At 51.2% G+C, this 139,533-nt stretch overlaps 6 protein-coding genes and 2 pseudogenes across 14 annotated transcripts in view; 1 reads left to right on the forward strand and 7 right to left on the reverse strand.

Annotated features, from left to right (window-relative positions):
• Positions 1-5,138: 5,138 nt before the first annotated feature.
• On the reverse strand, positions 5,139-21,133 carry HEYL (hes related family bHLH transcription factor with YRPW motif like). Its single transcript, XM_080654433.1, has 5 exons — positions 21,010-21,133; positions 13,866-13,932; positions 12,245-12,328; positions 10,870-10,951; positions 5,139-8,050 (listed from the first exon to the last, which is right to left on the reverse strand). Exons 1-5 carry the CDS (start codon positions 21,087-21,089, stop codon positions 7,362-7,364), a joined length of 1,002 nt encoding a protein of 333 aa, XP_080510559.1. The 5' UTR covers positions 21,090-21,133; the 3' UTR covers positions 5,139-7,361.
• A 1,615-nt stretch (positions 21,134-22,748) lies between these two features.
• LOC308242698 lies at positions 22,749-31,647 on the reverse strand (annotated as a pseudogene). The gene is made up of 4 exons: positions 31,639-31,647; positions 25,731-25,852; positions 24,733-25,070; positions 22,749-22,774 (listed from the first exon to the last, which is right to left on the reverse strand). The product of its transcript is annotated as an uncharacterized misc_RNA (transcript).
• An 8,159-nt stretch (positions 31,648-39,806) lies between these two features.
• Positions 39,807-57,726, reverse strand: NT5C1A (5'-nucleotidase, cytosolic IA). Its single transcript, XM_080654432.1, has 6 exons — positions 57,344-57,726; positions 47,654-47,821; positions 47,087-47,216; positions 45,531-45,653; positions 43,105-43,289; positions 39,807-41,276 (listed from the first exon to the last, which is right to left on the reverse strand). Exons 1-6 carry the CDS (start codon positions 57,464-57,466, stop codon positions 40,911-40,913), a joined length of 1,095 nt encoding a protein of 364 aa, XP_080510558.1. The 5' UTR covers positions 57,467-57,726; the 3' UTR covers positions 39,807-40,910.
• A 4,340-nt stretch (positions 57,727-62,066) lies between these two features.
• Positions 62,067-73,348, reverse strand: HPCAL4 (hippocalcin like 4). The gene is made up of 4 exons (XM_080654444.1): positions 73,057-73,348; positions 67,291-67,460; positions 66,966-67,181; positions 62,067-66,099 (listed from the first exon to the last, which is right to left on the reverse strand). The coding sequence occupies exons 2-4, from the start codon at positions 67,450-67,452 to the stop codon at positions 65,902-65,904; spliced, it is 576 nt and encodes a 191-aa protein (XP_080510570.1). The 5' UTR covers positions 67,453-67,460; positions 73,057-73,348; the 3' UTR covers positions 62,067-65,901.
• A 12,365-nt stretch (positions 73,349-85,713) lies between these two features.
• LOC308242699 (non-histone chromosomal protein HMG-17-like) lies at positions 85,714-85,975 on the reverse strand (annotated as a pseudogene). Its single transcript has one exon. The product of its transcript is annotated as a non-histone chromosomal protein HMG-17-like (transcript).
• A 7,698-nt stretch (positions 85,976-93,673) lies between these two features.
• On the forward strand, positions 93,674-108,208 carry PPIE (peptidylprolyl isomerase E). 7 transcript variants are annotated; one of them, XM_080654434.1, is made up of 10 exons: positions 93,674-93,756; positions 94,760-94,858; positions 96,164-96,207; positions 96,696-96,722; positions 98,258-98,339; positions 99,074-99,174; positions 101,629-101,752; positions 106,024-106,209; positions 107,035-107,177; positions 107,376-108,208. In XM_080654434.1, the coding sequence occupies exons 1-10, from the start codon at positions 93,726-93,728 to the stop codon at positions 107,442-107,444; spliced, it is 906 nt and encodes a 301-aa protein (XP_080510560.1). In that variant the 5' UTR covers positions 93,674-93,725; the 3' UTR covers positions 107,445-108,208. The 7 variants fall into 7 exon arrangements, with proteins under 7 accessions (XP_080510560.1, XP_080510561.1, XP_080510562.1 ...); XM_080654435.1 differs by having other exon boundaries at positions 93,692-93,756; positions 107,382-108,208; XM_080654436.1 differs by having other exon boundaries at positions 93,694-93,748; positions 96,696-96,819.
• Positions 108,209-113,276: 5,068 nt separating this feature from the next.
• Positions 113,277-139,533, reverse strand: part of BMP8B (bone morphogenetic protein 8b) — a gene marked incomplete at its 5' end in the record, with an annotated part of 26,897 nt that continues 640 nt past the window's right edge. Inside the window, 6 exons of the mRNA XM_080654427.1 lie at positions 113,277-114,170; positions 117,164-117,274; positions 117,835-117,914; positions 118,726-118,920; positions 127,895-128,043; positions 128,420-128,609. Of these exons, the coding sequence (XP_080510553.1) occupies positions 114,021-114,170; positions 117,164-117,274; positions 117,835-117,914; positions 118,726-118,920; positions 127,895-128,043; positions 128,420-128,609 (875 nt within the window). The 3' untranslated portion in view covers positions 113,277-114,020. The remainder of the gene's footprint in view (positions 114,171-117,163; positions 117,275-117,834; positions 117,915-118,725; positions 118,921-127,894; positions 128,044-128,419; positions 128,610-139,533) is intronic.
• OXCT2 (3-oxoacid CoA-transferase 2) lies at positions 124,100-126,016 on the reverse strand (the record flags this gene model as incomplete). Its single annotated transcript, XM_080657052.1, is given in 16 exon segments — positions 124,100-124,217; positions 124,219-124,342; positions 124,345-124,452; positions 124,455-124,493; positions 124,496-124,623; positions 124,625-124,853; positions 124,856-125,040; positions 125,042-125,104; positions 125,106-125,178; positions 125,181-125,221; positions 125,223-125,302; positions 125,305-125,339; positions 125,342-125,404; positions 125,407-125,454; positions 125,457-125,509; positions 125,982-126,016. Coding segments are annotated over 16 exon segments (1,422 nt in total).

The raw sequence follows: 139,533 nt of genomic DNA on the forward strand, positions 1-139,533 counted from the left end.
GGCAGGGCAGGAAGAGAGGAGAGGAGAGAATTATTACAAAAAAAATTGGCTCAAAAAATTTTGGAGGCTGAGAAGTCCCAAGATCTGCAGTTGGCAAGCTGAAGAGCTGATGTATATAGTTCCACTCTGAGTCTGAAGGCCTCAGACCAGAAGAACTGATTGTGTAGGCTTCAGTCCAAACACCAGTGGGCTTGAGACCCAGAGAGATCACACATTTCAGTTTGAGTCAGAAGGCCAAAAAAGACCTATGTCTCAGCCCAAACAGGCAGGCAGGCCAAGTTCCCTCTTACTCAGTTTTTCAGTTCCATTCAGGACTTGGACTGATTGGATGAGGTCCATCCATATTATAGAGAGTAATCTTCTTATTTAATCAACCAATTCAAATGTTAATGTCATCCAAAAATTGCTCTCATAGACATACTCAGAATAATGTCTGAGCAAATAACTTGGGCACCCCATGGCCCAGTCAAGTTGACACATAAAATTAACCATCACATAGGGAGAACATGTTCTTTGAAGGTCTGGAAAACTCAACTATGTAATCTATTGAATCTGTTATCCATTTTTTTTTTTTTTTGGTGTTTTTTTGGGTGTGGAGTTTGGCTAGCTTATTTTTCATGAGGATCATGTCTGTGAAGCCATTCTGCCCTGCAAGGTCCCACATGGGCTTGTCCTTCCTGTTTTCCTTTGAGGAAGACTACCCTTTTAAAAAAATATATATATATATTTTATTGCTTTTTTACAGAGAGGAAGGGAGAGAGATAGAGAGTTAGAAACATCGATGAGAAAGAAATATTGATCAGCTGCCTCCTGCACACCTCCCACTGGAGATATGCCCACAACCAAGGTACATGCCCTTGACCAGGATCGAACCCGGGACCCTTCAGTCCGCAGGCCGACGCTCTATCCACTGAGCCAAACCGGTCAGGGCAGGAAGACTACTCTTCGCGTACTCCAGGAAGACTATGAGGATCCAGAAGACCAAGGGAACCAAGAACCTTGGGCTATTTTATTTGTAGAAACTGCTGGCTTTGGGGCTACACCTTTTAGGAGTTTGGATTTAGCATAGCAGTTACTAAGTTGTTATTTTAACTGACCACTAGAGAGCAGTAATGGATCAAGAATGGATGCAATATAATAAAAGGGTAACATCTGGTAAATAAAAGGTAGGTTTCCATCTAGCTGGTTTGGATCAGTGGATAGAGCTTTGGCCTGCAGACTGAAAGGTCCCAGGTTCAATTCCAGACAAGGGCACATGCCTGAGTAGTAGGCTTGATCCCCACTGGGGGGTGTGCAAGAAGTAGCTAACCAATGATTCCCTCTCATCATTGATGTTTCTATCTTTCTTTCTCCCACTTCCTCTCTGAAATCAATAAGAACATATTTATTTTAAAAAAGGTAGGTTTCCCATGTTCTTCCCATAAGGACCCTGAGACTTGGCTCAATGGACAGATCATCGGTCCAAGGACTGAAGGGTCCCGGGTTCGATTCCAGTCAAGGGCATGTACTTCGGTTGCAGGCTCCATCCCTGGCCTGTTGGATGTGTATGTACGGGAGGCAACCAATTGATGTCTCTCTGTTCTCTCTCTCTCTCTCTCTCTCTCTCTCTCTCTCTCTCTCTCTCTCTCTCTCTTCTCTCGCCAGCCTTGCTCCCTTCCACTATCTCTAAAAATCAATGGAGAAAAAAAATATCCTCAGGTGAGGATTAACAACAACAAAAACTTGTCCAAATAATATATTACAATACATAGAAAATCTGGAATCTGTCTGACTCCAAAATTCATTGTGTCTGGTATAAGTACAATAAATACTCATCTTTCACTCGTTTTTAATTCATTCACTTACTCTAGATCAATATAGCAGAGTGGCTAAGAATTCAGTCTCTGGAGTCAGACCATGTGGATTAAGATTATGACTCTACCACATACTAGCTAGCACTACAAGAACTCTACCTCAGTTTCCTCATCTGTCTGTGAAGACATTTCAGATTTCCTCATAAAACTATGGAAAAAATGAAACAAGATGAACATAAAAAGTATTTGGAATAGCCTCTGGCACTTAGTAAGTACTTAATAAATTTGAGCTATTGTTATTAACTAAACCAATATTTATTAAGTCACTCTGTGATCTAATACCATTGTTTTAGATATAGGGGATGGATGGACCACACACACACACAAACACACACACACACACACACACACACACACACACCTGCTTCCTGCAGTTTACATTCTAGGGAAGGAGATAAACAGTAAACAAAATAAGAAATTTTTGTATTTTTCTTAGTAAGATAATGAAGATAGCCAAAAATAGAGCATGAAAGGGGAATGGAGGACAGAGATGCCCTGGTGGAAATCAATTTCTGCTTTGCTTCTCAGAAAGTGTCAGCCCTTTTCACCCTCACAAGTTGGAGTCCTGTTCACCTACTGAATGGAAATTGACCTTGATTAGAAAAGAAATCCTGAGTCTTACTCGCACCTGGAGCCCCACCGCACACAAGTTAAATCATCTCTGGGGCCTAGACTATATATATATATATATATATATATATATATTTTTTTTTTGTTAATTCTCACCTGTAGATATTTTTCATTGATTTTTAGAGAGAGTGGAATGGAGGAGGAGAGACACAGAGAGAGACACATGGATGGGAGAGAGACACATCAATTGGTTGCCTCCTCCATGTGCCCTGACCAGGGCGGGGACTGAGCCTGCAACCGAGGTACATGCCCTTGAATGGAATAGAGCCCAAGACCCTTCCGTCCACGAGCGGATGCTCTATCCACTGAGCCAAACCGGCTAGTACTGGGCGCTAATATTTTTTAAAAGCATCTAGGTGTTTTCAATGAGTAGGGGGAATTGTCTGAATACTACTTCTCTCGGGCAGCCGTCCACACCACCCCAAGCAGGAGTGTCTTAAACAAGGCCTGATCTTGGCCTTCACCTGGCACAACCTTCCATGGCTTCCATCACCAAGCCCAAACTCTGCATAGCACTCAGGCCTTTCACCATTTGGATCCAGCCGCTCTCCATTAATGACGTGAATGGCCAGGACTGACAGCGTTTCATATGACCCTAGCATAGCCTGAGGGCTCGACCTGTGTTATCCTAACGGTTAGGACCTAACCTTAGGAGACAGCGCCTTGGCTCAGTTCCTTCATTTCAAGAAAAGCATTTAGCACTATGTCTGGTACACAGTAGCCATTCCTGTATCATTCATGTTTTATGGATGAAAAAGCTGAGGTTTGGGGGCTGCCCAAGTTCATAACCCTGGTAAGTGACAAGCTGGAGTCTGAACCCAGGAAGTACAGCTTCAACGCCTGGACTGCGTACCTTTCACCCTGTTGCTGAAGGCCTGTGTTCCACGTAGAGCCGCTTCCAGAGCTCACCTTGACGAGGTCTCCAGGCCTTTGCACAGGGGTTCCCTGCTTCCGTCCGCTGTGGGAACACCTCACTTCCTCCTCCTCCAGGAAGCCTTCCTCCCTGCCTGCCCCTTCCCCATGACCACCTTAGGCAAGGCAGATACCACCCTCTGTGTCCCCCTCAGCCTTCTCAACAGACCTCTCTCTCACCAAACTCACTTAGATAAAGGGTACATGCCCTCAGGGTGACAGTGTCCTTGTCACCTCGGGCTGGGCCATGCCTGGCCTGGAATGGAGCAGGCCTCTGCCAATGTTTGTTGCATTTGTTTCTAATCCATCAGAGAGAGCCGGGCCAAGGGTGGTGGAGAGCAGGGACACCTCTTGCCCTCAGCTGTCCTGTGCTCCCCAGGGCCAGCACACACACTCTTTTCTTTGGCCAGAGCTTCCTCCCCATTGGCCAGAACTGCCAGTGCCCTGGCCCTGGCTCTCACTTCACTCTCCAGCCTCCTCCCAAAGTTGACCAGTGGGGGGTTCTCCTCCAAGGGGGCCTGTACCATCCAGCAGGTTGAGTCTGGAAGATTCCTCACCTCCCCAGTTCATTTACTCAACAAACATTTATAGAACATCGACTGAGCCAGGAACAGAGCGCTTGGGCTGGATGCAGGGTAGAGCACACACTAGGCGTGGTCCTGGCCTCACGGAGCTTACGTGCTGGTGGGGGAGACAGTCAGCCAACAAGTACACACGTAAGGGGTGTGCAATGGCAAGTTCCTTATAAAGGGAAAGCAAAGGGGACTGTGAGGAAGGCTAACTATTCTAGCATAATAGTCAGGGAAGGCCTCTCTAGAGGCAACTTTTAAGCCAAGGCCTGAAGCTATGCAGAGCGCAGCCAAGCAAAGGGTGGGGGAAGAGCATCTTGGGCAAGGGAACGGCATATGCAAAGTCTGGGAGGTGGAAGCGTGGCTGGGATGTTGAGGAAATGAAGGTGGGCGGGGTAGCAGAAGCACAGGGAACAAGACTGGGAAGAAATGAGGCTGGAAGTGAAGTTGAGACCAGAAGAGGAAAAGCTTGGATTTTATCTTTGGAATGAGAGTATAATAGAGTAAGGGTTTTAAACCAGAATCAATCCTATATAGTAAAAACCTAATATCCTAAGTGTTCAGCTGTCCTGTTGGCCATTCAACCAAGCAAAAATGTAATATGCTAATGATATGTTAAGGCTGCTCAACTGCTCGCTATGGTGTGCATTGACCTGACCACCAAGGGACAGACAGTTGACCAGTCGACCAGTTGCTATGATGTGCACTGACCACCAGGGGGCAGACGCTCTGACTGGTAGGTTAGTTTGCTGGTGGGGTCCGGCCAATCAGGATTGAGCAAGATGGGCCAGACACACCCTGGAGCCCTCCCGTGGTCCCTCCCCAGCTGGCCAACCTCTTGCGTCTCGCCCCAGCTCCAATCGTGCACCGGTGGGGGCCCTTGGCCTGGCCTGCAACCTCTCACAATCCGGGCTGAGGGGACCCCCCCCACCCCAGTGCACACATTTTGTGCACCGGGCCTCTAGTATGATATAATTGGCATGTTTAAAGCTCTCTGGTCTCTGCTAAGAAGTGATTGACAAAGAAGAGGAGATGAGGACCTATGTGGGGCAGGATCTGGGAGCAGGTGATGTGGACATCTCAGGGAGGGTGGGTGGGTGCTGTGGGTTCACAAAGTTGTGGATGGACTCCAGAGATAGTTAAGAAGTAGGATCACTCAGAAGTTTCCAGAATTTCAGAAGAATTTTTTTAAAAACTTTATTGGATGTCTGCAACACCCCCAGCAGTGGGGTGGGAGTCGGGGGCACCAGAAAGGCTTGGGAGTATGAACAAAAGATACAAATCCTCAACCACAGAAACAATTACATCCAGTCACCTCCCCCCAATCTCTTGGGGAGAATGAACCCAAGATCAACGAAGATGCTGAAAGTTCTGGGCCCTTTCCACCTCCTTCAATGGTGTCAAGAGATTCTTTTGGAGTTGGGTGCTGGAAACATGGGAATGAGATTCCCACTGCCCCACTGTGAGTAAATAAAGGCTGGGGCTAGGAAGTCACCAAACTACAGGACTGACCTGGTATCCTGGGAGTAGTGAGCCACCACCTGGGAAGCCACAGAGAGGGAGGAGGGGGAGGACGTGGAGAGGGAGGAAGATGGAGGGGAGGAGGAAGAAGAGGAGTTCTTCCTGCCTTTTGTGAGAAAGTGGAGCTGGTCTTACCCTCTGCCACCTCCCCCTTCCTCTGTCCCAATCCCAGGGAGCCTGCTGAAGGCCCTGCCCTCTGTGGTCCCCGGCACTCCAGGCAGTGACCCCTCCTCCAAAGGACCCCTGTGCTCAAGGCCGCACATCTCGGATGGTGCTGGACAGCAATCTGATGAAAGAATTACTTGAGCGCTTTAGGCCTCCTTGAGGAATCTGTCTCTTCAAAAGAGCTTTCTGGGTCATTTAAATGATCTCTGCCCTCCGACCCACTTCCCTGAAAAGGCCCCTTTTCCCTCGGGTTTTTGCAAAGTCTACTTTTGAGCCCAGAGAGTCTCCTTCATTTAGCCTCTAGGGAGGGCAGTTCCATCAAAGGGTGGTGTGCGAGAATCCTCCCGGCGGTGACATTTGACGTGTTTAATAACCAGTGCACTGCAAGCACCAACGTTGCCCCTGGAGGGCTCCATGACCTTGGGTCTGCTGGGCATTAACCAGCACAGGGGTCCTGGGGGCAAAGCCATGTGGTGGGGGACACCCAGAGCCACTCAGGGGAAGCAGGGAGTTGCCATGGAGCACAGATGTGTTTCTGCATCTTAACAACAGGTCTGGCAACACTGGTCCCGTTGAATGTCAGTCCTGGGTCTACCCCAACCTTGTCCAGCCTCTGCCCTCCCACGGGGAATGGTGACTGGGCCATTTGTTCCCTCTGAGAGGACACGTGGCCTGGGTTGGAGCTGGGTAAGAAAACGGCCTGTGAGCAGAGCCAGCTGTGTGGAATCCCGGGTGAACAGGATCTCAGGCCCTCGACCCACTGTGTGACCTTGCAGGGCCGGGCCGCCTCTGCCTGCCCTTCCTCTGGGCCTCCTCGCAGTTATTTTTGTCCAGCCTGCAGCCTTGGCTGTCCCAGCAGTCTGGGCTCCGTGAGCCGGATGCAAACCAGGCAGCACGAACGTCTGGTTCTGAATCCCAAGAGGATTGCTCTCTGGGCGCCATCACGTGGGAACATGGCTGTCCACACCGTGCACACAGCAGGGACGACACGCCTGGAGGATGGTGACAGCGCAGGGCAGAGAGCTGGGTTCTCTGCTCAGTCCTGGCTCCGGTCTGAGCGCGCTGTCCTGGGCCTGGTGGTCAGGGTCGAGGAGCCACACTGCTGCCAGGAAGCCTCCCAGCTGTGCGCAGGGAACTGCTTGTCAGCTGGAGGGAGGGTGTCTGCAGCCTGGAAGAGGGCAGCAGCAGGCCCTGCGCGCTCCCGACCCCCAGGCCTTGGCCGTGGTGGACAGCAGCTCTGTCCTGTGGTTCGCTGTGCTGGGTGGGCAGAAGAAGGGTGGGCAGGGCAGACACTGAGTTCCAGCCCCTGGGGCCTGGGAAGGCTGCAGCCAGTCAGTCACTGCTCCTGGTTGGGGTCTGATCTCCCTTGGGAAGCAGCCAGCTTTGTTCCCAGAGCCGAGATTCATGCCTGCTGCCCCTGTATCCTGGGGCAGGAGAGGGGTCTGGACGCGGCTCTTACTAGTAGGTCTTCCGAAACTCATCTGTCCAGGTCAGAAGTGAGAGCAAGCCTCTGAGATGAGAACAGCTGCAGGAGAGCCGGTGGGAAAGCTGGGAGGAGCAGTTAAGAGGGGATAAGGGCCAAAGGAGGAGGGGGCCTCTGATGAGTGAAGACGCCGCCGGCACTCATGAGCCAGTCCAGGAGGCAGGGCCGGAAAGGCAGAGCCACTTTCAGCTCCTGGAAAAGAATTCTCCTCACTCTGGGGAGGGCAGCTTAGAAAGCCCCTACGTCCGTGATCTCAGAGGCCCAGGAGTGGCAGAGCACAGCCCGCGTGGGCCGCCCAGCAGGCCCGGGGGAAGAGGGCCTGGGGGCAGAGGGCCTGGGGGCAGGAACACTGGCATACACAGGGGACCTCCCAGCACCAGGGGCCGTGGGGGAAGAAGACGGCAGGAGGGGTGCCATGTGGCTGCTCCTGGAAGCCCTGCCGCTGGGGGCCATGGGCAGGGGGACAGCTGGCCTCTCCAGAGGGCGGACCCTCCGGGCAGAAGATGCCCCTCGACTGGGCAGCAAATTCTTCCGGGCTGGCAGGAGGGTGCCAGCGGCTCTGCGCATGGGAGCGGTGCGGAGAGCTGGGGTGGGGTAAGTAAGAGAGGAGGCGCTGGGGAGGACGGGGCCGGGCACTCTTCCTAGGATGGCAAGCTGGCTGTTCGGGGCTGACAGCCCTGGACAGCTATGGAAGAAGGACCAGGGCCAGGCAGGGAAGGCCAGGGGGCTGGCAGGGGTGGGGGAAGGCTCCATCTCGGCTGCGTAGCTGTTGAGGTGGGAGAGAAGGCGAATCCGCACAGGGTCCGCACGGCTGCTGGGTCCTTCCAGGACCCCCAGGTACCTGATGACCTCGGTGAGGCACTCCCGGAAACCGATGCTCCGGAAGTCAACTGCCAGGTTTCGGGCATCAAAGAATCCTGCAAAGTGAGGTGTGATGAGGGCATGCCCAGTGGGAACACAACAAGGAGCCTGGGGTCAGACGGCCTGAGTTCTGGACCTGCCTTCCCCACGCACTGCCTGTGTGACCCTGGGCCCCTCACCTCTCTGAGCCCCTATCTCTCTACCTGTAAAGTGGGAAACATCCCTACTGGAGTAGAGGGGCTGGGTTGTGAGCATCAAATGAGATCGCTAAACTATGAAGCATTATAACATGTAAGTATTGTTTTCAGCACAATTTATGACTAATAATACAAAGAAGAAACTGCGACCAAGAAAGCAGAGACTTGCCAGGGGTGAAAAGGCTGTGGGCGTGAAGGCGTAGGCCAGCCCTGCCTGCTGATGTGGGCAGGTGCTGGGAGGCTCCTTGGAGAAGGCAGTAAGTATAGTGTGGCAGGAAGCCTGAGGCCTTTGGAGGCCACTTCACAAGCTGCCTGACCATGGCCAAGTCTCTTAATCTCTCTATGCCTCAATGTCCTTAGCTGTAAAATGGGCATGTAACGGTGCCTGATGCATTGACTTGTGTGGGTAAAATGAAATGGTGCACAGCCCGGCCAGCGTGGCTAAGTGGTTGAGCATCGACCTATGAACCAGGAGGTCAGGGTTTGATTCTGGTCAGGGCACATGCCCTGGTTGCGGGCTTGATCCCCACTGTGAGGCAGGCAGGAGGCAGCCGATCAATGATTCTCTCTCATCATTGATGTTCCTGTCTGTCTCTCCCTCTCCCTTCCTCTCTGAAATAAATAAAAATAATAAGTAATAAAAAAGAAATGGTGCGCAGAAATGCTCAGTAACGTAAACGCTAGCCACCATTTATAGCACTGCTTGTCAACCAGCCCAAAGGGCCATCTGGAAAGTGACTCCACTTGGCCCTCAGCTGCTGCCCTCAGGGCTGGGGACCCTCTCTTTGGCTGATTTCACTGAGGAATGATCAGATGGACTGCCCACTGCCTCTTCATACCTGCCCTTCTCTCCAGACCACCTTCTGGGCAGACACAGAACAGCCCCAGTGAGCAATGGCCTCGTGACTATAGCAGCAAACATCTGGTCCCTGGTTCACAGCTGAGGCCCCCACAGAGGGACAGCTGGGCAGAAGCCGGTGTTTGCAGTCAGGTCTCCCCGGAAGTGAGTGTACTGGTTCTGCTGTACACGTAGCTGTGCTGACCGTGAGTAATCCCTTCACCTTCTGTGTTCACTGTTCATTTTTAATATGTTTTTTAAAATTGATTTTTAGAGAGGGGAAAGGAAAGAGAGAGATATAAAGACACTGATGAGAGAGAAATATGGATCAGCTGCCTCCTGCACACTCCTACTGGGGATTGAGCCTGAAACTCGGGCATGTGCCCAGACCAGGAATCGAACCTGTGACCTCCTGGTGCATGGGTTGACTCTCAATCACTGAGCCTCACTGGCCGTGCTTCACTGTTCTTTTTCCTAGCCTTTGTTGAGTTCTTATTAGCACTTAATTTGCATTATTTAAGTTAATTTTCATAAAAACCCTTTTTTAAACAATTGATTTTAAATAGAGGGAGAGAGGGGGAGAGAAAGAGAGAAGAAGGGCATAAAAACCCTTTTATTATTCTCATTTTAGAGATGAGGAAACTGAGGAATAGAGAAGTTAAGTCATTTGTCCAAGGACATAGAGCTAGTAACAGTAGAGCCAGGATTCAAATCCAAAGCCAGCGCTCCCAACCACAATTCTCTGTCTTCCCATTAGGCCTTAGCCAGAAGATGGGGGTGACAGCAGCCCCACCCATGAGGTTTTTGTGAGAACCAAGTGAGATAACATTAGTGAAAGCATTTGAAACGATAAAATGCTGCCCCGGGATTAGTCACTATTTTTCTCCAGTTGGATAACCACAAATGCAGTTTGAACTCTCTCCCCACTGGCTGATGAGTGACACAAGTTTCCACTGTTGGCCGTGCATTCCTTTGGCAGAAGTTCTCCGAGTGACCACCTGCATTAGGGTCATTGGGCATGCTTCCTAATCTTGCAAATTCCTAAAGTCCAGTCCAGACCTACTGCCTCAGAATCTCTGGGGTGTGGCCCACGACTCTGCCTGCCCCCAGATGACACTGCCACACACGGAGAGGGCTGGTTGGGCCACTTAACATGCAACTGTTCCCTCCACGGGGAGTAAGCTGAGGTTTTAGGACTTAGGCCTTTGTGGCCAGGTCTGTGGAGCTTTCAAGGCTTCCCAAGTGTGAAGTCACAAAATACACAGAGAGGCTCCAGGTAAACAAAATTTCTGTTTGTCCAGAAGTCTTTTTAAAACTACAGTTCCATGACTATGTTGTAATAGACTAGTTCAAAATAACAGAAGGAGTTACATTTGTATTCTGCTACAATCCTGAGACTGATCTTCAGCGGTGAGCATGACATATGACCAAGCACTGCCAAGGACAGAACAGCCCAGAAAGCCAGACCAGTGGGAGGCACACGGGTGAACCATCAGTGGCCGGTTGCTCCCACTGGGACCCCAGGGAGAAGGAGCTCGTTCAGGCTAATGCTTAACGAGGCCCTGGGGGGTGGGCCAGTAGGAACAGTCTGTTGGAGAAGGAGTAGAGATGAGGAAAGCGTTGGGACAAATGGAGACACTGAGAGTGGAGAGGGAGGTGTCAAAAAAAGAAGAGAGACAAGCTTTGCAAATGTTCTACCTGGATCTGCTTCAGCTTCTCCATGGACCGTGAGCTCCATGAGGGCAGGGGCCACATCTATTTGGCTCATTAGTGTATCCCCAGGCCCAACCCCGGAATACTGGCTGTGTAAATGACTCCCAGAAGGGCAGAGCATCAGTACCTGTCCCACCAGTCGCGTGGAGCATTTTCAAGTGATCTACCGTCATCTGCAGGACCTCGGCTTTCTCCAGCTTGGAGGAGCCCTGTGTGTACAGAGACAGAGGAGTGTTTCCCTTCCTCTTTCCCTTCCTCTCTCTAAGAATCAATTTTTAAAAACATCTAGCGCTCAGCTCCCCTGCACAGAGTCATTAGCTCCCACTGTGTTGGTGTTCCCACCTTCCTCCCACTCCATCACTGCCTGCGACTGGGCCTCTGCTTCGGCCCTGGTCTTCGAATCTCATCGATTCTCTTTAGGTCTCCTCTTAGCGCACTTGCCCACTGCACCGCTGGCCATGCTTTCTGAAACCTCTGCTCCCTTGACTTCCATGGCACCACTTCTCCTTGTTTCTCCTTTCACTGGGCCTCTTGCTCTGCCTATCCCTTAAAACCGTGGTGTCCCCAGTGGGGGTTGGCTCACTGTTCTCACTCTGCACACTCTCCGCAGAGGATCTTGTCTATTTGCCTGCCTCCATACACCAGCACCAGAATGCGCTCCGGAACCCCCGACCCCCCACCTCCTAGGCCCGCTCTCTGGGGACCCACGTTCCTACTCACCGCACCCAAGGGCTAGCTTATCATCTTACCCCCAAGAGTACTCCTCCTCTATTCTCTCTTGGGAAATGTCTGATAAGCCTCCAGCATCACCTGGTCTCCCAGGTGAAACCTGAGGGTCAGACTCTGCATGGGAGTGCCTGAGGGCAGGTAGCAGGTCTCGTTCATAACTGGGCTCGTGAAGATTTCAGTGAACACCAGTGGGAGGACTGACTTGTTCTCACCAGCAGAAGAGAAAACACGTGACCCATGACGGCCTCTGGAGCACAGTCTTCGAGGCTGTCTGATTAATGCAGCTCGTCTGACGCCCCACTGCCATCCTTTCACCCCGACATGGTCTCTGTCAGAGTGCTCCCTCCCTGAGCAGCCTGTTTCACTTTCAGATAGCTTTGGAAACGTCAGCAGTGTAGAGGGTTAGGGCGCTTTAGAGTCACAGAGTTCTATGTTCCAGTCTGCTCTGCTATGTACGAGCTGTGTGACCCGGTGTAGGTTACTTCACCTCTCTGTGCTTCAGTTTCCTTACCTGTGCAATGGGCATAATAATCCCTACTCTTCAGGGTCATTTTGAGGATTCAATTCAATGGGATGTTGGATATAAAGCCATAACACCTGAGATACCTCTGCAAGTATATATTTCCTTCCCCTTATCCCTGGCCAGTGACAGATATCAGCAAATGACATCACAGAACTGCAGGCAGCTGTTAACAATAAGAGATGCCATGATACAGGACCCTTCTCTGCCGCTCACACAGATCTCCTACAGCACCATCAGCAGGGTCACATACCTGCTTCTCGAAGGCGGTGGGGACCAAGCGCCGCAGTTCAGAAAGGCTGCTGTTGATGCGGTCTCGACGCCGCTTCTCTATGATCTAAAAGACAACGACAAGGCACGCAGGCACTTCACAGTCAGTTCAACATGCTTCGATGGACCTTCACTCATATTTTCCTTCACAATACTTTCGTGAGGGAGATAAATCTATCCTTACTTTATGGAGGGGGAAACTGAGGCTCAGAGAGGGGCAGTGACTTGTTTAAGGTCACAGCAAGGAATGCAAAGTTGGGAGAACTCAGCTCTCTTGTCTTCACCTGAAGGGGGATATGCTAAACGGTTAACCACTGGTACAGCACCAGCCAATCAGATCAGGGATACCAGCCCGCTGGAGCGGGCCCTGGAGACCCCTGCTGGGCCAGGAGGTCTGAGGAATCTTAGGCATTGCCTTTTTCTCCAGCTGTGACGGTTTTCATTCACACTATCTCAGTCTCTTCTCACAATAGTGGTAGCAGAGTACTGATAGCAGGGCAGAAATTATGACCCCCATGTTACAAATAAAGAAAATGAGGGCTGGCCCTAGCTGGTTTGGCTCAGTAGAAAGAGTGTCAGCCTGAGGACTGAAGGGTCCCAGTTCAATTCTGGTTAAGGGCACATACCTGGGCTGCAGGCTCGATCCCTGGCCCTGGTCAGGGCATGTGCGGGAGACAACCAATCCATATGTCTCTCTCACATATATGTTCCTCTCTCTGTCTCTTCCCCTCCCTTCCACTCCTTTTGGAAATCAATAGAAAAATATCCTCAGATGAGGATTAACAACAACCACAAAAGCAAATGAGGGCTGGATGGAAGTGGTCTGTGTAAAGTTGTCTGGTTAGTGAGTGCAGGGCTGGTGCCCAGTGCAGACGCACAGCTGCATCTTGGGGGGAAAGTAGGGCTGGGATAAGATGGCCAACAGCAAGCAGGGGCATCGCCTTCTTTTGTCCCCCTCACTCCCCCCTCCGCACACAGAAAAACAATGAAAGTTCTGGGTTCAGAGAGAAGAGTAAGGCTGGGATAAATAATATTGGCTAATTGTGTGTCATGTATTGCTCTGAGTGTGTTACCTTAATTCCCTTAATCTTCAAAACAACACTTTGAGCCCTAGCCAGTTTGGCTCAGTGGATAAAGCATTGGCCCTTGGACTGAAGGGTCTGGGTTTGATTCCGGTCAAGGGCATATATCTTGGTTGCAGGCTCCATTCCAGGCCCTGGTCAGGGCATGTGAGGGAGGCAAACAATTGATGTCTCTCTCTCACATCCATGTTTCTCTCTCTCAGTCTCTTCCCCCTCCCTTTCATTCTCTCTAAAAAATTCAATGGAAAAACATCCTCGGGTGAGGATTAACAAAAAAAAAAAACACAAAACAAAACAGTACTTTGGGGTAGGTACTATTATTATGTCAGTTACACAGTTGATGAAATGAGGCACAGAGAGGTTAAGTGTCTTGCCCAAGGTCACCCCGCTAGCTACTTGCAGAGCCAGGATTTGAACCCAGGCCGTCTAGCTTGAGGTGATGTTTCTGACCAGGTTTCTGGAGGCTAGGCCCCTGGGGACCCAGTGTAAACCTCTGTTGGGCAACTCTGCCAAGACACTCACCCCTCTGCGTTTCTTCCGGGCTTGCATCTGCGAAGGGCTGGGGGTGGACAGCGGCCTGGCCATCTGGCTGCAGAGGAAGAGAAAGGCAAATTTTTCAGAGCTGGAGGACCATCTCCCTGGCCTGGGGTGACCTCGTGGGCGAGCACAGCCCCCTGCTGGGCGTCTGTGGTCTCCCAAGCTGGAAGGAAGCACAGGGCAGGCGTGGGAGGGGACGCATTCTCTCCGTTCTCCCCCGGGCCCATTCCTCCCTGGGTCAAGTCCTCCCTGCACTGGGTTAACTGCCCCAGGGCGGCGGGAGGGGAGGTTCGCGGGGGAGGGGGGGTATGTCTGGTGGGGGGCGGTGGTGGCGGAAGGGAGGTGTGTGCTCGGTTCTAGCCTCCGCCCCGGCCCCAAGCTCCTCTCTCCCGCTGCTGGAGGGCGGGCATCGGAACCACGGCCAGCCACTCCGGCTTCTGCAACCCGATCCCCGGGCGGGGCGGGCGAGGGCAAGGGCCAGCGGCGGCCAGCGGGTTGGGTTTCAGAGGGAGCCGCTGAGAACGAGCGTGGAAAGAGCAGATGCCGCCGCTTCCCACGGGCCGGGCGCGCCGGCTGCCCGCCCTCCGCCCAGGCTGCAGCTGCCGCCACCTCCCACGCAGCGCGGCTGGGGGCGAGGGGGAGCGGCATCTGGGTCACAGGCCACTCTCGGACTCTCCCAGAAGGCCCCCGACCGGCATCACTTCGCCCCCACCCCACCCCCCACCTCCCTCCGAAGGCCCAGCCAAAGGAGGGATGTTTGCTCTCATCCCAGGAGTTTCCATCACAGGGAAGAGGCCTAGCCCTCGGCCTTTCCTGCCCCACCGGCCGAAATCCTCCCCAGCCCAACTGCTCGCCCTCCTAACGGTTTCCTGCTTCAGAGGCCTCTTGGTATCGAGGGCATTTGCCAGGCTGCACTGAGGCCATTCATCTGGCCAACACCCATAGGTGCTGTCCAGGCCCCACCCTCCAGACCCTCAACTTTCATGGAGAGACACCAGGTCAACAAATAACCTTAGCCAAGGTGACTCCTGCCATTTCAAATGCAAAATGCCACCCATCTGAACAGGAACCATGAGCTTGCCTCCACCTCACACGGGTCCCCTTCTCCCTGGGTTCCCACCTCAGCGAAGCCACCTTGTCTGCTGGTTCTGCAAGGGGGACACCTGGCCACCGTCTTTGATCCCCCCTCGGTCCTTATCCTACCTCCTCAAAACCTAAAATACATCTCACATCTGCCCTCCTCATCTCCACTGCAGCTCTCAGGACCAAGCCCCTATCATCTTTCATCTAACAACTGCAAGAGACTAGGGTCCCTTTGCACCCCACCTGCTACCCTCTACACGCAGGCAGGGTGAGCATTTCAATGCAAATCTGATCTTGTCACTCTCTTAAAACTCCTCAGGGGTTTCCCCAAAGCTTTTAGGGTCCAGACCACCATCTTTCAGGCGCCCCAGCGGGCCCCCGCCACCTCCTACCTCCTAGGCGCACCTCTTATGCTCTCTGTGTTCCAGCTCTCTGTGAATGTACTAACTCCTTCCTGTGCCCCTAGCCTGGCATTCTCTGCCCACACGTCTCCTTGCCCCCAAGCTCCAGCCCTGTTGCCTGATAATATATACTACCCTCAGGTCACCTTCCTGGGGAAACCTTTTCTTTCTCTTTCTTTCTTTCTTTCTTTTTTTTTTTTTTTTAAATCCTCACCCAAGTGAGGTTATTTTTTCCATTGATTTTAAGAGAAAATTGGAGGGGGGAGGATGTGGGGGGAGAAAGAGAAGGAAGAGAGAGAGAGAAGAGAAGAGAGAGAGAGAGAAGAGAAGAGACAAACATCATATGAGAGAAACACGGATTGGTTGCCTCCCACTCTCACCCTGACCAGGCCAGGGATTAAACCTGCAACCGAGGCACATGCACTTGACTGGGAATTGAACCCGAGACCCTTCGGTTCGAGGGCTGATGCTCTAACCACTGAGCTACCGGCCAGGGCATGGGGAAGCCTTTTCTGAGGTCCCCCTCCTACTAGGTACGTATCCCCTACTCTACAGTCCCCGCTCTCCTGCATTCACAGCAGTTAGGACCCTTTGTTGTTTTACATGATTGTTTGGTTAATGTCTGTCCCTCTAACAAGTCTGAAAGCTCCATGAGGTCATGACCCATGTCTGCCTCATTCACTATTGTAGCTCCATCCTCAGCAAGTGCTTGGAACATGGCAGAGCTCATGGCTGAGCTCCCTCCTGTCCTCATCTTTAACATCACTGCCGTAGGCCTTTGTGGAATGGGGGCATCTGAGGCTCACCAGGAAGGTCCCAGTCCCCGTGATTGCTCCTTTGATGTCAGAGGTTGGGTAATTTTCACCATCTGCTCAAAGAGAGAAGGTTGCAGGAGAGACCAGACCAACATTTGTCAGATCCTGCTGCTACGCTCTGGCTTTGTGCAGCCACATCTGGAAAAGGATATCTCCATCCGAACATCTGGACAAGAAGGTCTGGTAAGAGACCAGTGAAAGCTCCTGGGAGGGATGGCCCAGCAAGCCAGGTCCAGAGAACAGATGGCCAGACCCTGAGAGAGATCTGTAGGGCAGCTTATTTACAGAGCTTCACTGGGGACAAGCCCCAAGAGCCAGGGATCTAAGAAACACAGCCTTTGTCCCCCCAGGCTGGATAAGGCATCACTAGGGGTATTGGGTTAGCTTTACTCACGTCATTGCCTCTGAGCCTGATCCCTCCTGAGGGACCATCTGTTGGAGGCTGACGCACTCCTTTCAGGGCAGGTGGCTCTGCCATCCCTTTTTCCAGGCCCCTGGTCCCTTGTTCTCTGCAGTATTATCCCACTCCCACAGCGTACAGGCAAACCTCACCTCACGGTTTCCCTGGCATCACTAAGTACATATTCCTCCTGTGAGCCTAACAAAAGCCCCATTTTACAGAGGAGCATGCTGAGGCTCAGCAGCTGAGGCAGTTTGCCCAGCCTATGCAGCTGCTAAGGAGCAAAGCCAGCATGGGAAGCCATGTCTTCTGGCTCCAAATTCAGCATTGTTTTCCCTCTTAATTCCCATTTCCTGTATGTCTGAATAGCCCTCCAGTCCCCTTATCCTTAAAGTTCCCAAGAGCTCAGTGTGTGCTCATTTCCAGGCTGTGATCTGGCCCTGACACTGACAGGGAGGAGGTTTGAGAGCTTCTTGGCTGAGAGTCTGAAAATAAGGCAGATTTTCACAGACCCGGAGAAGACATGTTGACCACCAAGATCTGCTCCATGGCCCTTGAGTGGTTCCGAGCCAGAATCCTGGGGTGGGGACAGTTTTCTAGGTGGTCTGGCTGCCAGTCCTGGCCACCCTCAGTGCTCGCCCTCAGTTTCCCTTGGGAACTCCCCTGTGGAGCCCTTGTAGATAATCCCACTCACTTTGCATCAGCCAAAGGCAGAATGACAATGCCCGCAATGAAGGGATTTCAGACAGCACTGAGCCCACTGGTAAAATGAGGAAACTCAGAGAGGGGAAGGAATCTGCTCCAAGCCACACAGCAAATTAGAAGAAATTTCAAGTTTCCTGGCTTTTAATCCAGTGCTCTTACCAGTGCACCCCATATATTCATTGTCACAACTTGCAAAATTCATAGCCAGTACTTTTTGTTCTAGACAGCATGTCCACAATTACTTGTCTTATTTATTGCACAACAGCCCTGGGAGTTAAGTATTACTGAGGCCATTTCATTTCATATTTAGGACAAACGATCATTGGATAGATGGCGTGACAGAGACACAGAGAGTTAAGAATCATGGCCCGTAAGTCCTGTCTTCAGACTTCCCGTCTCTTCATTAGACTACGGCCTCATGAACTTGTACCCTCCAACCCCTTAGGGAGCGCCATTAACTGGAAGTTATCTTGCGCCAAAGCAGGGAGACATGCTTTGGGTTCATTGCTTTATCAAAGCCTCACCCTGTGAGGTAGGTATTAGCATCCCCATTTTGTAAGGGAGAAAACGGAGGTTCAGAGATGCCCAAGTGAATGGTGGTGGGAGTCAAACGCAGGTCCATCTGACTTCAAAGTCTGCCATGTGCCTTAAAACATGAAGGAACAACCCACAGACCCTGACCCAGTGCCTGACATGGGGCAGGTGCTCATTAAATGTTTGCAGAAGGGGAAGGGAAAGGCCATGTGCGGTCCCAGCATGCGTCAGGGGGCTGGGTTCAGAGAGGAGCTCTGTGGGTGATTCCCACGGGTGAGGCAGGATACCACCACCAGGCAGATGCCCACAGTGACAGGGAACACACTCTGCTCTTTACTCTCACATCTCTGAGTGTGGGGGGTTGCGCCCTGCCTCTGACCCCCAGGGAGGCTGGCTGCCCCCGTTCCCTAGCCCTTGCCTCTGTTTATCTGGCTGTCTTTGTACATGAAGCTCTTCTTCTCTGAGAGTTCCCTGAGGGCAGCGGCTGGGCAGGATACATCTGGGCCCCCCACGCCCAGCCTAGGGTCTGGGCCACAGCAGGCATCGTTCAGTGATCCCTGAATTGAAGCATTGATGTCTGCCGGGGGGAGGGCCCTTTGGTGAGTGCTACAAAGAGGGGTCTATAAGTCAGCTCTGCCAGATGTCCAACTGCTTTCTCTCCTCTGATGGGGTCTGCTCCTCTAAGAATTGAGACAGTCTCTCAAGATGGGCTCTAGCTGAAAGGACAACATGCTGCGGAGGAAAAGACTGCCCACTGATTCTATAGGCAGCCCAATGCCACCACCTTCAAGAAGCCCTCCCTGCTGCCTTTGGTTATAAGGGACCTCCACCTGTGTGGGTGCCTTCACAGCTCACGGTCTGTCTCTCTGTCCATCTTCCATGCTGTCCATGGTCTTTGTGTGACCTGGAAGGTCACTGGCCAAGCTCCAACTTCTTAAAAGACAGAAGCCAGCTCTGATCAGCCTAGCTCTCTGGTATCTATTTCGTGCCTCTGATTCATGAAGACCCAATGACACTGAATTTGAGCGCTCTCCCCCCCCCCCCCCCCGCCCCGCCCGCCACCTCCATTACCACCATGTGGTGCTAGGCTCTTCCCCTGCACCTAGCAGGCACAGACTCAGAGAATTACTTATCTAAAGAGTGGGTTTGGCCTGGCTGGTATTGCCCAATGGTTGAGCATTGATGGTCACAGTTCAGTTCCCGGTTAGGGCACATGCCCAGGTTTCTGGCTCGATCTCCAGTAGGGGGTGTGCAGGAGGCAGCCAATCAATGATTCTTTCTTATCATTGATGTTTTTATCTCTCTCTCTGAAACCAATAAAATATAATATGTATATATATATTAAAAGCGGGTTTTTTATTTATTTTTTATTTTTTCTAAACAACTTAAAAAGGCTGTTAAGTTGCATGGAAAATTATGTTATATATCCCGAAACCCAATGTACAGAATGCAAGGGCAGTATCTATTGCCTTACCTCCAATTATAAGCTATAAATAATTGAAAGCTGGTGGCATTTTTTTTAAGCTGGTGACATTTTACTAGGATTTGTGATTGAGGCAGGATCCCCTAGTCTTACAAACTGGAGATCATTGAGTCTATGAAATGCCCTCAAAAACATCCCTAAGAATAAAATGAACACCCCCTCCCCTTCCAATTCTATTCTAGAGAGACAGACCTGGGTGAGCCCAGAGAGATAAGAGAGCCCTTTCTGTCCTATTTCACTGCTGAGGCATCAGGCGCACGGAGGGAAAGCAATGGCCCAAGGTCACATGTGAGTTAGTGGCAGATTTGGGGCTGGGACCCAGGCCTGCAGATGCCCAGTCAGCCCCCGTTGCTCTTTCAGGTTTTGGGTACCATGTATTGAGTTTCTGACACTAATTAAGCATTTGCTTGGAGCTAGGTTGTGTGCTAAGCTCTTGGCTTATACTATCTCATTTGATTTTCCCAATATTCCCATGAAAATGGGTCTATTATTTATACCCATTTTATTTTTAATCCTCATCTGAGGACACACTTAGAGGGAGGGTGGGGGAGGGGAGAGAGAGAGAAAGAGAAGAGAAGAGAAGAGAAGAGAAGAGAAGAGAAGAGAAGAGAAGAGAAGAGAAGAGAAGAGAAAATATTGATCAGTTGCCTTCCCTACATGCCCCTACTGGGGGGGGGGGTGTCAAACTTGTAACCCAGGTATTTTCCCTGATGGGGAATGGAACCAGCAACCTTTTAGTGCACAGGATGACCCTCAACCACTGCACCACTCCAGCCGGGCTATATCCACTTTACAGGTGAGGAAACTGAAGCTTGGGTTGTTCACAGAACTGCGAAGTAGCAGAGCAATCCGACTATCCCACTATATACATGTGCAGTTTGTTCTACAGGTTTGAAGCAGGTCCGAATATTTACCAAGAGCAGACAGACCTTGGCAGGAGGTGGTGCAATAAGAAGGGCACTGGGATTGGAGCCTAGGCCCGTGCCCTGACCATGGGCAAGCCAGCTATGGTTTTCTTCAATCAAAACTGTATTCAAAGTCCAATTTGCTCAAAGGACAGATGTCCTTCCCCTACCAGGGGTGGGCAAACTTTTTGACTCGAGGGCCACAATGGGTTCTTAAACTGGACCGGAGGGCCGGAACAAAAGCATGGATGGAGTGTTTGTGTGAATTAATATAAATTCATAAATTCAAAGTAAAGGAGCGGAGGGGAGAGCAAGAGAACCCTCCGCTCTTTGGGCTCCGCAGGCCGGATAGAACACCCGAACGGGCCGGATCCGGCCCGCGGGCAGTAGTTTGCCCACGGCTGCGACGTACTATATGAAAAGTGCACCCAAATTAGGGTAAAATTGGGGCAGGATGGCTATTCTGCATAGTGGATTCTGACAGGGGTTGTGCCAACAGTCTATGAGGTTTTTTCCTAAGAGCCTCCTCTCCAACTGCCTCACCTGGGCCCTTCGACAGAAAGAGATCACTCATTGGACGGACGTCAGACCCGCGAGCTGAGCACTGTCTTCATCCGAACATCCCAAACCCTTAATGGCCGAGGGCACACAGGACCCCAGGCCCTGTGCACGTGAGGGCACACTGCACCCCACCCTCCGCCCCCGCACACACCTGCGGTCTCCGGAGACCGCGGCCGCATCGAGGACCAGTCTCCGCGTTCGCGGAGCCCATAGGCGCGTTCAGCCCCCATCCCGGCCCTTACCTAAGCTCTCCCTCGCGGCCCACGTCGATGGGTCCGTCGGACTCGCCGTCGGAGCCGCTGGGCTGCCGGGGCCGCTTCATGGTGAGTGCAGGCTGCCAGGTCTCCGCCGGGTGCTCCCGGCTCCGGGCCGGGAAGTCGGCCCCGCCCCGGCCCCGCCCCAGCCCCGCCCCGCGGGCGCCGCCGCCGCCCTTTCCCAGGGCCCTTCTCTGCGCCGCAGCCCCTGGCGGCCGGCGCCCCTCGCCCCCGCGGTGACGCGCCGGCCGAGCCGTGGGAAGGCCCCGGGCGGTCACCGCCCCCACCGACGGCTGGGAGGTCCGGCTCCGCTCCGCCGCCTCGGCCGCCGCGCACTGGGTGGCCTTTGGCAGGTGCCCTGGGAGGCCTCCCGGGAAGCCGGGGTCCCCGTCTGTCCCCAGTTTGCCCCGGGCGCTGCCGGTCTGTGGAGGCGCCGCTCCGCGGTGATGCCCCAGCTTAGGCAAAGGTCGACCCCACCGGCTCCAGCCTTGGGGTTCTGGGTGCGGCCGACACGTCCAGTTTGGTGAGGGTTGGTGGGTGGCTGTGGCCTGATCCTGACAAGAATCCCCAGCGGCTTCTCCCCTGGGGGTCCAAAGCAAGTGGAGTGTGTGTGTGTGTGTGTGTGTGTGTGTGTGTGCGCGTGCGCGCGCCTGGCCAAGGGGCTGTGTCTGTGGACATGTGTCTGTGGACATGTGTGGAGGAGGGCCATCATAATCAAGTGTCTCCACGCAGGGCTTGCTGTGGGGGTGAAAGGGCAGTCCTTCTCAGATGACAAACCCCATTCTCCAAATGAAGGGGTGGCTTCCTGGATCCTGGCGGGTGAGTCAAAGGCGCGATGCCTCTGCCCTGCCACATGCAGCCTGCCTTCCCATCTCCCTGCCGGGAAGTCCCCTCCCAGGATGCTCCCATCTGCTTCCTTCGAGCCTTGGGGACTCCTCTGGGGTACTGGCCCAGGAGATGGCAGGTGGGCCTCTGAGAATCTCCTGTGAGTCCCTCTCCCTAGGGGCTGGAGCACCCACTGAATGAACAGTTTGGTGTGTTGGGGGTAGGCTGGAGCGTGCCTCCCTGCCCCCCTTTTGAGGCCTGCCGCAGCTTCAGAATGAGCCCTCTCTGGTGCTCTAGGCCGCCCAGGCCAGATCTGAAGCTGGTGACCTGGGAACTGATTCCCAGAGACACTCCTCCCCCCTCCCCCCTACCATCTAGTGAGGTCTTGAGGGACCTTGGCCAGAGCCAGTCAACATCAGTGGTCCCATTTGGGGATTACAGGCAGACTCTCACAGGTCTGACCACACCCTCACCCCACTCCCACCCCCACCCCCTCTACCCACGAAATGCTGGTAGTACCTGCCTCGGTTTGTGCAATTAAAAATGCCTCTAGCCCTGATCCGTGTGTCTAAGTGGTTGGAGCATTGCCTGTGCACTGAAGGCTCCCGGTTCCATCCCGGGTCAAGGACATGTACCTTGGTTGCGGGTTTGCTCCCCACCCCAAATTGGGGTTCAGGTGGGAGGCAACCAATCAATGTGTCTCTCACACATGGATGTTTCTCTCTCCCCGGCCCCCTCCCTTCCTTTCATTCTCTCTCTGAAAAGCAATGGGAAAAAATATCCTCGGGTGAGGATTAACAAAAATAAAAAAAATTTTTGAAATGTCTCTAGATCATACCAAATGTTCCCTGGGGGAGAAATCACCTCTATTGAGAATCCCTGGTCCAGAGAAACTGGGAGATTTAGACACTGAGCAGAAGAGAAAGAGCTGTGAGAGGAGACAGGGAAGGAATAGCCAGGGAGATGGAGGAGAGCAAGAGGGGGTGGGTGTGCCGAAACCGGTTTGGCTCAGTGGATAGAGCGTCGGCCTGCCGACTGAAGGGTCCCGGGTTTGATTCCGGTCAAGCGCATGTACCTTGGTTGCGGGCACATCCCCAGTGGGAGGTGTGCAGGAGGCAGCTGATCGATGTATCTCTCTCATCAATGTTTCTAGCTCTCTATCCCTCTCCCTTCCTCTCTGTAAAATATCAATAAAATATATTTAAAAAAAAAAGTGGGGGTGGGTGTTACAGGAGCCAGAAAAGTGTTTTGAGTACTTGGTCATTATCCTTTAAAGTGTCCGTCAGATCATGTCACTTATTGCTTAAAACCATCTATAGGCTCCCCATCATATTGAGCACAAAATGTTAACTGCTTCCCATGGCCTATGTCAGGGGTGGGCAAACTTTTTGACTCGAGGGCCACAATGGGTTCTTAAACTGGACCGGAGGGCCAGAACAAAAGCATGGATGGAGTGTTTGTGTGAACTAATATAAATTCAAAGTAAAGGAGCAGAGGGGAGAGCAAGAGAACCGGATAGAACAGCCGGATCCGGCCTGCGGGTCGTAGTTTGCCCAAGGCTGGTAGGGTGACTATACAGTTTATCATTGAAACCTGGGACAGCTTTGAAAGTGAAAGGAGGGAATACTAACAACTATGCTGGGACAGTTCAGAGTGTACCGATGTCTGGGGCCCCGCCCCTGCCTTGCTCACTCAGCCAGGAGAGCCTTCCTGTCATTCCAGTAGTTGGTGCATTTGCTGTTCCTTCTGGAAATTCTCTTCTGATGCTAGCTTCAGCAGGACGTACACTAACACCAGAATCCTCCTCCCCATATCTTCTCGGATTATCTCACTCCATGCCAGTCTTTGCTCAAATATTACATCCTCAGCGAGAACTCTTTTTTTTTTTAAGAAATAGATTTTCATTGATTTCACAGAGAAAGGGAGAGGGAAAGAGAGATAGAAACATCAATGATGAGAGAGAATCACTGATTGGCTGCCTCCTGCACATCCCCTACTGGGAATAAAGCCCGCAACTCAGGCATGTGCCCTTGGCTGGAATCGAACCTGGGACCTTTCAGTCCATAGACGCTCTATCCACTGAGCCAAGCCAGCTAGGGCAACTCTTTTGACTCCCTATCTAAAATAGCTACCAATCCCCCAGTCACTCTGTGTCCCCCACCTCACTTTATCTCGCTATACAGCATCTGGCACTATCGCTGATATACATGTTGATACTTTTGGTTATTGTCCCTGTCCCCCTCCAGAAGATAAACTCATTGGGGTAGAGACTTCTCTTCTGTTCACTGCCGACGCTCCAGCACCCAGCACAGTGCCTGGCATGTAGTAGGCGTGCAATAAAGACTTGCTGGTAGAATAAACTCATTAGAGAAGCTTGACTGATGGGTAAGTGCACCATGGGAATAGCTGGAGGGAGAAGTGGAATCCAGGCTGTTTGCTTTTGCTGTTTCATTTTTAAGATGGGAAAGAGTGGGCCATGGGCCAAACACCAGGAAACCGCTCCATGGGACTCTGAGGAAAAGGTTTCCACTGACTGTGAAGCTCGGGGGGAGGGAGGCAGCAATCACTTTTGTTGCTCATTATTATGTCCCTTAGTGTCTAGCAAAGAGTCTGGCACATAGTAAGCACTTAAAATGTTTGTGAAATAAATAAATCAATAACACAAAAATAAAATTTTATGGCACTCACCATGTACCAGGTACGGTACTATTTAATATACATTTGTTTGTTTGTTTTTCTTATTAATACAGTGTTTATTTGTCTTCCTCCTGTCAAACCCTGAGCCAGCCACTCTCCCAGGCTGCCTGGGGACGTACAGGAAAAGGAACATGCAGGGCAGACAAGACACGGGAGAAAGAAGGATGGAGGTGGAGACAGCTCCCTCACATGTGAAGAGGATGAGAAAGGCCACCAGCAGGCAAAAGAGCCCCATGGCCTCTGCGAGGGCAAAGCCCAGATGGCGTAGGAGAGCTAGAGCTGTTGCTTCAGAGAAGGGTTCCTGGCATCATCGGTGAAGAGGCTCCCAAACACAGTCCCGATTCCAGGCCCAGAGCCTGCCCCCCTCCTGTGGCAGCTCCAGCCCCAGTGAACTTGGCTGCTGTGTCAATGCCCCTTGAATGGGCGCTGGTTTGGAAGCTGCGGCTAAAAATAAGCAAGGTCAGGAGACGCCGGGCTGCCAAGCTGCCGAGGCTCTCACCTGCCCGGCCTCTGGTGTTTCAGCACCACTGCAGACAGTGACCGGTGACCGGCTCCGCTGAGAGGTGCCCCTGACCAAGGAGGGGTGGAGACACACGGTGCAGGCATACACTTTCACGGGATGAGGGGAGCTGCGCCCAGTGCAGAGAAGACAGGGAGCACATTAACGCATTTAAATCTCACAACAGCCTATTATTATTATTATCTCATTTAATGAGACAGGGAAGTTAAGTAACGTACCAGATGGCACAGCTGGTAAGTGGTAGAACTGGGGCTCTAACCAGGCAGGCTGGCACCCAGATCCATGCTGGAAGCCACTGCATCATGCATTCGAGTGGGGTAGACCCGTGGTCGGCAAACTGCGGCTCGCAAGCCACATGTGGCTCTTTGGCCCCTTAGGTGTGGCTCTTCCACAAAATACCACGGCCTGGGCGAGTCTATTTTGAAGAGGTGGCGTTAGAAGAAGTTGAAGTTTAAAAAATTTGGCTCTCAAAAGAAATTTCAATCGTTGTACTGTGGATATTTGGCTCTGTTGACTAATGAGTTTGCCGACCACTGGGCTAGACCAATCAGGAGACTCATGCAACAGCCAGGCATTTGGAGCTAGTGCAGAGGGGATGAAGAGGGAACAGATCGGAGTCATGCTGGGGGTCCTGTCTGGGTGACTGAGTGGGCGCAGGTGACTGTACCAATGGGAAACACAGCAGAGGGTGAAACGTTCAGTGTGGCCACCCTGTTTGTGAGACCCAGGGAACACCCAGGAGGAGAACCCGAAGCGGCCGGGGCTGCAGCAGAGATTTGGTGGCTGTAGCTGAAGCCATGGAACATGAGATAGCACAAGGAGCTAGCACAGAGCAAGAAGGAGGAGGACCCAGCAGAGAGGCCTGGGAACAACAGCCCAAGGAACTGGGAAGGAGGCGGAGACGCAGGTAAGAATGGAGCACCAGGGCCCAGGCCAGAGAAGACCAAGAATAAGGGCTTGATCTCCAGTCCAGGGGCTCTGGGAGGAAGGTGTACAATCAAGAGGTCACAGAAGCCTCGGCATGGATGGAGGAGGCAGAAGCAGGGGCCTGATCCATGGATCAGGAAGTGTCTGAGGGAGGATGGAGAAGCAGATTCGGAGAAGGGACAAGTAAATGAGAGAGGGCACAAAGGCAGCTCCAGAGGCCAACAGGTTCAGGGGGGGATTTGTTTGCAGATGAGAGGGGGTTAGGAGTAGGCAGAGGGGAGCCCCGGGGAGCCCAGGAGCCAGGAGCGGCAGTCAGCCTCAGTCCAAAGGGAGGGAGGCAGAGAGGGGACCTCTGCCTCCCCACTCTTCCCATCCCCCAGCCCTGGATCTGAGCGAGCAGGAAGAGATTTTCAAGGGCAAGTTTCAACTCCAGCGAACTTTCTCAATCCCTGGCTCCCACACTAGGTCAACCTCTGTCTTCCCTCGGGGCTTATATTCACATTACTAAACTGACAAGACCTGGGCTCCAAATGGTTGGGTTGCTTGTGGGCCATATGCTGAAGCGGGCCTCTGCTAGGTCAGTCTACCCTCTGCAGAGCCTTGGCCCTCCCTTTGTGTCTGGGGACACAGACCCAGAGAGGGGCAGAAACAGCCCTGGAGCCCCACAGTAAGGCAGGAGGTGAGCCAGAATAAGAGAGGCCTTTCTATGCCGTGGTTTTCTCACTGGTAAAATGTGATAATAACAAAACTCACCCCGTAGGCTTGTTGTGAGGATTAAATGAGGTAAGATGCAGAGAGCAGTGCCTGCTGTTTAAAGTGTAATGTTAGCATTTGACTAAGCCTCTGTTTCCATGCATTTTCTCCTTAGGAGACTCATCTACCCCCATGGCTTTACCTGTTATAAGCCAATGATCCCCACATTTATATCTCCAATACAGACGCTTTTTTCTGAGCTTTGGGCCCATATATTCAACTGCCCAGTCTTTCTCCTTACACTTACGTTGGTCCAACTATGTGCCAAGACCGAGTCCTGGGTGTGCTGGGTTTGTCCCAGAACACCCACCCCCAGCTGCCTGCGCCAAGGCCCGCATCGACAGGGCCTCCAGATGCCAGGCATTCCCAGCACCACGTTCCTGCTTGGGGTTGTATCCTGAGAACAATCTCAGCCTCCTTTCCTCACCCCCTCCCTGACCCCTGCTCTCCCAGGCCCTTCTGTCCTCCCCTTGCCCTCCTCCCATGCTCCCCTGGGACCCATAGCGCTCACTCCCCACCTCCCCAGCTGCCACCACAGCTGGTCTCTGACGGAATGTGCAGCTGCTGTGAGCCACATGTGATGAACAGGCGGTGCACAGCCACCCCTGGGGCCCACTGGGTGGGGGTGGGACCATCTGTCTGTGTCTGTTTGTCTGGCTGCCCCCCTCTCCCCCCACCAACACACACACACTCCTGAGCGCCTTCTCCAGGGAAGGTGGTGGACAATACCGGTTTGGGTCCCTTCTCCATCCCTGGGCTGCAGCGTTCATGAGGGTCATGCTCCCTCTTTGGGGGTCCGGTGGCCCAGCTCAGGGCCCCTGAGGTCAGACTGGCTGGCTGGCCCAGCTGTTCCGATGCACACACACTCCTGTGTGCAGGCAGCACAGGCCCCCATAGGCTGCTCAAGGCCCAAATGGCCGTTGGATGATCAGAGCCTCCCTCGCTCTCCCAGGCCTAGGGTGGGGGTGGGGGCTGCAATGGAGGAAACCAGCGGCCTCAGACACATTCCAGAGCCCCCTTGGCAGCGCCCAGAGGCTTCTCGGCCCTGGGGCAGCGCCAGCAGCATCTGTCCTGGTTCCCACACTCTGGCCTCTCTGGAATCTCCACAAATTTCTTTTCTCTGTGTACATGACGTCAGCACAGACAAGGACACTGGGATGGAGGAGGGAGAGGGGCTGAGGAAGCCATGCTCGCTGATGTCAGATGGCCATGGGGGGGGAGGGGAGGAGGGAAGGGAGGGGAAGGGAGGGGTGAGGGGAGGGGAGAGGAGGGGAGGGGAAAGGAGGGGAAGGGACTGTCCTTGGCATTGCCCATGCAATGAGAAGAGGAGTTGGCCTCTGGCTCCTGAGATTAACTGGGCCCTGACACTGACCGTTGCATTCCTGTCAGAGCCCCTCTCCATCTCTCAGGGCCTCGGTTTGTTCATCTGTAAATTGAAAATAAGAGTAGCATCCATCTCCTGCATGTAATAGTGAAGGCTGTAGAATCTTGACCTTGTTAGAGAGCCTTCAAGGTCTGAGCACAGCTCACTCTCTCACCATTCCCTGATCTCCACCCTAGTCCTCCATTTCTCACATATTTTTAGATCACACAACAGAGGTTCTCGCTTCTGAGTCTATATTCAGTCCACCTTGAAAGCCCTTATCTGGAAAACTCCTACTCAGCCTTCAAAGCCCAAGACAAAAGTCCCTTTCTAGGAAGCCTGTCCAGACTCCCTTGGGTACTAGTACTGCCTCCTTGTACTCTCATTATTTCCTCTAGAGTAGCCTGATCTCATCATATTGCTATTGTCTGCTTACCTCCCCAGACTGTGGTTCCCCAGGGAGCTGTCCTTTCTGGGGCTGATGGCCACTCTTAGGAGCCCAGGCACAGCACCCCATAACCTGTGGTGTCCAAGCATAATCAGGACTTGGCTTTAGGCCTGTCCTGCCCTGATACTGCCACATGAGCATCTCACCAGGTCTGGTCTTCTTTTTTTTTTTTTTTTAATATGTTTTTATTTACTTTTTAAAAAATATATATATTTTATTGATTTTTTTACAGAGAGGAAGGGAGAGGGATAGAGAGTTAGAAACATTGATGAGAGAGAAACATCGACCAGCTGCCTCTTGCACACCTCATACTGGGGATAATGCCTGCAACCAAGGTACATGCCCTTGACCGGAATCAAACCTGGGACCTCTCAGTCCGCAGGCCGACGCCCTATCCATTGAGCCAAACCAGTCAGGGCTTATTTACTTTTTTAGAGAGGAAAGGAGAGGGGTAGAGAGATGGAAACATCAATATGAGAGAAACATCGGTCAGCCCCTGCACACCCCCTACTAGGGATTGAGCCCGAAACCTGGGCATGTGCCCTGACTGGGAATCAAACCAGTGACCTCTTGGTTCATGGATTGATGCTCAATCACTGAGCCACACCAGCTGGCATCAGGTCTGGGAGTCAGGCAGACAAAGTAGCTTACCAGCTGCCAAGGTGTTTTTTTAAAACCCCACACAGCCATGATGTCCCTTCTTCCACCCAGACCAACCAAGCCAAAGCCCTACTGCACAGACGGGAAAACTGAAGCCAGAGAAGGGAAGTCAGCGGTAGGAACCAGACTGAACTCAGGGCTCGTCCCTAGTCCAAGGCTCTGAGGCCCCTTTCCCCTCTTGGGTGGAGGGTACGGAAGCTGGGAAATGATAATGGGCTCGAGGCAGGGCATGGGCTGGGTGGGAGCCCTGGACTTGAGAAGCAGCCATTCCTTGCTTCTGGCTCTGCTGGAATTGGTTTGCACCCTGTCCCCTGGTGCTGAGAGGAAATCACATTCCTATTCCACCACTTAGTAATGAAGAGGAATTGTGAGACAGTTAGGCACAAGCTATCCGAGGGGGCAGATGGCTGTGGGCCCTCTGGCCCAGAGCAGGTCTGTCGTGTCAGGTCTAAAAGACAGATGCTAAGGCCAATTAGAGGTGTAAGAGATTTATTGAGGAAGCCACTCTAAGGATAAAGGGAGGGAGCTAGCGTCAACAAGAGGAGCCTTTTGATCACCTATCTTCAGAGGGAGAAGGAAGGGTGGATAGAAAGGGCCTCAAACTGCAGTGCCGCTCTGAGAAAGTCTTGGTCAGGCCCAGAGTCAAGACTGCCCATTAGAGGAGCCCCATGGAGGGCAGAAATAGCCTGGCGCTATGTCCCCACTGTGCCCAGGCCCCGGTGGGAAAACATGCTATCTTCGGATCTGAAGGTGCAGCAGCTGGAGGCCGTTGGTTAATGACAGTCCTAGCAGCTGGCTCTCTTGAAGGCAAATATGAGTAATGTGCCTCCTGGCAGCTGCACAGGATATGTGTTTTTGCAAGGTCACCCAGCCCAGCAAGCAGGTGACAAGTTCGCACCCTTGGGCTGTGGCTGCTCTATGCTGGCACCGGGTGAGCTTTAACCACAAAGAACTTCACGGGCTCCTACGGGGACTTTGCCAGATGAATGAAAGAAGGAAGATTCAGATGAAGTCAGGTGGAATGTGGTGTTTCAGAGGGAATAGTGCTGAATTTGGAGCAATACCCTGACATTGAATTTCTTTCTGCATCTACTAGTGTGTGTCCTCAGACAAGTTGCTTCCGCTCTCTAAGACTTGGTGTTCACCATGGCAAGAATGTCTCACTCAGGCCTTCACTGCCCAGATCCAAAAACAGTGGGATGAGGGGTACCAGTCTTCTGGTCCCTGGGAAGATGGCCCTACTTCCTATAGAGGCACCCATTAAAAACCAAACTTTACCTAAATGGCGGAAAATTACTTGTACTACCCTTGAGGATCAGGAGGACAAAGCATAATCTAAATTATGCTTAATGTAAGCTCACATTCTCTTATGTGTGTTTTATTTTAAAAATATACATGCTCCAGCCAGTGTGGCTCAGTGGTTGAGCATCGGCCTATGATCCAGGAGTTCATGGTTCAATCCCCAGTCAGGGCATATGCCCAGGTTGTGAGCTTGATACCCAGTGGGGGTGTGCAGGAGGCAGATGATCAATGATTCTCTTTCATAATTGATGTTTCTCTCTCTCTCTCTCTCTCTCTCTCTCTCTCTCTCAAATCAATAATACATATACATATACATGAAAGAGTCAGTATAGTGTAGCATTTAAGATACACAGTCTAGACCAGCCTTGGGCAAACTACGGCCCGTGGGCCGGATCTGGCTGTTCTATCCGGTTCTCTTGCTCTCCCCTCCGCTCCTTTACTTTGAATTTATATTAGTTCACACAAACACTCCATCCATGCTTTTGTTCCGGCCCTCCGGTCCAGTTTAAGAACCCATTGTGGCCCCTCGAGTCAAAAAGTTTGCCCACCCCTGGTCTAGACCCTAACAACTTGAGTTTAAATCAAGCCATGCAACTTACTAGCTATGGACCTTAGGTGAGTTACTTTACCTCTCTGGACCTCAGTTTGCTCATCTCTAAAATGGGAATAATAATAGTACCTACTTCATAGAGTTATTGTGAGAATTAAATGATTTGTATAAAGTGTTTAGAACAAATCTATTCTATTCACTGTTATGTGAATTTGTCATTTTATCCTTGAGTTACCTGTTATAAAAAAATTTTAATGACTTATTGGCATGTAAAACTGGCCAGTAATAAGCAAAAGAAAAGAATACATAGCTCCCAGGCCTTGAAAGAGCTCTGTAAGTTGAAAAGGAAGGCACACGGAGGAGAAAGAATTGTGTCCACAATGTCTGCATCCCAGTGCTCCAAGCCACAGTCACATCTCTACCATGCTGAGGGGCTTCTGCTCCCAAATACAGTCCAAGGTCACGTCAGAAAGTAGAGGATTTGGCTGTGGCACTGGAGGCCTGGGCAGGAGAGGGTGTTGGGCTACCACCCCTCCCATCGTCCCTCCTACTACCCCTGCCCTCTCCCTCACCTTAGACATGGTCCATTGGCTACAAACCAGTGTAAGCAGCTTCGGTTCCGCTGGCCTTTGAACATTATAAAAACTCCACATTGAAACTAAGGCATCTCAGAACACAAAGTTTCCATGACGTTCTCAAGTAGGTGACCTCAGGCCCCTGAAAGAATCTGCTGGACAGGAGGTAGGAGAAAGGGGATGGATGAGGAATCACATTTCTCCTTATTCCTCGTGCCTGGGTGGAAGGTGGAGGACTTCAGGTCAGACAATCAAGGAGGCACATTTGGGTCTCATAAATATATTTTTAAATATATTTTTATTAATTTCAGAGATGAAGGGAGAGGGAGAGAGAGGTAGAAACATCAAGGATGAGAGATTCAATAATTGGCTGCCTCCTGCACGTCCCCTACTGGGGATCAAGCCCGCACCCCAGGCATGTGCCCTTGACCAGAATCGAAACCCAGACCCTTCAGTCCACAGGCCAACACTCTGTCCACTGAAACAAACTGGCTAGGACTGGGTCTCATATTGACTGGAGGCAGGGGAATGGGTAAGATAAACGTGGATAAGTTATGCCAAGCTGGTAGGGGTATAATAATATGTGGGCACCAACCTCCAAGATGACTTCTGATTAGCTCTACTGCCTGGGACTCACACCTGTGTGTGGTCCCCTCCCACAGAATATCAGGTTGGTCTGTGTGATCAATAGAATAAGGTAGAAGTGATATAACATCAACTCCAAGGCTGGGTCATAAAAGAGTTTTTAAAAGTAAGTTTGCCTGCTTGTTCTTGGATTACTCCAGGAAAGCCAATAGCTATGTCACAAGGACACTCAGGCAACCCTATGGCGAGGCACCAAGGCCACCTGCCGTCAGCCACGTGAGCGCGCCCTCTTGGAGGTGGGTCTTCTAGCCCCAGTCAAACCTTCAGATGCCTGCGGCCCCCACTGACAGCTTAACAACAACCTCAGGAGAGTCTAAGCAAGAACCACCTGATTCCCAGCCCACAGAGACTGTGACATAATAAATGTTTTAAGTTGCAAAATATTGGGGTAATTTATCACACAGTAACAGATAACTAAGACTCCCATGCCTTTGGTTTTCCACCCAAATAGGCCACAGGTGACTCTTGGGTGATCTTTTTAGGAAAGATATGTAAAATATTTTACAATATTGCTCAGAATGACAGTTCTGAAATGACATTGGCCACAAAGAACTGACTCAGTCCTATCAGCCTGAATTCAATCATTCAGTTACAGGCACAGTTATTGACGGTAGGGCTGGGGGACACCGAAATGAAATTGGAGATGCTCCTTTGGGCTATGGGAGGAAGATCTTGGACCTACAAATTGCTCAAGGGAGGAAGTGATGTCATGTATGTGGAGTGTTGAGGGAGCCTCGCTGAGGAAGTGGTGTTTGAGATGCTCCCTGACAGACCTCAGCGGGTGGAGGTGGAGGGGGTGGCAGGAGAAATGTGGTCATGGCCAGGTTGGTGTGGACACACTGGCCCTAGGTTGGGTGGGCTATGAAGCGGGCTGTCGGGCAGGAAGAAGGATTATGTGAGGGCTGAGGCTGGAGTCTGAGTCACCCGCTTCCTCCTCCATCTCACATCCTTTTTTTGCTCCTCTTCTTCCTCCCACGCCAACCCTCCACCTTGGTAGGTCCAGATAGGAACTCGGAGTCCACGCCAAGAGCACTGCTGGGAGAACTTGTCTTCTGATGGGCTCCGGCTGCCATCCACCATGGAACCTCCCCTCAGGGTGCTCTTCATGTGGGGCAAGGGGGTCTACAGAGAGACACTGGCACCCATGGATGGAACTCACCTCAGGCCTGCTCACTCCGTGTGTCCCCATTGGCATTTCTTGAGGGGACCATAACCATAAGCCAGTCTGGGAATACAGTTGTAAGGGGGAAAGCAAGACAATGTATGTTTCTTTTCAATGTCTTCTATTTATTTGAATGGATTTAAAGAAGCAGAAGCCCATGTTGTAAAATTAAGGTCTAGGACAAGCGTGAGGAGTGAGAGGGATCCACACTGACAAGCACATAGCACCCTTTATCATGTGACCAGGTAAATGCTGCGGGGCCAGACAGAGCTGGGGGCTGGGGACGGCCATAGGGGGCCAAGAGAGCGCAAAGCTGGGCAGGTATGAGCAGTCTTATCTAGCCCCAGGCAAGGGAAGGCCCACAGATGAAGAAGCATGTGCTCCAGCTGCTTAAGGAGGCACTTAGGAGGTTGGCCATAAAAAGGGACCCAAGGAGGTTAGGTTAGAAGGAAGACCAGGAGGTTAGGGTAGAAGGAAGACCAGGAGGTTAGGTTAGAAGGAAGACCAGGAGGTTAGGTTAGAAAGAAGACCAGGAGGTTAGGGTAGAAGGAAGACCAGGAGGTTAGGTTAGAAGGAAGACCAGGAGGTTAGGTTAGAAAGAAGACCAGGAGGTTAGGGTAGAAGGAAGACCAGGAGGTTAGGTGAGAAAGAAGACCAGGAGGTTAGGGTAGAAGGAAGACCAGGGCAGCTCACGTTTGCAAAAGATAGAGGTAGAGCTACCATTAAGCAAATGGTACAAAATAGGGCTTCGGACAGGTAGATACAAACATACGACATATAGAGGCTTCATTTTAAATCTTGCTCTGAATTGGGGGTGCTGAGATGATTTTAAGTAGAAAACTGGGAGCTAATTATATGTATGTCATTAAGTTAATAAAGAAGTTTGTATGTACACAGTTTCAAACACACAGGGATGAACTAGGTTATCTCTAAGGTCTCTTAAAGGTCCCAAACTCTGTAAGTCTGAGTGTAATATCCTTATACTCAGTTACTCGGTTCTGAAAAAAGCAATTCACTGGGCCTGAGCCAGAGGGTGCTAACTGAAGGGCCAGATTTAGCTTACAAGGTCTGTTTTATTTGGTTGCACACTGTTTTCTAGATTCAAAATAGTTGCCGACATTTAAAAGTCCAGATCTGTAGCTCTACTTGAAAAATGGGGCAAAATATCCGGCAACACCAGTCCACACAGCAGCAACCATGTCAAACAGAGTATGTGCTCTCCGTTTCACCAAAGACCCTGCCTAGCCCTCTTTGCTCATTTTCGTTTCCTGCCTGGCCCTTGGAGGCATCGGGTTTGGGACCTGGCCCAAGCATCCCGTCTGTGGTGATGTCCTGATTTTCTATTTAGTGGCAGTTGTAAGTCTAGCCCTGAGGCCTTTACCCTAATTCCACAGCAGACCCATCTTAACAGTTGGCCCATGAAGGCCAGGAGTGTGGGAGCCAGTGACTCCAGTCTGCTGAGCTTCGGTTTGCCTTACAGATGCGTAACTGAAATGTTGCCAGCCATATTTCACTTTCGTAAATGGAATCCCAAAGGCCTCTGAGGGATGGCCCATCAGGGAGGTGCTTCCTGACCGAGGCCAAGGGTAAACGACTTCTGGGCCAGACGAGAACACCCAAGCAGCGGAAGGAATCCCTGCCTAGGCTGCGGGGAGGGGGGACCTGGGGTGCAGTGCAGAAGGCAGCTGTTCAATCCATGGCTATGAGATGAGCAGGGCAGCTGTGCACAGCAGGTCGTGCAGGTGCCGAGGAGGTACCACTCATGTCATAGTGTGAATGGCTCCATCTGGATTTGTGCACAGTCTTCCCCACTTTACATGTTAGCCCTGGACTGTCAGGGGGAGGGGAAACAGGTAGAGATGGTAAGGCAGGTGTAGCCGAAAGGAGTTCTCTGGGCTGCAGAGGGTAGGGGTGAGGGGCAGAGTGTTAGGAGCCAAGACCTTGTTGGCCAGAGGGGGGAAGCGAGAGAGAAAGAGAAGAGGCCTGGCCCCAGCAGTCCCCATGCTGCACATGTGCAAATGCCCATGAGATGATGGGAACAGCCAGAACCAGTCTCAGGAAGCAGGGCTGGCCATCAGTATGTGGGGCCAGGACACTTAGTCAACAGATAATCATCCTGTACACACACACACACACACACACACACACACACCACACACACACACACACACACACACACACACACACACACACACATGCTGTCAGCAGAGCTATCTGACCCATTACACATACCTACATATTGAGTGTGTCCATACACAAAATCACAGCGGTTGTTGGTAAAAGCAATTAGCTCCTCAGGCAGCTACATGTAACACACATTTTCAGAGCACCTAAAGTACATTTTGGCTAAGTTACCTGCCAGAGTTCAGCACAGCACCAAATACCATGGAAGGAGAGAAAAATAACCAGTAAATAAAACCACTATTACTACCACAAGCAGCCGAGTGCGGGCCTGCAGTGCCACCTACTGGCGGGAGGGGTGTTTGCACTTAGCTTGAAGAAGGTGAAACCAAGGACACTGCATCTCAGACACACCTAAGAAGCCGCCAACTACAGGCGGCCATTCTCCCTCTTTGTATTCTGCCCAAGTGGGATGAGATCCCGTAATCTCAGCATTGAACTACAACATCTGAAAATAAGCATTCAGGGCCTTGCATGTCCCATCCAAAGCAATATCCAATGGGGATGGCAAGATATGTTTTCAACTTTCATGCCCACTCCAACCCACTGGTTGCTACTGCCAGGCATGCTGGGCTGAGAAGGATTCTGAGGCCGAACCTGGGCTTAGCAGAGAAGAGCATCATGATGGAACAGCGACAGCAACCATGGCTTCCACACTTGTCATTCTTGCCGTGGATCCTGGAACCTCGGTAAACCCCTACATCTGCAGGTTTCTCCTGCTACACAATTCCATCCTGAGGGGATGTGTGTTTCTTGCCCACACCCCACAGCACAAGAATACTGCCATTCCAAATTTCACTGGAGTTTTCTCTCTCGCTTGATCAGTAACTCCTGAGCCAGCTAAAGCCCTCACTGGGACCGTCCTTGTGAAGAGCGTGCTCTTGCTTCCACCGAGAGCATAGGATGACCTGTTAGATCTGAGCACTGAAGTCAACACTGGGCACTTCACTTTACCCAGAATTCATATTGAGCTAAGGCCCATCCATCTTCCGGCACTGATCATTCCCAAGCGGCCCCATGAGGGCAATAACAAGTCAAGAACAACAAAACTACCCTGAGCAGATGCTGGACAGCCAGCTGGGCTTAGCCCTAGACAGGGATGCTGCTCCTGCCCCTCACCCATCAGCTTGGGAGGGCACACTCCAGTCAAATCTGCGCGTCAACCACATTTCGAATTACAATGGGCGCTGGGTCACTTGAAAATAGTCAAAACTTGAAATCTTGACGTCTCAGACGACAAGGGTCTGCTGTGTTTAACATCGAGGTACTTAGCTAGTACCCATGAGACTCCACAGCCCCAACAATGCCCACAGGTGGGCGTGTATCCCCGCATGCTTTCCCCTCGGCAATGGAACCAGACTCTGCCTCCGAGTGCTTAGGGGCATGAGAGCAGGTCTTTCCCACTGAAGAGCAGGCTGGGGGTGTTCTCCTTAGCCCGGGGGTCAGCAAACTTTTTCAGAAAAAGGCCAGATAAATATTTTCAGCTCCATGCTCTGTTGAATTAATTCAGCTCTGCTGCTGTAGTGCGAAAGCAGCCGTACATACACATAAACAAATGGAAATGGCCATGCTCCAGGAAAAGGTTTAAAAAAACAAACAAATAGGTAGTGGGCTCTATTTGGCCCAAGGAGCCATGGTTTACCAAACCTGCATTAGCCCAGTTCAGGGTCTTCAAACTGGGTTCCTCAGAGCCTGGGGATTGTTTGGGGTGCTCCAAGGGCTCTGCAAATGTTTGGCTTTCATATAAATTCTTAGCTATTTAGGAAGCTATAACCAAAATGTACCCACTCAAGTGTATGAAGCATTTTAACATGCAGGCGAGCAATATATTAAAGGACTGTCAGGGGAACTCCTCTGTTATGAAGCTTCTCTTGCCATCTCGATGCACATGTCTGGCTCATACGGCAAAATGGCTAAGAGCCTGGGGCCCCATGTCAGCCTCAGTCCCTGTGCTGCGGCTTACTAGCTATGTGACTGGGCAAGTTGCTTTCCTTCTCCAAACCAGCACAGGCACCCCCAAATGGTGCACCCTGGCCATCGTGCTGGAGCAGCCGCCAGAAGCCTCCTAAGAAGCCCCTTTTACTGGATCATGGGAACAGGGAGCAGTCACAGGGCAGGGGCCTGGACAACTGAGGCCATTCAGGGGCACTCAGGGACCCAGGCCAGAGCTATTTACCATCGGTCATGGAGACATTTCTATATTTTAAGCAGCAGTGTGTCTGGACTGGTGCATACCAGCTGAATGTCATTACAGTGCCAGATCCATCTTGGATTTGAACTTGCTGGTTTCGGTGTCTTCTGGCATTTTCTGCTACGTTCCCACCTTCTGATTGGGCTCTCAGGAAGGGGAGGGGGCTGTTTGGCAATGATCTTCAGTCTCAGTGCTTAGTAACAGGGTTCTGTTTTTCTGCTAAGTGGCCGTTTCCACCGGGCCTGGGATTTTGTTGGCCAGCATTTCCCAGGGCAAGTTCTGCAGGACTTGCTGGGTTGTGGTGCTTTTGGCTACAGGGGTCCAGCATGCTGGGAGCTGCGGTGTCTGCGCCCCTGTGCTGCAGAACAGGTTGGGCCTGAGGCTTTGGTGCTCACCTGGCTTTTTAATTTGCCTGCTGAATGCTCCTCCACACCCCTTGAAACAATCAGGTGTGTCTGGCCGCTGCCCGAGCCTGCGCTCAGAACGTCTGGCCTTTTACTCCAGCCTCTGAAAGCTTTCTCTCCAGGCCCGAGATGCTCATTTATGGTTGCAATAATAGAATTTGGACCCGACTGTCTCTCACTGCCCAGGGCTGTCTATGTCTATTAATGGTGGCTGCAGCAAAATCCAGGCTTTTACTGTACCTTATCTTTCTGCTTCTAGCATCCTACTTTCCTGCTTCCTGACAGACCTAGAAGAATCATTGGTGTTTATCATTAGGCCCTGGGGGCAGGACTTCTTGGCTCCCAGAATGCCTGGGGTTTATCTTAATTAGGTGACATCTGGTGCTGTCTTCACTGTGCACATGTCCACCCTGGTCACGCAGCCTAATGCCTGCTGGTTCTGGGTCCTGGAGGCTCAAACAAGGGGGTGATTCTGACCGGGGGTGGGGGGTGGTGAGCAGATGTTTCTGTGGTTCAGCCAAGATCAAAGGTGACTTGGGTTGAGCTCTCTGACCTCCTCCTTCCCTCTTGGATCTCACGGTATCTCTGGCTGGGCTTGGAGCATGGGTAGAGGAAGAAACTCAAAACCAAACACTCTGCCCTGAGGCCTCCTCTGTTGCCCAAAAAGATCCTGACGGGATGAGAATGATCTCGTGCAAAGGCATCTTCATCACTGCCCTTCCCCTGGTAAGGCAGTCAGTGCTGGGCACCTGCCCTGGGCACTCGGCACAGCCTGGCCCTTCCCCCGTAGGACCAGCCTAGGAGCTGATAGCAGAAGCTCAGCTGAGCACTTCAATTCTGGCCCAAACTGTTGCTCCAATACAGAACCACCTGTGTGTGCTTACTCTTTTCTCCTTCCTGGTGATCTTTCTGCAACTACTGCCCTGCCCTGCATTGCCCAGAACCTGTGCCCATTCAGACCGTGAGCTGAGCCCTCAAAAGGACAAAGGTCAGGCCCTTGATGGCTCTTTACTCCTTTCTCCTGCCCCCACAAGTGTTCCAGTTCTTCCACACACACCTCCAGGCTCCTGCCCACTTTGCTGATACCTTTGGCTTTCTTCACAAAGTGCTTGCTCACAGCTAGGATTGCCTCCCAGGAGCCAGGCAATCAGCCCCCCATCCAGATGTCCGCTCACACCTCTGGGTCTTCCTGAGGGACCAGCCATTGGTGCCACCACCCCTGCAGAGAGCATGGCTGGTCACGAAGGAGGAGGCTGTCATTAGGCAGTGAGGATCCTACCCCGAAAGTGGTGACGAAGGGGCTGCAGGGGCTCCTGGAAGCGTGGAGGGTTCACAGGTGTACCTCAGAGGGCATCCCTTGCACAGCATCCCAGTGACGGGGAGCTCATCACCTCCACTCCCATTCCCACAGCTGGAGAATCTTCCAGCGCCATTTCAGCTCCTTCCTCTCTAACTGGCCACTGCCGCAGACCAGGCCACCCCACCCATCCCACATCATCTCAGCCTGGACAGCCTCCCCCTTCAGCCACTGAGCTTTCTTCCCCTGGGCCCACAACAGTAAACCCCAATACTCCGCTGTTTTCCCTACTGGCAGGGCTGCTTGGCAACACAGCAGGATACAATAATCGAGGGAGTGAGGGTTGAGGTGAAGGGGTTGGCAGGCAGGAACAACTGAACTTTGGCTAAGAGCAAAAGCAAAGGAAGCAGTGGGCATGCTGCTTCTAAGGTGGCTCCCCAGGAAGTGCCTGCAGTGCCCCCTGCTGGCTACACTAGAGTTTGCATGCAGGTTTAATTCACTCCATTCCTTTCCCAGATGGGGCAGGCCTGGCAGCCGACCCCTGATGACTCAGATGAGAGGATCCCCGGGAGCAAATGGGTCATCTTGTCCAGTGGTTTCCAAATGAGTAAAATTATAGGTAGGGTTGCTGTGGACGATTGTGCGTTTTGCCCGGTTGACAAAGGCCTCTGGGCTGAGGAGCCAATGGGGGCTGACACCCCACTTATACCCTGCTAATCTAACTGTGTACCCCCGCGTGGGTGTGGCCAGCCCAGAGGACGGGCCTTCTTTTCATAATTCATTGTAGCCTCCTTCCGAAATCTGCACAGAGGGGCCGTGTAGACCAGTGGCAGCCCTAGCACACTGGCAACCCTATAAAACGAAGCTCTTTAGCTAAAGGCGATTTATAAGTGGCAACCTTATAAAACCAAACTCTTTAGCTAAAGGCGATTTTGAAAACCACCTAAAAGATGGGGAAACTGAGCCCCATGAAAGGGAGGGACTCGCTATAAGTTACACAGTTAATGCCAGGATTGAGCTTAGAGACAAGATCTCTTCTCCCTCAAAGCAGTGTTCTTGGCACGACACTGAGCTGGTTTTCACCCCAAAGCCCTTTTGAGGCATCCCGGCTCCTCTGAACCTCCACCCACATCCCATCAACTTCCCCTGAAATCCAGCCACGGGTCTTACTTTCCTAGCCAGCATCATAACACAGTGCTGGCCCAAATGAGGGCTGGTGAGATGCCGGCCCAGTCTGCATATTTGCGTACCAGCGCCTCACTCCCAGGGATGAGGGCAGACATGCAGCAAGGCAGCGCGGTAGGGTGAGAAGGGTCCAGTGGACGACATGTCGGAGGGTGGCAGGGAGCTGTGCCTGGAGCACTGGGGGTCGGTGAGGCTGGGGCGCAGCTACTGTGCAGCTGGGGCCTGCTTCGCAGGCGCAGTCCGCCGGGGTGTCTGTGCCACACCGTAAGGCACATGGGCGGCCACTGTGCCCATCTCCTGAGCCCCAGCCACATGGAACATCTGGTCATCAAAGAAGATGTGTGGGCGGATCTTCTCCAGTAGGGGGCCCTTGGGCGCGCCCGCAAGGAACAGGGCTTCATCTGTCTCCAGGCCCCAGCTGCGCAGGGTCTTGAGAGCCCGGGCCCCAGAACTGGCTGCACTGCGTGCCGTCACCAAGTAGGTGCGGATCGGGCACTCCAGCCGCAGGCCCTTGGAGTAGAATTTCTTCTGCAGCCTACCCAGAGCCTCCAGAAAGCCCTTTAGGGGTCCCTATGAGAAGGCAAGGGGAGACTGTGAGCTCACCCCTCTCCCAGACATGCGCCCCCTCTCCAGCTGGACTCCTCCCTGAAGCACTCGTGTCCTGATATTTGGGGTGGGAAAGCTTCTCAAGATCCCCACAGCTCTCAGTCCTGCTATGACTGCTCAGGTCACTGTGCGTATCAATGGGACTGCAGGTACTATGGCAGTCTGGGTATCTGGACCGCTGTGATTGGGGGTGTCTGTGTCAGAACAATGTGCCAGGAGAGCTGTTCCTATGTATGTCCTTCTATGTGCCCCTCGGGTGCATGGGTGTCTGTCCTACAGCTCCATAGTATGACCTTCTGTGCTCACCAGCAGGGAGGATATTAAAAATATTTAGCAACCACAGCCTGGGCAGCCTCCAGGCAGAATGGAGTCCAGCTGCAAACAATACGGACAGACAGACCAATGTGCAGCTGGCTCAGGGCGCCATGCTCTGTGTCTCTGGGGTCAGGGAGAGGATTTGCTCTCTATATTGCTGGGAGCGATGATGGTTAATGAGGATGGTGAATAAAGAACCAGAGGGTGGTAAAGAAGAAAAGCACCTCAGCAGCTGGAAATGAGGAGAGGGGGGGCTGCTAGTCTTGGAGACCCCTCCCCTACCTGGTGGCTGGAGCAAGCAGTGGTCTTCCGGCTCTGCCTACCACTTGGTGGGAAGACTGCCCTGCCCTGATTCCCAAGGGTTTCGGAAGGAACTCGTGAGAATGGAAGTGGAGTGAATGTCCAGGGGCCACGGCTGAAGCCTGCTGAGTGGTTGGAGAGAGGGGCTCTGGGATGATGTGGATTTCTGTTAAAAGTACAAACAGGAGCCGAAACCGGTTTGGCTCAGTGGATAGAGCGTCAGCCTGCGGACTGAAGGGTCCCGGGTTCGATTCCGGTCAAGGGCATGTACCTTGGTTGCGGGCACATCCCCAGTGGGAGATGTGCAGGAGGCAGCTGATCGATGTTTCTCTCTCTCATCGATGTTTCTAGCTCTCTATCCCTCTCCCTTCCTCTCTGTAAAATATCAATAAAATATATTAAAAAAAATAAAAAAATAAAATAATCCCCCAATTTAAAAAAAAAAAAAAAAAAAAAAAAAAAAGTACAAACAGGAGCTCCCAGGAGGACTAGAGAATCCCAACAGCTCCGGCCCCAAGGAATTTCAACCAGGCTCTAGGGCCCATTCTGCTCTCAGGGAGACACCTGAGCAGTTAGACAGTGAGTGAGGGTCCCTGAGCCCCTTGCCAAGGGATGGATGGCAGGAGGTGGTTAGGGCTGGTGTGGCCCAAAGCGGAGGGGCTGCTCCAGACCCCACACCCAGTGGATCTCCCTGGCCCAGTCCAGCTTTTCCTTTCCTTCAGTGAGGGGCGTAGGGAGCCTACTCAGAGGGGCGGGGAACCTCAGAGAGGGAATGAGGGTTCCAGAGAAAGGATGGTGGAGTCAGAGGGAAAGGTGAGGCTTTCCGAGTGCGATGGGGACGTTGGAGGAGGGATGGAGACCTCAGAGAGGGGATGGGGACTTCCAGAGGGGATGAAAACCTCAGCTACGAGCAGCAAAGGAGAGGTAGGGGCTTCCGAGAGGGGCTTAGAGAGAGGACGGGGGCTTCAAAAAAAGGATGGGACTGCAGTGAGGGGAACAGGGGCTCAGTGGAAGGGCAGAAGCTCACTGAGGGGCGCCAGGGCTCAGGTGAGTGGGATGAAGGCTGGAGGCTTGGTGAAGGGACCTGGCTGGATTCTGGGCCAAGCTCAAAGTTTGGTTCCAGCCAAGGGCAGGTTCTGAGGAGCCACTCAGGGGCTCTGGGGAGTTTGTGGAGCACCTGGGCCAAGGGTTTGTTCTCATGGGCCTTCTCATGCTCGAAGAACCTGTCCAGCCCATGGGCCTTGACAATGCGCTCCGACTCGTCCGAGAAGAGCACAGCGTCCCCGTCGAAGGCCACGCGCAGCTGACTCTGGGACACAGCCACGTCCCTGCTGGGGCTGAAGATGGTGGCGGCTGCGATCCCTGGGCAGAGAGAGGCGAAGGTTGTCTATCTTTATCCTGGCAAGAGGGGCCCCCTGACGCCTGCCTCAGCTGCCTGGGGCCAGGAGAGGGCTAGCTCAGGCTATTCTTTAAAAAATTATATATATATATATATTTCAGAGAGGAAGGGAGAGGGACAGAGAGATAGAAACATCAATGATGAGAGAGAATCATGGATCAGCTGCCTCCTGCATGCCCCCTACTGGGGATGGAGCCTGAAACCAGGCATGTGCCCCTGACCAGAATGGAACCTGGGAGCCTTCAATCTGCAGGCCGACGCTTTATCCACTGAGCTGAACCGGCTAGGGCAGCTCGGCCTATTTTTGCCCCACCTGACTCTCCCAGGACTCGGAGCAAAGCTAATGAGGGCTAACATTCAGAATATTTAACACCTGGCCAATCAGAATGGCTGGTGGCCTTTGCTCTGAGGGCCCTGGCCCGAGTTTCCCTTTAGTTGCTGCTTTGTGGGAAGGTCTGGGGGAGTCCCAGGAAGCAGGATGGGGCACTTAGAGGACTCAGGACAAGAGCCATTTATCAATCAGTGTGGCGGGATGGCAATGCTTTATTATCTAGTAAGGTCATGCTGGTATGGACCATCGAAATGTCCTGGCCGTAAGGGAGGGTCCCCCAGGCCACTGATATCCTTCCCAGCGTTATTCACAGCCCCTAATATAGACCTACAGGGGGGCTGGGAAGGGGCCCTGCCCCTGACTTGGCCTTGCTCTCTTGCTGTTGATTCCGGCAAGCCTCTCACCTGCTCTGAGCCAAGGTAAAATGAAGGATGTTTCAGCTCTGCCTGGGGCTGAGATCCCAGGCTGCCGCCTGGGGTGGAGTCGGGGTGGGCACCCCCTCAGTCTTCTGTCACAAGGGCACCCAGGTATGCCCTTCTCAAGGCAGGCTAGCCATTCAGGGTTCCTTGAAGCAATGTGGGTGGCCATGAGAGGCAGCAATAATTCCAGTGACTGTGGCACAGACTCTCTGCAACCCTGGGCCTCTCCAGAGGTCAAGGGTGCCTGTGGGAAACCCAGGCTAGAGCTACACTGGACAAGAGAGCCAGTGCTGGAGGCTGGAGTCCTGGTCAGCAGCTCAGCCCATTCCTTCTTCTTCATCTCTCCGAAGGCCACTCGGCCCTGACCTTCAGGAATCTGGGACCACAGGGGCTGGGCTTAGGCAGAGATTTGGGAGAGGCAAGCAGTGTCAACTTTGCTAGCCTGAGGATGTTATTTGTAGGACCAGGCCCTGGGCATCAGGCCAGGCACCTTCTCAGCTCTGCCAACGATGGAGCCAAGATGAACCCGAACCAGCCTGCCCTGGGCAGGGCCTGCCCCTGCCACTCCTTGCTCTCCAGCCTGAGCTCAAATTGCAGACATATAGAGGCACACATGCAGGCCAGTGCCAAGCCCCCATCAGAGGGGTGACATCGTGTAGGGAAATAGCTTCTGGCTCCTGGTTAAAGATAGCCTCCCAGAGGTGCAAGCAGCTCAGAGAGGAGGCATCAGGGAGAGAGAGGCCAAGCTTCTAGGCAGGAGACAGCATGCCGGAGAAGAGCAAATACACTGTTGACAGATAAACCTTCCAGTAGTGCTGAGCCTGAGGAGCCCTCTCAGGAAACGGGGCCTGTCAGCCTGTTTTCTTCTATGTTCAATAGGAATACATACCCTGTTAGAGGACCAAGGCTGGGTCTACCACCCAAAACTGACCCTTGAAAGAGACACATGGAGGGCAATTCTCTTTGTCAGTACTTGTGGCTGGGTCTCCTAACCTCACCTCAGCTGCTGGAATGGTGGCCACTTCCCAGACCCCACTCATTGCCCACACTGGGCTAGATACTTATCTTTCTCCCCATTGGCCCAGACAGGGACAGAAGCTGCCCATGGTCACACCAGAATCAGAACTCCTACTGACCTGGAGGATTCCTAGAAGGGAGTAGCTTTCTGGGCTGAAAGGAGGGTTTCCATGGAAACAGAAGCCTGGGTACTGTGATGAGTAAAAGCATCCTTAACATGGTAGGGCAGGGGGTGGAAGAGTGGATTAGATGGGCAATAATGAATAGGGGGCCTTGTCCTCAGATTTATTGGACAGGTCATAGGAATTACAAAAGGTACCCCTCTTCCGGTTACCATGGCAACCACTAGCACCTGCTCAGAGCTTTAGGACCAGGCCTCCCCTTCTGGGACCCCCTTTGCCAGACTCCCCATACTCTCCCTCCCCAGTTTGACTCACCTTGATCAATGGCTTCTCGAACTTTTTCTGCATCAGCTGACAAGTAGAGGTTGGTGTGATAGGCCTTGAGGTAGCAGATAGGGCTATTCCCTCCTGTCATGCAGAACCTCTCGATGAACAGGTCTGGTGAGGAGATAGAGAATACTCCAGTGATGCCTGAGTCAACCCTTAGGGCCTCAGAGTGGTCCCTCCATCTCCAATAGACACCATCTTGGTTCTGAGTGATGTTGGGACAGTGGAGTGATTCTCTGAGTGATTTTAGGCCAGCAGTCCCCCTCTCTAAGCCCCTCCCTGCTTCATCCATGAAATGAGGATGATCACCTCTGGAGCAATTGCCTGGCTCACAGTAACATCCTCTTGTCCGGGAGTCACAGTACTACACAAGGTGGATCCCTAGCCATGAGTGACTCTCTTGGCCATAGCTGATTGGATAGGAACAGACACCTGATGATGTTGCATTCTCACATCGATGTTTCTCTCTCTCTCTCTCTCAAAAAAAAAAAAAAAACTTTTTAAAAATGCCAACTGGACTCTCTTGGTTTCCTAAAACAAGGACTTGTAAACTTATAAATTTTGGCCATGTTCAGGAAAAGCAGAGAAGCCTCGTTTGGGGAGAAAAAGAGATAGGAGAGAGAGAGAGAGAGAGAGAGAGAGAGAGAGAGAGAGAGAGAGAGAGAGAATAGAAGAACAAAGTAAAGAAGCAGACTTGCTGAGAGAAGCAGATAAGGGCTCGTGTGGCCCAGAGAGTGAAGGAGCCTAGGAGAGGATTCCAGTTCTTGGATGCAGGCCTTTCTGGTCCAACTTACTTTTTGTCCTGTGGTTCTAAGAGACACTCCTATAACCTAATAAAACATTCTTTTCAACTTAAGTGCTTAAACAACTCTCTTCCAAAAACGCCAACTCTTTGAGACTAAATTATAAATGTAAATACTATATCCTATTCAGTTCACAGCTCTTTGAACATGAATTCTCAGTGTTTCAACACTGCCGTAAGGATATTAAGGAGGGTCAATTGCTTTCAATTAAGAATTAGAGGGGCGTGGGTGTGGGCTAGAAGGGGTCAATGGGGGACAAGGGGGACATCTGTAATACTTTCAACAATAAAGATTGTTTAAGAAGAATTTGAATTAAGCCCCATTCACTCTGATGACTGCATGTTTCTCCCAGCAGCCTTGTGAGGCCTGTTAGCCCCATTGCAGATAGAGAAACTGAGGCTTGGGGGCAGCAGTGCCCTGCCCAGTCACATAGGGGGTGGGGCCTGTGTGGTGGTATGCTAGAGCTGGCTTATATTGGCTTGCAAGAACTGAATGTTAAACATCCTGGGATTTTTTGGAGCCAGTTAGATTGTTCAACTGCTGGTAGCTGGAAATAAGTTATAATAAGTGGGAATGTTTATATCCTGAAAATGGCAAAGCTACAATATTTTTTAAAGAGCCAGTTTACCAGTGCACCACTGGGTTTGGGGTTCTAGTTGGTATACCCTTACCCTGCAGAGGTGTGGCCCCATCCCCAGGTGTCTGGCAGGGGTGTCCCATGGCCAGACCCCTCATGCTTACCATAGTGGTTGATGCTATTGATGAGACGGACACCCACTTGAGCGTGGTTGTTGGTTACAAGGACGATGTCAAAGATGTCCTCACTGTCGGGGTACAGGTCCCGAAGCTGCTTGTTCACCGCCTCCAGAGCCTGGATGGGAGAGGGGGGGCCTCCAGCTCAGACCCCCAGGAATTAATAGCTGGAGTTGGTAGCCAGGGTTGGAGAGGACGATGGGAGAGGAGAGGGGAGGTCAGGGGCCAGAGTTTGCGTGAGATCAGTGGACATGGACTTTCTCCGCCTAGTCTCTGCCATTGTGCGGATTGATTATTGCTCAGGGCTGCCTCATTGGAAGCATGAGTGGAGGCTGAAATCCAGCCCGTGCTCCACTCACCAAGATGGTTCGTTACCTGGTGTGGGGCTGCATTAGTCCAGAGTACGGGGTGGCCTCTTCCCACAATGGCTTTGTCCCTAGCCAAGCCGTGCTCCTGTGGGGTAGCATCCTCCCAGAGGGTCCTTTCTCCTTACTCAAACACCCATGCAAGTGCTTTTTTCTAACACCCCCCTCCAAGGAGTGGACTGCCACTCACCTTCACGAAGGGGAAGGCCGGCCCGGGGCTGAATGGTTCATTCTCGTGTTGCAGCTGGTAGCGCACGTACTCCTCCACGCCCTGCTCCATGTAGATCCGCTGCTCCTCGTCCATGCGGAACAAGGCTCTGGAGGACACAGCAATGGTGACTGCATTCTGAGGCTTGGGCTGCAGAGGAGCAGGAGAAGGGCCATCACTTCCACTTCCCTGAGGTGGGTCTCACGGGCCAGCCCCTCTGAGTCCTGGGGCAGGGAGGAGAAGACCAGGCACAGCCTGGAGGCTTAGTATTGGGCAGGGGCAGACCTAGGACAGGACCTCCTCTGTGAAGGACCCAGCTGGGGGCTGAGGGAGATGAAGACTCCCCACCAAGAAGCAGGGACATGCCCTTGGGGAGTCTGCAATCTAGCCAGCCACCTGGACACAACAGATGAATGAATACAGTGTATGGAGCCAGAGTATGACCGATGCTCAAGACGGTCTTCAGATGTTTTCCATAAAATGAGAGCTACATGCCCTTAGGAGGAAATGGTACTTAGAAACATGACAACTACAGAAGAACATTTATCTCCAGCCCAGATCTTCCTCCAGCTCCAGACTCATGTATCTAACTGTCCCAGTTGGCTAACAGACACTCAAACTCAACATGCAAAGCTGAATTCCCACAACGGTCTCCACCCTTAAACCTGGACTCCTCCCTTCTTCCTCATTTCACTGCTGAGCACCACCTCATCACCTCAACCAGAAGCCCAAAATTCAATGCAAGTCTTCCCTCTTCCTCAACTCCCTTTCCCCACAAATAGCCCCACTAGAATCCATCCATTTTGTCTTCCCTACCATAGTCCAGTCCATCAGTATCTCTCATCTCCTCCAATCTGACATCCATATTGTTGTCATGGGATTTTTCTCAAGTTCAGATCTGATCAAGTCCCCCTCCCCTTCAGTGGTGCCCACTTTTCTCAGACTCCAGTTGTTAGCTTTTGGTATGGAGTAGGAAGCTCTTCATGACAGATCCCCTACCTTGCTCTCCGTGCTCACCTTCCCATGACCCCACTTTGCTCGGGCTGAACTTTCTCATGTGTGAGCACACCTTCCATTCTTTCTCTGACCCTCTGCACATGCTGTTTCCCTTCCTGATCTACTCTTTCCCTGACTCCCCACCAGCTAACTTCTACCCAACCTTTGGGTCTCAAACGATATGTCACCTCTAGGAAGCCTTCCTTCACCCTTAGTCATGGGTTTGCCACCTCTTCTATTTCCTTTTTCTTCCCTATTTTCCTATTTCCTTTTAGTAAAATTTAACAATCCTATGTAATATGCAAATTGACCCTAACAGTGGAACTACCTGGAATGACGGGTCGCTATGATGTGCACTGACCACGAGGGGTCAGACGCTCAATGCAGGAGCTGCCCCCTGGTGGTCAGTGTGCTTCCACAGGGGGAACACCGCTCAGCCAGAAGCTGGCTCATGGCTGGCCAGCACAGTGCTCCTGCCTCTGCGGCAGCTCTAAGGATGTCCAGTGCGGGGAGCAGGTCATAGTCGTTAGTTGGCCATCCCCTGAAGGCTCTGGGGCTGCCAGAGGGATGTCTAACTGCCAGCTTAGGCCCAATTCCCTGGGGAGTGGTCCTAAGCCGGCAGGTGGACATCCCTCGAGGGCTCCCGGACTGCTAGAGGGCACAGGCCGGGCTGAAGGACCCCCCGGAGTGCACAAATTTTTGTGCACTGGGCCTCTAGTAAATTATAATTGCTTATTTCTACTTCTAGACAAAGTTCTAGAGAGGAAGTAGGAACAATGCCTAAGTTCTGAGGGAAGAGGAACTATGACTATCTTGTTCATTTATTATATCTCTAGTGCTTAGAACTGTACCTAGCACATAGTAGGTGCCCAGTAAATGTTTAATGCTTCTAAACTTTCAAATAACGTATTTTATTGGGAAACATTATTTGGCATGACAAAATTTAACATGAACCAGAAACTTCAGTTCAATGCCCTAATCTGTTCAGCTTGCTCGATATAGTAGGTACTCAGAGAATATTTTTTTGATTGATGCCAATTTGGTGAATATTTGCTGGTTCTTTATGCCAGGCACCTGGGCTCTGCCTGGGGGTGGTCCTGGTAGAGACTTGGCTGCTGTCCTCAGAGCTCACAGGCTGGTAGGGAGAAAGTCAGGTAAACAGAGATGCAAAAGGGATTGAAATGAGTGACAGAACACAGATGAAAAGCAAAGCCTTGATGACAGGTTCACAGGAAGTTGTCATGGGAGAGGAGGAGGAGTGTGAAGTAAGGCATGAAGAGGCATGCACATACACAGTGGTGCATCCACAAAGGTGAACAGAGCCCAGGGCATGGGGGTCTGAGTACAGATGAGCCCAGAAGAGTAGGAAGGTGCTAGACTAGAGGGCCTCCTCTCAGAGCCCCAGGAGGGTCTCAGAACTCCTTCACCGTCTCCGGTAGAATGGAGCCAGGGGCATGCCATCACAGCAGCAGCTGGGCCCTTTAAAATCCCTGGGCAAGGTCAGGATGTGGGTTCCCAAGGGACTCACAGACACCCAGGGACATGCCCTTGGGGAGTCTGCAATCTAGCCAGCCACCTGGACACAACAGATGAATGAATACGTGGCAAATAATGTTTCCCACTACATCTCTGTGACCTGAGCATGATTCCCACTTTACAAATGAGGCGCTCAAGTTGGGGGCAAGATTCAGAAAGGGACCTGGCGCCTGGTCAGCGTGACTCAGTGGTTGAACGCTGACCTATGAACAAGGAGGTCATGGTTTAATTCCTGATCAGGGCATATGCCTGGTTTGCAGGTTCAGTCCCCACTAGGGGGTATGCAGGAGACAGTTGATCAATGTTTCTCTTTCTTTTCTTTTTTTTTTTTTTTTTGCTATTTTTAAAAAATACATTTTATTGATTTTGTACAGAGAGGGAGAGGGATAGAGAGTTAGAAACATCGATGAGAAACATCGATCAGCTGCCCCCTGCACACTTCCTACTGGGGATGTACCCACAAGCAAGGTACATACCCTTGACCGGAATCGAGCCTGGGACCTTTCAATCCATAGACCGACGCTCCATCCACTGAGCCAAACCGGTTAGGGCCAATGTTTCTCTTTCATCATTGATGTTTCTATCTCTCTCTCCCTTCCTCTCTGAAATCAATAAAAATATTTATATTTTTTAAAATTAAAAATAAATAAAGGGACCTTGCTTTCTGGCCTGCTCCTGCTAGCCCTGTGGGTCACGCACTGGCCCGCTGCTTCTCTCTGGAGTCAAGCCTGGGTTCCAATCAGTTGACAACATTGAGTGATTACCATGTGACAGGCACTGTGCTGGGGACACGGCAGAAAACAAGACAGGTGTGATCCCTGCCCCCATGGAGCTTATGACCTGTCCCCAAGGCAGAAATTCGTGCCATCCTTCAGAAGAGCACTGTCCAATAGAACATTCTGTGATAATAGAAATGTCCAGAGCTGTCCTTGCGGCTATGGAGTAACTTGAAATGTGGCTAGTGAGACTGAGAAACTGAATTTTTAAAAATATATTTTTATTGATTTCAGAGATGAAGGGAGAGAAAGAGAAACAGAAACATCAATGATGAGAGAGAAGCATTGATGGGCTGCCTCCTGCATGCCCCACAGTGGGGATCAAGCCCGCACCCCCAGCAATATGCCCTGACCAGGAATCAAACCAGGACCTCCTGGTTTATAGGTCGATGTTCAACCACTGAACCACGCCAGCTGGGCTTGAATTTTTTTTTTTAATATACACTGAGTGGCCAGATTATTATGATCTCTGAACGCATAATAATCTGGCCACTCAGTGTGTGTGTGTGTGTGTGTGTGTGTGTGTGTGTGTGTCTGGTGCATGAATTCGTGCATGGGTGGGGTCTGGCCAGCCTGGCCAGGGGAGGGGACATGGGCGGTTGGCTGGCCTGCCTGCTGGTCGAACTCCTGGCCAAGGGGACAATTTGCATATTAGCCTTTTATTATATAGGATATACACTGAGTGGCCAGATTATTATGCATTCAGAGATCATAATAATCTGGCCACTCAGTATATATTTTTTATTGATTTCAGAGAGAAAGGGAGAGGGCGAGATAGAGACATCAATAATGAGAGAGAATCACTGACCGACTGCCTCCTGCACACCCCCTACTGGGGATTGAACCCACAACCCAGGCATGTGCCCTTGACCGGAATCGAACCTGGAACCCTTCAGTCCCTAGGCTGATGCTCTACCACTGAGCCAAACCAGCTAGGGCTGGGCCTAAATTTTTTATTGTATTTTATTTTAATCAATTTAAATTTAAGTAGTTATGACTGGTGAGTGGCTAATGAGGCTTTAAGACCTCAGGATAGGAATGGAAGACCAAAGAGCTCCCCACGCTCGTGAGGTAGACCTCAGTTTGCATTTGACTTTTACTCCAACCAAGGAGCTGTATGTGGCCAGCAGGCCAGTCTAGGTCAGTGGCAGGACAGGTGCCTCTCCTCTGGGGCTCAGCTCCAGTACTCTCCCAGGTGCTGGCCACCACCGTGTACTGGTATCTGTGTGTCCTTGGGCTGGGTACCACCCAACCCCCTTAGCAACTGAGAGCCTTCAAGGAAAGAAGGTAAAGTTAAAAGACCTAGAACAGGGGTGGGGAATGTCTGGCCTGCAAAATCATTTGCTCTGGTCCTGCCAAGGCATTAGGGGTAGGTTAATAAAATGTTTGATAAAATTTAGCCCTAACTGGGTTGGCTTAGTGGATAGAGCGTCGGACTGTGAACTGAAAGGTCCCAGATTCGATTCCAGTCAAGGGCATTTACCTCGGTTGCGGGCACATCCCCAGTAGGAGGTGTGCAGGAGGCAGCTGATCAATGTTTCTCTCTCATCAATGTTTCTTTTTTTTTTTTTTTTTTTAATATATTTTATTGATTTTTTTTTTTTACAGAGAGGAAGGGAGAGGGATAGAGAGTTAGAAACATCGATGAGAGAGAAACATCGACCAGCTGCCTCCTGCACACCTCCCACTGGGGATGTGCCCGCAACCAAGGTACATGCCCTTGACCGGAATCGAACCTGGGACCTTTCAGTCCGCAGGCCGACGCTCTATCCACTGAGCCAAACCGGTTTCGGCTCTCATCAATGTTTCTAACTCTCTCTCTCCCTTCCTCTCTGTAAAAAAATCAATAAAATATATTTAAAAAATGTTTGATCAAATTTAGCAGGCTAATTTTTAAGTTGGTAATTTTGTATGGCCCTCGAATGATGTTATAAATATCCAAATGGCCCCTGGCAGAAGAAAGGTTCCCGACCACTGACCTAGAGAAAAAAAATGATAGAGGGATGGCCAGGGATGGTAAGAGTGGGGCTGAGGGAGTTGGGAGACCCACTCTCATAAACCCAGGAAGCCTGATGGCTTACTGCCCCAGGGACAGGGCCCATCATCCCTTCAAGGACAGAGAATCAGCTGCCCTCCCAGCCCCTTCAGGCAGGTTCCCAAGCCAGCCACTCCAGCCCAGGCAGCCAGCCAAGGTCTCACTCTTCACTTTCTATCCCACAGTCCCTGCCAGACTGCCGTGTTCTGGGTCCCCTCTGGCTGACCTGCCCAGACCCCATCCCATCCCACTTGAGCAATTGCAAGAAAACTATCCCAGCTGCCTTGACTCTAGTAGTCTCCACTTTTTTCTTTTAAATAAGGGGAAAGAGCCCTAGCTGGCTTGGCTCAATGGACAGAGCATCGGCCTGGGGACTGAAGGGTCCCAGGTTTGATTTCGGTCAAGGGCATATGCCCGGGTTGCGGGCTCGATCCCCAGTGGGGGGGGGGGGGTTTGCAGGAGGCAGCTGATCAATGATTCTCTCTCATCATTGATGTTTCTATCTCTCTCTCCCTCTCCCTTCCTCTCTGAAATCAATAAAAAATATATTTAAAAAATATATATAGGGAAAGAGGCTCAGAGAGGGACAGAAATTTACTCTAGGTCACACAGCAAAGTCAACACAGAGCCAGGATAAGATCCAAGTCTCTGGCCTCTGTCTACACAGCAGCACTCCCCTATATGCCCCTCCTCAATAACTCCCAGAAGACCCCAACCCCTGCTACTTCAGCCACTTCCCTGGGACACGCCCCCCACACAGCACTTTCCTTTCCAGATTTGGAAGAAATGGTGAGGGGCACAGCTCTCACAGTGAGAATTCTAAGGGCAGGGCTCTCTTTGCTCTCAGAATGGAGGTTCCAAGGGCAGGACCCTGCCTCCCCACTCAGCCTGCTCGGACACTGTGCAAGTCACATGGAACCTAAGGGCCAAGCGGGCAGGAGCTGCTGCAGGAAACAGGGATCCGGGCTGAAGAGATGAGCAGCCCAGGATCCCAGCTGGAAGAGATGAGGGCTCCAGGTGGAGGTGAAGGAACAGGTGAAAGGAGTTGTCCAGAGCTGGGGAGGAGCAAGCATTTGGAGACCCTCCTGGACCTAGCTGCAGAGGGAGGCCACCTTGTCATGTGTTGTCAGATGACCCTCCAGAAGTCAGAAGGAAGTCCGGATTCCGGATTGGGTGGCTTAGAAAGACACTTACCCTAGACCAGAACTCAGCCTGAGAGCACTGGCCCCCAGGGAGCCAGGGTCCTGCCAGCTCTCTCTGCCTTCCACCAGGGCTTGGGGCCAGGCTGGTGTCCCCCTGCTGGCTTGGGGGTGGGGTCGGGAGGGGGTGGGGGGATAATGGAGAGCAGCCCAACGCCACTCAGCCTGCTGAGGAGCTCTCATTTTGGCTGATATAATTCTGGCTGTTGGGACCAAGATAGGAACATGGCCAAAATCTGTTATTTCTAGAAGGACTTAGAAGGAGAAGGGCTGCTTGAGGAGAGACAGATAGGTCTGCAATGAGGAAGTCCTCTGACCCCATGAGGTGAGGGTCTCCTAGGGATCTCAGGGCTTAAATACTTCACTCAGGCTCTTGGGAATGAGAATAAGCCCAGGAAAGGCCTGATGGGGTGCATGAGGCCTAAAGCCCCCAATATAGCTTGTGGGAGGAGAGGCTATGGCAGGAAGGAGTAGGGGCCAGGAAGCCACCAGACACCGTGTCTCTCAGAGAACTGTGAGGGTCAGAGGCTAACAGAGAGGTCATGACTGACAGCTGGGCCTCAGTTCCCTGGTTCCTTGGTGTTTGGGGAGGAAATAAGTTGGTGAGCTCCACTCACCACCCTAATCCCCAATGTCCATCCCCTTCTCTCCATCCCCAGACCATGACAGCTTGCTTCTCAGACAGGGACCAGCCTCCTTACTGGTATGCCTGCTGCCAGATGCACCCCCTTCAATCTACTCACCACTGCCCAGGGTGATCTTTCTAAAATGAAAATGGAACCAAATTAATCTCTTGCTGAAAAATCCTGCATAATTCCATAATAGTTTCATGGGTTTTTGTTTGTTTTTTAATATATTTTTATTGATTTCAGAGAGGAAGGGAAAGGGAGAGAGAGAAATATCAATGATGAGAGAATCACTGATTGGCTGCTTTCCGCACATCCTCTACTGGGGATCGAACCCGCAACCAGGGCATGTGCCCTTGACCAAAATTGAACCTGGGACCCTTCAGTCTGCAGGCTGACACTCTATCCACGCAGCCAAACCAGCTAGAGCTGGTTTTCATGGTTTTTGAAAAAGTAGGGTTGATCTTTTATTCAAATGAACTCTTGGGGGAAACCCCAATATGTAAACCAGATATTACCATATTGTATTGGTATACATTTATTGTACAAATTCAAATACATTACATGTACATAAAGTATTTATTATAATGTCAACCAATGAAAACAACACAGTTGTCTGGGTGATGACAAATTTGAAACTGAAAGTTAGGATGCCAGTGCAGACTTAAGCTTCATCATCTAGTCAATTTTGTTTCTGCGTTTGCTGGTTTTTGCAGTATTGAGAAAGCCCTGCTTCACACCAATAAGTGGTTGCAAATGCCTTGTTTTGTTTTAAACTACAAGCCTCAAGAGACTCAGCAATAATTGTCAGCAATCTCAAGATACTCTTCTATTAAACAGATCACAGGAAAAACTTTATTCTGCGGTTTGCTTTAAAAAAATCAATCCGCAGCATAAATTAATATGTTGGTAGTCTCCAAGGTGTGAAAACGTCCACATAACACATTTGAGTGAGTTGAATTTTATTATACATTTTTAACGGTTTAAAACATACTTTGAAGAAGAAAAAAAATTAATTGGATTCACAGGGCTCCATGGAACCTGGTTTTAAAACCCCTAACCTCACCCAGCGGCGTGGCTCAGTGCTTGAGAGTCAACCTATGAACCAGGAGGTCATGGTTCAATTCCTGGTCAGGGCACATGCCTGGTTGCAGGCTCGATCCCCAGTGTGGGGTGTGCAGGAGGCAGCCAACCAATGATTCTCTCTCATCATTGATGTTTGATAGATTGCTCCCTCTCCCTTCCTCTCTGAAATCAATTTAAATTATATTAATTAATTAATAAAACCCCTAAGTTCACTGAATAAGGTCCCGGCTCCTTAACAAGGCCTTCCATGGGCCTCTGGCATTCCTCCAGCTCTTCTCCCAAAGATCCTGCCTTCTCCCACTCAGTTGCCATCTGCATGCCTTTTGCCCATCCTGTTTCTCTCTCTGCGTGGCAAAACCACTTTAAGATGAGCGCAAAGGCCACCTCTACAAAGCCTACCTTAGTGAGCAGTCAGTCCTTCTCTCTGCACCCACTGCACTGGCAGGCCTTTCACCTGAGAACTCACCACCTGCAGGGTCCCCCGTCAGGGCAGTGTGAGCGCCTGAGGCAGGGTCAGCCTAACTCACCTCTCAGTCGCCCTGTTGCTGGGGGGCCCTGGCCGGTGCTGCAGGAAATGACTGTTGACAGGTGGGCCTCCTGGGGTAGGGTCTTTGGGAGGAAGTAGCAGGACACACTAAGGTCAGGCTGGAGCTCTTTTTTGGAGGATGCTCTGAGCCAGCCTCTGTTCTCAGTCCCCTCCGCAAGCACTGATGTCTGGAAAGCGGGAATTAGCCAGGCCCAGGGGCCAACCAGGGCATCAGAACTTGTGGGACTGGAAGAGGACCTCTCTCCTCTACGTGCGCCCCCGAGGGCTGAGACCACCATGGAGGTAGCAGGGGTGTTAATGCCCACTGCGAAGGGAGCTGAGGTGCAGAGTCCAGCGTCGAAGCCCAGAACCAGGGGCGCAGAGGCCTGGGCGCACCCTCAGGACGCAGGGAACACAGCGCGCCCGCCCAAGGCGCATGGCCCTGAGCCAGACTCCAAAATGCATAGGCTCGAGTACGAAGCCCAGTACCCGGATGGCAGAAATCGGAGCGCACAGGAGGAGGCGGGCTTCCAGAGTCTGGTTTCTGCGGTCCGGGTGGCTTCCGCGGGCTTCACTGACCGGCTTGGCCACCAGTGCTGCCCGTGCGCCCCAGGCAGCCGCACCGGGAGGGGCTGGCCTCGGGACCCGGAGCTGGGCCCTAATGGCAGCCTGGGGGAGGGGGATCCTGGCGTGGAACCCGAGCCCGGGAAAAAACACGGAGCAGAGCTCCCAAAATAAACCGGAGCCCGCGCCAACTGCCGGGCTCACTCTGGTGCTAAGGAGCTGTGTTCCCTCCCGGAGCTGCGCCACGGGTCCCTCTCCAAGCGGCCTTCGACCCCTCCCCCGGTGACTTTCCCCCTTCCCTCCCAGAACACTCATGCCCCGTGTTTACCGATTTGGGTTTCTTCTTGGGCGTGAGGTTGCCGCAGAAAGTGTTGGCTTCCTCCCAGCGCGTGGCCGTGGCCGCGGCGGTCTCTGTCCCCAGCCCGGGCTCGCGCGGCTCCCCGGCTTCCATCTCCGGCTGTGACCCAGCCGGGCCCGAGCGGGCGGCGGAGACACGGAGCTCGCCGGGCTGAGCTGCGGGAGCGAGGCGCGTCCCGGGCGTGAGAAGGAAGCGGGCAGCGGCGGGGAGTGTGGGCGTGCGAGCCCGCGGGAGGGCGGGGTGGGGGCGGGGGTGCCAACCTCGCCCTCTCGGTGGCCCGCGCGTTCCTGCTGTCCGTGTGTGTGTATCAGAGGACAGCTGGGCCCTCCTTCCCTGGCCGCCCCACTCCCGAAGTGAATGCGGTGCGGGTGGGGGGCTGGCCTCTCCGGCTCTCAGGTGAAGGGGGCCTGAAGCAGGGCTTGCGGATTTGGGATTGGGGAGAGAGGGGAGGCCTGACAACTTATTTCCCAGGATGATGAATCCCAAAGAAAAAATGAAAAGCTTGCTGTCCCCCGCCCCCAAGCTAACCTTGTCTCCCCCTCCGTTGCAAGGACCCCGGGGGCCCTCTAAGCGGCGACCCCTTCCCTCGATCCCTAGTCCATTCCGCGGAGAGGGGGGAGGTAGTGGATGGACAGCTCCGTCTACCAGCGGGAGCCCGCTTCTAGCCGGGAGCACAGTGGCAGACCCAGCCCGGCAGCTCTTCCCCACCAGGGAAGAAGGGCCCTTGTCCGGGTCGGGACCAGGCTCTCTGCCTGCGGGGGGCCCAGATCTGAGAGACTCCCAGGGATTCTCTCTCAAGACCCGAGTTCTTGCTGGGCCCTCAATAGCCAGCAGGGGGCGCGCACTCCCAGACCCCACCTACCAAGCTTGGGTTGATTAGTTAAGGGCTATGAAGTGGCTGGATGGAGGGTGGGTGGAAGATGAGCGTTGGAATCAAAGACTCCAGAACCACCATTCTGGAGTTTCATGGCGAGCCTAGAAGTGTGCACAAGTGGGTGGAAGCAGCAGGAAAAAATACTGGCTTGGCCTGGAGGGCGTCTGCCTGGGACGGGGTACAGAATGGAGGGACCTGGACAGACTCTGCCATCCTGGGAGGAACTAACCAAACTTTGTGTGGGAAGAAAGGGGAAATAATAACAATACAAAGTTTTAGGGTTAGGGAGGTATGTTTTCACTTGCCCTACTCAAGGCTTGGTAGATTGTTTCTGGAGATGAGGCCAAAGTCTCTCCCATCCTGCCTGCCCTTTGGCAATGTGACTTTGACATTTCTCCCATCCAGAGGTGGGGTTGAATCTGAGTTGACCCGGGGTCTTGCCTTGACTGATATTATGCTGTAGACGTGGTGTTATACAGTTTCCAAGCTTAAGCCTTCAGAGGCCTTGCAGATTCCATTTTTGCCCTCTTAGGAGCCAGCTACTAGGTATAGAAGTCTGGACTGTCCTGCGGGAAAGTCCACATGGCGAGGAAACAGCAGTTTCCCCCGACTGTCAGCATCAATTGCCAGACATATGAGTGGGCCATGTGAGCTGTTTTAGCTCCAGCTCAGCTCCAGTGGGATGCTGCCGGATAGTGGCCCCAGCCACGAAGCAGGAAAACCTCCCAGTTGAGCCCACAGAGTCATAAAAAAAATAAATTGTTGTTGTTTTAAGCACTAAGTTTTGGGGTGGCTTGTTACACAACAATAAATAATGAAACTCTAGGAAGGGGTCAGTTATTCTCAAGTGCCTCATGAAGGAGGAGGAGGAGGAGGAGGAGGAGGAGGAGGAGGAGGAGGAGGAGGAGGAATTCACTTAGGAGATCATACAGGTGGTTACTTGGGTGGGAGTGAGCACCTGACCCAAAGGTGAGCCATCCCCATGCTGTCCAGTGAACTTTGACCTGTGTGGCCTGGGTTGAAAAGTTGATCTGGGCCAGATTTTTCTTTTTCAAGAATTTGGAATTGGGAAACAGGGACTGGAAAGTCAAGTGTGGAAGCTGAGGATGCTGTGAAATGCAGTTGGCTTCCAAGGGACCTGGATGAGCCTTAATGAGCTGTGAGCAGAATGAGCGGTCAGCAGATAAAGACGGAAGAAGATGGTCAGCAGATAAAGACGGAAGAAGATGTGTAGAAGGGAGTGAGACCCTACAAAAGAGGAACCATGCTGCCCTGAGAGGGAGCCACCTCTGGTCCTGGCAGTTTCTCAAGTCCCAGTTGAGGCTCTGGCTAAGGTGCCCATCTCTAAATGTCCATATTCTCCACATCACTTCAACAAATGCCTCCCTAAAAAGTTGGTGGCTATTGATTTGTGTTTTCTTTTAAATATGTTTTTATTGATTTTTAGAGAGAGAGAGAAAGGGAGAGGGATGGAGAGATAGAGACATTCTGCTGCTTCCTGCACGTCCCCTACTGGGGATCAAGCCCACAACCCAGGCATGTGCCCTGACCAGGAATTGAACAGGTGACATCTTGGTTCCTGGGTGGATGCTCAATTGCTGAGCCACACCAGTTGGGCGCTATTTTTTTTTTTTTTCAACCTTTCCCACCTTCTTCTTCTAGTAACTGGCCCTGCCTCCCTGCCTCCCTGGTCATAGGAATAGGCATGTGGCCCGGGCCTGACCAACTGTAGAGCCCTATTTTCTTGGACACAGTGATTGAACCAAGGATGAGCATGTGGCCCAGCTGGGTCACTCTGCCATACTCTTATATATGGGTGCTTGGAGATTTGGCTCTTTCTTCTCTGCGGCAATGTGATCTGGGAACCCTCCTTTCTCTGAGGCAGGTGAAAGATCATGGGGGATGCCCAGCTGGAGAGGACAATGAGGTCACAGAGAGAAAAAAGCAGAAGCGGGGTGGGAGAGAAGGTACAATGCTGAGCTTCTGGACCCAGCAGAGCCTGCACTTCCCAATTACATGAGCCACTAAGCCTCTCTTTTTGCTTGAGCTTCTTTGATTTTGTTCATTTGCAACCCAAAGCCTCAACTAACACAGCTGACAGGGAATCGCATGATGAACTGTGTACACGTGAGGGGCCAGCTGTTTGAGGTTTGGGAAGGCTTCCCAGAGGAGAGCATTGAGACGGGAGAGGGACAATGGCTTGTGTACAGGCGCAGAAGCCTAAGCGATCCCTTAGGGAAATGGGGGGCAATTCAGGGTGCCTCAAATGCAGGGTGCAGGAGGGGGAGAGGGAGGAAGAACAGGCTTTTGAAGTCAGCAGGTGAAAGATCATGCAGGGCCTTGCGGGAGGTTGATACTGAGGGCAGGGGGGAGACTTCTGAAGAGTTGACATGGTCAGATGTGTGCTTTAGGGAGATCACTCTGGTTTCTTTGGGGCAGGTAGATGGTGCAGAGAGCAAGCCTGAGAGCAGGAGGTGGACTCACCTGGGCTAGAGATGATGAGGGTTTAGGGGAAGTTTTAAGGAGATGGTAATCCAGGGCCTATGCACTCCAAGACAGGAAGGAGGCAGGCCTCCCCATCCCCCCAGTGTGGCTTCAACCAGGAATGGCAGCCCCAGCTCTCAGACTTCTGAGTCACCTCCTTAGGTTCACGGTTGCCCTGAGGCCAGGTCAGCCTCCTTCCTCCGTCCTAATTGCTTCCTGCCAAGGCAGCTGGCCCCCTCCAAGCGTCCTTGAGAAAGCCCTTGTAAAAGCAATTGAGCGTTTCAGAAGGAAGCAGGCACCAGCAGCTGCCACTGTCCCCAACCCCAGGCAGGGAACAGTGCCTCTCTGACTATTGAGGGGTCTTCTGAGGGGAACACTTCACCACCAACTCCCATTCCCAATCCTTACCATATCTGGGTCGGGGTAGGGGGTCTCAGGGCTCTGGGTGGGGCTCCTGTGAATGGTATGACAAACAAGTTATGCTCTACTCAACCTCTGCCCACACTCCACTTGTCAACTGTACATATGGCATGACAAGGCTGTGTTTGTTCAGAAGAAGGGGTATATTTTCCTGATTAGCCCGAAGGTGCCACCATGGGCTGGCTGCATACTTATAGGGATGCTTCCACTCAGAGGGGATCCCTCTTCCTAATTAGTACATAGTGCACCACATGGACCATTGTAATCCTGGCTCTTGGCCTCTCTTCCCAGTGCCCACTATCTGCTCATTTGGGCTTTAATGATGCCTTCCACTGGGCAGAGGGAGAAGCTAAGCCCCATTATCTGTTGCCACTAGCTTCCTTCTGGGGGAACTGCTCTGTCTGAAGACCCCACATATCAGCACCTGGTCTGGCCATAGATGATTGGACCAAGGGGTCCCACCAAAAGCTAAACTGAACCAATCAGATTCTTTTGCTTGAGAACTAGAACTAAGAGACACAGAGGGGCATTGTCATCGCTGGTGAGTCTTGATACAGAGTTAGGTTGCAGCCACTTTGTGTAGGGAAACGCAGGAAGTCTGGAGAGAAACCAAGAAAAAGATGCAAATATTGCCAAGGGGATAATAGCCTGTGAGGCCCAGAGGAAAGAGAAAGGCCCATTCTTAGTTCTGTTCATGAAGGCCCGGTCATTCTTGATTTTCCATCTGTAGGGTCCCTTGTAATCTGCTCACTCCTTTCTTTGAACTGTCAAGTGGGTCTCTGTTTCATGTAACCAGGGTCCTTGCTAGAATAAGGACCTCAGTCCTGAGGAGTTGCTGGGGTATTCCCACGGTGTGAGCTCCCCCTTTCCTCACCCCAGTGCTATCCCAGCTTAGAGAAGAGCAGGAACCCTTGACACAGTCACACCTTTTATTCACTGTCAGTGAAAACACACACACACACCACAGCACAGGGTTGAACAGTGAGGACAGTCACTGTGGGCACAGCCAGGAGCAGCACATCCATAGGGGACAGGGTCAGAGTGGTGAATGAGTTGGGAGCACCCCTGTGCCACCCATCCCCCCTCCTGCCCCAGGCCTCAACACTCCCAGAGCCTCCACCAAGCAGGAAGGGCCAGATACCCTGGGAGGCCTGGTCCTGCCCCCACACTCTGGCAAAGGGACAAGAAAACCCTGAAAATCTCAGAGAGAAAAATCCCATATTTTTCTGAGACTTTTCAATTGCAGGATTTGAATTTTTTTCAAAACTGATGAATAAAATATGTAGAAAATATATTCTTGCCCCCACAGTGATCTCTAAAGTCAGCACAAAGCCTCACCCAGGGTGGGTCTTCAGGAAATATTTGCTGCTTTAGTAAATTTTTGCATAAAAATTTACAGTGTCAGCTTACTACCTTGCCTAGAAACCCCAGGTATTCTCCCCTCCCCTCCTCTCTCTCTCTCTCTCTCTTCCTCTCTCTCTCTCTCTAGCAAAATGCATTTCTACCTCTAGGGACTCTGCCATTGTCAGGAAAAAGATAAAGTGCCTTTGCTTATGTCTTTCTTTTCCTTAATTTTTGATTTAAGGTAGGTTATGTAACCCTGACTATAGCTCAAAGGATTGGAGTGGCCATCTGAAGTAGCCCTTGTTGATGATTTTTAGAGATAGGAAGGAGCTCATCAATTGGACCAAAGATTGAATGAGGACAGAATACAGTTAGTAGATTTGGAATCGTGCAATTCAGAGTTGCTGCAAGAAGATACAGAACTTCAAAGGAGAGTCTGGATATATCAACGTTGTAACTGTATATTTTTGAGTCTATGTGAGTCATACTTCAATCTCTGCTAACCTTGTGCTCTGTGACAAGTCCCTCTCAGCTGGGGCAGAGATGGGAGGACTGCCTCTCTTCTCACAGCAGGGCCAGTGCTCTACCACAGGAGCTCCCAAGCAGTGTCCTTGGGACATCAGGAGCATGTGGGAGCAAGGCCTGGCCTGTCTGTGGCTCCTCCCATTAGCAAGATGGTGATCCCGGTCCCTGGACTGGCATTATGTATTCAACACTGCTGGGTCTTTGGCCTCACCAGCAAATATCAGCCAGGGATATGTGTCCAAAAGCTTGGAGTGATCAAACATGCCCTCACAGGTAGGACTTGCCTACCAGCTGGGAAAAAAAACAAAAACAGTTCTCTTAGGGAGGAAGTTGATGCTAGAGACAGTGCAAGATGCTTCCAGGGTTCTGAGTCAGAGGCCTCCTAGGACAGCATTGATTTGTTAGCAGAGCTGCCCAGAACAGAAAACAAGATGCTCGAAAATGTGGGGACTTCAACCAAGCTCCTGTTTCTTTTTGGAAGACCACAGCTTCAGGAACCTCTTAGCAGGAAGCTTGTAAAAGACCAAACTAACTTAGCTTGCCCCACAGTCAACCTCTGTACAACTCAGAGTCAAATAAATGAGAAGGTGAGAGACTCTGAAGGGAAGAAACTGCTTGGAGTCTTGGGTTCAAGTCTTGGCACTGTGCCACCTCCTGACTCTGTGCATTTGCCCAAGAGACTCCCCTTCTCTGTGCCTTGGTCTCCAAGTCTGGAGAAAGGAAATGGGAAATGAAATCCCCATTTAGGCTGTGAGCGTAGAATAAGATGGGGTAGATGGCAAGCCTTTGAATGCCATGAAGTTCTGTGTGATTGGGAGTTGCGTTAGATTCAATTTTGGGAGGATGGGAACCCCACTTTGTAAAAAGCCTTCCATTGGAAGTGTCAGCTGAGCCAGGCTATTGAGTATATGGGGTGCTGACGGACAGCACAAGATACACCTAATGGCCAGCTCCTAAGAGCAATGGAACATCCTTTGAGGCATTACTGGATAAAAGCCTACTGGTTACTGCCTGAGGATGTAAATTCCCTAGCCTTGGTAATAGGCAGGTCATAGGCAGGATAGAAACAGGTGGCAACCCAGTGGCCTTGCTACCTCCAAGAGCAGCAAGTAGGAAGGTCCAGCAGAGTTTTGGACCAAAGGTCCACATCCCCAAGAGCTTCCTCCTGCAGAGAGAGAGGACAGGTGAACACTCAGAAGTAAAAGACAAGCTTCATTGCTTCCCTGCAGATACAGTCTGCACCCCCAACTCAGCAACCATTCCCTGCTCCCACCCTGGGCTGATAGCACCTGTATACTAGACTGTTTTCACCAGCAGTTCAAGAGGAAATCAACTGTCACTGCACATGAAGGCTAATTTCTGATCACAAGTATAGGAGAAAGTAAAGTGAAAGATTTAAAGAAGCGAGATGAATTTTCTAGCAGTCAAAGCATGCAGCTGTATAGCTCATGGATCCAAAATCGGAACGCAGACATTGGAAAGCAAAGCCAGTGCACTTGGAAGATGATGAATTACCTGCCCGATTTAGGATTTTGGGTTAGAAAACGCTTTTCAAATGGAGCATGCCCAGCACATTTTCAGGCATTTGGTCCATAAATGCAGCCTGGCACCTAAACTGTGGCCAGGTGGGCCTCTTCTAGCTCCTTCTACTTCTGTAGCAGTGAAAGAACAAGCCCTTCCTTGAAACTAGACCAAATCCAGAAAGGAACTACCAAGATGTGGGAAATACACAGTCTCACTCTCAGCAAACCTTGTTTTTGTGTTTCTGAAGACAGCACCTGACCAGAGTAAGTGTACAACAGAGTTGCTCACTGAATTGAAAAAGATCAGTGAAAAGGAAGCAGAAGAAGCTGCTGATGGCAACAGGTCAGGATTTAGCTTGATAAGAAAAAGTGTTTTCTGGTGAGTTTGGTGGTATTTCCCTCTTTTTTTCTCTCAGCTCTTTTTCCCCATGAAAATGAGCATTTCTGTATTCATTTGATTATTTTATAAGAAATCAAGTAATATAAAGTATGTTTTAATACCCTAAACTAATAAAATTACTTTAGCTCCTTTTAAGGGTACTAAAAATATAGGTATTGCATAAATTTCAACTTTTCTTAAAACTTCCACTTACATGGTTCCTAAACTTCCAAACACTTCATTTATCTTTCTGCAGCTCTGCATAGAACGGAGTGGAAAGCTTTAATAGTTCCTCTCAAACTAACCAGCCTTACCCACCCTGTGCTCAGCTGTGTTCAACGTCTCTGACCTCTGGAAGTCGGCCTCACTGTGTGAGCTTCCGGAGGGCACAGAATGTCTTGTAGACTACCATATCCTTAGCACCTGGAGGTGCCTGACATTGAACAGGTGCTCAATAACTGTTAGCTGAAGAAAGGACTGAATGAACGCTCCAAAGACAGGAGCCAAAAGGGCCAGGGAGAGTGGAGGGAACAGGGCAGAGACCACCTTTAAGGGATCTGGGTCCTTAATAAACGACTGACCCAATTTGGCCCTTGAACTGGGGTGTGTGGAATCACATCTTATAAAATATAATCCCAGGAAGAACGGACTTTCAAAGCAGAGCCCCAGCCTCCCTCCTGAACCCTGCCTGTAGGGGCAAAAGCTAACTCCCCTTTGCCCAGTGGATGTTAGTTCTGGGCCAAGACTGGAGGTGGGCCTAGACCACAGGATACCTGAGGATCTCTCTTTTCCAGGGTGAAGTGGTCCCTCAAAGATCTTGATTGAGGGGACCAAGGGCTTGGGCAGAGGGGTGGGTGGGCCAGAGAGTGAGGCTAGAGTACCTCTCCCCCTAGGGAAGGGCCAGCCAGAGAGATCATGGGGTTGGGAGGTGGCCATGCTCCACCTGGCCAGGGCCTTGCCCCTCACCAGCCTTTGCTCTCTACTTCTGCATGTCACACTGCAGCAGCAGCACAATAGATGGGTCACTCTTGGCTGCCTCCTTGAACTCCTCCAGAGTAATCTGGTCATCCTTATCCTGGTCCATCTTCTTGAAGATCTTGTCCACACGCTGCTGGGGCGTGAGCCCATCCTGGTTCATGCGCATCATGATCACGGTGCCCACCATCTTGTAGATAGCCTGGTGAGGAACAGGGGGCAGGAGGATTGGGGGTGCGTGAAGGGGGTTTGGGAGTGGGCAGGGAGAACACTGGGAAATGGTGAGGATGCTGGAAGGTGATGTGATGTATGATCGTTAAGGCTGGATATTTAGTGAGCATCTCACACTAACATGTCTAAAACCCAACTCTTCACTTTCAACCTGCTCCTCCCCAGGCATTCATTTCCTGTCTCAGGAAATAGCAAATTCATTCTCCTAGTTCTTCAAAAACCTTGACACTATTCTTGACTCTCCTTCTCTCATACCCACGTCCAATCCTTCAGTGAACCCCGTCAGCCCTAATTTTGCAGTATTAATAAATCCCATATCCAACCTCTTCCGCTGACTGTTCCTCCATGGCTGTCACTTCCATCCGATCCTGACTGGGCTGCTGCCCAAGTCTCCTAACTAGTCTCCTTGCTTCCCATGACAGCAGGAACTTTGAACAGCGCCTGGCACATGACAGGCATTCAACACACATTCGTTGAAAGAACGACGAGCTAAAAGAACTTAGGCTCTGGAGTCAGACTCCCTGGATTTGGAGTCAGACTCCCTGGATTTGAATCATGAACCACCACTTGCTCATCTGTAAAATGGGGTTTCTGACAGTGCCTACCCTCTAGGGTTGTTGGGTAAAGGACTTAGCACAAGGCCTATCCAACACCACGCCCCCAACCCATGCTAGGGGGCCTGGGAAGCGGGGTGAGGGGAGAGGTGGGTGCAGCGAGGACGCTCCTGAGGCCCGAGGAGCTGGCTGGAGAGGGCGGTGCCAGAGAAGGGCCTGGCAGCGAAAACAGGGGGCACGCCACCCCAGCACACCCCCGACTCTCAGGTCCGCCCCAGCGCACCTCGATGATCTCCAGCATCTCCAAGCGCGTGATGCGCCCGTCGCCATCCAGGTCGTACATCTCAAAGGCCCAGTTGAGTTTCTGCTCGAAGCTGCCGCGGGAAGTGACAGAAAGGGCGCAGATGAACTCCCGAAAGTCGATGGTGCCGTCGCCGTTCTTGTCGAAGGTGCGGAAAGCGTGCTGAGCAAACTTGGAGGCATCGCCGTAGGGGAAGAACTGAGGAGGGAACGCAGGGAGTTGGAGCGCCGCGACTGCCTGGCCTCCGTCTGCCCGCCCCCGGGTGTCTGGCCCCACCCCGCCCCCACACGCCCCCGGGCCCGCCCACCTTGATGTAGAGCTGCTGGAACTCCTCTAGGTTGAGGATGCCGCTGGGGCAGTCCTTCAGGAAGCCTTTGTACCACTGCTTCAGCTCCTGCTCGCTGAACTCGGTGTTCTGAACCAGGTCCTCCAGCACCTCTGGGGCCAGCTTGCTGTTGGTCTTCCCCATGGCGGGGCCTGGGGGACAGGAGCAAGCAGTGGTCCTCCAAGTCCCCGTAAAACAGGGTTCCCTGTCTCTACAACAGCTCCCTCCCATAACAAACCCACATTTCCACAGCCAGATCCCTCCTTCTACAGCTGGTGGGGTATCCCTCCTCTCACCACCACCCTCAACAAGCCCCATCTTCCTACACCTGGGCTCTATCCTTCACCACGTCCCTTCCCATAGGAGCTCCTACCGCCCCTCCCCCAAAAAACTGGGTGCAGGTTTCCAGGATTTCTAGCCTTTCACTGACAGGTGCTGCAGCCACAATCTTCATCCTCTCTTCTCCTGTTTTCTCCTTCCACAGCTCCCCACACCCATAGAATAGAGTCTTAATTCTCTCCTTGCTTTTCAGAGCTTTCACACTCAGCCCTACCTGCTTCTGCAGGCTCCTCTCCTACCAGGGACTGGAGGCAGGCTCCTCCTGTCCCCCTGGTACCACCTCCCAACTTCTTCAAGGCCTTCCAGGCCATCCCAGCAGGAAGCTTCTCTCCCTCTTTCTTCTGTACAAATAGAAGTCCTAGCTATAGCATTGATGACCCTGTAGATTCTGCTTTTCATTAGTTAGTTAGTTCACTCATTCCCTGAGCATTTATTGAGGTTGATTGTGTGCTAGGCCCTGTGCTAGTCATGGGGATGAAGGAGACACAAGCCAACTTTCAGTAACTCATAATTAGGTCAAAGAGGTAGGCAGCAGCTGATTATAAAGGACCTTCAATCCATGTCAAGAAGTTCAGCCTTTATCTGGAGGGGTTTTAAAGCAAGAGCTAGGAAGATAGCATTCCTCCCACAACTCTTACAGAATGCTTACAGTATGGCAAGTCCTGAACTAAGTGCTGGGAACCCAGGGAGAAGGAATGTGATTCAGAATTTTTCCTTTGGTTACAGTGTGCAAGATGACCTGGGTCAGGGAAGGTATGGAGAGCAGTGAGGGGCCTGCTGCATAGTTCAGATGAGAGATGATAACACGAGGGTAAGGAATGTGAAGAGATGGGGATGGACTGAGAACTGTCAGGAGTGGGCACTGGCAGGACTTGGTAACTGAATGGATGTGAGGGGTTCGGAGGAGTTTAGGCAGATGTTCAGATTTGGGTCTGAGTGGATGGAGATGGTGTTGCTGAGAAGCAAGTTTGGGGCAGATGAAGAGTCAGTCCTCAGCCCCTCGGGTAGCCTGTGCCAGAAGAAGTGTTTGCAGAGCAGGGTGCAACCCTCTCCAGGAAGCATGGTCACAGTGATGCCGCACTGGGCCCTGGAGGAACACTCCTGTCGGAACTCCATGGGAGGAATGTCCCTCCAGAGCTCGAGTTTCCCAGGACATGGCCTGGGAGGTGACTTGGACCTGCTTGGAGTCTGGAAGGGCACCAGAATCCAAAGGCAGGGTAGCCTGCCATGAAGATACTCTAGAAAAGGAAGCCCTCAGGCCAGAAAGAGGAATGCCCCTTTTACAGCCCACCCCAGGCCAGTGTGGCTTCTAAGCTTTACTGCTGAGAGCACCACAAACAACAGAGGTTGGTCTGTTCCATGTCCCCTCCTTTGCTGCCTGATCTCCAGTTAGTTACAAGATATCTCTGGGCCTCAGATTCCTCCCATGGGCCGTGAGGAAGATCAAGGCGCAGTCAGGGTGGCTACATCCTCCCCTGCCTACCACCCTCAGAGGATGAGAAACCAAACCCTGTATTCCCTCAGGAGAAGCCATGGATGGGATGCAGGCCACCTGCAGAAACCTGGAACTGCGAGGTTCAAAACAGTTGCACTGGGGCAAGAGTCAAGGTCACTTCTGGAACACCATGGGCAGAAGGAGGTAGGCTCCTAACCCAGCTGCCCCCTCCTCAAGTCCAAAGTACATTGAAGACTCAGGGTATAGTCAAGGAAGCTAGAGAACCCAGAGGTGGAAGTGTCTGATGGGGGAGGCAGAGCCTCTTCCGCTGTCTCTGTGGAATGTGTCTGAGTGTCTGCATCAGGCGCAGGGTGTGGGTGGGAGCATGTCAATGTATGAGATTGCAAGTCTGTCAGAGAGCACTGTCTGTGTGTGTGTCATAGTGTCTGTGTGCCTCTCACCTTCTGCCCCTTGTCTCCTCCCTCCCACAATTCTGTGTCTCCTGGGCCATGCCTGTTCTTGGCCCCCATTTGGTCCCAGGCCCACCAAGTACTATGTCTTCACCTCCTTTCTCCTTATTCCCTCTATTGCTTTTAGATTGGAAGGTCAAAACCGGCAGTGCCCTTTAGGATCGATGCCCTTATGTTAGTGAAAACCCAGAGAGAGGAGACAACGAGCTTGAGTTACACAGCAGGTCAGTGGAAGAGCTCAGATGAGCACCTAAGCTGAATCCATGCTACTGCCTGAACCACTCCCTCCAAATCATGGCTACTTTTATCCAATACAAGCCTTCGCCACTCCTACCTGCCTTTTGGGGAAAACCATAGCTCTGATCTTCCTCTTAGCCTCAGTGGGACTATCTTACTGAGCTCCAGGTCACAGTATCTGACACCGTTTGGAATAGCCCACCAGCACCTCTAACCCAGTACATCTACAACCAGACTCATCTTCAACCTGTGGCTGTCCTCTCTCCATCACTCCTTCCTTCCCTTGTCCCAGGGGGGAAATGCCATCTTAGTTACCTTTAGTTTTCCCTTCTCCTTTTGCCCTAGGTCCAACTTGCCACTAAGTCTTATTGTTCCTTCTTTTAAAAAAAAATGTTTTTATTTATTTCAGACAGGAAGGGAGAGGGAGAAAGAGATAGAAACATCAATGATAAGAGAGAATCACTGATTGGTTGCCTCCTACACAGCCCCCACTGGGGATTGAGACCGCAACCTGGGCATGTGCCCTGACCAGGAATCGAACCAGAACCTCCTGGTTCATAGGTAGATACTCAACCACTGAGCCACACTGATTGGGCTATTGTTCCTTCTTTTGAAGTGCTCCTGGAAACTTCATTATGTCCTTTCTCTCCCCTCAGGCAGGGCCAGGGGCACAGCCAAGGGGGCTGAGAGCCAGCTGGGGCACTGCTTGGCAAGCCATGCCTGTGGGCTCAACTGCCTCAGAGGAAGTGCCTTTCTTCTGATTCCTCTCCTCCAAGGGAATGTCTTCTCTGGTTTTGCCCAGAAGTGCAATATAGGCTAGAGGAGGTCATGCCCACGTGTTCCCTCAAACTCCAGAATCCTCTAGAATCTGGTGCCAAGGTGCCCACCTGTCTAGCCTCACCTCCAACTCCTTCTCTCACAACTATATACTCCTTTCAAACCAAGCTTCTTACAGCCAGAACCTACCCCACCTATGGCTTAGCTGTTTTCCTCCCCCCTAATATCCTTCTCTCCTGGACTCACGCAGCTATAATCCGTCTGTAAGCCTGGCTGCAGCCCACTTCCTTATGATCAGCCTCCCCCCACCGGGACAGTGGACAATCAGCAGCATGAGGGCAGCATGAGGGCATGAGTAGACCCTGTGAGGCTGGGGAGTTGAGCCCCACAAGTATATAGACCTCAGAGCTCTCTGACCCTCACCTGGTGCTCTGGAATTCTATGATGGAGCCTGATTTAGGAGAGGCCTTTGCATTAAACCCTTGCCTGGGCCAGAAAAATGTTCTCTAGGCCTTTTTGCTCAATGGCAAAGAGATTACCCCCTCCCAGTCCACTTTGGAGAAGCTCAGAGCTTCTCTTTGTTCCTGAGTTTGCCCTCTTGTAGCTGCCCCACATGGAATTCTCGCTCTGCGCCTCTGTGGCTGCACCTAACCACCCTGCAGAGACCTAGTGGGTGGTGCCTGGAACCCAGCGATGTTCAGTGAATGTTCCTTGGTGGATTACATGAGACGGGCAGAACCCACTTCTTCCTCTGAAGAACGGCCTCAGGCTATTTTATCTGTGTTCTGCCATTGCACCAACTTCAGAGACGATGGAAGCCAGACCTGACGATAGGAAAGGTTCACCCAAGGTAAAGTAGAGCCCATCAGCAGCAAGGCAAAGGCCAGAATGCACTGGGGCTCGTTCTGTTGGTGCTGTAGCCCTGCTGAGTGCGCAGGCTCCTCTGCTTACCTCTTGCGGGCTGCCCTCCAGCTGCGAAGGAGCTGGCACAGGGCCATGCACAAAGCTGTGGCTCTCTGTGCCCAGAGGCAGAGCTCAGGGTTGTGGGCTTCAGATGGGAAGGTGGCAGTAGGGTGGGAGGGACTGAGGGATGCAATAATCCCACACCCTCACCCAGCTTCAGAGAAACTGGTGCTGAGACGGTTGCCATGGTGACAACAGCTCCCTGGTCAGGAGATTTTTCTCTCTTTCCTCGCCTTCATTTGCTCTTCTCCAAGCAGCAGCCATAGAAGCAGCAGCTTCTCTCTCTCCTTGTTAATGAGAGGCAGGGGATGATAAACAAAGGATGGGCCCTGCTGACCACCTCTACCTTGAAGCTGTCCATGCATGTCGGCTGATGGTCTAGGAGGGACTCCTAACAGCAGAAAGGGGGCCCAGGCCTGGTGAGGGGGTCGCCTTGACCTAGGCCTTGGTAAGAAGCAATGTCCCTTCACTGAGGACTAACCCCTCCCCCCCGCAGGCCTCCTCTCTAAAACACCTCCATGCGATAGAGGGAAAGGGTCCTGTTTTCTCCTAATCAGCCATAGAACCAGTGTGTGTCACTGTTGGGTGTCCATTCAAGATCATCTCATTCAGTCCACCCTCGGTCCTGACCCCTTCCCCATTTCACAAAGGATCAGCGAGCGAAGTGACTTGGCCAAAGTCAGACAGCACTGAGTCAGACAAGATCTGAACCAGCTCTCCTGCCCTCCAGGCTCAGGTCACCTTAGGGAAAGGAGCGACACAGTGCACATGGAGCTTTGGCACAGTCCCTGCAGAGCAGCAGGAAGATAGGACTCAGCGGGAGTGACCGGGTGCCAGGAGGCCAGAGAGGGTACAAATTAGACAGATATTTGAGAGGAAGAATGAGATGACTTGGTGCTTCGGCTGTAAGCGGGGAGGCTGGGACCTTGGTTGCAGTGACTGACAGGTAGGTAGGAGTGGTCTGCTGGGGTTTGGAGTCCCTGGTTCATCCTCCAACCAGGATGAAAAGACCAAACATGGGGCCTCCGCCTAGCACTGAGACCTTGGTGAGGAGGCACTGTTGAAAGTGTTGTGAAGAGAAAGGGGGAGGGAGGCTGGGTGTTTTGGGGAGGGGGGCTGAGCTGCTGGTGGGGCTGGGTGATATGGAGGTGGGAGGTTGCCAGGGGACTGGGTGGACTATCTATCTCCAAAGGAGAGAGGTTGACTGGTGCCTCCTCTGGTACCAACAACACTGCACCCCCAGGTGTGCGTGCGTGTGTGTGTGTGTGTGTGTGTGTGTGTGTGTGTGTGTGTTGGGAGCCAGAGCAGTGGTTGTTTTTACCTGAACTGGGGATAAGGGAGCAGTTCTGCTTCCTTTCCTGGGACCCATGGGGCCTGGACTTGGGTGGGGGTCCCACCTCCAGATGCTGCCGCCTATGGCAGAACCTGCGGTCAGGGAAATGAATCAGAGAGGGCAGGAAACGGGATTGGGAATGGAGAGAGGAGGGGGAGGGGACAAGGGCCTCCGCCCAGCCCCGCCCGCGTTACCTGAGGCCGCTCGCCGGGTCGCCGGATGGCTCCGAGCCTCAGCTGGACTCGGGGATCGAGACTGGCTCGTGGGTTGGCGGCCAGGTTCCCCAAGATCCGCGCTGAAGCTGCCTCCCAGCTCTGGTATCACTGGTGTCTCTCGGAGGCGACACGGTTTGTATAAGCCCCACCTCACCCGGGGCAGATTTGGCGTGATTGGCTCCGCTGGGGCGGAGTGGCAGGCGCGGTTTCAGGTGGGGACCGGGTGGCCAGCGAGGCCCTGCAGCAGGAGCGCACCCCGCCTGCCCGCGCTGACCTTCCTGGAAGCCGCGAGGAAGGGGGAGGGCTGCACCCCATCTGCACCGCGCCCTGAGGCTCAGACCCCAGGCCACAATCTGGGGTGAAAAGTGTGGACGATTGAAGTGGATTCGCAAAAACAACCACACGGTTGCTATGGAAACGGGAGAGCCACAGCCGAGTTTCTAAACCTTCCCTTTCGGGGCCCCAGCGGGGGTGGGATGGAAGAGGGGCTGAGTCACAGTATGTGACCCCCTCCATAACCCACCGGATCTGGAGGAAGGCGCCAGGGGGCGGAGAGGGGCGGGGGAGAGATAGATGGTGGTCAGCAGCTCACGCCTTGGCATCACCCCTGCAGCACACACTCCCCCCTCACGCGGTGGGGCAGAAAGGAGGGCGGTGGGCGCGGAGAACACAGTACAAATGGCCAAGTACCCGACCTCTCTCCGACCCCTGGCCGTGGGCTCCCTCATTCCAAGCCCTGCCCAGACAGCCTTCCTTATTCTTACGGACCCCTCCCGCACCAAAGACCTCTCGGGAATCTTCCCCCAAAGGATCCCTCTTTCTAGCCCAAAGACCCCCCTCCATTCCCCACCCTCCCGTCTTCCCGTCCCTTAGTCGGAGCCGGTCCCCAGCCGCCGCCAGTCTCCAGCCTCGGATGTTGACACAAGCCCAAGGCGGTTTATTCTGAGCGGATCTGGAAGGTTTCAAGGCCCCAGGAACACCTCTTCCCAGCACTTGGGGGTCTCCCCTAAGCCTGGCCGGGCCGCCCTAACTGCACTGGCGGCTGAGAACTCCCGATCCAAGGCTGTGGGAAAGAACCCTTTTTTCCCAAATTGGGGGCGAATGGGGAGCAGATAGCCTCCAGCTGGGCCACGTGCGGGGAAGGGATTTCTAAGCATCTGTCACAAGTGGGGCGAGGCGTCTGGGGATTGGTCCAATACGAGCGGGATGCTATAGAGCTGGGGTGGGGTGTGGGAGGGGGACGATACGGGGGGGTTGAAGAGCTGCAGGCCAAGAGTGGAGGGAAAGCTTGTCTGGCTGGTCCCGGAAACTCCCAGTCCAGGCTCACTTGGGGGCAACCAGTGGTGATCTCTCTCTCTCTCTCTCTCTCTCTCTCTCTCTCTCTCTCTCTCTCTCTCTCATTCCATTCCTCCTTGATCGAGTTTTGCTGTACCATTCTCCTGGCTGCAGGCTGTCTTCTCTCAGAGTCCCTGGCAGCAACAGAGCACTAGCTGGGGCTCCCGTTAAACAGGCACGTCCCTGGCCTCCTGGCCATTTTGTTGGTGACTCACCAGGGACAGGTGAGCACCTCTCTGCTCTGGGCTCTGGAGACCCTTTGGTGACCAGAACTCGCCCCTGCTCATAGACAGCCATACCCAAGGCCTAAGGAAGTGGGAGAGGCAGCAGGGGACGTTGAACGTGGTTCTGAAACTCCTTGGGTCCCATCTTTGCCAGTGACCCGCCACACATGACCTTGGGTAAGATACTTCTCTCTCTCTCTGGGCCTCCCAGTCTGTAAAATGTGGACGCTGGTCCAGCAGTCCCTGAGGAGCAGGGAAAGAGTTTCAACTAGCAAGGTGGAGAAAGACTGTCGCCATAAACAGAATTATGTGGGCATGAATCTGATTGCTCCACTACACTTGTGAGGTCCTTAACAATAACTAACATAATTGAGAGTGTCCTTTGTGTCAGGAGTTATCCTAACACTTTATACATATTACTTACTTTTTTCCTCTTAAGAACTCTGTGAAGCAGGTACTATTATTACTCCCATTTGACAGATGAGGAAATTGAGGCTCAGAGGAAGGAGTTAAGTGACTAGCCCAAGTTCACATAGCTAGTAAAGCTCAGAGCTGGGATTTTAAAAATATGTATATTTTTATTTATTTCAAAGAGGAAGGGAGAAGGAGAGAGATAGAAACATCAATGATGATAGAGAATCATTGATTGGCTGCCTCATGCATGCCCCCTACTGGGGACCTAGCCAGCAACCGGGGCATGTGCCCTTGACCAGAATCGAACCCAGGACCCTTCAGTTCGCAGGCTGACACTCTCTCCACTGAGCCAAACCAACTAGGGCAGAGCTGGGATTTGAGCCCAAGTAGTCTGGCTCCAGAGCTTACAATCCTAGCCAGTACATATACTGCCTTCAAGTCTTTATGCGGAGGGACCTTGGCTTGGAATACTCTCTCTGATTCTCCAAGGCATTAGAAAGGCACAGTCCAGGCTCCTGGGAGCAGCTGCTCTGTCTCAGCCAACAAGGCATGGGATTCCAGCAGTGGCAGTGGAGCTGGTAGCAGTGAACACAGGGAGATGCACTCCTGACCTGAGTGGCAGTGTGTGGCTTCTCCTGTCAACCCCACCCTGGCCTTGAAAGCTCTCATGGGACCCAGGACTCCCAGGTAAGCAGGGGAAGGAAGAAGGCAAGGGGCAGTTGATGACGCAGGATATATTGGTCCTGCTCTGACTCTTTAAACCAGGCAGGATCACCCATGCAGCCTCACCCATGAATCATCTCGGGGCCTGTGACTGTTTCTGAACTGCCAGTTATAACTCATCTTCAGCTGCTCATAATACCTGAGACCCTGATCTTGATCCTGCCTCTGCTCTTTAGGTTTGATGTTTACTACAATAACGACTGACACTGACTGGGTTACTTCACTATGTACCAGACTCTCTGCCAAGTCCTTTATCTGCATCAGCTCAATCCCAGAGATGACCACTGCCAGGGGTGATATTAAAAATACCTAACAACCATCTTCAGGCATGGCATTATCTGATGCCTGGCCTTAGGGCTAGGTAAAGGACTTAGCATGTCTCTGTTTTGCCAAGAGGTACACTTCGGAAGTGGATCAAGGGGAACAGATAGGAGAAAAGCTAGGGAGATAGAGGGCCCACGGGCTACTAATAACTATTTACTAATCAATTGGGAAGTATTTGATGTTTTAGCAACCGGTTCAGCTGTACACGTGCATGGGGCCCGATTTTCAGCCCTGGTATCATTACCTCATTTCACAGCAGTGGATGGAGGCTCAGAGAGGTTAGAGAGCTTGCGCATTGGAACAGAGCCAGTTAGCAACGGAGTTGGGATGCCAACCTGGGTCTGACTCTTAACCACTGACTGACCTATGATCCTGAGCAGGGGCAGTGTCCTAGAACAGAGCTGGGGTTTCCACTTTTCTGCAGCTAAAGGCTGAGCCAGAGGAAAGAGGTTTACATTCTGGAGCTCTGTTGTGGCCTTGTTGTTCTCAGACTTGGAGCCTTGGCAACATCTGCTCCACATTGTGGAAGGAGCAGGCCCTGCAGAGTGAGGGCAGAGTAGGCTGCAGGAAAGAAGAAACAGTGTGGCTGTGTGGGTGGCCCTAAAAAGGTGCAAGAAGGGAACTGAGCCCAGTAGGGTTTTCTATGAGGGCAGAGGTCTGCGGTCAGAGGCTACTTCAATTTGCTCCAACAAAGTGCAAGCATTCCTCTTCTTGTTGGTCCCAAATTGTGTCTTTATGATGGATAATGCCTTCCTGACCCCCTCCCTGAGTTTCCTCAGCCATGGTTAGTGCAGTCTAGTGACAGCTGGAATTCCTCTGGGTCCTAGATATTTCACAGTCTTCTTGGAGTCTGTGAGAGAGTGAGATCACCAGCTTTGGGCTCCTTCCCTTTTTCCTATTGGCTAAGCAGGATTTTTAAAAAAATTCCAAAATAGAAATCTCTCTATTATCTTTTTTGTTTGATTGTTTGGTTGGTTAATACATGGTGACTAAAAAAAAAAATTATACAGAGAGAGTAGAAGTTCCCCATAATTCCTCCCTTGAGCATCACCTGCAGAGGACCTGTGCTTTGTCTGCCCTGCCTTCTTTCTCCTGCTGCTGCTGAAGCCTATAGTGTAGTGGGGTAAGTGCACAGACTCTGGAGCCAGGCTGCCTGGCTTTGCATCCAGCAACAGGCAGGTTACTTTACCTCTCTGTGTCTCAATTTCATCCTGTGCAAAATAGGGATGATAATAATAACAGTACCTATTTCAAAGGGCTACTCTGAGGATTCAAATGAGTTAACATATGCTTTGGGGAAGTACCCAGCCTGTATTGTATACAGTCTTGGGGGACTATCAATCCAGGTGTCCTGCCTTCCTGTGAACAAAGACTTAAGTCATGAGACTTAAGTCAAGGCTAAATGGACTCCCTTTTCCTCTTTCATCCTCTCTTTCCCACACTAATCTGAATCTTCAGTAAAGCAATTCAGGGATAGTAGATGGTTAGTCCTGGCTTATTATAGGGCAGAGCTCTGATGATGCCACTGTCCATCATTCCTGCTATCCGAATTCCCAGAGACCACTCGGGTACACGTCCTTTCCAAGACCTGCTTCTTCTGCTTTTTCTTTAGTTCTGGGAGCCTCTGCACATCTCTCACCCTACATTTCTTTTTTTTCCTTAAGTTATCTAGAGGTGTTTTCTGTTTGCTTGCAGAAAACTCATGAGTTTGACACATTCCTCTAACATTTATGACTCTTGGCTGCAAGTGACAGAAAGTCTAGCCCACAATGGGCTAAGCAGGAAGAGAAGGTAGTGGCTCAAGTAAGGAGAAACTCCAGGGGGAGACTGGACTTTAGGGATAGCTTGAGTCATCAATGTGATTGATGTGTGACCTCTTTCCAGGTCTTTGTTCTCCTGTGTTGACTTCATTCTTGGGATCCACATAAAGGCAAGTACTGCCATCATCTCCAGGCCAACATACTCTCGGGTGAGAGTCCCACAGAAAGGAAGAGAGCTTCTCTTCCCCAGCGCAGCCAGTCAACATCCTGCGCTGGTTCTCACTGGCTTGATTTGGGATCCATGCTAAGCTCAGAATAAATCACTACTTACAAGGGAATACAGTGCCCTGATTGGTCATGGCTGAGTCACTTACCCCCAGAACTGAGAGATAAGAACTCCTCCCAGAGAATGTGTACCCAGAGTAGGGAAAATGGGTCTTCCTACCAAGGACAACATACAAACTATACTTATCAGGGTGCTGACAGGAAACTGACAGCACTCATAGAACTGAAGATAGATCAATTTACACAGACATGGGCAGGGTTGAGGTAAATCCACAAGGTATGGTCAAGTGCCGAGGGGCTAGCACCAGTAGACACTAGGCCTTAAGGGGCAAGGGGATGGAGCAGAGTTGTTGTACAAGAGAGCCTTCCAGTGGGAGCCCTGGACTTTGATAAAGGAACACAGCCATTGCCAATATATAGCCTGGTAGAAAAAGACTGAGGGTGGGTGGGATAAATACTTTGACCTCCTTCTATACCCATGTGCCTTTCTCCTAGTTGGGTTTTCCATTGGACAAACCCAACCCAACTGGAAGTTAGAAAGCAAAGAAACCCAGCCGGTGCAGTTCACAAGTCAGCCTCATGGGAACAGCATGGAGAGGGTAGAGAGTAGAGGCAAGCCGAGAACAAACCTATTGGGACTAGATAATGTCTATATCTACATATCTGTGGCTGTATCTATTTACAAGAGCTACTTTGTGTGTGTGTGTGTGTGTGTGTGTGTGTGTGTTTTAATATTTTTATTGATTTCAGAGAGAAAAGGAGAGGGGAGAGAAATAGAAACATCAATGATGAGAGAGAATCATTGATTGGCTGCCTCCTGCACACCCTTCACTGGAGATCTTATTCACATGTGCCCTGACTGGGAATCAAACAGTGACCTCCTGGTTCATAGGTCAATGCTCATCTACTGAGCTACACCAGCTGGGCTCCAAAAGCTACTTTGAACTCTATCTATCTATCTATCTATCTATCATCTATCTATCTATCATCTATCTAGATATATACACCCACATTACATATATGTATATGAAAGATCAATCTAGTATATATCCAAGTGCACAGACTTTCAAGTTAGACAGCCGATGGACAAGTTAATTAACCTCTCTGCAATTCAGTTTCCTAGTTGGTCAATGGGAATAATAAAAATAATTACTTGTTATGTGAGGATTCAATGAGGATAAAGTGCTTAGCAAGGTGCCTAGCACAAGTAGCACTATATTCACATAAATATATGTCACGGTTAAGGCGCTATGTTAGTTGGGGCAAAGGCTAAGCTGCTGTAACAAATAGATACAAACATACAATAACTCAAATGCAATAGAAGTCTATTTCTTGTTTATGTACATTCCAAGTCAGTGTCAGATTGATGGATGGCTCTCCTTCTTATAGGGATTTGGGACTGAGGTTCTTTCTACCTTGTGGTTCTATAATTCCCTAGGGGCTCCAGCCAGTGACAAAGAACTGAGTGGAGGAAGCTGTAAGTGGCTCACACCACTTCCTTTCACATACCAGAGAAAACAAAAATCATTCTAGTATTTCAAAGGAGGAATTTAATACAAGAGATGGGACACAAAGCTGGTAAAAGGGCTAAAAAAACAACAACAAAACACAGGGAGGTTACCCAGATATTTCTAATTGGAGGAAGCCACTACCACCCCTAGGCTGGAGGGGCAAAAGGGACAAGGATACATCCAGAGCCCATGCTCATTGCATCGCTAAGTTGATTGGAGCACCTGCTGCCTCCACGAGAACCACCACCACTGCTGCCCCGCAGGAAGCCAGGAGCTCCCACTCTTGCTGCAGTCTGGAAGTCTGAAGTCACGTGGGCCTGTTGTTGTCACCGCCAGAGCTGGAGTTCATGAGTGCCATGCTGCTGAGGTTGCTATAGTAACTGCCATGGCTCCTACTCTGGAAGAGTACTGCTTGGGCAGGAACCCAGGAACCTGCACTCACCCATTGTTTCTGCTTTTACCACTTCTGGAAAAAGGGAAAAAGGCTTCTCCCTCTGCCTTCCAAAGTCCCACCAGTGCCTCTCATTGGCAAAACCTAACGGGAAGCCAATGGACAAAGAAATCTGAGACAAGCTTCCAGCCCCTTGCTTTACAGAGGACAGCATAATAGGATGAGAATAGAGTTGAGAACAAGCAGGTAAGTGACTGGTACTGTAAATTCAGAGCACTGAAGATTGTAGTTTCAGCCACCTTTCTGCAGGGTTTGCTGAAAAAGGCTGAAATTCAGAACTAGCTCAATCTCTACTCTCCCACTAGATTTCTATAAAGAGGAAGGAGACAGGAAGAATACCACGACTGTAAAGGGAGATGTATTATCCTTGCCCCTCATTATCTCTGGGTGTATTCAAATGGTTCCCTTCCCCAAAGCTCTCCCCTAGGAATTAGCTCATTAAGTTTTGAGGGATCCCCAGAAAGGGGAGTCTGACTCCTATTTCCCAGTTCGAGCTCAGCTGACCCATAAGGTATGCTGATCTTCCTTGGTGCTGCAATAGCAGGGGTTGCACAGGGTAGGAAAAAGCATTAGGTAGAGAAGATGTGGTGGCAATGCCAACTGGAGAGAGGGTAAAGATTGTGCCCTTGAGTGGTCAATTCCTGAGAGCTGCAGGAGATAGATCCTACAGTCCAGCACTGACCAACAGAACTTTTTGCAGTGATTGACATGTACTATATCCAGGCTACACCATAGGACAGCTACTATCGTTTATAGATATTGAGCACTGAAATGTGGCTAGTGTGCACAAAGAACTGAATTTTACATTTTCATTCATTTTTATTTAGATAATCACCTATAAGTTGTGCTTATTAGACTGGACAGCACAGGTATAGAGGCTGAAGTTGGGGGTAAAGAGGCTAGATAAGATTAGGAGCTGTAGGCTTGCTGGGACCACCAAAAAGGAGCATAGCATGCTGCCACGTGGAAGCAGTTTCCCAATGCCTAGAAAAAATTCTAGTTTCTGGCCTAGACTAGAGGGAGATGGGCCTGAGAGATCTGGGCTGGGTCTGCAGCCTCACTCATCCCCTGATTTTCAGATAGAGCTGGTTGCGTTGGGCCATCTGGTCCTAATGAGTGGGCTGGAGACTATGGCTCCAGAGCTGGAAGGCAGAAGTAGCCTGGGGCCAGGGAAGGGTGCAGCTCAAAGTGCCCTGGAGAATATCACACTGTCTCAAAACTGGGAGCTCTGGGGTGTCTACTAGAAATCTGCATTTTGTTACATTAAAGTTGGAGGACTACTGACTTGTCCATCTTATTTTAAGTTCAGGGAAACTAGAGGCCAAAAAAGGAGAAGTAAAAGCAGGGTAGTGGGTGCACTTGGGTGAGGAGCCTTGAGTGGGAAAGAAAGGGTCCCCAGAAAAGTACCCACTTCCAGTTGTACTATCAATGTCATAGGCTGTCAGGTACAGCATGGTGACTATAGGTAATAGTACTGTATTACATATTTGAAAGTGGCTAAAAGAATAAATTTTAGCCCTAGCCGGTTTGGCTCAGTGGATAGAGTGTCGGCCTGTGGACCAAAGGGTCCCAGGTTTGGGCATGTACCTTGGTTGCATGCTCCTCAGCTTGGGCCAGGGCTCGTGCAGGAGGTAACCAATCAATGATTCTCTCTGCCTTTCCCTCTCCCTTCCACTCTCCCTAAAAATCAATGGAAAAATATCCTCGGGTGAGGATTAACCAAAATATAAAAGAATAAAATTTAAGAGTTCTTATCATAAGAAAAAAAAATTCTGTAACTATGTGTGGTCATTTTGCAGTGTATATAAATATTGACTCATGTTGTACACCTGAAACTAATAGAATGCTGAATATCATTTATATCTCAATTAATATACATATATATGGATTTTAAAAAAGAGAAAGGACCCCAGAATGAGGACACAGGGTTTGGCTGCCTAAGGAAAATGTTTGTTTTTCTGTTTAAAAGAACAAACAAAACACTTCTACAATTTGAATTCTGAGAGGAAAATTTGCAGGTAGGGAAAGACCTCTCACTAAATCACCCAACTGGTCCCACCTTCCACCCCCAGGCACTGTAGTAAACAGGCCTGCTAAACAGGCGGGCATGCACCGTTAGGATGGGGAAGGTTGATGAAATATTGACATACGGGTATACTAGTAGGCAAATGGCACGTAGCAACTGCAATCAATAGTACAATTAATTATTTAGAAATATGTTATAATTTAAACTCATTAGTTCACTGGATGCCATTGTGAACATTGATACATGGGCCTCCTAAAATAGCCTCTCCGAGCACAGAGAACACTGTCTGCTGCTTCCCCCACGTCTCTGCAGACAGCACACACTGCATTGCTCATTCTTTATGAAGCACTCTGCTTTAGAGGAATCATCAGTTTATCTTTCTCAACTCACTTGGTGCCTCTAAACAGTGTACCCTTTAGCCCTAACCGGTTTGGCTCAGTGGATAGAGCGTCAGCCTGCGGACTCAAGGGTCCCAGGTTTGATTCTGGTCAAGGGCATGTACCTTGGTTGCAGGTACATACCCAGTAGGGAGTGTGCAGGAGGCAGCTGATGGCTGTTTCTAGCTCTCTATCCCTCTCCCTTCCTCTCTGTAAAAAATCAATAAAATATATTTTTAAAAAATAGTGTACCCATTAGTTTGGTTTTATCATTGGTGTATTAGAATATTTGTATAAGTAGTAAATGGGCAGGGTTTTGTTTTCATAAAATATCCAGAACTGACAGAAAAAATTTAAAGATGAATACTCAAGATAAAGAGATAATGGTGTTGGGATAATGTTTCTTTTAAATATCAGAAATGAAAACCTCCTGAATCTGGGAGAGACATTTAAAAATATATTAATAATTGAAGGTGCTTAACTTGTGTGGCACTTGTACCACTCAGAATGGCAATTATGTCCCATTAAAGTTCATGGTTTATAGCAGTTAGGGTTGGATCAGACAAGCAGAAACACTATGAATAATATAGAAAAGAGGAATTATCAAGGGATTAGAATTTATGTAATTGTAGAAATTCCTTCAGGGCATAGCGGGGGCAGCTTATCTCTGTTCCTCGATGTCTGGGCTTCACCTGGGAAAATTTGACAGCTGAGGGCTAACGTCTTCTGGAGACTTCTTTACACACATGTCAGGTGCTTAATGCTGGTGTTGGTGGGGACCTCAGCTGGGGCTCTTGTGGTGTGGACAACAGAATGTGATATGGACCTCCTCCAGCCTGGCCATACCAAACTCCCATACATGATCATGCATGATCCGTTCTCTTCTCCATGTGTCAGCTGAATGAAGAGGACTTCATGGACCTAGAAGAAGTCAAAACTGTAAGGTGGAAGAAGTCTGGGTCTGTGAATGACTGCATAGAGCAAAGCCCTCACCAACCTGCATCAGACTGTAACATGAATGAGAAATAACTTTTATTAAGTTAAGCCAGCCATTTACATTTTTGAATTGTTTGCTACAGCAGCTCATGTTAATTGTCCTAAGTAATATTTCTGGTCATTATTGAAGTTACAAATGACCAGAGATATTCACCTGGTAAGATCTGGAGTTGCAAACATCTGTGGTGATTCTTCTCACCATCACAACTGTTTCATAAGCCCTTTTTATAGTTATGATGTCAAGGGTTGGTCTTGTAGCTCATATTGCCTACAGCGTGTTGGATGGACTTTTTTTTCCCAAGCCAAACTGTATCCAGCTTTATTAAAGACTAGAGGCCCGGTGCACAAAATTCGTGCACTGGGTGGGGGGTGTCCCTCAGCCCAGCCTGCACCCTCTCTAATCTGGGACCCCTCAAGGGATGTCCGACTGCCCGTTTAGGCCCGATCCCTCCTGCTCTTTCCAGCTCTATGGCTGCCGCCATTTCTGTTTGGGTTTATGTATCTTCTATCATTGAAATTTTGTAGCCTTGAGTGGAGGCCTAGGCCGGCAAGGGCAGGCAGAAAGCTTGGCTTCCTCCATTGCCGGGGAAACCCAAGCCTCCCTCCTGCTCTCTGTGGCCGTAGCCATCTTGGTTGGGTTTATTTGCATATTCGCTCCTGATTGGCTGGTGGGCATGGCTGGTGGGCGTGGTCAGTGGGCATGGCTGGTGGGTGTAGCACAGTGATGGTTAATTTGCATATTGCTCTTTTATTAGGTAGGATACTTTTCATAAACAATCATGGTATTTCAGGCAGGACATGGGCAGACAATCGTTAACAGTATACAACAATTTTCAAACTCCCTTCTTCAATGAACTACCAAAATCAGAAAGCCACTTTAAAACCCAATGAAGTCTTCATCTGATGCTCTGAACAGGGAAAGTTTAGAGTGAGGGTTGACATTTCACATTAAGCATGTTGTTTAACAACTTTTCACAAGCCGACCCTGACTTTCAGGAAATGAAATGAAAATGGCAGAGAATATCCACTGGTAGATCCACAATCTAAAAAGGAACTGCTGCTTTTTTGAGGGATGCCATCTCAGTGGTAACACTGGAAAGTCCAGATTGCCCAACATACTGGAAATCAACTTTTTTGGGTCAGGTTCCAGTAGGTCTCTGGGCTTAAGACAGCCAAAGTCTATGCTTAAAGTGGAGGGGGAGAAAAGGACATAAAAACGAATTTTAGTTTTCCCACAAGACAAGGTGTTTGTGCCAAGATGGCTAATGTGTGTCAACATCAAGAGATCCCTCCTCCCAGGAACCAAGAGGAAGTTTCTCAAAACTAGAAGGGAAAGGTATTTCACCCCTCCCCCGCCCCGCCCATATCAGTCCAGCTTTGGAGACATTCTGTTAGTGCTATATGTCCTTCCCCCAAAAAATAACAATGAAGTGTTCTGTGTGCTAACAACATAGCTTAAAAAAAAAAAACCCAAAAAATAAAACTCTGCATTTTTTTTTAAATATATTTTATTGATTTTTTACAGAGAGGAAGGAAGAGGGATAGAGTCAGAAACATCGATGAGAGAGAAACATCGATCAGCTGCCTCTTGCACACCTCCCACTGGGAATGTGCCCGCAACCAAGTCACATGCCCTTGACCGGAATCGAACCCGGGACCCTTCAGTCCGCAGGCCGACGCTCCATCCACTGAGCCAAACCGGTTTTGGCTAAAACTCTGCATTTTTATAAAACGTGATAAATAATAGTATTTCAAACTGTACATTCACCAGAAATACACAGTTATCAAAAATGCACACCCTACCCCCCATATCAGAATAACCGATCAGCTAGGACAGATACCCAGTCCCCAACCAATCATCCCATGGCAACTCCCTATCCTACCCCTCCCCTCTTGAGTGCTTATATACCGCAACACTCGAATAAAAAAACGAGGCTTGATCAGAAAAAAAAAAAAAAAAAAAAAAATGCACACCCTGCCGAAACCGGTTTGGCTCAGTGGATAGAGCGTCGGCCTGCAGACTGAAAGGTCCTGGGTTCGATTCCGGTCAAGGGCATGTACCTTGGTTGCGGGCACATCCTCAGTGGGAGGTGTGCAGGAGGCAGCTGATCGATGTTTCTCTCTCATCGATGTTTCTGGCTCTCTATCCCTCTCCCTTCCTCTCTGTGAAATATCAATAAAATATATTTAAAAAAAAAAATGCACACCCTTTACTCGGCATCTCCAGCACCTTGGGCGTTCAGTGCCTGGGCTGTTTCGGCTCTCCATTTTCTGCAGGGCTAGTCCCATCTTTGCCAGCATCAGCTTTCCCGTCGGTACCTTCTCTCCCTTCTTTGCAGGGGCCTTTTTCAGCTTGGGCTCTGGCTTTGGGGGAGCGGGTCTAGCTGATAACCTGGCGGATCTTCTCTGTGGCTCCTCCTTCACCTCGGCTTTATCTCTTTTAGCATCCCCTCCAGCCTTTCTCCTGGGCATGATGTTGATGGTGGCGGGACCACCGAGTGGGACGCGGGCTTTGCTCGGTGTGGGGGTGGATCTTGTCTCCTCACACTGCTCTGGATGGACTTTTGATGATCTCATATGTCCTTCTTGACTAGTGGTCATAACTCATGAGGTCATTTTATTGACATTTTGTGAGAAAAAAAGAACATCATTGTCTTTCTATCACCAAGTTTACAAACCACTCATGTCTGAATCCATCTCTCCTGCCCCCATGAAAATGGAGAAGTATTCATCTCCTACCTAAAGGCAGCTTCCTGCAAGCCCCCTACCGGGGATCGAGCCTGCAACCTGGGCGTGTGCCCTTGACTGGAATCGAACCTGGGACCCTTCAGTCCGCAGGCCAATGCTCTATCCACTGAGTCAAACTGGCTAGGGTGCAAGTTAATTTTAGAGGCACATTTAACGACTTTGCTATAATTCATTCATGGAAAAGAAATTAGGGGGGAGGAGGAGAAGGAGGAGGAGAAGGAGGAGGAGGAGAGCGGCTGAGAATATAGTGTTTTAAGATCTAGGTTAAAATCCCAGATTTGCCTTATGCTACTTACAACTACCATGAACTAAGCAAGTTTCACGTGAACTAAGGCTCAGTTTCATCATCTGTGAAGTGTGAAAATAATACATATCTAAATGGGCACTCCTTTAATATACTTTTTATGGTTTTTAAAATAACATGTCTATTTATGATCCAAGACTGCCCCCCAGAGGTAAAATAAGTTAAATACAATCCCCCAAAGTCTTTTTCTTCTTAAACTGTCCAGCCAAAAACTCAGTATTTGGAAAATCAAATGGCCTGATAACAACTGATCTTTAGTGTCTCCGACATCTTTGAATCACAAGATCAGGCTTCCTCAAAGGAAACCAGGAAGGCGTGGCCCAGTTGGTTATTACAGAGCCAAATGGCACCAATGAATTGATTCCCGGGAAAGGCAAGTTTCTCACCACCACCAATAACAACACACACACACACACACACACACACACACACACGCACACGCACACGCACACGCACACACACAAACACGCACACACACAAACACACACACAAACGCGCACACACGCACACACGCACACACGCGCACACACATCCGGAAGCCCAAATAGCTTTACAAAGAAGTTCTCCACATTTCAAGAAAACAAATTATCCCCTATGTTATGCAAACTCCTTCAAATAACAAGGGCGGGGAGAGGAAAAGCTGATCAATTCGTTTTATTAGGTTAACATAGGTTCACAGTCCTTTATCTTAAGCATTTTGGGGGTTTGGGAGTTTAGAAAGATTATGCTGGCCCTAACCGGTTTGGCTCAGTGGATAGAGTGTCGGCCTGCGGATTCAAGGGTCCCAGGTTCGATTCTGGTCAAGGGCATGTGCCTTGGTTGTGGGAGCGTCCCCGGTAGGGGGTGTGCAGGAGGTAGCTGATTGATGTTTCTAACTCTCTCTTCCTCTGTAAAAAAGAAAGAAAGAAAGAAAGAAAGAAAGAAAGAAAGAAAGAAAGAAAGAAAGAAAGGAAGGAAGGAAGGAAGGAAGGAAGGAAGGAAGGAAGGAAGGAAGGAAGGAAGGAAGGAAGGAAGGAAGGAAGAAAGATAGATTATGCTGTGGGTAAGTTGTATATAGCGCCCCCTCCCCAGCACAGCCTGGACCAGCCTCTGAAATCAAACATGTTAATATTTCTGCAGCAAAACATACTAACTGGGATAAATAAAAACTGGAGATAACTTCCCATTAGTTTAGATGAGGTTTTGCTGCCAAATGAGTTTGCTCAAAACATACCTCTCCACCCCCAGAAAAACCCTATTGCTAGTTGTCAGCACCTTCTGAAATTTTGGAATTACAGATAAGGATTGTGGGCCTATTAACCAATGCCAAACCAATCTCCGATGCTGGTATGAGAAAACAAAATTTACCTCAAAGTCGTGAGAATATTTGCAAAAACCCTAAAATAAAATACCAGCAAATCAAATCCAGCAGTGTATAAAAATTATATCATGACCACTGGAATAGAAGGTGCAGTGCCACAGCTGTGACTACGGATTCAAGTTGGCAACCAGACCCATGAGACACAAGTGCTTTAAGGAGGAGATAAGGCAGATGCTGTATTTTCATCTCGCTGGAGGTCCAGCAGCTACTCAAGTAGACAAGCTCTTTTATCACTCACCCACAGGACATGGACAGCTACCAGTGGGAAAGCATAGGTGTTGGCGGGGGTGGGGCGGTCACCTTGACTCACAGAAGCTGCGGCCTCTATTTCCCACCAATATTTTATATGATTCTGGTTGTGTAGGCCCACAGCCTATGTGCCCCTTGACAACTCCTCTAAGCCTAGGCACACAGCAAAGGAGCCACACACAATATCCCCCATTTATCTTAGTTCTGCAGTTTCCAAGGAAGCAGTATTGTGGAAGACCAAGGTCAGTGTCAGGCAGGCATGCATCATCCAGGCCTGAAATTAATTTTCCCTTGACTCACAGAAGGAAAATTTAACATTAGTTAATCTATCACTGTGATTTGCCAATTAACTGGTAAAGGAGAAAAATCATATGATCCTTTCAAAAAGCAGAAATATAAAAGTGGGTTCATAATAAAAATTAGGAAGTTAAGAATAGGAGGAAAAATTTAAATTCATTAAAGGTTATCTACCCCAAATCTAACCTTTATACTTAAAATGAAAGTTTCAAAGTGTTTCCAGTAAGTCAGGAACAAGGTAAGATTGCTCTATATCACTACTGTTCACCATTATTCTAGAGTTCCTGGCCAATGTAATAAGAGGCATAAGAATTAGAAAGAAACAACAGTGTCTGTATTTGCAGGTTATATTACTGTCAATTTTGAAAAATCCAAGACAATCTAGAGAAAAACTATTTGAACTAATAAGAGAGTTTGGCAGAGCCAGTAGGTACAAGGTCAACATACAAAAATCAACAGATTACTGTATAAAGAAATAAGAAACTAGAATATACCATTCTCAGTGTCAATTAAAACTATAAAATATCTAGGGATATAGCTTATAAAAGATGTGCTAGACCTTATGAAGGAAAATACAAAATATTTTAAAATATAAAAATGATATTAAAGAATAAATGGAGAGGTATAACATGTTTATGCATGGGAATACTCATTGTCATAAAGATGTCACTTCTTGCCCATCCAGTGTGGCTCAGTGTTTGAGCATTGACCTATGAACAGGAGGTCATGGTTTGATTCCTGGTCTGGGCACATGCCCTGGGTTGTGGACTCATTCCCCGGTAGGGAGCGTGCAGGAGGCAGCCGATCAATGATTCTCATCATTGATGTTTCTATCTCACTCTCCCTCTCACTTCCTCTCTGAAACAAATAAAAATATATTTAAAACCTCACTGCAGAAAAAAAGATAACTTGGAAAAGAAAAATTACATACAAAAGAAAAATCACATATGCCTAAATATATAAATATACTGTTTAAATGCAGGAATCTGTAGTAACAGAAGGGTTAAACACAAATTGTGCCCAAACTGAGTTTGAAGGAGCGTAAACCATTCTGAACTACCAAGAACTTCCTCTCCAAATATTTGTATGTAGCTGAGTCTAAGTGTGTTGGGGACTGACTGCATAAATAGAGTCCAAAATTAGCTTTTATAGAAAATACAATATTTATAAAGGCTAAGTGATAAAAATCTGCTAATTTGAACCATATTCAAGAGTAGTCACAGGACGTATTTCAACTTAGACCATTGAAAGTTTTTTTCCAGGAAGGGTATTTTGTAATTCATATTATTCAGAGTTGCCTGCACATGGTGATGATAATATAATATGATCGATTTTCTAGTTGTCTTATCATTGCTTGGAAAATTTTTTTACAGACAACACACCTCTTTATTGTTTGTACCCATAATAGATTGCTTATACTGCCCTGCTCTTTTTTTTTTTAGATTTTTAAAATATTTTTTAATTGATTTCAAAAAGGAAGGGAGAGATAGAAATGCCAATGATGACAGAGAATCATTGATTGGCTGCTTCCTGCACTCCCCCCTACTGGCAATTGAGCTGGCAACCCAGGCATGTGCCCTGACAGGGAATTGAACCGTGACCTCCTGGTTTATGGGTTGATGCTCAACCACTGAGCAACACTGTCCTGGCCATACTGATATGTCATAACTTTTCTTGGAAAAAGTGGTTCTCAGAGTGTGCCTCCCCAGCCAGCAGCTTGTGTCACTAGTTCCACCCTGGACCTACTAAATCAGCAACTCTGGGAGTGGAGGCCAGAAATCTGTGTTTTAATAAGCCCACCAGATGATTCTGATGCCTGCTCAAGTTCAGAGCCACTGTCTGAGAATTTGGAACCTGCCATAGCTATGGCTGGAGTCTAGGTCAGTGGTGAATCCAGTGCTATGATAAGATGATAGTGAAAGGCAGGAAAAGTGACCACAGGCTCCAGGTTCTGGCAGACCTGGACATCACTTTCTCCTGTTACCAGTGAAGAAAAGTGTCCCTGGCTAGCAGAGAGAATGTCTTACCTTCCAGTCCCTCCAACAGTCTCCAGGGTACAATCACTGAATTAGAGGGAGGAGGACTCCTGGAGACGGTGGTTGCTGAGTGATGGATGGGCTTTAATTTGGCTTCTTCTTTTCTTTAGGGGGTTCCACTGCTTGCAGCACTTAGCACCTGCTCATGCTCCGTGGGCTGCTCCCCACATAAATGCACCTCCAGTGATGGCAGCCCACGTCCTGTGATTCAGCCTCGGCAAAGGAGGATCAGGCCTGTGATTTAGCCTCGGCAAAGGAGGATCAGGCACCCAATGTGCTATTAATAGAATTTTCCATTTCAACATTATTTGAAAGAAGCTTTTCTCGGGTTCATTCATCAGATATTAACACTCCACTAAATGCCAAGGAATTGTGCAGTGTGGGCTGGAGCTACAGTGGTAAACAAATTGACAAGGTCTCTGCTCTCAAAATGCTTTCTCTAGCAGGAGAGAAGGGGGTTTTTAAAAATAGATACAAATTGTACTAAGTGTGATCATGATGTCTAACTGCTCCCTTCAGAAGCCCATGTGTCCCACTCCCCCACTTGTATCACCTACCTAACGGTCTCTAAAGATGGAATTTCCAAAACTTAATGGATTTTTAAAAAAATCTTTTCTGTAGCCTCAGGAACCTGCTTTTAGGCTTGAGATCATCACTGACCTCAAAGAATCATCTCTAGACATTGACATCTAGAAACATCGAGTGTTTCTAGAACATTTTATGAGAGAGGTAGGATGGTTATAATAATGATAACTGTTCTGATATGCATCCCCTTTGGACCAGTCACTTTGGGGAATCCCTCTGAAAGGGATAATGTAGTCTTTAGAAAAGAGCTGTGCCACTGAAGTCAGTTATTGCAGTTTTGTATATTCAATAAATAAACTCAATACTCAGTCATTATTTGCTAATGTGAGCAAATTACTTGAGCTCATTGGGTGTGGTGGGTCAAATGGGATGATAATTTGAACCTGAAAAAGTTTGTGAGGACTACATGTCTGTGAATAGTTGTCTAGCACTAGGCCTGACACAGAGCAGGTGTTCATTTCACCTCCTCCTTCTAATCATATTGCATTTTATTATATACCTGAATATATACATATGAGAATTTATATGGTTGCTTTATATTCCCACCACTCCTCTCTCAGAGGACTGAATTTGCTCAGAGACTGTTGCCGCTCCTTCCTCGCCCCTGGCATTCTGAATGGTAGCATTCAGGTATTGAAGGGTTGAACTGTCCTCACTTCGGTCAGGTTAGGACTGGAGGGAGGCAGCCACCATCAACTCTTCCTTAGTCTACTGCATCAACCTCCTGATCTCCACAGCTCAGCCCTATCCATTCTGGGCAGTGGTCAGAGAGAGCACATTTTATTATTTATTTATTTATTTTAAAATAATTCTTTATTGTTGAAAGTATTACATATGTCTCTCCCTCTCCCCCCATTGACTCACTCCAGAGAGCATGTTTTAGAACATAAATGTGACCACGAACTCCCCCAGTTACAACCTTTGGTAGCTTCCTAAGGCTCCCAAATCCTCCACATGGCTTACAGGGCCCTGCATGGTGTGGCTCCTGCCCACCTTTCCTGCCAGATGTCATGTGCCCCATGTTCTGGCCTTTCGTTCCTGAGTGTGCAGAAGCTGTCTCCTCTCCCTGAAATCCTTTCCCCTGCTTCCTCCTCTCTCAGGCTCCCCTTCCTCCAGGTTTCAGCTTAAATGTGACTTTAGGGCCCTGACCGGTTTGGCTCAGTGGATAGAGCGTCGGCCTGCGGACTGAAGGGTCCCAGGTTCGATTCTGGTCAAGGGCATGTACCTTGGTTGTGGGCACATCCCCAGTAGGGGATGTGCAGGAGGCAGCTGATCGATGTTTCTCTCTCCTCGATGTTTCTGACTCTCTATCCCTCTCCCTTCCTCTCTGTGAAAAATCAATAAAATATATTTAAAAAAAATAAAAATAAATGTGACTTTAGGGAAGTCATAACCCACTGCTCTATCTAAAACAGGTGGCCCCATAATTTTCTTCCATATATGTCTATCTGTGACTTATGTACAGTAGGTACTTGGGTGACATCGGAGATCCGTTCCTACGGTGCCACGTAACGCGATTTTCTCCATAAGTTGGAACCCACCTACATAAGCACCTACGACACTCAAATGGAGCACATACACAGCAGTAATGAAGTGAAACAGTACAAAAAATTTAAAAGAAAGATAACAATTCCTGACCTTTACTTGTGGTAAGTAAATAATAAAAAACATAAAGCACATATGTCTATATGTCGAAATGACGAAGCTTTAAAAAAAATAATACTGTAAATGGGAGATGGTGACGTAACCACGAAACGACGTCCGTGATGTAAACCACAGACATACTTTTAGGAATGAGCACAACTGTGTTCCTATAAACCTTACTTGGGGACACTGAAAATTGAATTTCATACATTTTCATGTGTCATGAGCCATTCTTGTTTTAATGTTTTTCTCAAGTGTTTGAAAATGTAAAAACCAGCCCTAGCTTGCAGGTTGTCCAGGGTTGGCCCGCGGAGCGTCGTTTATTTGTAGTAGTTTTGTTACAGGAAACCGGAATAAATCAAGCAATGCTCCCAGAGTTTGGAGTCACACTTTATTCACCGCGGTGGGCTCAGAGAAAATGAATTCAAATTCTAAGCCAAGCTACAAGCAGAACTTCCCTTTTTATTAAAGAGCCAGCTCTACGTGCGCTTAGTGGGTATCTAGCTCTGGCCTTGAAAACAACACAGTTCTATCCAATTAAAAATGCACCTGGCATGGCATTGGGAGTATGGGCCCATCTAGTCTCTGGCCTACAACGTCAGACAGCTAAGTTTATCGTCCTCATTATTCAAGCAGGCTAAAGCGGGCTAGAAAGTAATTTCTTTTAGAATAAGAGGCTAAAACAATAGAGATTTTCAAACAGTAGTTTTACAAAATATGGGTTAGCCTTCTCAGTTTATTATTTGAGGACCCGGACGGATTGGGCCCAGGATTGTTTCCAGCAGCACTGAGCACCCGGCGGCCCGGACCACGCAGCTTCTCCCACCCGGGTGCACCTGCCATGCGCCAGACCTTCCCTAGGAGCCGGAGGCAGCACTGGCGCCCCGGGGTGGGCGGGGCCTGCGAGCGCCGAGACGCGGGGCGGGGCCGAGCGGAGGGGCGGGGCCTGGGAAGGGGCGGGCCGGGCGCCGGCTTCCGGAGGGAGAGCGCGGGAGCAAGATGGCCACTACCAAGCGTGTGCTGTACGTGGGTGAGCAGGCGCGGGCACCAGGCAGGGTCTGGGCGTGGGACCAGACGTGGAGGACGGCGAGTAGCTGTCTAGAAGGGATCTATGGCGGTACTGCTTTGCTTCAGGTGTTAGCCCGAGACGTAAAGATCTTTCTGGTTCCCTTCCAAGCCCGCTAACCTCTAACAGGTACCCCTTTACCTCCTGGATCCGGAGGATTGGTAGAGGAATATTATGGGCTTCCAGATCCTTGCGCCCATTTATTTTACCAACTTTCGCTTGCAACTGGGGCTCAACCCAGGCCCCAAAGGAAGGATCCTCAGACTAGCCAGGTAGAAGTGAGAATCACTTCAGTAGCACAGTTTGGTGGGGACAGACATCGATGACATGGGTCTGGGTGCGGGGAGAAATGATCCCTCCGTCTGGAGAAGTGAGAGCAAACTTTCAAGATGCTGTGATGCTGGAGCTGATGATCCAGTTTTAGCCAGGTAGTCAAAATAGGGGCAAGTGTATTTACTGAAAGGGAGCAGCAAGAGCAAAAGCCCAGAAGTGTGAAATAGCCTTACACTTATGAGCAAGTGGGTCATTTTAGGGAACCCAGAGAATTGGGGAAGCAGAGGGGGAACAGCTGAAGAGGTGGGGAGGGCTCCAGTTATGAAAAGCCTCCAAAAGAGTTTATACTTTATCCTGAGGACAGTAGGAAGCCTTTGAAGGAGTTTAAGCAGGGAAGTGATGGGTTAAAATCTGCACATTCCCAGGATCCATCCAGTTGACTCTGTGGAGGGGAGGAAAATCAATTAAGAAGCTATTGCAATAATTCTGGGACTCGATGAGGGTCTGCAAGAAGGGTGGAGAGAGCAGTGTAACTTATAAGTGTGGGTGAAGGAGCAGTTGAGGGGAGTACTTACGTACCCAAAGGACTGGATGGAAGGACCTCTCCCCTTAGCTATTGGATGCTAACTGGGCTGCAGGGACTTCTCAAGAGAATAAAGTTCAGTGGCTCAGAAGGCCCTTGGCTTCTTTGCAGGTGGACTTGCAGAGGAGGTAGATGACAAAGTTCTTCATGCTGCTTTTATTCCTTTTGGAGATATCACAGATATTCAGATTCCTCTGGATTATGAAACAGGTGAGTCATTTTAGTGTCTCTTACGGTCAGAATCCTACTGAGAAAATAACTTAAACATTTTTGTAAGTCCTATCACAGTATATGATATGGTTGGTATGTAGGAAAGTTCTGGAGGGTGCCTCAGTAGGGTAGCATGACAGTGATCTTGATGCAGAAGGAATGTTCTGAGGCTTGTGGTTGTGAACTGTAACTTAACTCTGCAGAGTCCCATCTATTGGATTTGAGAAAAAACTATTTTCAGTAGCCCAGTAGGAAGATAGATTTTGAGCTATGTGGGCTCAAAGTGGACCTGAATGTTGTTTCAAACTATCTACTGGGGACCCCACCACAGCTGTCCCATCTTGGCAGCTGTGCTATAAACAGGGCAGCAGGAAAGCCTGCCCTAACAATGGGGGCTTGGCCTCTGTGCACCTGGGTAAGTTTTCCTTTAGTAGGTATCGCAGTTACAGTTCAGTTTTCTATTTTACCTTTGTTGTCATTTCTAAGATTGGCGTTTTAGGCCCAGCTCTATCATCGCCCCTGCATGGTTGTTAAGCAGGGTCTTTAAATCTTCTGAGCATGGGATCTTTATCTGTAAAAAACAATAAGGCTTTATTCATTCTCTAAAGTTAGTTGGTCAATTAAATTAACCCTGCTATGCTTGGCCTTTCTAGATAGATCAGCATTTTCCTGAGGATAAAGAATGAGTATCCTTATCCAGGTTCATGCTTTATGTATAGTTGATGCTCAAAATGTATACTTGGCCCTAACTGGTTTGGCTCAGTGGATAGAGCGCCGGCCTGTGGACTGGAAGGTCCCAGGTTCGATTCTGGTCAAGGGCATGTACCTTGGTTGCAGGCATATCCCCAGTAGGAGATATGCAGGAGGCAGCTGATCTATGTTTCTCTCTCATCGATGTTTCTGACTCTCTGTCCCTCTTTCTTCCTCTCTGTAAAAATCAATAACATTTATTTTTTTAAAAATGTGTATTTGGAATGAATAGTTTAAATGGCTTCATTTTTCTAGTTGCCTTGCATGCAAAGGTTAAGGTTTTAATTTGTCTTTGGTAGAAATATTGGAATACTTATTGTAAAGATTAAAAGTATAGTTCATTATTGAGTTATGTTCACTAAAAAATAACTTGTAATATAGCTTGAAATGTTTAAACTAGGAAAAATTAAAGAATGAGATTTCTTCTTCTGAAATAGGGGTTGGGTAGAATTTCTAATGTGTGGATATGGCTTGTAACTGGCTTCACTTTCCTTGTGATCATCTTCCTCTTGCCCTTAAGGGTAATTACTTGTTTTTGTTTTCCCTTTTTTTCAGAAAAGCACCGAGGATTTGCTTTCGTTGAATTTGAGTTGGCAGAGGTGAGAAAATTCCGTTAACCTATGTTTCATCTTGGGCACGTGTTAGTGTTATTACTGATTACAAAGGAAGCTGTGGTCCATTTGGTTAGGTTTCTGGGCCTCATGCTGATGCTTCCAGAGGACAGGCAGAGCTGTCTGAAGAAACTTCCCTCACTTAATCAAATTGTAGACTGCGGTTAACACTGCAGACGAGCCAGGTGCCCCCTCTTGCTCTGCAGAGCTCCTGCGGGCTAGCCCCGCTCATTGAGCCTCCTCGCCTGGCAGCAATGGTGGTTATTTCTTATGCCTTCCACTAGATGGCAAATGGCCGCACCACCAGCTCTGAAGCCAGCCAGGAAGCGCTCTTTGACAGACACACATGCAACCTAGGCAGGAACTATAGGGGTGACTTTTTCCTGTTGTGATTTTTTGTGGGGGTTATTTTTGCTACTGAGTTTATGTTTAGACACCACAAGAAGCTAAACTCGTACTTTGTCTTTTGTTGGCAGGATGCTGCAGCAGCCATCGACAACATGGTATAGCCGGGAATCTCCGTTCTTACTGAAGTTGGTTTTGGTGGCACAGAGGGCTCCTTGTTCATATATTGGTTTGCTGAACCTCCAAAGTGACAAGGTTGCATGGGGAAGTAAAAACTGTCATCACATGAAAATATTCACTGTGAATTAATCACTTATAAGATTAATCCTCACTCAAATATCTGTCCCCATTAACAATAATATAAATACTAATCATCCTTATTGGCCAATCCCTCACTGACTACCCCATGTCCAGGGTAATAAATTGCAAACACTATGCAATCTGATTGCACAGTGAAGTTGCATATTTTGCAAAAGAGGCAGGATTCCATGAAGCGTTAGACCAGTTAACATGATCAGAGAAATTCAGTAAGGATAATGACAGGGTGTGCTACTGATGCAAGTGATTTGAATGTCCTGGAGAGGTCCTTGGGGAAAATGATGAAGTTCTGGAGTTTTTGTGCCCTCTTTGAGATCCCTGTGCTTTTAATGCAGTGGTTCTCAACCTTTCTAATGCCGCGACCCTTTAATACAGTTCCTCACGTTGTGGTGACCCCCAACCGTAAAATTATTTTCGTTGCTACTTCATAACTGTAATTTTGCTACTGTTAATGAATCGTAATGTAAATATCTGTGTTTTCCGATGGTCTTAGGCTCTACAGCAGCGGTTCTCAACCTGTGGGTCTCAACCATCAGAAAACAGATATTTACATTACGATTCATAACAGTAGCAAAATTACATTTATGAAGTAGCAACGAAAATAATTTTACGGTTGGGGGTCACCACAGCAGGAACTGTATTAAAGGGTCGCGGCATTAGAAAGGTTGAGAACCACTGTTTTAATGTCAAATATGCAGTGCAAAGGTGTCCTATTATCCTGTGGTTTAGAATTTTGTTGGAAAATATACTGCAAATTAATCAGCACCCGCTGCATATGTGTTCTGCAAATCCGTGCATAGTTAAACCTGAATTTGAAGTATAAGAAATTTATTTTCATTTTTAGTTTCATCACAGTAAAGTCCGAGTCAGACCTTTTTTTCTTTACTTTTTATGATAAAATTTTTCTTCACTGCTTTAAATGGATTCATATTAAGTGTCCTTTCCTGGTACCAATTATCTTTGGATAGTAAGATTCTCCTCTATTCTTGGTCTCTGTTACCCGTTCGCCGAACATATTCCTCAATTATCAGAGAGAGATCATTTCTCACCATTTCAAAGCTGAACTTGACTTTTGAAGGTGAACTCAGGTACTTGGAAACCACATTTACCCTCAAAACTCTGAACCCGGAGTTACTATTGGTAGCACAGTTCTTTGCTGGCGTTGAAAGGAAGGAGGTGTGTGACGGCTCCAGGGAGACATCTCCCTGCACCCCAAGGGCTGCTTTGCGGTGGGTGCGGAGCTTGCTGTTAGGAGCTCAGGGATTCAGGGAGAACAAATTGGAGCATGCCTCTAGTATCTGAAGTACATGGAAAGCCTGTCTGATTCTCTTTTACCCTAGCAGAGTTTAAGCAGCTGAATTTTCCATCTTTTCAGAATGAATCTGAGCTCTTTGGACGGACAATTCGTGTCAATTTGGCCAAACCAATGAGGATTAAGGAAGGCTCTTCCAGACCAGGTGAGTGGGGCCACCACAGGTTCCCCATCATGTCCTCCAGTGTGGCCTTAGTTGCATTTTTATCCCTATTACCTGGAAGTGGGTGTTGAGTGCCACTCCTGGTTAACAGGAGTAGACAAAGGGCACGCGCCACCTTTGTGGGGAATAAAATGAGTTTGAGCTTCTCAGGGTAATTGTTTCCATTATGGAGAAACCCTGCCTGCTCCCTTATCTTTCCCAGTTTTCTCGTTCCTGGGGAGTACCACCAAGGGCAGAACTAGCAAGACTACACTTTTCCCTTTGACGTGGCTTTGTCCCTTTAGCCCTGCTGAGCGCTGGACCTCAGGGCTGACAATCCCAGTGAGAACTGGCCTTACCTTGGGAGTCCCCCAGGCGGAATCTGTGGCTGAGAGGGCCACAGAGTATGTTCCACTTTGCTGACAAAAGCAGCTACTTAGCAGTGAGCTCATAGCTGGGATCTCTTTTGTTGTTGTTGTTATTGTTAACTTCTCCCGAAGATATTTTCCATTGATTTTAGAGTGGAAGGGAGGGGGAGAGACAGAGGAACATCAGTGTGAGAGAGGCACGTTGGTTGGTTACCTCCTGCATGTGCCCCAATCAGGGCCGGGAATCAAGCCCTTGATCGGAATCAAACCTGGGACCGTTCGGTCTGTGAGCTGACCTTCTAGCCACTGAGCCAAACCGGCTGGGACAAGCTTGACTCTCTTGACATTTGTTTGATTCTTTCCCTTTAGTTTGGTCAGATGATGATTGGTTGAAGAAGTTCTCTGGGAAGACTCTGGAAGAGAATAAAGAGGAAGAGGGGTCAGAGCCCCCCAAAGCAGAAGCTCAGGAGGTGAGAGGAAGGCGTACTTCTGGAGGAGAGGCTGGTGCTTCCACAGGAGACTTCTCTTAAAGTTTTATGGAAACTTGAAAATATATATACACAAGTAGAGAGGATGAAAAGGGACCTCTAGTACTTTGGTGAAGGCGCTATTGAGGGAACTAACGAGAGAGGCTTTAAGCCTCTCATCCTTGTGCTCTGGGCAATGAACTTGTCAGCTTCTTAGCTCAGTTTAGGTACTGGTTTGTGATTGGCAGCTGATGAGGAGGAGCACCTCCCCCCTCGCCATGAGGAAGAGTAGTGAGTGCTCCTCCTGGTCCTCCCTCCTCCTTCAACAGGTCCACGGTATTCCTGGTCCTGTCCCGACACAGGAGAGTGAGGACAGGGTAGTGGTACCATCCCTGCAGCCTCTACACAGGTCTGAGGCTCTCGCTCCCTCAGAGACCCGCCTAGGCACTTGCTCCTGGTTCTCAGCATACCTCTCTCTGAGCATTGCTTCTCAGGCCTTTCCCTCCCTCGTGAATGTTGCTTCTTTCTTGGCTCATGGCATTGCTCTCTTCTTTTGATCAAAATAGTGGCAGCCAGTCTGATTTTCGCAGCCTCTCCTGTGCTTCTGACTCCATTTCTAGTGTTGAGCTTTAGACATTGTGCTGCAAAGCTTCAAATTGCCGGAAACGGGTGCTCTCCCTTCTCTATCCTGTTCTTCCTGTATTCTCAAGCTTGTTACCGTGCCACCATCCATCCACACGTTGACCCAAGCCAGAAATTTGGATACAAAGCAGATCATATGAATGGCCCTCGCAGCCAGTGCAATAACCCTAGATCAGTGGTTGGCAAACTCATTAGTCAACAGAGCCAAATATCAACAGTACAACGATTGAAATTTCTTTTGAGAGCCAAATTTTTTAAACTTAAACTTCTTCTAATGCCACTTCTTCAAAATAGACTTACCCAGGCCGTGGTATTTTGTGGAAGAGCCACACTCAAGGGGCCAAAGTGCCGCATGTGGCTCGCGAGCCGCAGTTTGCTGACCACGGCCCTAGATCTTCTATACGCCTCTTTAAAAAAGAGACAACATATCATCACATTCTGCTAGTTTTTCTCTTAAGTCTTCCTTGAATCCCCCTCCCTGATTGTTCCATCGTCCTGATTTAGTCTCATCTCCTTTGGATAATTACAGTAGCTCCCTAGCTAGTCTTCTGGCTAGAATCTTGCTCTCCCCCAGTCTTTCCTAAAGACGGCTAGACTGATCTTTTTAAAGCACAAGGCCAATCATGTGACTCGCCTACTGATAACTTTTCTGACTCCCCATCACCTGTCCTGTAAGATAAGATCAAGAGGGACTCTCAGTTCTTGACCCTGCCCCCTCCCCTCTCCACATTGCAGCCCCCACTTGGTAAAACCGGGCTTCGTATTTCCCTCTGTCTCTGCTTTTGTACAGGCTACTCAAGTGCTTGTTGCCTTTCTCTTTCTAAACAGCAAACTGTGAGGATAGGGGCCTTGTATTATGCATCTTGGTAATAAAAATATCAGGTGGGGTGATGTGATTAAGAGCAAGGACTGGGTGTGTTGTGTGCGTGTTTAGGTTTGAATTCCAGCTTTACTGCTTACCACCTCTGTGATCTTGGGCAAGTGGCTGAACTTCAGTGTGCCTCGGTTTCCCATCTATAAAATGGGGATAGTAGTGGTCCTGACCTAGGGTGGTTCTGAGGATAAAATGAGCTAATATACGTAAGACGTTTAGAATAGTATTCTGTGCATGGCAAGTGCTATGTGAGTATTTGCCACCACTGCTGTTGTTAGCAGCAAATGATAGAAATAGTATCTTCAGTACATTTGTTAAACTGAACCACGGACACGTTATGAATCTTTGACTTTTCTCTTTGGAACAAATATGATGGCTATATTAAATGTCTCCTTGTCCTCTGCTTAGCTTTGTCTACTTGGGGATAAGGCAAGGCCCCCTCCACCTCTTCCATTGTCTCTGAGCACTTAGGCCCAAGCCAGAGGGCTGCCCTCCTTACTTCCATGGTAGCCAGCCTTTGGATGCACATAACTAAGCATAGAAGGAAGGGATGGTGCTACATAAAAGGGTCCATTGAACTGGAGTAAGGTGAGTGGGCTTGAGCTGGTGTTTGAAGGTGTTGAGAGTCGTGTTGGGCCAGAACAGTGTTATTCCGTGACTGCAGGGAGGGTGAAGTGAGCCTCTGTGACTGAGGCCCAGTGTGATGAGATAACGTGCCTGTGGGCTGGAGTTAGACAATGCTGAGGTCTCCTATACTGATGTCCAACTCCGTGCTGGCCATGGCCTCTGCCTCCTGCAGCCCCCGCGTAGCCCAGGCCTCCCCTGTCGGCACCTCACTCCAGCCTGCTCCCTGCATTTGGGTTCTGGGTGTGTATGCAGAAGACTACTCGCTGCCCTGCTCAGGGAGTTCTCTCTAACCTAGTGATTTCTTCTTCACCCAGGGAGAGCCCACTGCCAAAAAGGCTCGGTCAAACCCTCAGGTGTACATGGACATCAAGATTGGGAACAAGCCAGCCGGCCGCATCCAGATACTCCTGCGCTCAGACGTCGTTCCCATGACAGCAGGTGAGCAGGCTCCAGTCGGGACTGTAGGAAGCTGCTGGCTGGGCAGTGAGCCTTCCCAAGGTTCTCCGGGGCCTCAGTTCTGGTGCCCTTGACATTGTTTCTGACCTGAGTAGTGGATCCGGAAATCTAGTAACAGATAGTGTGAGCAAGCGTTTTGAGGCTTTACGAGTGCTGGTTTACTATTTTTTAATACTTTAAAAAAATATGTATTAGTAAACATAGCCCTGGCCAGCTTGCTCCGTTGGTTGGAGCATCATCCCATACGCCAAAAGGGGGTGGGTTCGAAGCCCAGTTAGGGCACATATGGGAGGCAGCCTATCGATGTTTCTCACATCCAGGTGTGTTGTTTTTTCTCTCTCTCCTCCTTTGCTCTCTCTCTAAAAGCAATAAAAACATATTTAAAATGAAAACAAAATAAACTCATCTTTCCTATCTCTTTGTCTTCCTTACATAGTTACCATAATTTTGGTTAGGTCTTGGGTTATTTTAACTATGTAAGTAAGTAAGCATCAAGCTGTGTAACTTCTTTTATACATAGCGTTTTGTTTTTCCCGGAATTCATAATTATCTTGCTTTCTCATTTGCTTAGTCTTCTATGCATTTCTTCCTGATTCTGTCCCAGATTTTCCTGCCTTTATAAGTCTCTCATCATGTTCAAACACATCAGGTGTTCTGTCAGTTTCGCTTTCTCGTAGCAGCTCCACCTTGAGCCTTGTGGCTGCTCTAGCCTGGACCGGCTGCTTTCCAGGCCTCCTCTCAGCAGCTGTCGTGGGATCTCCTGTTTCATCTCATGTTGCCACCTCTGTTGTCTTCTTTTGTGGTTACTCCCTCGTCTCAGTAGAGGACATGCTTTTGTAGCTTCTGCAGAAAAGTACTTGGGAGGTAACTTCTTGGAGGCTGATGTCTGAAAAAATGTGCCTTCCCACTTGATTGGTAAGTAGGGTGTAGGATTCTCGAGAAGGCTGATGCCATTCTGATGCCTGGTCCTTTGTACAAAACCTCTCTTTTTCTTTTTTCTATCTACAGCTATGCTGTTCAATATGGAGGCCGCTAGACACATGTGACCATTTAAATTAAAATACACTAGCCAAGTGCTGAATAACTGTTAGATAATGCTGGTTTAGCGCCTTGGAGGGTCAGTTTATCCTGTATTCAGAAACAATGTGCTTTTGGATTTATTTCCTTTTATTCGTCATGCTGACTTTTTGGTGGGTCCTACTGTATTAGTTTTCTTTTGCTGCTGCAACAACTCAGCCCAGACTTAGCAGCTTACTAGAACACCAAAGTACTGGCTTACAGAAGCCCGGCGTGGGTCTCACTGGGCTAGACTAATGGTGGCAGCCAGGTTGCTGCCTTCCTTACTGAAGTCTCTAGGGGAGGAGCTGTTCCCAGGGACATCAGGTTGTTGGCAGAATTTAGTGTCCTGCATCTGTAGGACGGAGGTGCCCGTTTTCCAGCTGGCCGTCCGCTGGGGCTGTTCCCGGCTTCTAGAGGCTGGCGGCCCCTTCCTCCGCCTTCAGAGCCAGCAGTGGTGGATCGGTCTCACGTTGAGCTTTTGGTGTTTCTCTCTTTCTTCGGACTTCAGCGGGGAAAGCTTCGGTTACAGGCTCATGAGTTAGTAGGCCCACCAGGCTACTCTCCCAGTCTCAAGGTCCATAACCGTAGTCCCATCTGCAGAGTGCCTCTGCCCTAGCGTATCTCCGGTTCCAGCGACTGGGGCACGGACATCCTTGGGGAGAATGGTTCTGCATCCCACACTTATCAGCCAGGACAGTCTGTTTTATCCTTTGGTTTGGGAGTATTTCCTTGAATTATTTTCTTTGCTTTTGTCCCCTCTGGTTTCTCTCATTTCTCTCTGTAACATTTCTAAATGTTCTTTTTTTATAGCACCCCGTGATTATGTCATGCATGTCATAAGTTTCGGGTTTACAATTCTATAATACATCTGTGTGCTCACCACCCCAAGTCAAGTCTCCTTCCATCACCATTTATATGCCCCCCTTTATGCTGTTCATCCTCCCCCGACCCCTCTTACCCTCTGGTAACCCTGTACTGTTATCTGTGTCTGTGAGTTTGTTTGTTTTGTTTTTATGTTTGCTCCTTTTTTATACCCCACATAGGAGTAAAATCTTATGGTTCTTGCCTCTTCTGCCTAACTTATTTCACTTAGCATGATACTTTCAAGATCTATCCATGTTGTCACAAATGGCAATATTTCATCATTTTTTATGGCCACATCTTTAGTCATCTATCAAAAGACACTTAGGTTGTTTCCATGTCTTGGCTATTTAAACAGGCTTTCAACCAGACTTACTGTTTTTACAGCTACTTTTGCCCTCTTATCTGAGCTTTTGGTGTTTGTGCAACATAAACTGAGTTGCTTCTTGGCTTGACCAGCTTAAAATCCAATTTTCTTATCAGTTATGACTCTATCAGTTATGACTCTTCTATTTGTTTTTAAGTTTTCAAAATTTTTTGTTGCTGTTGTCTCCTTTTTTTCTTCACTTTATCCATTTTTAAGTGTATAATTCAGTAGCATTACTTGTATTCACAGTGTATACAACCATCACCAGTATCTATTTTCAATTTTTTTATTACCCCAAACAGAAACTCTATACTCACTAGACAGTAACTCCCCATGCACTTCTCCCCCAGCTCCTGGAAACCTCTAACCTACTTTCTGTCTTTCTGCATTTGCCTACCCGAGATATTTTATATAAATAGCATCATATAATAGTTGTCCTTTATGTCTGGCTTATTCCACTGAGCATAACATTTTCAAATGTCATCTGGGTCATAGCACAGATCAGTACTTCATTCACTTTTATGACCAAACAATATTCCCTCGTGTGGATAGACCACATTCTGTTTATCCATTCATTTGTTGGTGGACACTTGAACACTGCTTTCACTTTCTGGCTATTGAGAATAATGCTGCTGTGAACATCCATAATGACATACATGTTTAAATCCTTGTTTTCACTTCTCTTGGGTATACACCTAAGAGTAGCAATGCTGGGTCATAAGGGAATTTTATGTTTAACTTTTTGAGGAACTTCAAGCTGTCTTCCGTAGCAGCTGCACCATTTACATTTCACCAGCAGTGTATAAGGATTCCATTCCCCCACATCCTCGCCAACATTTGTTACTTTTGTTTATCACAGCCATCCTAGTAGATGTAAAGTGGGGTCTCATTATGGTTTTGTTTTTTGTTTTTAATCCTCACCTGAGGATATTTTTCCATTGATTTTAGAGAGAGTGGAAGAACTAGGGAAAGACAGACATCGATGTGAGAGAAACACATCGATCGGTTGCCTCCTGCACGCACCCTGACCAGGGCCTGGGCCAGGGAGGAGCCTGCAGCCGAGGTATGTGCCCTTGACCGGAATTGAACCCAGGACCCTTCTGTCTGTAGGCTAACTCTATCCACTGAGGCAAACTGGCTAGGGCTCATTATGGTTTTTAAAATACATATTTTTTTATTGATTTCAGAGAAGAGTGGAAAGGGAGAGAGAGATAGAAATACCATTGATAAAAGAGAATCATGGATGGGCTGCTTCCTGCACACCCCCTACTGGGAATTGAGCCTGCAACCTGGGCATGTGCCCTGACTGGGAATCGAACCATGACCTCCTGGTTCATAGGCCAACGTTCAACCACTGAACCACGCCGGCCAGGCCATCTCATTATGGTTTTGATCTACATTTCCCTGATGACTAGAGCATCTTTTCATGTGCTTTATTGGCTATTTGTATATCTTCTTTGGAGAAATGTCTATTCCAGTCTTTTGTTGAGTTGTAGGAATTCGTTATATATACTGAATATTAAGCCCTTATCAGATATGATTTGCAAATATTTTCTCCCATTCTATGAATGTCCTTTTCACTATTAAGAGTGTCCTTTGATGCATATAAGTTTTTAATTTTGATGAGGTCTAATTTATATATTTTTTTCTTTTATCAATGCTTTTGGTGTCGTATTTAAGAAACAATTGCCAAATCCAAAGTCACAAAGATATGCCCCTCTGTTTTCTTCTAAGATCCTGTTTGGTTTTTCTTTTAAAAAATTACTTTACCAACGGTTTAGAGTGGAATGGAGCTAGAATGCATGTACTCCTCCCTCTTTGGTTAGAATCCCCTGTAGTCCTTTGAGATGTCAGTATCACAAAACAGAGTGGGAATTTTTAAAAACAGAGTTTTCAGAGTCTAGTTACAGGGAGGTTTTGTTTGCTTGTTTTTTAACCTGAGCACCTTTTCCTGCCTCAACCCCAGAGAATTTCCGTTGCCTGTGCACCCACGAGAAGGGCTTTGGCTTCAAGGGGAGCAGCTTCCACCGCATCATCCCCCAGTTCATGTGCCAGGGCGGCGATTTCACCAACCACAACGGCACCGGGGGCAAGTCCATCTACGGGAGGAAGTTCGATGATGAGAACTTCATCCTCAAGCACACGGGACCAGGTGGGACCTGATTAGTGGGTGTGATGAGGGGCTGGGCCTGGCAGGATGCCTGTGCGGGACGGGATGTCGCTGTGGCCCTGGCCAGGGGTCGGTGCTGGAGGAGACCCTGCTAGTGAATAGGGGAAAGGGTTTGCCTGGCTAGAGCTAGAGCGGGCTTTCTTTTCGCCACTGTTTCTGGAAAGCAGCTGACACATAGAATACACACAATAAGTACTTGAATATTTAAAACTTCGCAGGCTGGTCTGTTAGGTGTCCGACACCCTGCTCTGCTCTGCAATGCGAGTGGAGTGGGACATGCATGGTCCACCCACAGGGGCACCGTGCAGAGGCCCAGCGGGAAGAGCGGCTTCCTCACCACCACGCACCAGCTGCAGCGCCTCGTGCCACACGCCCTCAGCCCACCAACCTGGGCCTTAGACACACTCAGATGGCCCCTCCTCCGGAGAGCCTTCCATGATAGCGCACCAGCATACGTCACACACACGGTCCCTACGTGGCTGCCTCTGCGTCCGGTGCCTGCACAGGTGTCTGTGGGCCTGGCCTCACTCTGTCATGGCTGTCGGCACAGCTCTCTTTTCGTGACTCTTTCCCACTAGGCTGAGCTCCCCCAGAGCTGGGGCCGTGTCGGTCTGGTGACAAAGTAGACAGGAAGTGTTTGTGGAGTGAATGGAAGGTTAAATCCGTCTGAAGTGATTGAAACCCTGCTCACTGTTTCACTGCCATCAGTTGAGGGGAGGAAAGACATCTCATGGTCTGTCCGTCCCAGCGTCGGCCTGGCTGAGGGAGCCGGGTGGAGGGACTGACTGCTCGTTCCCCCCCGCCCAGGCCTGCTCTCCATGGCCAACTCCGGCCCAAACACCAACGGCTCCCAGTTCTTCCTGACGTGTGACAAGACGGACTGGCTGGATGGCAAGCACGTGGTATTTGGGGAGGTCACGGAAGGCCTGGACGTCTTGCGGCAGATCGAGGTGGGTGCTGCCCAGGCCCTCGGTGCACAGCCCGTGGGACAGCGGAGCGGCGACCTGTGGCCTGGAGGGGGGCCGGCTGCTCCAGAAGGAGGCTGCTCTGCTCAGCCTGGGAGTGGGGGGGGGGGGGATGGGTGTCCCTGAGCCCCTTTCATCTTCACCCTCCCTCCCCCTTTCTTCTCTTCTGTTCCACCTGCAAAGGCGCAGGGCAGCAAGGACGGGAAGCCGAAGGAGAAGGTGATCATCTCTGACTGTGGGGAGTACGTGTGAGAGGCGCCTTCTCTGCACAGCCCCGCGCACCCAGGATCCGGCAGCCCCGGGGACCCAGCCCTTGTTAAACGGGGGTCTGTGCCGGGGCCCTCCTCGGGGTCAGCTTGGAGCAGCTCCTCTGCAGGCGCGGCCTGGCCTTCCTCTGGCTCTTCCCAAGTGAGGCCGCGGGCCGGGATCCCGCACAGGCGCCACCCTCCCCACCGTGGACGGCTGTGTGTGGCTTTCTAGGCCTTTGCTGCCAGGGCCTCTCCTGGGCCCAGCAGTGTGGCCCTGGACGTTTCTTCTGGTAAAATAAACCCGAGTTCCTGTATTGCTGCCTCCAGCTTATCCCTGGGAGACTGTACCTGTGGCTGAGCTGTCACGCTGAGGTAGGCAGGTGAGGAAGTAGGGCATAGTGTTTCCCCCACAGCTTGTCCTTCCTTTCTTGGGTATAGCTCCTGAGATGCCAGCTGATGTATCTTCAAGCCAGATATTCTTGTCAGACCCTTGTCAGGACAAAGTCAGAGACCGTGGAAAAGTTCCCATCTGTTGCCCCTGCTGCTAAACTGAAGCTGGCTAGTCATAGCCAACACGCATACTTACAAGTCTCAATGATTCATTTATTTGTTCAGTTCTACAGAATTTAAAAAATGACATTTATAACTTGACGTGACTTTTTCATGCCAGATACTATGCTTATTTGTCAGGAGACAGGAGGTCAGCACATACCTGAGCCTAATCCAGCCTGCTGCCTATTTTTATGAATAAAGTTTTATTGGAGCACAGCCACATCATTTGTTTACCTGGTGTCTATGGCTGCTTTCTCACTGCAGCAGCATTGTTGAATGGTCCCAATATTAGAGTTCTCCAGAGAAATAACCAAGAGGATGTTGTATATATGCATATGTAAAGAGAGATTTATTTTAAGAATTGTTCTGTGATTGTGGGAGTTGGCAAGTCGGAAATCTGCGGGGCAGACCAGCAGGCTGGAGACCAGGGGAGAGCTGAAGTTGCAGTTTAAGTCTAAAGGCCTTCTGGAAGCAGGATTCCTCCCTTGGGCGAGGCCTTTGCTGCTAGGGCTTCTGGGCCCACCAGTATGGCTCGTGGATGTTTCTTCTGGTAAAGTCAGTCAGTTTATTTTACCAAGTTCAGTCAGTCCCAGGAAAAAACGGGCAGCCGCAGTCCTTTCTCTCCTGAGGCCTTCAATTGATTGTGTGAGGCCTACCCACATTATGGAGGGTAACTGCTTTATTTCAGCTGTGCTGGTTTAAATGTTCATCACATCCGAAATGTACCTTCACAGCATCATCTGGGCTGGTGTTTAACCAAATATTGGAATACATGACGTAACCAAGTTGACACATAAAGTTAACCAGCACAGTCCCCCAAAATTTATTACCTGAACCTCTACAGCAAGTGCTGACCCTGAATGAGACAAAATCGTCCCACCTCCATGCTGAGTTCACAGTCTGGTCCTACTATGTGCAGCCACTGCTTGGAGCCAAGGTGGGCTAGCTTCTCTCCACTCCCCTTCCATGTTCTGGTTGACCAGGTCGTTTTAAAGATCCCGCACCTGTGGAAGGCTCTGAGCAGGGACTGAGCTCTGTAGCCACACCATTCAGAATCCACTGCCCTGGTTTTGTTTTTTTATTTTTATTGATTTCAGAGAGGGAGGGAGAGGGAGAGAGAGAAACATCAGTGATGAAAGAGAATCATTGATTCGTTGCCTCCTGTACGCCCCCTACTGGGTACTCAGCCCGAAACCCAGGCATGTGCCCTTGACCAGAATCTAACTCGGGACCCTTCAGTCCGCAGGCCAATGCTCTGTCCACTGAGCCAAACCAGCTAGGGCAGCGCCCTGGGTTTTTCAATCTTGAGATGTGGGTGCGCCAGGAGGCAGGAGAGGCCTGTGGTCCTGAGGCAGCACCTCCTGAGGGATGATGGCATTCTGGCTTCTCGCTCCCATCTCCCACATGGACTCCCGGCCTTTGGCCGAGCTCCCTCTGCTGTCATTGGCCAGATTCCTGTCCCCCTGTGGCTGAGATGAGCTCCCAAAAGACCCTCCAAGCAGAGGGCCCGTCAGTGTATACTGTACGCAGCCACCGCAGGTCAGTCACAGGGCGGGCAGGCTTTAGAGAAGTGGGGATGATGGCAGCAACTTAGGGCTTTTACAAGAGCCAAGAAAGGGTGTGTGTGAAGAATGTGGCTCAGCCAGCCTCCCGAGAAAGGACCGACTCCTGTGAGGATGCCCCTGCCACTTCCTGCTCTTCCCTGAGGCCTAACGAGTTGAGACCAATTTTCCTAAGTTTGGGAAGCTTAGCAGGTGTGGAGTCATTGGGTGCCACTGCCCCGCCCAGGGGCCGCCCAGGGTGTCCATGGGTGTTACCTCACTGTGTCCACACTGGGACCCTATACAGAGGCAAACCAAGGCTCAGGACGTGACTGCAGAAGTCACCCAAGACAGCGTGGCGGAGCTGGGGCCAGAAGCTCGGCCTGTCCCCCACCCCGTCATAATGACATCCTGGGAGATTTACCGGGCTCGGCTCAGTCCAGGGCAGGGGAGCCCAAGGACCCGACTGCCAGGCAGGAGGAAGGCCTCAGCCTGGAGCAGCAACCTGGCTGCCCGCTTCAGCTACTTGGCACAGCACTGACCCATTGCTCAGCAGGGCACTGGGGCCTTTGCTGCAGCCTGAAGGTCAAAGCTGCTTCCCTGGGCTGCCTGGCTCCATCTAAGGCGCCTCCCTGCCCACGTTCCTGTTGCTCCAGCACCAAGACTGCAGACATGGGGCTGGGTTCTGCCAGTTCACTCCCTCACTAGCTCCGTGAGGACTGGGCCTTGTCCTAGTCCTGGTCTCGACAGCTGCACTGAGGAATTGACCTAGGCTGCGGCTCGGATCAGTCCTGTGGCTGCCAGAGTTTCCTCTAGTGCCACATGTGCCTCCAGATGCTGCTGGCATAGACATTTGTCACAGTCATGGCAGCCTCACACAACCTCTGGGAGGGACTGTGGGACCTGCTTTTTTAGTGGTGAAACCTGAGTCTTGTAGAGTTCAGGGATAGAAAACTAGAAAGCCATGTTTTTAAAAAATATTTATTAACAGAGAAATTCTCACCATATAAGAAAGTGGGAAAAGCATATATCAAAGTACTTTAATATAGTACTTTGTAAAAATACCAATTTTGTAAAAATACCTATCTATAATATGTAAACATCTATATATCTATATCCTAAGGGGGATAAACTAGAAATAAATTCACAAAATATTAATAGTGTATTTATCTGAGTCATAGGACTATGGTGATTTGAATTGTATTTTTTGTTTTTATTTAAACTTCCCTCCAAAATGACATTGTGTAGTAAATGAAAAATATTATTTTTAAAGGTCAAGTGCTTGCATAAGGTCTTTGCATAAGTAGGAAAAGCTGGGATGGACCATCCCTTTCCAATGCTCTTGGGCAATTGGTGGGTGCTGAGCACCTTCTACCGGACAGTGGGATCCCTGTGTCAGGGAACACAGCCAAGTTTCACAGCCCTGGCCATTGCCAGCAAAACCCAGCACTTGCCTCGGGCCTTCCAAGCAGGTGAGAATTCAAGTCCCGCCCTCAAAGTAGTACAGTATGTAGTTATTTTAATGGAAAAACCCAGCTCTGAAGTAAATACACTATCACCCTTGGGACACATTCTGGGAGGAGGCTTAGTGAGCAAGCATGGAAGGGGCTCAAAACTAGCAAATTCATTTGTAATAATATCAGCAAGTACCAGTTGTTAAGCATCGATAGGCCAGACATTGTGCTAAATGTTTATGTACATATCTGGTCCTCGTAACAGCCTGGGAGGGAAAAGCCAGTATCCTGCTGTAGAGAGGAGGAAGAACCAGGATTCACATCTATTTGGTCCCAAAACCTATACTCTTGCTATGCTGCCTCTTTCCTATTTCCTAGGGATTTTTCCAGAACACGTGACTTCCCTGCCTTAGTTAGAAAACAGTGAGCACTAACCTTGCGACCACTGGGTCTCAAGGCCAGGACTGCACTGCAAACACCAAGGCTGCCCGTGTTTCTCCTTAGTCTGTGTCTCATGTGTCCTCCCTTCCTGCCAGCTGTCCCTGAATCCTCATTACTGTCGGTGGGTATGCACGGACCACCCTTATTTATCCTCCTGGGCTGGTGTGACCAGATAAACAAGCCATGCCCTGAGCAAGAGAAAGGGAAGCAGTGGCATCAGGGCTGTTCCTGCCAGCCTGGGCCACCCACTGCAGCTGCCATGCTCGGCTCAGCAAATAGATAACCCATGGAATAAAATGCATGGGCTTCGTGTCCACAGTTATTCCACTGCTTGGGGCTTTTTCTATTTGATTCCATTTGGTGACTCAGAAGTTGGTCTCAGAAGTTGCTGGAAGTCTGACGTCCAGGTGGGGAAGCAGTGACTTAACTGTTTTTCAATTGTTCCGCACGAAAACAGATTGCAACTCCTATCCATTCCTGCTGTGCACAGCTTGATTGATAGGGAAGGGATACTCCGTATCTACAAACCTTTGGGTAATTTGACAGGCATTTCTGCTGCACCCCTACCTGCACCAGGCCATTGCTGGGCACTAAAGATACCAGGGGAAGTAAAAAAGTAGTTGCCAAAATAATTGGCTAATTTAGAATTTATAATTACCTAAAAGACAAACCTTGATGTTGGGAAGAGAGAACCTTTACATAAGGACTAGAATAGCAAATAGGTTCCATGTTATGTACCCATTCGTGACGGCCACCTGGTTCATAGCTCGGATTTGTGATGGCCACCGGCTCCAGTTTCAGGTTAAGAGGGTGTATCTGGGCTCAGCACTCAGACACAGATTCCATGACTGAAGGCCCTCAAGTGTTAGGGATGGGAAATGGCCCAGAAGAGGAAGCCACCCACAAGTCAGGTCTCCTAACGGCTAGGCCAAAGCTCAGGTCCCTACACTGGCTGATGGGAAACTCAGTATCTTCAAGATAGTCTGGGCCCCTGGGAGGGCCTCTTCCTCAGCACTCACTCCCGGAATCCCTCCCAGTCCTGCACCCCTGCCCCAGACCTGCTCTCCCGGGGCCTGTCCTCAGGGTGCAGAGTGGACCCCAGGGATGCGCGTCCTTGGGCACACGGGTCGTTCTGCCTCTGTGGGCTGTGCCTGTGGGTTGGGGTGGGCCCAGGATCTGCTATTAACGACACAGTATTTCAGGGTTCAGGCAGCTGGACTGTCTGCTCCAGCAGGTAAATTACAGGGTTAGCAAGTCAGAAATCAAATAAACCTCCCACTGCCTCGGCTGCTCCAAGGAGAACAGTGGTTTCCGGGAACCTTCCCACCCAGCTCACCCTAATTACTGTCACTCCCCTGGGACAGGGGCCTTTTCTTTGGCTCACAGGTCCCAAGAAACAGGACGGGGCTCCTGAGCAGACAGGGTGACGCAGACTTTGGTGACCAGCCTGTGTTTTGACAACTTCTGGACACAACGGGTGCTGACAAGGCCCCACCGTGGCCCCACACCTGGCCACAGGCTGCCCGGTGTGGCAGACACATTGCTCTGGGTGGAATAGATTGCTCCTTAGCAGGAGACGGCACGGTTTCAATTCACATGCCAACTCTAATGTGCTGGAAGTGGCTGCCTGGATTTCTGTGCTGATCACTTGAAATTCTATCCAGATTTGGTAGGAAACAGCATCGAAGTTGATTATTGATGCCTGACATGCAGAAGAGAAAGGAACGCTATGCCATCTGTGCTGGGCACTGTCATCCTGGGCTACACCATGTATGCTTGGCTCAGTAAAAAGATACTTTCCCACAGAGCTGAACTCCCGACATTCAACACGATGACAGACAAATGGGTCAGTGAAGCCCCAAGATTTTTTGTTTCTCCAAAGGTAAAATTTCAATGCGCTGCATGCTGAGAAAGTACACACAGATCTAGTGCAGGAAGACAGAAGAAAAATGCCATTGGCCTGACCCCTTAACCATGCTGCTCATTCAGCTCTTTCTGAAGTTGCCCCACATGCCTCCCCGTGGCCAGCAGTTTGGTAATTCAGATCCGAAAATATAGAACACACAAGGCAAGTCCATGCTCTTTAACAAGTACCCAGAAATGCCTACTTTTGCCCCTGAGAAGGGTAGGCAACTGGAGGTGGGCCAAATCCTGTCTACACACCCCCAAACCCTGCAATGGAGATGGGAGGACCTGAGCTGGTCACCTTGGGCTCCAGGTGCCTCTCAGGTCATTGCATATCTGCCCACAGCCAAGCCAGCAATGAGCAAGGGCAGGTCCTCAGATAGGACTTTTGTGCCGACCCCAAAGAGCCAGTCAGCACGTGCCACTGGGGGACAGGGCTGGGGCAGAACCCTGCCTGATGACTCCGCCCACCAGAACTGAATGCCAGAATCTCTCACAACCTCAGGCAGGGGAGGGGTAGTGGGGCCTGAAAGGACCCAGCCCTGGCAGGAAGGAGGAAGGGGTATGGACATATTGATCTGAGGACTCGCCGTGCCAGTCCTATCTGTGGTCTGGCTGGGTTTGAGGGTCTCAGCCTCTGGAAAGGGGCTGACCCCGGCGGGAGGCGCTGCAGCGGCCGGCGGGGCCTCAGTGGCAGCCGCAGGCCTTGACCACCATGTTGCGGTGTTTGCGCAGGATGACGTTGTTGCTGCTGTCATAGTAGAGCACGGAGGTGGCACTCAGCTTGGTGGGCGCGCAGCACGCCTTGGGCACGGCGTCTGGCTTCATCAGGTGCACCTGGCAGGGAGGGGGCGGCAGGCAGAGTGTGAGCACTGGGGCCTTCTCCAGGACCCGCCCAGCGCCTGGCCTCCCGACCCTCCCTCCTCCAGCCATAGCCAGGGCAGGTGTGATGTGAAAATCTGCTCTCCTTGACCCCTTCCCTGCCCTGGGCCCTTAGGGCACAGCCTGGGCACCTGTCAGCTCCCTGCCACCACCCACTCCCCTCAGACCTGAGGGCCCTGCTGGTCCCCGGCACACAATGCACCTGGTGGCAGGTCCCTATGCCTGAGGCCCCTGCAGCACCGCCCCCCAAGGCCCCCTCCACTCTTCCCTCTTCTTGGCTTCTTTAAAAAAAATGTTTTTATTGATTTCAAAGAGGAAGGGAGAGGGAGAGAGATAGGCACATCAATGATGAGAGAGAATCATTGATCAGCTGCCTCCTGCACGTCCCCTACTGGGGATCGATCCCTCCACCGAGGCACGTGCCCTGACCAAGAATCAAACTGTGACCTCCTGGTTCATGGGTCAACGCTCAACCTCTGAGCCACACTGACCAGGCTTCTCTGGGCTTCTGCAATGACCTTGATCATGCCTTGTCCACGCCCTTGTTTGTGGCCTGTCTCCCCTCCTGGCTGATCCCAAGAGTGTTCATGGAGCAACTGGATAAAGGCTCGGATCCTAGCTTCACCCCTGGGGGTTCAACACCGCCATTTCTCAAAGCACTGTTCACCCTCCTAACAGCTTCTCAGGCGAGTCTGACTCTGGGAGATGAAGGAACAGCGCACACAGGCCACGGGCGCTGGGGTAGGACTCAGACCAGGTGCGGTGAGCCCGCTCCCTCTGCCTGAACCGCTCCCCCACCAAGAAAGAGCCTGACTGTGGAGCTATTTCGGCCTCCACACAAATATTTATCCTGCGACTTGGCAGGATGAGCTGAGTGAGCACTGGACTCCAGGTCAGGGCCCCCAGCTCTGGGGCAGGAGAGGAAGGACACCGACTTCCATCCGTGGGTGTTGGGGCCGCTCCGAGGGCCCAGGAGCGGGTGAAGCCCAGCCCTACACTGAGCCAGCCTGCCAGGAGGACTGTCAGCTGGCACTGGGCTGGCTTGGGGCCCAGAGCCTCTCTGCAGCCACTGGGGAAGCCGAGGCCTCTGCAGGGATGTCAGCCAGACTGGACAGGGGGCCACTGCTCCCCAACTTCCCAGCCTCCACATGAGGTGTCTGAGCTTGGCATTCAAAGGCCCACGTGAAAGGAACCAGGCAACACCGCCCAGTGTGCCGGCCGTGGGCTTTAAGTGGGAGAAGCCGGGAGGGCCTTTCCTGACTTGGGACCCGGGAGAGAAGTCAGGCCCCTCACGGATGCAGCCTTTCTGCGACTGCACCCTAGACCAGAGCTTTCTCAGATCAGCGGCAGAGAGAGTCAGTGTTTACTCCATCTGGCCCCACAAAGATTGATTTGCTGAGTCTAAATGCCATTCTATTCCATTTCTTTTTGAGCCACTAGGAGACCAAATCAGAGGTTCTGTTACTTTGGTAAATTGCGATCATTTATGACCCTCAGTTTTCTTTTCTGCTAAATGATACAATGGTCTTTTTTTTTTTCATTTCTCACACACATGCCCTGTGACTGCTGTGCCAGGATGGGGAACACAGAAATGTCCCAGACATGGTCCCTGCCCTCATCCTCAAGGCCTATGTTAGGGGCGCCTGCCCACCCAACGTCACCTCCCTGGACCGCCTTCGCTCCTCTCCAGCCCCACCTTCCTGTGGGCCCTGAGCCCACCAGCAGCTGCCCCTGCCCTGGGGCCTGTGCACTCGCTCCTTGTGCCAGGACCCTTCCTCCCATTGATGATGCCCCATCTCCCCTTCTCACAGGACCCACTTTGGCTGGTCCCTGGCTTGTGTGTCACTGAGAGCACCCCAAGAGGGCAGCTGCTGTCCTGTGTGCACCCATGACAGCCTGAGCACTCACTCCTGCTGACGAACAGTGGAGTCCAAGGGCCTGGACAGAAGTGGGGGAGGGGGAGGTACAGCCTGGAGGTGCAGGTGAAGCTGTCACCTCACACCCCTCACAGGGCCCGGGAGACGCACATCCATGAAGGACGGGAGGTCCGGATGGCCATCACATACACAGATCACCCTGAGTTTCACCAGGGAAGGCAGCCCCTGGGGTCCAGCAAATCCCATCTCACACTGAGAAAGGAGGCCTTTCAGACTCCAACAGCTTCCCTTACACCCATTTACTCCCACCTAAGGCATCACCTTGACAACCTCCTAATAGGCAAAGATAAGGCTCAGGCATAATAGGAACTAGGAGTCCAGGTAAATGTTCTAGAAAGAAGTGTCCCCCCCCACACACACACACACACAACCACTTAAAACACTGAGCAATAAGCAGCAACGATAGTCCTCAGAGAAACGATTTTTCGGCATTAAAGTTACCCCAAACACCAGCACATCAAAAGCCACAGCATCTGTGGAAACCTAAGAGCTGAGAGGACCGGAGAAAGAGCCAGCGGGAAGCAAGCGGAAGGGCCCTGTGCACAAGGGCTCAGGGGTGACTCTCCCGACTCACCATGAAGAGGGCGGTGAGCACACATGCCTGTCTCTCACCCCATGTGCACCTGTTGCAGAAGGTCGAACAATCCTGTGCACACGGGCACACGTGTTCAGAGCACACAGGCACCCAGGTGGGATGCACGTCTGTTCTGTATGTGTGTGCATGTGACCACCACACATACCTGCAGGTCCCCACATGCATGTGTGCACATGTGTGTGTGTGAGTGTGTGTGTGAGTGTGTGCACCAGCAATGAGTCTGCAGACGCAGGCTGGCCACACAGGGACCAGCACCTGCACAGGTGTGGGAGTTGAACGACACGTGTACTCGGCCGAGGTTCCACGTGAGAACCTCCGAGAGACCGAGCAGGCGCCCCCACTCCCCTCCAGGCTGCCCGAGCCCCTCTCCTCAGCGCACCCTCCCCGGGGCCGGGCAGCACAGGCTGGGTACTGACCAGGGACTGCACGATGGCGTGGTTGGTGGCGTTCATGCAGGAGTCCAGCGGGAAAGAGCACTCCCCCTCACAGTAATAGGCTGAGTAGCCTTGGGGGGCGATGACCCAATCCTGGGTGGGGAATGGAAGAAGGTGAGTCCCACCATGTGGCCCCTCCCACTAGCACCTGTCACAAGAGGATTCAGGGCTGCCCCTCACCCTCCCTCCCTCAGCCTCAGGGACCTGTCACTCACCCTCAGCCCCTCCTGAGCAGCCTCCCCTCCCCCCCCAAGCCTGGCATCCACCCCAAGACCCTCAGCGGACAGGGCTGGGACAACCTCTGTGGTCTTGGGGGGAGGGGGGGCGGGAGGGGGGCCTGCTGCCCCGCCCCCACGCCCCCCGCAGCTGCTGTCCCTGCAAAGGCACAGAGGCTCGGCCAGCCTGGCCTCGGGTCCCTTTGTAGCCCTGACACCTTATGGCTCAGGAGGCAGGTTGTCTCCATTTTCACAGTTTTTACCAAAAAGCACCTTTTCACCATAAAAGTAACACATTCTCCTTTTAGAACACTGGGGAAACTCAGAAGAAAATAATACGTGAAAAAAAACAAAAAACCCAAGTCTACCCCCTCCTGGAGACACACGTGACCTTCAGGCGGGGTCGTCATTTAAGAGAGAAGGGAGAGTGGACATTACCAGCCAGCCGAGGTCCTGGAAGCTGACATAGAGCTCGTGCCGACGGCACACCTGCCGACCGTGGGAGCCGTGGGCGCCATCTGTGGGGACAGACGGTGCAGGGTCTTTCCTGGGGCCCTGCTCTGTCCGCCCCCACGGGCTCCCGGGGCGGGGATGCCCTCACGGGCATGTTTGTGGGTTAAGTGAATGATGGAAACTAAGCCACTGGGTCCCACAAAGCCCGTCCCTGCAGCTCTGCTGGTGTCGGGCCAACTCAAGAGCCTTCGACGGCTCCCAGTGGCTCCAGAGGAAGCCCTGCTCCGCCCAGCCTCCCGACTTCAGCCTGCGGGCCTCCTGATGCTCAATAAACAGCCCAGGGGACCTTTCTGCCACCAGGCGGTGGCATCTCCTCCTTCCCTCCTGAGGCACCTCCTGCCCTCACCCCACCCGTCCTGCCACACCCTTCACAGGTCAAGTGCTCATGTGGAGGCCAAACAAGGGGCTGACTCCCATGAAAGAAACAAAGGAACATGGTCAGGTGAGGCCCGTACCCCCCGATTCCGAGGGTCTCGCCCGGTGGGGAGACCTTCGCCTAAACAATTGTGCATCCCGAAGGGTGCCTGGGAGAGAGCCGCGGGCACAGGGGCGGTGCTGCCCGGAGGAAGGGCACCTGATTCTGACGGAGGCTCAGGGCGGGCCCGGTGAGCTGGGGGAGGCCCAGAAGGGACCTGCGGTGGCAGGGAGGCCTGAGAGACAGAGCATGGCCGGTCCACAGGGGGCATGGGGCCAGGGAGGGTGTCAGGAGGGTGGCTGGAGGGTGACCACTGGCTTGACCCCTTGTGAGGGCCAGAAGGCTCTGCCTCCACCATTGGTCCTCGGCCTACAGCCTCGGGCCCCGCGCCTGGGCCTCACCAAAGATCCCCGGGAGCTTGTTGGGCTGCGGCAGCTCGTTGGTCTTCTTCAGCAGCCGCCTCCTCAGGGGCCTCACCGCCCGAGGGGCCCGGATGGGGCTGGGGCTCGCCCTGAAAAACGTGACCATGAAAGGCTGTTTGGAGCGCGGTGCCCGTCGCCCCAGCAGACCGGCCAGGCCAGGATCCACGCTGTGCCCTGAGACAGAGAGGAGAGAGGCGGTCACTGAGGACAGGGGCTCTGCACGTGGGCACAGCAGGGCTCTGCCAGGGCCTGGGCGGGCCCAGGAGCATGAAGGCTGAGGACCTGAGGCGGCCACTGGGCCGGCTTCCCTCATCCGAAGACCGGAGTCCAGGTCCAGCCCCAGCCCCAGCCCCGGGCAGCGGGTCTGAGGAGACCGTGGGAGGAGGCCTCCGAACCCAGGGTCAGCATTAGTGATGTCACAGAGCCACACGGCGGCCTCCCACCTCCGTCTGAGGACTCCCAGGCCTGAGGTCTCCCTTCCCGCATCCTCCCGGGGATGTTCCTGGGCACTGATGACACCGGCTGATTGGCGCAGCTGCCAGGGCGTGGCCGGTGCTCACCCGGCCCGAGAGCAGGGCCCTCCCTGTTTCCTGACGCCACAGACAGGCGGGCTCAGGGGGCGGAGACACTGGACCACAGTCCCAGAGCCCGGCTTTAGCCCAGGCCGGTCTGATTCCGGAGCCCAAGTTCCTGTCCACAGGCCGGCTCGTGGTTGAGAGAAAGGACGGCTGCGGGCAGGGACATGACTGGGCCTCCGCCCTCGGAATGGCGAGGTCTAGGAACACGGATTTTACCCACAGCCTCGAAGACTGAGGCCGCTGTGAAAAACGCTCATCAGCCTGCCATGTCCACTCCACCAAGGAACCCCTCTTCCTGGGCCTCTTCCTAGTCTCGCGTGACCTCGTGATGCTTTCACCGTCGCAGCAATGTAACAACTGTAGGGAGCCTTTTGAGGAAAAATGTCACTCATACACCATAATTCACTCAGAGATTAGCTTATCGCTAGACGCTTAGGTTACTTCCTGGCTTTCGTTATAAAGAAGAGAATGAGACAGAACCTCTCCATTTTCTTTTCCTGTGGAATGTTAGCAGGAGTGTGAGTACCAAGTCCTTTTTGTTTCTCAAACACAGTGACCACCATTCCACTTCCGTGTGCATTCCCCTCAATGTTGCAACACGGACACACACATACATGCACACCCATGTCTGTACATAAACACACATGCATGCATTTACATATACAGTGTGCAGATGCACACATACGTAGGTATATACACTTGTGCTATTAGCAGGTCTAACATGACCCTCCATTAGACACACAGGCCAAGGACACTGCCTGCCCCACCCACACTCCTGCTCAAAGGTCAGCTCTTAAACAGCTGTGCTTTAGACCTGTGTCCATGGGCCTTAGTGAATTGAACACCTAATGAATCCTAAGACCAACCTTTGACCTATGACGTCACGGCCACAAAACAATGCTCTGGGCCCATCAGAGGCTCCACGCAGGACTGAACCTGCTAAGACAGGAGGTTGAAGCTGCCGGTGCTGTTGCTGGAAGGAGCCCAGACAGAAGCCATTTGGGAGAGTTTGGGTCAGGGCAAGTTGCAGTCAGGAGGACGCAGGAGAACCACGAGGACACAGGCCACAAGACTCAGGAAAGCTCTGCGAGCAGAGGGGACAGGCCAGTGAGGCCAGGACAAGGCGGCCACGGAGCCACGAGCAGATGGGCGCTCGTCATTTGGTGGCACTGGAGTGGAGCTGCACGGCCTGGCTGACTCGGGGACGCCTGGGGCCCAGCAGCCCTCCAGCCTGTGTGTGCCGCTGCCCGGTCCCTGTCCCCTGGACAGCCCTGCCCGCTGGGGCCCGAAGGACATGCCCTGGGGCTGTGCTCACTGTTTGCTTTTCTTTGTGCAACTGTCTGTTCAAGGATCTCATTGGGGTGTCCTGGGTGCAGGGAGAAGGACATAGATCAACTAGGCAATGCCACTGAGGCAGCACGTCATGGAGGCAGCCTGTGTGGGCACGGGGAGCCTGACGGAGGATCCGGAAGCAGCTGATCCTAGTTCCCATTTCACAGAAGCAGAAACTAAGGCCCAGTGAGAGCACCTGTTCAAGGTCCCAAGCAAGCTGCCACCAGCCAGGACAACCCTACCCACCCCAACACACCCCGCAGAGGCAGGTCTGGGGGCAGAGGGGCCAGACGAGGGGACTGACCCCAGTTTTTCAGACGGCCTAACCTGGGAGGCCTGGGAATGGACCCCCCGGCCCTCCTTCCAGAGCCCAGAGCTCCCCTCCCATCCATCTTGAGCAGGGTTCGCCGCCTTCTCCTGGCTGTCTTCCTGGTGGGCCCCTCGGCTACCCAGCTCTGACAGGCCGCTGTCCAGAAAGGCAGAGATGGGCGCTTAGGAGCCTCTGGGGCCCAGGTACCGCCTCTAGACCTGACCTTGTGAGGTGCTGGCAGGCATGCTGTCCCCTTTGCAGTCGATGGGGTGTGCGTGGCCATGCCTGGAGCTGTGGGCCACGCAGGATGGAAGACGCTGCTCCTCTGAGCCAGGTGGGCCCCAGGGGACCTCTAGCCTCATCCATTTCTGAGTCTGCCCCGTCAGAGCCCAGATGCCTTGGCAGCTCACCTGCCCTACCCTGTCCTAATTCATGTGCCTCCCCAACTGTGCCAGGCCAAGCCTCTCCCCCAGGCTTCCTTCTGCAGCCCCTGCTCCACCTCAGCCTGAAGTCATGGATGTGACCCTGGTGCCACGGTGAAGGTCACTCGGGATGCCTGGTCGAAACCTTGGAGGGAATCCCAGCTGTGGACCTGGTCTGCTTTTGTCCCTTAGGTCAGTGATCGGCAAACCGGCTCGCGAGCCACATGCGGCTCTTTGGCCCCTTGAGTGTGGCTCTTCCACAAAATACCACGGCCTGGGCGAGTCTATTTTGAAGAAGTGGCATTAGAAGAAATTTAAGTTTAAAAAATTTGGCTCTCAAAAGAAATTTCCATCGTACTGCTGATATTTGGCTCTGTTGACTAATGAGTTTGCCGACCACTGCCTTAGGTGAGTGACTTCATCGCGTGAGGATGGGAAACTCAGTCCTTTTCCTCCTTTCTACTGCTTAACAGCCTGTAACTTGTTGGCCCCTGGGAACCTCGGCCTGTTCCACACTGCTGCTGGGACGTTCCCGAGTCCCAGGGCACATCTGCCCAGAAGCCCCCAAAGTAGACATCTGTCTACTCCATCCCACCCACCCCATCTGGCCATGGTCCCTGGCCTCTTCCCCCCACACCCGCAGGCTGTGCCCTCAGTGAGCACTGTCTCCCACCTCTCCATCCCAGGACCTGTCCCTTCCTGGGGATGAGGCCCCTACCAGGCCTCCCTGAAAGGCCTTCCTTGACCAGCTGGAACTTCCTGCTCTTACCCAGGGGCTCATGTTGGTTGTGCGCTGTGCCGCGCCAGCACAGCCAAGGGTTCGGTGAGCCTCAGGGAGGGCCGGCGAAAGATGAAGAAAAGACAAAGAGAATAAGCTGGGTCTAGGTGGATCTTCTGTGTGTGACTGAGACCACAGAACAGATCCAGACTGCAAGCTGATGCTTTATTTTATAGTCAGAGGTAAACAAGGTAATTTATAATGCTCTTGTAAGTTTCACTTGTTTTGGCAGCACTTGCTGCACCTCCCACAGCCCATTAGCTACCCAGGAAAGATCTAGGGAGCAGTCACAAGATCAAGCTTAATTATGCTAAGAGGGCTGTGCCCTCTAAGCTGGGACTTGTTTGCGGCTTTGCCAGCACGTCAGTCCAAGGCTTAACCCTATAACCGCTCCCTACAGTGCGCCCCCTAGAGCCATGCTTAGGAAGTGCAAGCTCCACGTGGGGGTGAGGGGGGGGGCTTAAAGCCTCCGCCAGATTCCCCCCTCCCCCCTCCAAACACACATACAAACTCACTTTTTTCTATGTCTTTGAGACTAAGGAGTCAGGATGAAATACCTCAAGCCCCTCTTGGATTACAAGAGAATATTAACAAGGGGCCTGTTCAGGCTCCACAACAGAGAGGGAGGACAGAGTGTCTGTTCAGGACACAGGAGCACCATGAGTCAAGGTGAGAAAACCCATCTGAGTCCATCCGTTACGTTTCTAGAACTCCTCCTATCATAAGCCACAGCCCTTGGCATCACACAGGTGGACTATTTATGGAGGAAACCCCGGTGGCACCAACAGCCTCTCCCCTTCAGCACTCATGACCAGGTCACTTCCCACCATAGTGGTCTTCCTTTCCTTCTGGAGACATCCACTTAGCTACGACGAGGAGGCGTGTGGGGAAGAGGAGGTGAGGCTACGGGAAACTAAATTTAGCAACAAAATGGAAGGCCCCAGCAGGAAAGTCTGAAGGGCCAAAGGAGAAAATCTTTCATTTAGACAGCATGTCTTCCTGTCACAAACTGACATTTTTTGGGGGGGCGTGGGGGTGGGGGGTTGTAATGCCCTAGCCCAGTGGTCGGCAAACTCATTAGTCAACAGAGCCAAACAGCAACAGTACAACGATTGAAATTTCTTTTGAGAGCCAAATTTTTTAAACTTAAACTTCTTCTAACGCCACTTCTTCAAAATAGAGTCTCCCAGGCCGTGGTATTTTGTGGAAGAGCCACACTCAAGGGGCCAAAGAGCCGCATGTGGCTCACGAGCCGCAGTTTGCTGACCACTGCCCTAGCCAGTTTATAAATTGCGTTATTATTACTGTTATTATTATTATTTCAATCCTCACCTGAGGATGTATTTTTATGGATTTTAGAGAGAGGAATGGAGGCAGAGAGAGAGAAACATCGATGTGAGAGAAACATCAATCACTTGCCTCCCATACGTGCCTGGGTCAGGGATCTAATCTGCAACCTGGGTGTGTGCCCTGACCAGGAATCAAACCCGCTACCCTTCCGTGCATGGGAAGACGCTCCAACCAACGGAGCCACAGCAGCAGGGCTGACGTTGACACTTGTGTATTTCCATGGGACTAGTAAAGTGGCGCCTTTGCCATCCTCTGGGTGGTTGCTCCCTCCCTCGACATTTCCCCACGTTCATGAGGGAAGAAACCTTCCTGTGGGGTCACCTCCAGCTGCACAGCTTTCATGGAGAATCACAGTGAAGAGGCATCCGAGTCCCGCACGCCCGCAGCAGCGCTTTCTGAGGGCCACAGAGCACATGGATGAACGTCTGCTTTCCTTCTGTTTTGTTTAAGTCACTTCCCTCTTGAGAGAACAGTCTTTCTGGTGGTAGAAAGCCTGAGGTGCCAGGAGAACACGGGTCAGGCTGCTTGTGAAATGGACGCATGTGATCCCGGACTTCCTCTTCCTCTGGATGAGACCCTGAGGTTAGAGTGAAAGACAAGCCTCTGAGCAAGGGCTCCTCCCAGGTGGGCTGTCAGCTGCTGCAGGGCCGGGCCTGGGGTGAGAGGGCAAGGCGCTCCCCGAGCTCTTCCTGATGTCCTCGGGTGAGGCCTTCCCAGAGCTCAACCCGCGTCAGTCCTTCCTCCTGTGCACGTCCCACGGCCTTTTCCATGAGGACGGCGTCCACGCACCGCTTCCCAGGCGGGGGTATCGAGAATTTCTCCAAGGTTTTGGGTTGTTGGCCTTGGTGCAGTGCTCCATGGTGAGCACTACTCCGGTCTTGATCCTGGACACCAAGTCCACCGCACCCCCCATTCCCTGCACCTTCTTTCCGGGGTCATCCAGGCAGCCGGGTCACCATACGTGGAAACCTGCATGGTCCTAGCACAGTTAGGTGGATGTGTCCCCCTCGGATCATAGCAGATGAGTCATCGCTGGAGAAAAAACAGCTCCTGGGAAGAATGATGGCGGTTTGCTTGCCAGCACTGATGAGATCTGCATCCACCTCCTACTAATGGACATGGACCCACGCCTGGGACTCCATCTTCACTGTGAAGGTGAACAGCTATAATGGGACAGATGTAGTTGCTGGCCAGAACAGGGGTTCCTATGTCCACGATGGCATACATGCCATCCTCACATTCCAGATCTTCCCGCTTGATGATTTGAGCTGTTACATCACCTGAAGACTTTTCCATCTTTCTCTTTCCGATGGTTAACCACTCAACTCTTTTCTCAGACTTTCCCCCTGCACCATGTGATCTACATGAATGTCTTCTGGGGCAAATGAGCCCACACCCACCATTTCTTCACCCTCCACCACGGAGGGTCCGGCAGCTCTACACGCGGGCAGGTTGAACTTCCTGGCGCTCCCCCTGGAGATAGCCTTCCACCCTTTCACCGAAGCAACATCCGCGGTGATGGCCGCTCCAAAGGACAGTGCTGCCCGTGAAGCGCCTCCCCTCTCTGGGCTGACTCATGATGGCCACTGCCCTCGTGGTCGTACCTGATGGGGACGCCTCCTTCCTGAACCAGAGTCCCGCTGGCCCTGGGCGTGTCGAAGGCGGCACCCCAGCCCCGCCTGCATGGATGCGCTCAGCCAAAGGGCTCTGGGGTCACCTCCAGCTCCAGCTCACCCGCCAAGAAGTGGAGCTCATAGAGTGCGTTCTGGCCCACGCAGGAGCAGACCATGCGATGCGGGTCATCTGCTTGGCCGCCAGTAAAGGCCCAGCCCGAAGAGGTCCACACCCATGTTGCTGCTGATCACAGTCAAATGCTCCACTGGGGTCTGAGCAGCGCCCCTAATTTCTCCGGAATCACACAGAGCCCAAAGCCCCACCCGTGATTTTCACCCCATCAGAGATGTCCTTCACGGCCTCCACGGATCCCTGAGAACTTGGCGTGGGCACAAGCGCTGATGGTGAGGCCGCACAGGCAGCCCTTGGCCCGTGAGGACCCTGAGCAGCCGGTGGGGACACAGCCCCTGAGCACTGCGGCCAGGAGCCTGCAGGAATGGGCCCTGCCAGGACAGGCAGCGGCTGGCCATGTGCGCCCCAGGCCACACATCAGAGCACGAAGGCCTCCGGGCTGGGGACACGCCAGCCTGCTGGTGCCGCCACTCCGCCCAGCCTCCCTCTCTGACCCAAGGTGCCACGCCTCCCAACCCCCCCTCTTCACCCCCAAAGGTGGACAGCCGCAGGGCCTGGCCTGGGACTAGCTCCGGGGCCCACGAAGGTCCCCAGGGGCGCCCCTCAGGGGAAGACTCAGTCGCAGGTCCCTTTCGGGCTCCATCGCTGAACTCCTTTCCCAGGTGCCGGCGCAGTTTCAAGGCTCTAAACCCACTTTTATATCTCACTGGTTCCCTAACCTGTGTCCCAGCATGCACCGCTCCTGGAACGACATTTTTACGGACCTCAGCCAGGGCGATCAGTGATATCAGGGCCAGAGAGAACTCTTCACCCCCCCCCTCAAACCTGCCCCTCTTCTATTTCCCCAACTCAGGGAAGGAAAAAGGATATATTTTAAAAATCCACTGGCACACAGAGAACAGACTGATGGTTGCCTGAGGGGAGGGGAATTGGGGGCTGGGGGCTGGGTGAAAGGGGAGGGATTAAGAAGTGCAGATTGGTAGTTACAGGCCTGACTGGGTGGCTCTGCTGGTTAGAGCACTGTCCCCATAGGCCAAGGTTTCCCTCCCATCAGTCAGGGCACATAGAAGAGGCAACCAATTAATGCATAAATAAGGGAAACAACACACTGATGTCTCTGTCTCTCTCCCTCTCTCTAAAATCAGTCAATAAAAAAAAATTAAAATTGGTAGTTACAACATAGTCACAGGATGTAAAGTACAGCAGAGGAAATACAGTCAATACTATTGTAATAACCAGGTATGGTGTCAGGTGGGTACTGGAAATATCTGGGGAAGCCTGTAAAGTATATGATTGTCTAACCACTATGCTGTCCACCTGAGATTAATAGAAAATAATATGGAATGTAAACTGTAATTTTTTTAAAAATCCAATGGCTCCATCCACTTTATTCCCGACCCCTCTACCCACTTGTCTCCGTTTCTGCTGCTACCAGCCCTCCCCCAGCTCTCACCTGGACACTGGCTGCCGGGGCCTCTCTGGCTTCCCTTCACTCTTGCCCCCACAGCTCACACATCTCGCTGAAGTCAGGGGTGCTCACTTTATGCATACAATAAATAAAGCTTTTACTTTACAATAATTGAGATGTACAAAAAATTGCAAAGGTACTTATACAGAGAATTCCCCTATACCCAGACGCAGTGTCCCCTGGGAAATGTTAAATTTCAATTACTATGGTACATTTGTCACAACTAATGAGCCAATATTGATACCTTCTTACCTAAACAGCATGATTTATTCAGATTTCACTTATTCCGCTTTCCCCAAGGTCCTTTTTCTCTCCAGGATCCCATCCAGGATCCCACAGGGCACTGAGCCATTACAACTCCTCAGGCACCTCTGGGCTGTGGCAATTCTCAGGCTGCCCTTGTTTTTGATGACCTTGTCAGTTCAGGCATTCTGCAGGCTGCCCTCAATACGGGTTTGTCTGATGTTTTTCTCATGGCGACACTGGGGTCATGGGTTTGGGGAGAAGACCCCGGAGGATAAGAGCCCTCCCATCCCCTCATATCCAGGGTACACGAGAGCCCAATGAGTTTCCATAGGAACCTTGATGGCCTGGCTGAGGTGGTGCTGGTCAGCTTTTCCCACCGTCCAGTTACCTCCCCTCCCCCGACACACTGTCCTCAGGGAAGCCAGTCACTACGGGCTGCCCACACTAAGGGATGGGAGTGATGCCACACCTCCTGGAGGGATCTTCTATGGAAAGCTAAATCAGACCCTGCCGTCCTCCACCGCTGTTACATTCAAGTAGCTCCCTAAAAACTCCACCCCTTATGCTGGTTTCCCCTAACTCAGAATGCCCGCTGCCTGCCTCTCTCAGCCCCTCTCCTTCCAACCTCTCCTTGACCCCTCTGCTCCCGGCATGCGGTCCCTTGATGTAGTCACACACGCGATCTGGGGTCCACCTTCGGGCTTTCTATGCCCACTGCCTGGGATGAAGGAGGCTCCGCCCCTAAACACCTGGTGGATGAAAGAATACCTGAATCCTCCTCCCACAGGTGAGAAAACGAAGGCTTGGAGGGTAAGTAACCTGCCGAGGTCTCAGTTAGAAAGCTGCAGAGCTGGGATGCAACCCGGACCCCTCTGATCAGAGCCCGCGGAGAAGGTTCGCTGCCTGAGCCGTCCTTACCGTCCTCTGTTTCCATGTAGAGGCGGAGTCCCAGGCCCTTGCTGCGGTTCAACAACCAGTGGTCACTGGCTGCTGTCACGTCCAGCACCAGCCAGCCCTCGTCCTCAGCTCGGAGCGTCTGAAGATCCAAAAAGAACAAGTCAGACTCCCTGTGGATACGAAAGAACAATTAACCGAAGCCGGCACAGCTGCCTTCGTGTTTCCTGTGCCCACCTGGGGACCGCTCCTGGGGCGTCGACCCTCCTGGCCCTGAGCTGGGCGCCTCACTGCCTTATCTCACTGTGTCTACCTAGAAAGGTGCTGCTGTCCCCGTGGGCAGATGGGGAAACTGAGGCTTGGGAGCTCAGTGACCCGTCCAAGTCCCACAGCCAGGACAGCAGGAAGGGGATTGAAGCCGGGTGCCAGGCCCTTGGTCCAAGCATCCTTCCTCTCGGAGGGGGTGCTCCCAGGAAGCCCGTCTGTCCCCCCAGGGCTGGGCCGGACACACACACAGAGTTTGACGGGAGGCGGGGTGTGGGCAGGCACCTGTTGGCCCGCTCTCTGACCACCTCGAACATGCTGATGTGGAGGGTCCTGTTGAGCAGGTGGGTGCTGGGCAGCTTGTAAATCCGGAACTCGGCAGCTGTGACCGCCTCCCCCGCCGGGATCTGGGTCAGGTCAAAGCGGAACTCCTTCCAGTGGGGCTCCTGGTGGCCCAGGGAGCGGTCGAGCTCCACTGCAAGACAAAGCGGGCTGTTCGCTCCTGGCTCTGGGCTCGGGCTCCTGGGTGGCAGGGCCCGTGGGAACCAGGGGCCTGGACAGCCTGGGAGAGGCATTTCCTCCCTGGGGAATGGGCCTGCCCACAGGCTCTGCCCCCAGTGCTGAAGCACCCGGAGCCCTGGAGTGAGGTGCCCAGCACAGCACCTGATGCACAGTGGGGCCAACAAGGGCAGCTTCCATTTCTGGCCCCCAAGCCTCCAACCCAGCAGGTCCGGCCCAGCCCCCTTCTGTCTCTGGGCCCACAGATGAGGCAGAGAGGACAGACCCCTCCTCTGGAGATGGACTTCAGACCCAAGGAGAAGAGGCCGAGTGGCGGCAGAGACATGACTGAGTGCACTTCAGAGTCCACCCAGGTGTGTGGATGGGACGTGGGACGGTGAGCGCTCACAGCTGACATTGGAGCTGGGCCTTGAGGGGTGACAGTGCATTCACCCCGAGGTCACGGGACAAGAATGCTGCAGAGGAAGGGACCACTGTGAGCAAAGGCCTGGAGCTGAGAGCTGACAGCACAGCCAGGGAGACAACAGCCATAAAACACAGCGAAGGGCGCAAGGGTGGCAGGGTCCTCTTGGAGCAAGGTGGAGGAGGAGGGAGGGCCAGAGGGAGAGATGGAAAGGAACAAGAAGCAAGGTGGGAGTGACAGCTCCTGGGAGGCCTAGTCAGTGCTGGGGAGTCGGAGGTCCCGTGGTGTGGTGGGATCTGAGCGGGCTTCCTGGAGGTGGTGACATCTGAACTGACCTCAAAGGATAGGATGACGACATCTTGGCAGGTGGGGAGGTGGCAGGGAGGGCTGTCTAGGCAGAGAGGACATTGAATGCACAGGCTGAGTGGGCCAGGGCCACCCACAGATCAGAGGGCTGTGAGTCTGGTGGTGGCCTGAGGAGAGTTGGAGTTCCGGCCTAGGAGCATGGCCGTGCCTCTGGCCAGTGGGGGGCCAGGGCTCTGGGGCAGCAGGGAGCAGGGTGTGGTGTGGAAGCTGTGCGTGGAGGTGGGGTGAAGCATGGGCTGGAGGGGGACCGGAGGTGGCTCCGTTGCGGGACCTGGTCCAATACTTTGGGCAAGAGGCCGCTTGTGCCGAATTAATCCCACATTGCCCAGCGGCCGGAAATGCCCAGGACAGTATATTTAGGGCCGTCTCACTTTAGCCTTCTGTCACTTTCAAACACTGAAAATCTGTGTTTCCGGAAAGCAGGGGCGGGAGCCGCCCAGCACCTTCCCCCAAACCCAACACAGATTTTAATTACATGTCTGTGAGTCTTTTTAAAAAGTCTCTCTCTGGCTACTGGGCTCAGTGACCACAGGTCACCAGGCTGGTGGCAGAGGCGGATGTGGGGAGCACGTCCTGTCCTCGTGGTGGGAACCTGGTCCAGCGATGGCCGGGCAAACAGCTGTGCTGGGTGGGGCCAGCAGACACACGTGTTTGGGCAGGAGATGAGTGTTTCATTCCCAGACCAAGAGGAGAGGAAAGAGAATGTCCATCGTCAGACAGGAAGCTGGACACACAGCAAGTGCCCACGGGAGCCAGGCCGTTTCAGAGACACCGGTGGCACCGGGGTCGTCCCGCACAGGCAGAGAGCGTGGAGGGCAGGGTCCTCCGCAGACACACGCACACGCACGACTTTGGTGACAATTCCCGCGCATTCAGGGACCACACAGCCCATGTCCATTACGTGGCTGTGTAAGAATCCAGGTCCGCGGGATGGAATAGGCCCAGGCTGTTGGCTGTCACAGGGTGTGGCACAGAGAGTGAAGGCGTGTAGTTCCTTCACACCCTTCATCACACCCTTCATCGGACCCTCTCCAAGCATCGCTATGTGCATCTATCCCCAGGCAGTGGGGACTGACGGGGGGCGGGGGGGGGGCGGTCACGGGGACTCTCTGTCCCCAGGCAGTGGGGACTGACGGGGGCGGGGGGGGGGGCGGTCACTGGGACTCTCTGTCCCCAGGCAGTGGGGACTGACGGGGGCGGGGGGGGGGGGGCGGTCACTGGGACTCTCTGTCTGCAGGCCTGAGGCTGATTTCCATGTTGGATCCGGGGACTGAGGGAACCAGCCGCAAACCTGCCAGCTCCAAATGGGCACCAAGCCGTGCGGCCTCCCTCCCGTGCTGGGTCAGGAGCACCTTGTTCACCTGAACGGACGCTCGTTCCAAACGTCCGGCCTGTGTTTTGATAAACCACCGGTAGCTCCAGCACAGGAAACTGCCCCCCCTGGCTGCTCCCGGCAAGCCCCGGAAGATGGGACATGGTTACAAAAATGCTTTCATCAAAAGCTGGTGAAATTTCCTGAAGTATGGAACTGGGTAAAGAGAGCAACTCGTTTATCTGACGGTCAGCGGGGAGGGTGGGAGGAGGACCTCTGTGGATTTGCAGCTTTTTCAGTTGCTTTGAGTTAGGAGAGATATTGCCCCAAGGTGGTCTTCTGAGAAAGCATTTTCTGGCCTCGATTTCCTCCTTGTTAACTGTGCAGATCAAGCTGCTTTCACCAGTGAGGCAGCTTCGGCAGCTTGGAGTGCAGGCCTGACCTTGCACCACCAGGCATGTACTTCCCTCTTGGCTTGTCTCCTCCTCTGTGAACTGGGAATAAAGATGCTGCCCAGCTTTCCTCATGGGCCATGAAAGGGCTTTGTAAAGAAGCAATGGGCTGGGCGGGGTGACCACTCCACAGGAGTTTAGGATGAACCTGACTTGAAATCTCCCAACTTTGTGCCAAGGTGTGATACTGCCCGGAGGCCATGTCAGAGATTCCAAAGCCATGGGGTGGAGGGAAAGGGAGACTCTGAATGATGTTTTTCTGTACTCATTTGTTCATTTATTTATTCATTAATTTATCAAGTTCAATTTATCAACAAATATATCAAATTCTTACTATATGGCTCTGGCAGTGTGGCTCAGTTGTTTGGCACGCATCACTGCACCAAAAGGTGGTGGGTTCAATTCCCGGTTGGAGCACACACCTCAGTAGCAGGTATGATCGCTGGTCTGGGCCCATGGGGGAGGTAGCCAATCAACATTTCTCTCTCTCTCTCTCTCTCTTTCTCTCTCTCTCTCTCTCCCTTCTTTTTTCTCTAAAACCAATAAACATATCCTCAGGTGAGGATTTTAAAAAATTCTTATTGTAGATAAGAGTCTGTCTGGACATGGAATACAGCAGTAAACAAGACAGAAGTCAGGTCTCTGCACTCATGTACTTTACAGTTAATGGGGAGGGAATATAAACAACAACAACAAAACAAGTAAAAGAGGGGATGCCATCTATTATAAGTGGAATATAGAGGGTTGTGGGGTCAGGAGTAATGGGAAAGGCGTGGGCAGTGCTTTTCTTGGGGTAGTCAGTATGGCATTCCTTTGAGTAATAGGTAAGAGCAGACGTAAACATTTACACACGTTACTGGTAGGAATGCTGTGGACAGGAACCTGGCAATACCCTCTTGCAATACCCTAGCAAAATTACATATGAATTTATCCTTGGACACATCGATCCCAAGGACAAGAAGGCAAAGGATGAGAGCCATGTGCACAAAGCTATACATTGGGCACGAGAGACAGACAAAGCTATGTCTTGCTCAATAGGGACCTCTAAATGTTTATTTTCCACAAAATTACAAAGGCTGCCCAAAATGTTCAAACACTGAACCAGCTTCTGTCTGGGGAAGCAGCACACACATTTAGTTTCTGAATTGCCTTAATGTGGCTTCCAGAACAATAACAGTCATGAGTCATCATGCACTAATGGGATCCTGGGCCTTCTCCTCCAGCACAGTTACACAACCCCCGGGTCCCACGTTTGCAGGAAGGGCCCCCGTGAGCAGGAGGCAGCCTCCACAGCCATGACCACCATCAACATTCTGAGGCCCTGCACCTGCCACTCACAGATGCCACACCCTGCACCCACCAGCCTGACACCAGCAAAGGCTTCGGCTATTTTCGTGCCTGGAAGAAAACTGAGTCACCCAGATGACCTACGTCTATCTTGTTTCTGTCCAAAAAGTAAGACTGCAAAAGACCCCCCTCTTGCTCCAGCCCAGAGAGGCTGTTAAGAGAATAGAATCTTCCGACCTGCCCGCCAGTCCTTCCTGCCCTCAAACCCTTCCCCAAGCCTGGCAGGGCCCCAGGAGGGGTGTAAGCTCAGCTCTGTGTTCCAGGACCTTCCTGAGCTGACCCAGCCCATCCACACGGCCTCCGGGACTTTCCAGTTCCCAACACCCTCCCAAACCCTCCCGGAAGCCACTGTCTTCTGGGTGGCCCCATCCCATGTCTGAAGGCTGCTTTCCTCTCAGTCCAGCTGTAAAGGCCCCTTGTCCTCTTCTGACCCCACACAGATCAGCCTGCTGGTCTCGCCCTTTCCCCATCCCAGGGGCCCCTGTGCCTGGTTCATCGGCCCCCACGGACAGTGAGCAATTTGAGGACAGGGACCAAGCAGTGTGAAGTGGAAGCAGGAGGCTCCGTCCCCTTCTTCCCAAGAGCTCCTGGTCCCCAGGACAGTGGCTCAGGGCCCAGCACCCCAGCTGTGGGCTAGGGCACTGCTGCTGGTCTGGGAGAGGCTTCCTGTCACGGTGTCTCCATCAGAGGCCACGCACGTGTTTCACTTTCCTGTGGGACTTGCTGGCCCCGAGGCCGAGGGCAGGCCCCCCCAGGGTCCTGGAGGCGGACAGGCTGGGCCTATCTGGCTGGTCCTATCGGTAATGGAGGCCAACGGGCCCACTTCAGACCCGGGTCCCCTCGGCCGGTGCAGGCCCATAGGGGAGCTGAGGAATTGATCACCTATCGATTCTGCATCCTGAAGGGCAGAAATCTCAGCGCTGCCGACAGGAGGCCCAAGGTTTCATGGCTGCGGTATTTTTAGTCAGTTCTCATTACTGACTTTTTTCAGAGCTCTTTCCATAAATGGCTCTGCACACATAATTACCCATCCGGACCTCAGCCGGCTTCAGACCCCAAATTAAAGGGGACACCGCACACGCCACCACATCAAGCCTGCCAAGGCCAGAAATAGACCCAGGGAGATGTGAGCCAGGGGGAGGCGAGCCCTCCGGTTCAGACCGGGGAGAGCACGGAACTGTGGGCGTTTTCCAGAAAGATGTGGTCTCGGGGACACATCCTCTCTCCTGTGGGGACCGTGTTCCCTGAGGAGGTGGCCGCCTGTGCCTCCACTCTGCGCTCACCCCGGAGCAGCCCCCGTCGGGAGGCAGGGGTGGGCACATTCTTTGGTCAGAGCTGCAAAAGCCTTCAGGGCAACCCTGCATAGATGGGGAAACTGAGGCCCAGAAGGGGCAGAGACTGGCCAGGGGTCGCATGTCAGGTAAGGGTCCTTCACGTGGACTCTCAGACTCGAGCTGATACAAAAGGAGTGGCCTAGGGTTCCTCTGGGCGGCAACACTGGGACGGGGCCACCTGTCTTCAAGGTTCTTCCGTCAACAGGTGCCCTGAGATGCCTGCTGCAGCCACCCCGCTCCAAGCAGGACCCTGCAGGGACTCAGGATCCCAGGGGAGGACCCAGGACATGCTGCACCCATTGTCAGTTTCTGAAAAGACAGAGGGCTGGCCCTGCTCTCCCCACCGGCCAGGCCAGCCTCCTGCACCTGGTCCCAGCCCTGCCTCCCGCTGACTTCCTCCCCTTCATCTTTGCCCACAGAGACGGGTGCATGGCAGAGGGGGCCGGAGGGAACATGAAGAGTCAGATTGGTCCCTGCTCTCAGGTGGTTCATGGTCTCCTGGGGAGGAGGATAAAGAGGGTAGACACACCCCTGAATCTACAGGGAGAAAGTGACTAACAACCAGAAAGCATGGGGGCTCCAACCATGGAAGGAGCCTGGCTCTTTGGGAGGAGTGGGGGGTGGGAAGAGTCAGGTTTATGGAAACCCCTGCCTACCCCCTTTAAAAACAGAAACGGAGGTGAGTGTAGTCTGTGCAGAGGGTATAACACGAGCAAAGGCACTGAAGTAGGATGTAATGTATCAACCAGCTCCCATCTATGAAGTTCCAACCATGAGACGGGCATCCAGCTGGCCTCACTGCACATTTCGCTTAGTCCTACTCAACCCGGGAAGGTAGGCCTCCTGCACCTTAAAGGTGTCTTAAGAGTGAGGAAGTGGCCAAGACCGGTTTGGCTCAGTGGATGGAGCGTCGGCCTGAGGACTCAAGGGTCCCGGGTTCGATTCCGGTCAAGGGCATGTACCTTGGTTGCGGGCACATCACCAGTGGGAGGTGTGCAGGAGGCAGCTGATCGATGTTTCTCTCTCATTGATGTTTCTAGCTCTCTATCCCTCTCCCTTCCTCTCTGTAAAATATCCATAAAATATATTAAAAAAAAAAAAGAGTGAGGAAGTGCCCTAGCTGGTTTGGCTCAGTGAAAAGAGTGTTGGCCTGTGGAGTTAAGGGTCCAGGGTTTGATTCCAGTCAAGGTCACGTAACTTGGTTGCAGGCTCCTCCCCGCCCATGCCTTGGTCAGGGCTCATGCAAGAGGCAACCAATGGATGTTTCTCGCACATCGATATTTCTCTCGGTCTTTCCCTCTCTCTTCCACTCTCTCTAAAACTCAAGGGGAAAAATATACTCGGGTGATAACCTGCAGTGCCTGATGGTGAGGATTAAAAAAAAAAAAGAGTGAGGAAGGGAGGGTCGGAGACTCTAAAAGGAACCTGTGTAAAGTCTCACGGCTCCCAAGTGGCAGAGTTGGGATAAGCACCCCAGTTTGATATAGCCACGGAGGGATGAGTCCAAGGATGCTCAGAGCAGCTTTATTCATAACCCCAAACCAGAAACAAGCCACATGTCCATCAGTAAGAATGGGTCCATGTGGTGTGGTCATGCAACGCAATATAATTCATTTATAAAAAATAACTACAGATACAATATCGTGGGTGAATCCCAACAATATTATGTTGATGAAAAACCACACACAGGACTACGCACCGAATGATTCCATTCACATGAACTTCAAAGAACAGGCCAAATGAACGTGTGGTGACAGAAATGACAAAGTGGCTGCCTGAAGGGATTGGCTGGTAGGACTCCCAGGGGCATTCATGTCATATGTGTCTGTGTGGTCTGAATTCTGTGTAATGAGCATGTGTTTTTTCTGTAAGCCCCCAAACAATAGACACTTTAAAAATAGGATTCTCAGTTTACAACATGCATTCAGTCCAGAAAAGTTCAGAGGCCCTTACTGGACCCAATGATGGGCCAGGCCTCGGGGTGGGTGGAGAGGCAGCTTCTATGTAGGAGAAGAGCAGAGGATGTACAGGCAGGGAGACCACCTGCTGTGTGGCCTTGGGAAAATCAAGGACCGTCTCTGAGCCTCATCCTTCTCCTTCACAAACATATGACAGTAACTATGAGAGGGCAGTGAAGGAACAGATGTGGAGGTCTGGGCTGAGGTCATCCCTGGGTGTCATCTCACATGATCCCTGAGCAGCCCCTTACGGTGGGTACCGTGAGCATCTCCATTTTACAGAAGAGGAAACTGAGGCTCTGAGAGGTGGACTGGAAAGTCCAGATCACACTAAGAGTAGGCAGCATGCAAATTCTGTCTGGGTCCCAGGTCAGAACCCTGAGTCCAGTTCTGTCTACTCCCCCCTGCCCACGCCCTCCTGTGTCCAGATGGGGGTGTCACTGTCTAGACTTGACAGTCACCTCTGTGGCTCCTGTGTTTGTCATTTGTCTTTCCCACTACAAGGACAGGTCCACCAGGGCAGGGGCTTTGCTTTGTTCACTGTCATATCTCAGTAACTACAACTGTGCCTGGCACAGAGCAGGTGCCACATGACCATTTGCTCAGTGAATTAGTGAAAAAAAAAAAAAAATGAAAGAATTCCCTAGTGAAGAACCAAAGAAAGTGGCCTGGGGCTCATGGAGGTAAAGAGTCAGCCCTTCAAGGTCACAGGGCTAAGTAGGACCTGGGCCAGATCCCTCACTCCCAGCAAGCCCCGCCTCTCCCAAATACAACAGCCTCAGTTTGTCAACACCTCTGTTGCCCGAGACCCAAGAAAAATTCAGTCTGGAGCAGGGAAGGGTCAGGACAAAAGTGAAGATGGTTTCATTCATTTCTGGCTGGACTTCTGCCTGCAGTGCCGTTCATGCCTCCGTTTCTCAGTGGAAGATGAGCACCTGTCACCTGCTCACATGAGGTGAAAAAGGATTCTGGGAACAAGCAGAGTTGGTCCTGCCTGCCTCTTTGCTCCCTCATGAGGGGCTGGGCCGACCTGCAGTGCCTGAGGTGCAGCCAGTCACACCTGTGCTTTAAGGAGAATGTGAGAAGGTCTGACCAACAGAGCCACAGGGTCAGAGCTGGGAGGCCCCCTGTTTTTCTGACACCATCACTATAGACTGGATGGGAGACCAGAGGCCCAGAAAAGAGGAGTCTGAACCTGGGGGTTGCTCAGCTCAGGGCTGTCTCCTCCCTAAGCCCAGGGACACCAGGGAAGGTTCTGTCTTCTCCACCTGGGTATCCGCTCCCATTACTGTGTTCTGGCCATAGGAAGCCAAGTTTCTACATGTATAAGATTGCCAGGCAAGCCAGGCAGGGCCACCAGTTCTGGCCACAGAAGTCTAGGAGAGGCCTATGGCCACTGGGTCCCACAAACTGCCACTGATGGTCAGGGACCTGGCCGGCACCAGGCCTGGCTTCTCAGGAGCCAGATGAGGCCGATAGGAGAGGTGGAGCAGGAGGCAGAAGGTGTGGGAGCCGGGGCGTGGGAGCTGATAGCACAGCAACTCTGCTATTAGACTCCATGTGGCTCAGGAGCCTGGGGCCTGGGCCTCCAAACAAGAAAAGAGTCCTGCTAGGTGTCTAATCCCCACATCAGTCTAGGTAATTACCAGTTAAAACCACTCTCACTGAGAGTTCTACTACTAGTGCAATTATTATGTCAGCTGGGCTTCCACTGAACACGGACCAGCTTGTTGATCCCACAGGTCTTAGATCTTATGAAACAAACAGAGATGGTGGAGGAAGAAGCTGGGGTTTGGAATCCTCAGCCTAGATGATGACATGGACATGCTGTGTGGCCTGGGCTGGCCATTCAACCTCTCTGAGCCCATGAAATGAGGCTGGTAAAACAGCTTCGCATGGTGCTGCATGGATGAAACAAGGAGTTCTAGAGCTATGGACGTCCCAATGCTAGTTTTTATTCTAAAAATTGGTGAAAACGCCTTTGCCTGGCTTTTAAAATCTGTTTCTGGGTTTCACATGTGTATAACACACATGGGGACGTTCCTGTCATATCTGAACCAGGACTGGGCAGTAGCTGGGAGGGACCAGAGTCAGTGGCGAGGCCCAGGTTCACCCTCAAAGAGGGGGCTGACTTTCTGCTCCTCCCAAGTATCAACCAATCACACCACAACTCTGAGGATGCACTGATCACTAGGGGTCCCTTGTATAAGGAGCGGCCTGAGGCTCAGAGAGGAGAGGGACTTGCCTAAGATCACACAGCAGAGTCAGGAGGGGAGCCAGGTCTTCCTGAGCTCAGGGCACTGCTTGATTCACAGCAGCAGCTCCCATTAGGGCTGTGCACGCCTTGACCCAGGGGATGCTGGCTGAAGCAGGACATGGGCTGGGCGGTGACTCACTCTGGTAGATGGCTCCCTTGGGGGCATTTTCCTGGTGACTCCATCCACAGCTCTTCTTGGTCCCGAGCCCTGGGTCAGCTTGTCCCAAGTACAGAGCTCCAGCCTCAGTTCCACATACTCTCGGTCCCTAGTCCCCGCCCTGCCCTCTAACCAGGAAGGCAGCATCCAGAACCAGTGACCCAAGTCCTGTGGCTGGCACTGGGCTCTCTGCAGAAGTTAACAGCTGCCTCCTACTGCTCATTGCCCCACCTCAGCCCACCACCAGCCCTCCTTGGCTGTCCCCTCTTCCCGCCCTCCTGCAGGAAGCAAATGGCTGAGGACCTCACAGTTCCTGCTGCTGCTCCATCCCCTGGGTTCCTCTGCCTGGACCACTCTGAAAGCTCCCTCCACCCTGAGAGCCTGGTGCCCTGACAGCAGAAATGCCCTTAAGGACCAGAAGCAGGGCCAAAAAACCTGGGCCTGCCCTGGCTGGGCCACGGAGAGGCCCTGCTATCCTGTGTGTGACAATGCCTCTCCCAGCCTCACTGTCCTCATCTGGGATGAATATCATGGCTGTTAACTGGGCTCTTGGGAGGACTGGGTGATGCTGTAGGTGGAGGGAGGCTGGTGGCCTTGGCAAGGGTCCTCTTCCTGCTCTCAGCCCCTCAGCTCTCCCCACTTTGAGCTGAGCTATAGTTCTTGGGTCCCCAGGTCCCATCTGGTGTCTTTCTGAGCCCAGGCCCCTGCCCATCACTGGCCACAGACAGGAGGCAGAGGGGACGTGGGACAAATATGCATGACTGTACATTAAGGAGAGTTTAGTAATGGAAAAGGATATTTCTGAGAACTTTAAGGGTACATGGCTCCAGATTTGCTGCAGAGAGGAAAGCTGGGCTTTGCCTGGGAGAACAATGAGGGTCCAAGCTGCCCATGGGGCCATTCCACAGGCCTGGACACTCACTGCATGTGAAGCCGTGTCCCAGGCTCTGGGCGTGGTGACAGGACCACAGACAGCCCCACTGAGCTGAGTCCACGCCTTCCCACCTGATTCTGACAGCCACAGCCCCGCCTACAGGCTGCTGAGAGGCTGCTGGGGACTCAGGACACTGGGCTCTCCTCTCCGCTCTGGTCATTTTGGTGATGTGACAGGCGGGCGTTCTACAGTGAACTTTGTCCCTCTCCTCACACTGCCCTATCTCAGTGACAGCATCACAGCCTGTTTACTCATCGTCTCCCCAGGACCAGACTGTCTTCCTGGCACTGCCCAGTCCACCTGACTTTACATGATTCCTACCTTTGGGTGTGTTTGGAGGTGGATGACTGTACTTGCCCT

The sequence above is a fragment of the Plecotus auritus genome (genome assembly GCF_963455305.1).
Source record: "Plecotus auritus genome assembly, chromosome: 2".
Classification (NCBI taxonomy): Eukaryota; Metazoa; Chordata; class Mammalia; order Chiroptera; family Vespertilionidae; genus Plecotus; species Plecotus auritus.

Bases quoted from the DNA above. Each gene is read 5' to 3' on its own strand.
- HEYL (XM_080654433.1), bottom strand. From the start codon at position 21,089: ATGAAGCGGCCCCGGCAGCCCAGCGGCTCCGACGGCGAGTCCGACGGA. The intron at 13,933-21,009 runs GTAAGGGCCGGG...CTTCCTCTGCAG, and splicing joins GGCCGCGAGGGAGAGCTTAG to CCAGATGGCCAGGCCGCTGT. The intron at 10,952-12,244 runs GTATGTGACCCT...CTGTACACACAG, and splicing joins CCACCGCCTTCGAGAAGCAG to GGCTCCTCCAAGCTGGAGAA.
- NT5C1A (XM_080654432.1), bottom strand. From the start codon at position 57,466: ATGGAAGCCGGGGAGCCGCGCGAGCCCGGGCTGGGGACAGAGACCGCC. The intron at 47,822-57,343 runs GTAAACACGGGG...GCTCCTCTGCAG, and splicing joins CCAAGAAGAAACCCAAATCG to CCCAAGCCTCAGAATGCAGT. The intron at 43,290-45,530 runs GTGAGTCAAACT...CTCTCTGCCCAG, and splicing joins TCGAGAAGCCATTGATCAAG to GGATCGCAGCCGCCACCATC.
- HPCAL4 (XM_080654444.1), bottom strand. From the start codon at position 67,452: ATGGGGAAGACCAACAGCAAGCTGGCCCCAGAGGTGCTGGAGGACCTG. The intron at 67,182-67,290 runs GTGGGCGGGCCC...TTCCCTCCTCAG, and splicing joins TCCAGCAGCTCTACATCAAG to TTCTTCCCCTACGGCGATGC. The intron at 66,100-66,965 runs GTGCGCTGGGGC...GTTCCTCACCAG, and splicing joins AGATGCTGGAGATCATCGAG to GCTATCTACAAGATGGTGGG.
- PPIE (XM_080654436.1), top strand. From the start codon at position 94,781: ATGACAAAGTTCTTCATGCTGCTTTTATTCCTTTTGGAGATATCACAG. The intron at 96,208-96,695 runs GTGAGAAAATTC...TTTTGTTGGCAG, and splicing joins TTGAATTTGAGTTGGCAGAG to GATGCTGCAGCAGCCATCGA. The intron at 106,210-107,034 runs GTGGGACCTGAT...CCCCCCGCCCAG, and splicing joins CCTCAAGCACACGGGACCAG to GCCTGCTCTCCATGGCCAAC.